Raw genomic sequence first — 133,417 nt, 5'->3', positions numbered from 1 at the left:
CTTTTATTTTTTTTTTTTTTTGTATTTTCATAACCGTAACAGCCAACCTAATTTTTTGGGTTTACGACTGCTAATATTCAACTCCATACCCTTGTAATTTTGAACCCAATCCAGAAGACAAGGGAACTCCTGGATTACGTATTGGGAGAAATTTGCCTTTCTGAGGGACTTTTTGATGAAACTAACCTGCATCTGCGTTACATGGAGAGGAAAACCACAAAAACATCCCACGGTTAGCCTGAGGATAAGGGAACTCTAACCCATGAACCCCCCACCACTGGGGATACTTTATGTCAGCACTGCCGTCGGTGCGAGTCTGATGCGGAATTCGTATCGACCAACCATTGCTGGGATTCGAACCCGGTTTACCTCATTGGAAGGCGAATGGTCTATCCCCTGAACCCTCACGGCTTCTTTCAGTTATTTGATTTTTTTTTACACCATCAACGAAAAACTAAATGTTTACCTTTTAGGACGAAAAATTTAACAAGACGGGCAACATGGAACGATCGCGTATCTTGTGTATGTCTAATGATGTATGGAGCTTTCGCTCAAAACTGATTCATTGCAATGCACACGTGAGTCAGAAGTAAAGTAGGAAAAGTTCGGAAGTTGGATCCGAATTCGAACAAATTATTTAATTAATTCTTTTTTCAATAAATTCATCGCAATCATTTACACTATATCAACAGTAATTTTTTGAAAGGCACATAACGCATATTTAAGTCAGTATAAGAAAATTTTAAAATTAGTTTAAAGATAGAATACTTCAAAAATAACACTAGATTAGTTGTAACATTGCCCACCGGACTGTATAGGAGTCAGGGAACCGGTATTGTGTCAGAAAGGTTCTGGGTTCGAATCCCAGACAAAGCATAGATGTTCCTTCATTCTCTGTACTATTCGCTATTAATTGAGTGCTACTGCTCGGTATACATTTGCCCGGTATGCCTACATCAATGTTTTTTTAAGGTTAAGTGCCACTACCCAGTATGCATTTAACCAGTACTCTGAACACTGATGTTTATCCCAATCTATCCTCAGCAGATCTTAAAATATCGAATAAATATAATAATTTCAACGAATAAATTAATATCAAATCGGATATAACAAATATTTTGGACATTCACCAAAGTGACTATTCGATTGTTGACATTCTCCGGTGAAAGTCGGCATTCTCTTGATTTCGATCATATGCATAATATGAAAATGAATAAAATAATTCAAATTCTAGTTTACTTCAAAATGAAAAGAACTGCTATAAACATTGAAAATGTTTATTAGGGAAACATATTTCGTTATTAAAAATATAAATTATTTTATTTTGATTAGAAAAGCATAATGGGAAAAACAAATGCAATATTTTATAATTGTTTGCTTTTTTCATAATTTATTCAACATATTGTTATTATAAGAAATATTTTCTTTTAAAAAATGTCACTTCTATTTCATTAGTAATTTACTTTAAGTATTTTCCCAGAGGCAATCGAATTATGAATTATAAGTTGGATCTAAATATAATCTGAAGTTTCAAAATTCAGCACTGGTTATACAAATAATAACTAGCGGAACTCTTAACTCTTCCATGGTGCTCCAGGGTTCCGCGAAGCACCATTTAGGAACCGCTGGTCTATAATGATGGAATTGTCCAGCTCATCGGGAAGTATCCAGCCAGTTTCATTTAAATTTTTAATTTTACCAACTACATTGTTTTTCAGATAATATAAATTTAGATAAAATAAGAAATTTAGATATATATATCCTTTACAACACAAATAACGTTTAGATAACTATGAAATTGAATAATAATCAATTATTAAAAATTAATTTATTGCATGAAATTATTTTTAGAAAAAACGAGTTTTGCAGAGAGCATTTATTTATGATTTGCGTAAATAGTTACAGGGTGAAAAAAGGCAAAAAATTAAATTAACTGATCATCTTTTTGAACACTCAAGGTAATTTACCTGACTACATAGGGTAATTTGACAATAACAGTTTATTTTTGCGACTAATGCGACTACCGTCGAGAAAACACGTTTTTCGCTGCTAGAATTTTTATTCTAAAATTACGGATTGAGGGAGGGGAACTTTTAATACATTATATATTTTAAATTGTAAATACAATTATATAATGTATAATAGCATTATTATAAATAGTAATCTCTCAATGGTTAATCTTTTGCTGAGTTAAAAATATTAACAAAAATAATAAAGTACTTCAATTTAGTAAAATTTAAAAAAAAAAATGTAACTAGTTCAAAAAGTATTATTTGTATATTATTATATCAAAATATAATAATTCTAATTAGTGAAATATAGAGCATTTGAGAACTGCAGAAAAGTTCTATATATCTATTAAATGGAATGAAGATTCCTTTTCGTAAACTTTAAATGAATCTGTCAATATTAATTACTTTTCTGAGATATCTAATTACTTTCAAATAATACGACTATTTCGAATAATAAGTAGTTTCAATTCGGGTTTAAAGGCCCAATTGGAATCACTTGTTACATTAAGTGATAATCAGTGGTCGGAAAAACTATGTTATTTTTGTATTTTACTACATTTACAATTACTTTCTTACAAATGTAGTTAACTACAAATTCTTTTTTTATATGTAGTAATTACAAACTACTTTGGAATCGTAGTAACTACTTCGCTACTTTAAGGAACCAAACTTTGCTGAAAAATTAACTTACACCTGTATAATTTACACCGCTAGAGAAATTAATTTACAGATTATGCTCAAAATGGGCTTGAATAAAAAAAAATGGCTTACATTAAATATGAAGAATTAATTCACAATATTCATTCATGTTTAATTGGGTATATATATATATTATATATGTAATTCTAAAAACTTTTTTTCAAATTTTTTCATTTTATCTTCTTTTTACCCTTCTTGACAGCGAATAAGCGATGCTTTTTTTTTTATTTATTCAAATGGAAGGCACTGAACATTATTCTTCGCCTTAGAAGATGCCGGAATTGTTACTCATTTCACGTTACCCAGTGGGCACCTGTGAACCAAAGTCACGGAGGCGAGTAACATTACTCACGCCACACTGCCACAAACCCGTTTATAGGGTGGGCCACATTCACACATAACAGAGGACAACACACAGAGAGAGAAATATCCATGCCCAGAGCGGGATTCGAACCCGCAGCCATTGGTTTCGCAGTCAGGCGCGCTAACCGCTCGGCCACCTGGCCGGCCTAGCGATGCTAGGAATTTATAAAATACTTGAAATTTCGTTAAGTGTGTAATATACTCTTTTATTTCCTCTAAGAAATTAAGTACATCGATAATATGTTTCCTTCCTTTGAAATAACATCACTGTTTTACGTGTGTACATTCGCATGAGAAAGTGTGACAAAGTGATAAATTATATATTATTCATGGTGGCTAACTTAAATATTAGTTATACGTAACTCTAAATACGCAATTCTTGTTAACTCACAGTCAGAGGGGCATTTAAAATTGCTTCCTTTGACAGAAGCGCGAAAAATTGTATCCATTAAAATTTGTTTTGTTAGAACCCTGTTCATATACGAAACTAACGTAAAAATAGTTGCCAGAAATCGCTACAAACTACTAATTTTTGTATCGCATTACTCACTACTCTACTTTTTAAAAAAAAAATTGCATACTACACTTCAAACTACGAAAAAAAGTAGCGACTACAGTACTTTCACTACTTGTATTGTGCTACTACCGACCACTGTTCTAAGTGTTAGATAATAATAATTAAAAAAAAGAAAGAACTGAAAAAATAAACATTTTTCTGCTATGTTTTAAAGTCATTTTAGCATTTTAGCTATTATGCTGTTGACCGTTTAATGACTATCTAAGCGGTTTTTAATTTAGAACATAGTGCTTGAATGGTTTATAAAAGATACAGAACTTAAATTTTTAAGTTGGCGAATAAGCTGGTAGATGGTTGCTTTACTTAGTTAATTTAGAATGTGATTTTTAAATTTAGATTTTATTTAATAAGTGATAAGTTTAGTGAGTCATAAGGAGAATTGAATCCGTGACATTCTTCAAAAATCCTGTTGTGATAAAGATCAAAATTATCAACCGTCAAGGTGTGCAGAAATTATTATTTTGATTAACTAAATGTATTTAATTGATGTTGTAAACACGTTTCATGAATCCGACTTCGACCACTAGTACTTAATTAATGAGGAAATTTGTTTCCGTGATTTTTTTGGAGGAGAAAAAACTCCTTCCGGTGCTCTTTTTTTTTCTTTTTCTACCGAACAATAGAACGGACTAAATTTTCAATTATCTTAGAATAAATCACAGACCTTTTTAATTTACATATAATTAACTGCGTCTTTTTAACAGTTTGCACCATTTATTTATTTATTTATTTTTGTCCACCGAACAATAGAGCGGAATAACTTTTCAAATATCTTAGAATGAATCACAGACCTTTTTAATTTACATATAACTAACTGCGTCTTTTTAACAGTTTGCACCATTTTTTTTTAAATTTATTTTTTATTGTTTTCTCTTTATGCCTACCGAACAATAGAGCGGAGTAACTTTTCAAATATCTTAGAATAAATCACACATCCTTTTATTTACATATTACTAACTACTTCTTTTTAACAGTTCGCACCATTTTCAATGTTTTCATAATCATCATCATAAAGGGGTCTGGTGGACAAAAACTGACAGACCTGTGTTACAAGCACAATACAGCTACAAAAATAGCATCATTCTATATATATGTAAAAAAAATGTTATTTCATTTGCCATAGTAACCATATAGTTTCATTGCCTCCTCCTATGTTTGTGTACAAACTTCTTAAAGTTTTTCTATTGGTTTTTGAAGAAGAAAGTAATTGAGGGGAGAGCCAATCCATGATCTGAGTTCATGAAAACCAGGGAGGGAGTTAAAATGTCAAGGCCAGTCTTGCAGGGATATCAGAAAACTTATAGGGTCCATGCAGAAAGCACGTGATAATAGGTCAACCACAAGGGCAAATACAATCCATTTTTCAAATTTGTTCCCAAAGTGATGTTGTTGTGGTTAGAAACGTTGCAACAAATCGCATGTCAATGATTCAGTTGTTTTTAATTTTTAAATTTCTTGGAAAAAAAATTCCGCTTGTAATTTTTTCATAAAAATAAATATATAAATGGGATAAATACTTCTTGTTCACACGGCCAGAGTTGTATTTTCATTAATAAAAAAATTACAGCAAAGAAAAAAAAAACATTCGAAGGATTTCTTTCCGTTTTAATGCAGCAGAAGGTACTGATATCATCCTAACGCCATACTTAGAGTAACTGCATAAACAAACAAAAAACGTGAAAAATTTAAAATAAAAATGCTAAATAATTTAAATAGTGTCTGGCTTCCTAATATCAAGCAAAGATGCGCAAATTTTTAAATATGGTAATTTTAATACTGGAGTTTTGAGTCATTAATTATTACGATTTATATATTCTTTGGTGTGATTATTTTATTACGCTTTATATATTCTTTGTTTTAATTATTTCATTAAACGTAATTTTTTTTTTCTTAGCTCAATAACAATTTACATTTACTTACATAAACTGAAATTTTAAATATGAATTCAGATATATCTTTCCAATGATTTTTAGACTGTCTGTTTTCCCTCAAGTAATTACACTTCCACTTTCAGAGGCATCTAAGATTAAACCCCGAAGCGAAAAGTTTGCCCGGGCATACCCATGCAGGCAACTGCTTTCGGTAACATTAGTTGAATCGTTCTTCAAAACCAACACCAATAGTTTGTATTATCGGAAAGCTATATACAATAAGCAAACTATTTTAAGTTTTTAACTCCACTACAAGAATTCTGGCATATTAGCACATTTCAATCAAAAATAAAAGTTACAAACAGAATTTTTTTTATAACTGTCGTTGAACAGCCGACCCAATTTTAGGATTACGACTACCTTCATGGAGGACATGTTGATGGAACTAACTCGTATATGCGTTACATGGAGAAGAAAAACACGAAAACCTCCCACTGTTAACCTGGCGTCAAGAGGACTCTAACACATCATCTGTCTCACACTAGGGATATTCAACGTTAGCCTTGTGGTCGGTGCTAGCCGAGTGCGGAATTCGAATCCATCGCTGGGATTCGAACCCGGCTCACCTTATTGGAAGGCGAGCTCTCTATACCCTGCACCACGACAGCTCGTTACTAAATTATGGCTCGATAAATATATTATTGAAGGGATTGACATTAAAGTTCATGTTTTAGTATTGAGAGTCCCCCTGGCATGAAGCTAACCGTGAGAGGTTTTCGTGGTTTTCCTCCCCATGTAAAGCAATTGTTGGTTAGTTCCATCAAAAAAGTCCTCCATGAATGTAAATTTCTCCCAATACATGGTCCAAAAAGTTTCCTTGTCTTCTGAATTGGGTTCAAAATCACACGGCTACGGAGTTGAACATTGGTAGTCGTAAACTCAAAATTGGATTGGCTTTTCAAGAAAGGATATAAAATTATTATAATTATTTAAAATACAAGAATTATTATTAATTTTACCACTAGAATTTTAAGTTAAATTCTTAATTGTCTTTTTTTTGTGTACTTTTTTAATGATTTAATGCTATTCGACACAGCACTATACCTTTAAAAAAAGATTAAAAATTATAAACGGGTCGTTTTATTAGAAGAGGAATACTGTTTGATAAGTTTTAGAACTCTTATGGCTTTTTCCACAACAATGTAAAGCACTGAAGTAATACGATCTATGGTTTTGAGCTCTTTGAGTATAAGGTTCAAAAATACACATTTTTCTATTTTTAGATTTTTTTTAAAATTTAATTTTATTTCAGTTTAAATCAGTGGTCGGATATTTTTGAAGTTTACTACCACTGCAACTACTTTGTTACAAATGTAATTAACTATAACTACTTTTTTTCAAATGACTACAAACTTATTTGGAATTTAGTAACTGCTTCACAACTTTAAGAAGACGGACTTAGTAACGGAACTTAATTTACACAATTTATTCAAAATATTTTTGAACAAGAAATTGACTTACATTAAATATAAGGGAATAATTAAGAAATATTCATTCATGTTTACAGGAGCCAGTTTGTTATTTCAAAGCATTTTTTCGTATGTGTTCATTTAGCCTTCAACTTTTTATGCCTCCTTTGACAGCGAGCATTTAATTTAAGAAATGCGAAATTATCAAAAACTTGCAATTTTTTAATTGTTTAATGTTCTTTTATTTTCTCTGAGAAATTAAGTGTATCGAAAATACGTTCCTGTACTTTTAAATAACATCAATGTTTCACGAGTGTGCATTAGCATGTGAAAGTGTGACCTAAATGATTATTTATAAATTTTTTATAATGGCTAGTTTAAATATTAGTTATGCGTGATTTTTAAATGCTTAATTTCGGTTAATGCTCAGCTACACTCATGGGGTTATTTTCAATGCATCCATTGTGGGACCAGCGAAAATTTGTACACATCTAAAAATTAGTTGTGTTATGGAACCGTATTTCCTTTCTGAACAAACATTAAAAGTATTTGCCAGGAATTACTACAATCTACTGTTTTTTCGTATCGCACAACTCTACTTTTTTTTAAAAAAAGTAGCACACTACAATAAAAACTATGGAAAAAAGTAGCACACTATGGTACAAACTATGGAAAAAGTAGCACACTACAGTACAAACTATGGAAGAAAGCAGCACACTACACTGCAAACTATGGAAACTAGTAGCACACTATAGTATAAACTATGGGAAAAAGTGCAAACTATGGAAAAAAATAGCAATCTATAGTACAAACTATGGAAAAAGTAGGACACTACAGTACAAACTATGAAAAAAGGTAGCGCACTACAGTACAAACTATGTAAAAAAGTAGTACACTACAGTACAAACTATGAAAAAAGCAGCCCACTACAGTACAAACTATGGAAAAATTAGCACACTACAGTACAAACTATGAAAAAAAGTAGCACACTACAGTACAAACTATGGAAAAAAGTAGCTCACTACAGTACAAACTATGAAAAAAGTAGGACACNGGACATGTTGATGGAACTAACTCGTATATACGTTACATGGAGAAGAAAAACACGAAAACCTCCCACTGTTAATCTGACGGCAAGGGGTCTCTAACACATCATCCATCTCACACTAAGGATATTTAACTTTAGCACTGTGGTCGGTGCTAGCCGAGTCCGGAATTCGAATCCATCGCTGGGATTCGAACCCGGTTCACCTCATTGGAAGGCGAGCTCTCTATACCCTGCACCACCACAGCTCCTTAATCAAATTATGGCTCGATAAATATATTATTGAAGGGATTGACATTAAAGTTCATGTTTTACTATTGAGAGTCCCCCTGGCATGAAGCTAACCGTGAGAGGTTTTCGTGGTTTTCCTCCCCATGTAACGCAATTGTGGGATAGTTCCATCAAAAAAGTCCTCCATGAATGTAAATTTCTCCCAATACATGGTCCAGGTATAATCCCAATACATGGTCCATGGTATATTCTTTGCAGGAAGTTCCCTTGTCTTCGGAATTGGGTTCAAAATCACACGGCTACGGAGTTGAACATTGGTAGTTGTAAACCCAAAATTGGATTGGCTTTTCAACAAAGGATATAAAATTATTATAATTATTTAAAATACAAGAATTATTATTAGTTATGCCTTTAGAATTTGAAGTTAAATTCTTAATTGTCATTTTTTGTACATTTTTAATGATTTAATATTATTCGACACGGCACTATACCTTTCAAAAAGGATTAAAAATTATAAACGGCTCGTTTTATTAGAAAAGGGATAGTGCTTGATAAGTTTTAGGACTCTTGTGGCTTTTCCCACAAAAATGTAAAGCAATAAAATAATACGATTTATGGTTTTGAGTATAAGGTTCAAAAATACACATTTTTCTGTTTTTAGATCTTTTAAAAATTTAGTTTTAATTTCAGTTTAAATCAGTAGTCGGTTATTTTTGAAGTTTACTACCACGGCAACTACTTTGTTACAAATGTAATTAACTATAACTATTTTTTTTCCAATGACTGCAAACTTATTTGGAATTTAGTAACTGCTTCACAACTTTAAGGAGACGGACTTAGCGACAGAGCTTAATTGACACAAATATTCAAAATGATTTTGAATAAGAAATTGGCTTACATTAAATATAAGGGAATAATTAAGAAATATTCATTCATGTTTACAGGAGCCAGTTTGTTTTTCCAAAGTATTTTTCCTGATGTGTTCATTTAACCGTCAACTTTTTATGCCTTTTTTGACAGCGAGCATTTAATTTAAGAAATTCCAAATTATCAAAAAATTGCAATTTTTGAATTGTTTAATGTTCTTTTATTTCCTCTGAGAAATTAAGTATATCGAAAATACATTCCTTTACTTATAAATAACATCAATGTTTCACGAGTGTGCATTAGCATGTGAAAGTGTGACCTAAATTATTATTTATCCATTTTTCATAATGGCTCATTTAAATATTAGTTATGCGTGATTTTTAAATGCGTAATTTCTGTTAATGCTCAGTCGTGGGGTTATTTTCATTGCATCCATTAACGAATCAGCGAAGAATTTTACCCATCTAATTCGAAAAATTAGTTGCGCTAGAACCGTATTTTTTTTTTTAAAACAAACATTAAAAGTAGTTGCCAGGAATTACTACAATCTACTGTTTTTTCGTATCGCAGTACTCTACTTTTTTTTTAAAAAAAAGTAGCACACTACAGTACAAACTATGGAAAAAAGTAGCACACTACAGTGCAAACTATGGAACAAAGTAGCACTCTATAGTACAAACTATTTAAAAAGTAGCACTCTACAGTACAAACTATGGAAAAAAATAGCACACTATAGTATAAACTATGGGAAAAAGTAGCACACTACTTTGCAAACTATTGAAAAAAGTAGCACTCTATAATACAAACCATGGAAAAATTAGCACGCTACAGTACAAACTATGGAAAAAAGTAGCACACTATAGTATAAACTATGGGGAAAAGTAGCACACTACTTTGCAAACTATTGAAAAAAGTAGCACTCTATAGTACAAACTATGGAAAAAATAGCACTCTATAGTACAAACTATGGAGAAAAAAATAGCACACTATAGTATAAACTATGGGAAAAAGTAGCACACTACTTTGCAAACTATTGAAAAAAGTAGCACTCTATAATACAAACTATGGAAAAATTAGCACGCTACAGTACAAACTATGGAAAAAAGTAACACACTATAGTATAAACTATGGGAAAAAGTAGCACACTACATTGCAAACTATTGAAAAAAGTAGCACTCTATAATACAAACTATGGAAAAAGTAGGACACTACAGTACAAACTATGAAAAAAGGTAGCACACTATTGTACAAACTATATAAAAAAGTAGCACACTACAGAACAAACTATGGAAAAAAGTAGCGACTACAGTAACTTCACTACTTGTAGTGCTCTATTTACGATCACTGGTTTAAACTAATAAAAACCGATTTGGATGGCACTAAAAAAATTTTTTTTTAAATTAAATTGCACAAAAACTTATTAAAAAGATAACTTATAGAAGACTAAATTCTCTTTCGAAAAATGCTGATATGAGACTTGGTATAATTTAATCAGAAAAAAAATTTATATTCTCTCATTCTCTGAAATGCCGCTCACTTGATATCTGAAACTGTGATTGGGTGACGACCTTGTATTTTGTATATATCGAAAGATACACCATTAATAGAGTAAATATCAATGGTTAGTAAACCTATTGTCTACTAACCATGGTAAATATTTACCTTTTAGTTTATTTGTGAAAATGAAATAAAAAGGAATAAAATCATATTTAGAACTTTCCCTCCCCGTCTCTACCCCTCTTTACATTAGAAGATATTATTTATCCTATAGAGTTTATTGTCTCGCCCTCCGCTCCTCCTCCATCAATTCTGGCGTCATATATGGCGACAAAACCCTAGATTTTTCAAGGTCATGGCTCAGAGAGACGGCGTGTTCCTGAAACATTGTAAGATGTGATAGACAAGATTATAGACCCTAACCCTAGACGCATAAAATAAAAGAAATAAATAAATGGAAAAAAAGAACAGCTGCGGTATCTAGATAGTTTCGTTTTTCTTAAGTTAAAGGAAGAGAAGAACAGTTAGGAATGAAACAAACTAAAAGAAAGATCATGAATGTCTCCAAAAGCTTTCATTTAAAAACAATTTAAAAAAGTGTCTGAAGATGGTAAAAGAAGTGAAGATAAGGCTATAAATTGATGTATACATGTTTAAAACTTTATCTTTAAATTTAGAAAAAAACTATGGAACTACGGAATGCTATGGAACGATATTTATTAAACTCATTTACATCAAACGAAAAAAATAAAAAAAAAGGGAAACACATTAGTTTTAAAGGTGAAACTAGCACATAATACTAGCATATTTTTTTATACAAGCATACTGTGGTTTCTTCTGTTCTGTTTTGTCATCATTTTTTTCCTCTCGCCTACTGTTGTTTTTCTAGTTGCGTATTTCACCCTTATTTTTCTACTTTTTGTTGGCAACTTTGCGTTTTATACTTCAAATCACCTTTGTTTCTTCTCACTCGTGTATGTCATGTCTTGAAAATGGGTGCCTATGTTTGAGCGCTTGAAACATATCGACTGTTATTTCCAATTTGTATATTTTTGAAGCGAATCAAGTTTTAAATCAAGTAGCATATGACCAGTAGTTTTTCAAAGTGAAATAAGTCCAATTTTGGAAAAAAAGCAGTTTAAAACTACACATTTCTCAGTTAATAGATTTTTAAAATCTAATTTTGTTACAGTTAAAAGTGATGAAAACCGATATGGATAGCGCTAAAAAAAATTTTAAAAATTAATTGCTTAAAAATAAAGATACTAATCCAAAATCTAATATAACTGTGTACCATTTAAGTATCTATCAAAACTGTTAATTGTAGAATTGTATAGGCAGTATTTTGTCAGAATAAAATAATAAAGAATATAAAATACCACTTGCTTTATGTATCTAAAATTGTGATTGTAATTTGCATGCATAAAAGAGACTGCCAAATAGAGTGAATACCCAGTATCACTTCATTTGTGAAAATTCATAAAGTAAAGCTGGTTTTTATCGGGAAAGAATTATTTTAAAAACAGCTTCCTGTTATTGTTATTTTTTCTAAAGCTAATGTTCCTGATTTCATATAAAACGTCAATTTGCACCTAAACCTTTCGATTTTCTTTAAAATTTTTTAGGGGCCGTTTAAATGTTACGTAAGCATATTTTTGCAATTTTGGATTCCTCCTTAACCCTTTTGCTTACGTAAAGAAGTTGTCATATTCACCGATTTTTTTAAAAATTTAACTTTGAATTCCACTATATAAATAAGAAAATAAAAAACTACTGTGCATTAAATAAAATGCACGTTTTAATTCATTTTATAAAATTTTGAATAGAATTTAGAATGTTTTGAAATTTTGAATTTAGAATGTTCCAGAGAAATATTTAGTGATGAAAACGTTTGATCTTTGAAACTCTTCGAAAAGTTTTTCTTTTCCCAAATGTCTTTATTTTTAGTTTAAAATTCTTCTCTGTGTAATTTTTTTTGTTATGTGTTTTATCTTGAGATAATAATCATTTTTTTTTTAAATTATAGGGATGGTAAGGATTGCTTATATCCCCTTAAAAAATAATCGAACATAAACAAAAACAATTATACCACTTTAAAAATAAACACATTATGTAATATTCTTATTTTTGCTTTGAAGAGGAGAGGAAGAGTTTGAGGAGGTATTCAGCTAGTAGTTCTAGCTGAGCGAAATTGCATGGCGCATAAAGAAACAAACAATATTTCACTTATACTCAAAATAACTTAAAAATTAAATTTCGCATCCATAATATTCTTAAATAAGAATCTTTCTTAAACATTTCGCTAGAAATGTGCAAAATTTCTTTTATCAATTAGTTTTTACATTGCGAGAGTAAGAAGCCCGCTTAGCGATTTTTTTAAAAATAGCTTTGAGACAGGCGACTGTGGCAGCATTTTATAATTTTTATATAACTATTTATATCTTAACACATAGATACTAAATTAAATTACATGTATACATGTTTTTTTTTTCTTGGTAATTTTAAGAAACGCCGCCTAAATTATTTAGTATACAGAATTTCTTAGGTCATTAATTTTGAACGCAAAGATGACGATCATCTTCAACGAAATATGAAAAAGAAGGACGAGATTTTGGAAAATTATGATTTTAGGAAACAACAAGGGTGTGTATAGTGCGGAAGTGAGACGACTCCTTGATTTTGTTTCCTATTTGCAATGAGACATATTGTTGACAAAACACCTGGAAAGGAATTTTCATTCATTCAGACTATGATTATATCGAGTTTAAAGGGCAGGCTGCATCCTCTTAATTGAATAAATAAAGGAGGAAATTCTTAAAAATTGACAAAACATGTAGAGAAATATTTACTGTCCTTTTCATCCTCATATTAGAAACGCATTTTGTTTGAAATGTGAGAAAGTTCAAAGTTTCTTTTTATCGTTGAGTTGAACGACCCAAGAGACGATCACAGTATGGTCAAACAAAAAATAGCCATAAATAATATTTAGCCATAATAAAATTTTTGTGACGATTGCACAAAAACAGATGCGTATACGAAAAAAACAATCAGTTTTAAAAATGGAAAAGCTTAGCAACCCCTCTTAAAATCACTGACACATAATGCGAATGTTAAATAACCAACGATATTTCTTTTCCGCGTTATCAACAAAGAACAAAAAATTTATATATCAAGTAAGTGAGCAGTTATGAAGAGTAAAAGTTTAAATGTTGCATGATTAAAAATTTCTGAATGAAAATTCTTTTCTCACTAGGGTAGCAAAAATGAAAACAAAGTTACACAGATATGAAAATTTAAAAGCAAACAATTTATGTAAACAAATCATCCTGTATTTTTGTTTCAATGAGGTTTCATGATTAACGCAGGAGAGAGATCGATCCGGTTTGAATTTATCACCCTTTATTGGATATATTACTCTAACGTTTGAACAAAATAATATAAAAATCATAAAATATTTTATCAGTATTTTACAAGATACAGTTTTAAGAAAAATTATTGCACGCTTATATATACAAAAAAAAAAAAAAAAGATTTTAAATTTTTTTTAATGTGCATTTAAAAAACAAGTTTTTAAAAGAAATTTGGAATGACTGACTATTCGGATATAGAATTATCAATGATTGTTATGAAGTAGCGATAAATAGAGGACTTTATAACTGATAAGATTTTTTATTCGATTTACTCAAATTTTCCTTATTATTTATCAATGCAACTTCCGTTAAAGGTAGAATATTTTAAAAATGTATTAACAAAAGGATGTTACATTAAATATGTAATATTTTAACCAACAAAGTTTAATTCTTAATCATCTGATAACTATAAATATAATTTAAGTGCTAAGAGATTTATCTCAGTACAATCACTTTAAATTTCAATACTCCGGGAGGAACTTCGTCTCGTATAGTAATTTTGCATCCCCAAAAGATAAAGTAAATCTCAAATATTACCGCATTAAATGTGCTATTGGGTGATCAGTTATTATTTATTTCAAACTTATAGTGAGTATTTTTCGGTCAATTGCTCATTCATTAATTTGACTGCATGTGTTCAAAATTGGACCTAAAAATAGATTGTTATTTACAAAAAGAGAAAAATTCCATGCAATATGTGTTGCGCATTAAAAATTCTAAAATTTATTTACATGAGAATGCAGATAATCATGCCTTTTTTAGAGGTTATTATATCCATGCTAGTCTTGAAAAAGAGAATCTGAATAATACGAACACATTAGTCTTGATCTTATAGCCTGTTTGTTTCACACGCGTTTTAGTTAATTACAAGTTTTAATTTTGAAAACATATTATTTTATATTTCTGTTGGCATTGGCTAATCTATATTAAAACGAATATCTGAGCCGTCGTGGCTCAGGGGATTGAGCACTCGCTTCCCAATGAGACGACCCGGGTTCGAATCCCAACGATGGCTGGTCTGTACAAATTACGCACCCGACTCGCCTCACAGTCCTGACGTAAAATATCCTCAGTGGTGAATGGATCATGGGTTAGAGCCCTTTTGCCGCCAGACTAATCTTGACATAGTTTCGGGGTTCTCCTACGTTTAGCATGACGGTGAGGTGACTCTAAACACTGATTAGTCTACCACCGGGGATATTTTACGTCAGCAGTGTGGTCGGAGCTAGCCGGGTGTGGAATTCAAATCCATCGCTGGGATTCGAACCCGGTTCATCTCATTGAAAGGCGAGCGCTCTATCCTCTGAGCCACCACTGCTCGATACTCGAATTATGGCTCGATAAATATATTATAGAAGGGATTGGCATTAAAGTTCATGTTTTGTACAAAATAATTTTTGAAGGTGACCTGTAGCTAGAAAACAGCTAGTAATAATTTTTATCTATTAATATTTCATTCCTTTATAATTTATCAAACGATTTCTTAAAATAAGTATTGATATACGGGGCTGTTTAAGTATTATGCTAGCACCAATAAAGGTAAAGGGGATTTATGATTTGCTTATTGTGAGAGGGAAGCAGGGGAGCAATGCTTACGTAAAAGTCGAAAATCCTCTTATTTCCAAATTTCTCTTAGGATGAGACAAAAATTTAACAAGAAAAGTTGAAAAAAATTTTAAATTTGAAAGAAAAAAATTAAATTTGGAGAAATGAAAATAAAAAAAAATTCTTCAGGGAGTGTTATAAAATTTAATTGATTAAATTCGTAAATTTTGCTTTATGCAAAGTTACATCTCAAACTTAAATTTAACCCTAGAATTTTCATTGTTTGGCTACTGAAGTAGAAGTCAAAGCAAAAAAGAAGGGTGGGTGTTGTTGCGATTGCTGTTCGTAAGCAGGGGAAACATTTTGTAATTTCTTATATTTGCTGACAAGGCAAAGAGTCCAATAGAGCAAAAAACATGCTTACGTAATAATTGATTGCCCCTTAGAGAATGAACTAATGGAATAAATGAAGGATAAAAAGAGGCAAACCAATCAATGAGCGATTCGATAAATGGGGAATCAGTTTATAAATAATACATAAATGCATAGTAAGCATCGTGAAACCTGTCCAACTTGACCACGTGTGGGACAACAATATAAAGCTTCAGTCAGACTAGTGGTCAGTTGAATTTTTTTTCTTTCAATTTAGTGTTTGATTATAACAACCCACTTATACATGTGTTTTCGTAAGAAAGTTTCAGCAATCTATTAGCATTGGCTATGGGATAGAAGCAATTCGATTTTAGGGGTATATTCAAATAAAATAAATAATGGTAAAATGTAAATTTTTGGAAAACAGGGACAGATAAAATATTTAATTATTTCAATTTTAAGAGTCAAATTAATTTTGCCAAACATAATTTACGTTTTAATTGACTTTATAAAATTTTGGCAATGAATATTTTGTGTTTTCCTTCTGTGTTCAAAACTCTTTACCTCCAACACTCTTGGAAGAAAACTTCTTTCTCCATATTTAACCTCTTATTTCAAATGAAATATGAATAATTTACTAATTAAAATTTTTCCCCAAAAATTTTTGATACATTTTAAATGCATTTAAAAATTTTGTTATTAGGAATTCATATGGATTTAAAAAAGAATAATGTCTTGTGTAAGCTTGTCTTACCCCCTCCCCCTTCCTTGATAGCAAATCACCCTTCCTATCTGATGCATATGTAATATTTAAAGACTTAGGGGCATTTAAAAGAAAAGCAGCATTCTTTCGTAATGGAGGACCATTAAAAAAATAATTACTTTAAAAAACTTTAAGCACTAAATAAAAAAAAATACCTTTTCTTTTACTATAAAATTATTTTAATTATAACTGTATTGACATTAAAGAATAAAATAATTTTGGCGAAAAAATCCGCATCATTTATAGTTAACTAAACATCTAATAAGTTAAAAGAAATCAGCGAGATTAATACCGCGGACACTGCCTGAAGGAAGCACTTCTCCGGATTTCATAGCGTGAGCTACCGTCAAGTTGAAGAAAAAACAAATCTCACTCATAAAAAAACACATAACGCGAAGGAAGAAGGGGGAGATAGGCGACACACGTGCTCATCGTACGTTCTCTTCTCCCAAACAATGTTTCTCGCGCTTAAACCTGTAGAGCTTTCGCTCCACATCATTGGCCAATTTTAGCGCGAAATTAAGTGACGTAACTAGACATCATGCGAAACAGGTTACCAGATTTATTTCATTATTGCTTATTACAAAGATTTTTTTCCATTCATACGGTGCGTTTGAAATTAATTTTTAATTTACTTTTACGGTTGTCATTAGAGCGAAGGTTCAATTCGCAGTTTACTGATTTTTTAAAAAACTAAATTCTGAATGCAATGTTTTTTTCAAGCTTTAATAAGCCTTTTAAACCTAAATCTTGCGCACCATCTCTTTAACTTGGCGAGATTGTACTCCGAGAGCAACGGATTTTGGCGATATTCGATCTGGTAACCCAATGTTTTGGTTGCCGCGGGTGAAAAGTTCGCTGTTCTCTAGATTTCGGTATCAAAATTAGTTTTGCTCTCGAGCGAGTAGGTCATTCGAATTTGTGTTTCCTAAACGTTCTCCTAAAAGTTGGAAATTTTAATTGGTTTTTATCTTAATTACTGTATTTGAAGTATGTATATTTTTTATTTCTATTATTTAAAATTGCATATTTGAAATTTTCGTCCATTTTCATAACATATTTTTTTCTTCTTCTCTTTCTTTAAAAAAAAAAGTTTAAATATTTTTTAAAGCTAATAATAAAAGTAAATAATTTTAAATAAATTTTTATATTACCCTATTTGATTTAGAAATTAATTTTGTGTATCCTAAAAATTTGCTAAGGATAAAAAAAAAAGACAAAATCATCGAATTTTATTCGATAAACAAGTGGATGAAGGAGACATGTTACATCCTGACTCACGTTTGTTTGATCACGTGACTTAAATTTTTAGTCGCTTTTTTTCATTATTCCAAACTGTTAAGATTTTTCCTTTGTGTACATAATAGATCTGCATTGCTCTGTTGCAATAGTTGATTTAATTCTGCATTTTAATATTTTTCTACTAATTTTTTTACAATTTGAGTTGAAAAGGAATTTTTTAATTAAAAATCTAAGCAGATCTTGTGAAATCATGTTTACTTAAAGTTACGAGACCTTCGTATGCAATTTATAAAAATGCAAAGTGTTCTTAATTAAATTTCAGTTTTGTTGGTTATTTATTTATTGTTTTTATGAAGGAGAAAAAAAAATGCACAAATAAATAACATGATGATTTGATCTTTGTTTACATAAGTAAGTTATGAGGGCAAGCTTATGAATGTTTAACAAGTCGCATTCTCGTATTAAACTGATGTTTTTTGCTTTTTTATTTTTTAAATTTACAATAACAGCATATTACTCTAAATTAAAAAAATTATGTCAATTAAATCTTGTACTAATCTCTATTATTATTTTTTTATTTGTAAAGAAGTCTTAACTTTTGATTAAGTACGATTTTTGTTCTGCTTAAGTACAGATTAAGTAAAAGAACGTTGTCATTTTATGTTTCTTATTTTATTCAACGCTAAAAAAATGATTGAGGAAAAAAATAACAATCTTCGTTATCAGCATTAATCATATCGCAGGGATTGCGGTAGTTTTTGCTGCTTATTTTTTCTGGCATCTATTACATGCATATTTCTATGTTTTAAATCTTGTAATTTTCCTTTTTCTTTCATTATTTTATTCATTTATATTTTTTGAAGCTCTTATAGTGTTATTTGATTCTTGTTGATATATATCAGGTTGATTTAAGTAAATAAATTTTAATGCATGATTGACTTAAATGGGGTTTTCCCCCTTTTGGGAACTAACTATATATGTTCAAACATAATTATTTGTAGACTGTGTGTATATATATGCTATTTTCTATTGTAAATTTAAGAAGTTAATTGATAGATATGTGGGATTGAGGCATGAGATTCTTTAAATTCCATTTATTATTTTATTCTTTTTAATCAAGCTTAAAATTTTGTTAAACTGCCAATGTACTCACATAGTAGAAAAAAGAATAAAAACTTCCAAAGCATATAAATAAATTAAATGTTTTTTTTTTTAGTAATATTTTTCATTTCCTTTTTTCATACTCTGAATTTAAGTATTTTCAGACCTTGTGTTCTTTTCCCAATTTTATGCCCGTAAATTTATTCTCTAATCTTATCCTTAAAAAATTCTTTAAAACAATTATGTACTAGTTAAGAGTTGTGCTTAACTTCACCTTAGTTAAATTTTATAAGTTTTTACACTGGCAGGCTTATGATGAATAATTTTAGAATGTAGATTGTGAATATTCTTTTTATTTTCTTTTTACTTGTCATAAAGTAATTACATGTTTTAAAACAGTTAAAGTAATAATACATTTTAAAACTTTTCTAAGCTGCATTTCGTTTAAGTCATATCTTTGTACATCAGTAGTTCTTTTTCGTTTTGTTTCAATGTCAATTTAAACTGTCAGTTTTTTACCATATACCATTATCATACAACTTAAAATTTTTTAACATGATCATTACGACTGATAAAATTAACTTATTTGATGGTTATAGAAATAATCTTCTTAAATTTAAGATTGAATAAAACAGTTATTTTTTATTTTATCTGAGTATTTAATCTTCTTTTTTTTCTGTATCCAATTTCTTCTTGAAAATAATTGATTATTTTTTGGCTCTGTGTTATGAATGCCCAAATCATCATCGTCCGTGACAAATGGGACTGTTTAATGGTGTGGGGGTGACAGTCTCATCACTGTTTCCATTTTCTGGAACAAGATATATGACACTTAACCAATATGGAATACCTTTAGTTTGTTTCAGAACTTGATTAATAGATTTGTTTTGTTGTATTTTCTTTCTCCATAAGAACTAAGATTACCCATCATTCATTATCTTTCTCTACTGGTTCTATCAGATATTTGTGCTTTATTATTATTTTTTTTCTTTTCGATTTCATTGCATGATTCGATCTCTCGTTTTCATTCCTGCTTTGCCCTTACATTATATTTTATAATGTCAAGCAAGAGTTCTGTTTTAAATGAATTTTGTTTTAATTCTTAATACCTTTGTTTTAAAAAGAAATAACTGGTTTGTTATAATTCAAAACTCGATCTAGATTTTTTTTGTAAAAAGTCTAGTTTTTTTTTTTTTTTTTTTTTTTTTTTTTTTTTTTTTTTTTTTTTTTTTNTTTAGTACCGAAAAAACCCAAAATCCAGTGTTTCTGCCCATTTTCTATTTTTGTGAATGTACGAGAATATAGTACTGTTTTTTTTGAAAACACTCATGTGCAAAGAATAAAAAACTTGATTAAAATTATGAGTTAATGTTATACATTCTATTTTTCAAAGGGAGAATATTGTGCTCGAAAGGCATGGTAAACTAATCTTTGAAAATCTAGATTTCTGTTTCGTTCTATTGTGATATTTTTTTTATGTTTATTTACTTATTGTTAGCATGTTATCTGTATTCTGTCATTCAATTGAAAAAATAATGCTTCACTATTGGTTTTGAGAAAAACGGCTTGATAACTATTTTCTTTCCATTGCTTATATTATCAACGTTAAAAAGAATTTTAGAAAACTAATAAAAAAAAAATATTTTTGAAAAAAAAACTAACAATATTTTTAATATTATTTATGTGTAAAAATGCCAAATATATGGAGATTTTGAATAATTGTTGTTTTATTTAATTTTTTTGTTGCATAGGAATATTGGCGAACATCGCATTTAGTCTTATCGAATAGTTGTTGGGTCGCACTTAATTTTGCGTACGAAATTTAATCCTATTATAAATCTAAATTAATTCTGTTTTCACTGATTCTATTTTTAATCTTTTCTTAAATATTTGTATAGTTTCCATTTTTCTATATGTGGGAATATTTTTTCATGTGTATCTTTCACTGGCTTTCCCATTAAAAAACATAGTTCAATAGTTATCATTACATCATCCTACGCCGCGCACTTAATTCTCAAAAACAGAAAACGAATCCCTGAAAACCTTATTTAACTCTATTTTGACTGGTTCTGTTTTTTTCTTAATCCCTTCGTCTCTAGAACAGGAAATTCTGAATATTCTGCTGTAATATTTTTTTCTCTCTCATAACGATGCGTAGTTGAATATCCTTTAACGGAAGTTCTAGACCGGCATTCAATATTTTTCACCTTCTTTTCTGAATGATGTAATTCACTTCTTATCCCACAAATTATCGTCTGCTCTTTATTTTTCAGAATCAGACGATTCTTAGATTTTTTTATTCATTAATTTTTTTATAGTAACACTATTTTCCACTTCTGTTCTGGAGTTGAAAGCTTCAATCAGAGGAATTTGGAAATATTTTGGAATGAATTTATTAATAAGCTTATTTGAGAATGCATTTTATTTGAAGCAAACCATTTAAACTTTTTTCTTTATAATCTTAATTGCAAAAGTAAATTTTTTGACACCCAATTCTGTTTTTTTCTTCTTTTTATTATTTATTTATTATATTTTTTGTCATCTTTCAGTTTTGAGAAAGCAAGTTATTTTTGAGTTTGTATATTTTTTTCGAGTGAGATTTTTATGCAGTATATGTATAGTTTTTCGTGCAACAACTTTTTCCAAAGAGAGTCATTCATTCATAGATTTCCTCGGTCTTCGGCATAGGATGTCACTATGTTCTCCCAAAAATCTTTACCTCACTAATTCCTGGAAAATTGGATACCTGCAAGTGACGTCATTAATAGGTAAATTGTGGCATTTGTCGATTGATAAGCCAACCAGGCTCGACACACGCGTGTGAAGTTGCTTACGAGTATCCAATTAAATTCTGATTTAAATCACATGATTAGGCATAATCACTTCATTTCTTCTCGAGTTGCAAGTACCCAATTGTGTCTGACATATATNTTTTTTTTCACAATTGTCTACTTTCTCGAATGCGATGTAAACGCCACTAAAAATTAAGTTTAAAATAAAAATGAGCGTTCATTTAACAAATTTTAAATTAAAAAAGATAAAAATATCTGAAAAAGATAAATATAAATGTAAAGTTTTATTTGGGAACAGCGAAAGCTAACTCATGCAAAGAATATATTATGATACGGTAAAATGGGATTTTCCCCTCTCAAAATATATAATCTAGCAGCACCCCTATCGATTTTGCTTAAAAATATGTACAAAAAATAAATATATAAATACAAGTATTTGTTGTGTATGGTAGAAATGGAATTAAAAAAGGTTAATGTCTATTTTACACAGAGGTTTTAACGTATAAAATGATTTAAAAAATTAACGACGTAGAATTAATTTTGGTGACGTCACGAATTAAATTAAAACTTTTACTTCTCTAGAAGTATAGCAAAATGCAGTTTGCATTTTAACGATTTACGAATTTGCTCTTTAACGTAAGTCAAAAGGTTCGAGAAACGATCTAAAAAGAAAAAAAAGAAATTAAAATATATATATATGAGTAAACTCTGTTTAAATTTGTTATTTTTACCGATCTATTTTATGTTACATTTACGAACATTTTTATAACAGACTCTTTTCAATAATTTTCTGGCATTTTAAAAATTAAATCTGTAATACTACGTTTGTTTTAAAATATCAAGTTTGGCAAGCAATTAAATATGAGACACGTTCAGGAATCTAACAGTGTGCAGGAATCGAACATAGAATTTTCAATCGTGAAGGACTTAATCTTGACGGGGAAGTTATAACTCGTTTGTAAAAAATAATGTTTACTAAACTTTTATTTGTGCTTCTAATTTCCTTCCAATTTCCCCCAAAATACTACAATATATAATTATTTAAAAGACAAAGTTAAAGACTATAGTTTTTTGCCATAGATAAATCTTAATTTTACTAGACATTTATCTTATTCCAAGGGTCTGCAAATCCCTGAGATCCTAGTCTCCGCAATGTCTCATCATGATTGATGCCTAATATTTTTTTAAAAATTTAACCTATTATTTTTATTTTTTAAACTTGAAAAATCTGAATATTCTTGAGTAGCTAGCTGCTAAAAAATTATCATGGTTTCTGAAATTCGAAATTTTTGTAGGCCACCATTTTTTTCTATTTTTTTTAACGTGACAATTATCTTATTGCTAGAGAACAGTTTCTTCCTTCATTTGCTCACCAAAAACTTTAGTAAAGGATCAAAACGAGTCTCTTCATTTATTCGAATGTCTACTAATTCCAAGGTTAACTAATACTTAACTCATTTATATATGATAACTATTATTTGCGATTGACTTTTATTAGATATTCAAGATACACTTAACTCTAAATGATGCACACACCTGTATTGTTTCACAAGTGTCCGTGAACACTTTTTTTGTTTATTTTATTTTATTTTCTCTTCGAAAAACCTTCTCGATATTCGTAAAACGCATTCAGGATCAGTTTATTGCGCAGCTTTTGCAGCCCCCTCCCCTTATATTCCCTCATGGTTAGCGTTAGTTAAAATAAAACTAATTATCTTCAAATTTGGCTTGTTGCCTAATGTCATGAAGGGGAAAAAAACTTCCATCATTCCCGTTTAACCTTGAGTTTAAACTATCCTCCAGTTGGTTTATAGGAATTGCGTAATAGTAAACACTGGTTAGTGAAGTGTCTGGGAGGTCAACCTTTAAGGGGAGGGGGGATAGTTTTTTGGCGCACCTGATGATTCGAATATTTTCCAAAAAGAACATTTTTACCTTCCTTGATCTTATCCCCCCTTTCCTTGTATAGATGGCAGGCTACCCTCATTTCACGGTCTTTTTCAAGGTCTATCTCTGACTAATTATAATTTTTGGGTCTGCTGCCCTAGAAATCGTCTGCGCTTTCATTTCCGGGTTTCCCGTTACCAATATACAATCGAATGTCTGTTTAGTTCGAAAAGAAAGTCTAGCTACTGTCTGGAATAAGTCTGCGTAGAACTGTTAACTTTGACCATGGCCGTTTCGGACTGAATTGTTTGTTTATGTAGTTTGTTTACACAGTATAATTGTGAATGTCAAAATACTCACGTCGACTTGCTTTGTCTTCGATAAATCCTTAGTAAACCGTGCTTGTAGTTTTAAAATCTGTATTTTCCTGATGTTGGCCTAGTTTCCTTTAAAACTTAACAGGTCACTATTTTCACATTTTTATTTTCCAATTCGTTCCATTGTAAATTTGTTTTTCAGAAAACGAATTTACCAAGTGATGAGAATGCCTTTGTAGTAAAGGGCCGTACAAATAATGCGCAAGCACCTAAAATCGAAGTGGTTTTGAATTTGCTTATTTTGGCTGTAAATTTTGTTTGACGCTAAGCGTCATCTTTTGTTTTAATTTTATCCAAATATTCTTATTTTTAAATTAATAGGGTAAAAGTTGAAGTAAAAAAAAACAAATAGTGTTTCGATTCTTTTGTGTCATCACGGAAGCGGTTTGTAATTTGGTAAGTTTTGCGAACAAGGGGGTAGAGGCAGCTCGAAATATCTAAAAACTAGCATACAGAATATTTAAGCAGATCCTAAAATAATTTAAATAAAAGCACGGCAGGGGAAAATAGTTTCTAAATTGATGTCATTGCTCCTACATTTCTCTTTAGAATACTGAAATCCTTTTACTTATTTTAATTTAATTGTACGTATTCCTGGTTTTGTGTGTTTTAAGAAAATTCCTGAAAAAAGTCCCTATTAAGTTAGAAAATTTTCAAAACCATTTGTTATTCAAGATTTGTCACAACTCTCTAAAATAGATTTTATATCTCATAATTTTAAAAAGTATAAATTTAAAATTATAATAAACTTACGATAGTGAGTTTATCCATTAAGTCATTGGCATACAGAGAATATTGCAGTTTTTTTTTTTGTTTCTTTTTAAATTTGTAGTTATAGTTTTCGTGATTAGTTTCTTTCAAGTGATATTAAATATATTTAGTGTTTATGTTTCAATTTTTTATGTATCCTTACTGTTGCTTGATTTAGATATTGCTCAATGTTTGCATTTTTAGTTGGCATTTGTGGCTTTTAATACAAATTTAAAAAAAAAAAAACTTCTGAAACAAAAATTTAAAGATAATGTGAGGCAAAAAAAAAAAGAAAAAAAAAAGCATATACTATAAAGAAATAAGTTGTGCTGAGTTACGAAGGTATCGCAATTTACTAGTGTATTATTTTTTTAAGAACAATTTATTTAGAGTTCATGCAAGAAAATAAAATGAAAAAAGAATACAATTTTACATGGTTTATAAATTAGTGATGAAAAAAAAAAAAGATATTTGGTAAGCGTAAACATTAATTACAACCCCTTTAACTTTTATTATTTTTTTACTTAAAATTTAATTTTGGCAATTAATTCGGATTTAGAAAAAAAGAAATTTTCACGTCACGTTAACGTATGCATTGCAATGTGTTATGATTAGCGCGATTATAGTTTCACGTTTTCAATATCATCGATCGTAAAAACGTCATTAGTAGTACCACGCAGTCTACTGATTAAATGACTGTCTGTGATCTATTTCAATTCTTTTTTTATTATTGTCATTTTCCGCGCACTGAATTTTGGATTACCGAAAAAACAGATTTTTAAAAGATAACGAGTATTTTGTAAGCGAGGTGTTTTAATAATGTGTCAATCAAATACTTCTTTTTAAAAACCTTTTGTGTAATCGTTTGTAAAACGTTTTAATCATATTATTTTTGCTATTCGATTTTTCACTACTTTAACTATGTATTTTGACCTAGTTTTCAGTTCATTAACTTTATCAATTTTTTAAACCCAACCGCATTGAGAAGTTATGACAAGACTAATTTATTAAACTTTTTGTAGAATTGTGAGTAGTTTTGAAAAAAGAATTATGATGTTGTATATTTTATAAGTTTAAATTTAATTAAAAAATGATGTTATTTATTTTGGTTGTGGATATCCGTACTTTAATTTGTCTGCAGAATTTTTTGCCTTAAGATTTATTTCCAATTTTTAAATTAACACATCATTAACATTTTATTTTATGCAATTTCTTTTTTTTTTTTTTTTTTTTTTTTTTTTTTTTTGAGGTTGGCCATTTTAAAGTTAAACAATAACATAAGAAAAGAAACATTGCGGGTTGTGGGAAAAAAATAGATTTTAAAGATTCGATATTACTTTAATTTCAGTAGAGGCGTCATGCATTATTTTTTTCAAAAATAATAATTCCCGCCCTCGCTCACACTATTTAATTTGCTCTCTTCAGAGATTAATTTAAATAAATACGTCTCCAAGGTTGAGTACTTTCTTTTTGACCCAAATTCAATCGAAAGAAAAGGAGAAAGTGTTTTCTTTTGCATTGTTTTGAGCCACCCCGCCTGACCAGTTTTGTGTCTGTTTTGGAATTGTCACATCACAATTCTTGTTTGGTTAAAAAGAAAAACCAGACGTTCATAATGTTGGTCTGGAACGATCAATTAATGGTTCTGCTCGGTCGGTTTTTATTTTCTCTCAAATGCACTAATGCGTTATAAATGCTAAGCTAATTTTAGCCATTAAGGTAATGTTAAGTCGTATATTTGCTGCAATTTTGTTTATTAAAGCTCTTTTTTATAAGGGATAAAATAAATTATTAATTGGATTCTACAGGTTGGAGTTCACTAACTTTTTCAATGAAAGGCCGCTTGCACAGCAAGTTGACTAATAAAGGGCCGCATGAGTAAATATTTTTACTTAATTTTCATGTAAACAAGTGTTCTAGAGATCCTGTTTAACAGTCAACTTAGTAATATATTGGCATAAAATAAAGTGGTTTTAAATATTAAAATTCATTGAAAACTGAAAAAAATTTCATGTTATATAACATATTCCCCCCCCCCCTTTTTTTTTAAAGAAAATAAAACATATTTATTGAAATACATAGAAACATTGGGAGAAAGTTAAGGTTTTTTTCAAATTCGAAGTTCATTTTAAAAGTTGAAATTTAAAAATTTTTTGATTGTTGAAAATGCAAGCCTAATTTCTTAATTAATTCAAAAATAAATTTATGACACTAAATTTAAAATATTCTTTTTTTGTAACACACTTTAGTTATAATATAATCTAAAAATAAGTGTTTTTTGTTTTGTTTTGTAACTTAGGAGAGAGGTGACCAAATAGTGTTGTGCAACTTTACTCTAAACAGTGTCGACTTATTGTAATTGTTATCGTGATAATTACGTTCTATCGATGCTTTATATACGTTTAAGCAAGTACATTTTCCCTGTCGATAAGATTGTTTAATTAATATTCTTATCTTAAAGTTTTAAGACACGTTAACCTTACTCTCCATTCGAATGTTGCCCAGGGGTTGTTCTTTTGTTTCCGATTATCTCGATTTGCGTTTGTGAAATTATATCTTGGAATCACGTGTAGGCAACGAGTCATCTTTTGTTTGTTTATTTACCAGGTTGCCTAACGATGATTTTTAAAAATAGGCAAATTTCGACGTAGGGCCATTTCTAAATGTGGTGTATTCTCGTGGGAGATGGGAATAAGTAAAAATTAATTGATAGTTTTTTTTTTTTTTTTTTTCTGAATCAGATTGATCTTATTGTAGTATTTCAGTGATTCATATATTTTTTCTCGTTTTAGTTTGCTTTCCTTAAAATCTGCTTGTCTGTATATTTGAATACACACAAGACAAAAATGTGTTTTTTTTTAAAAAATTAAATTTGATTAAAAAAAACCCTGTTAAGATGCTGGCCAGCTGCGCAATAATTAAATTTTAATTTTAATAATAAAAATTTTTTTTGGTAATTTTTTTTTAAAGAATCTTGATGTTTTGAATATATAATTTTAAAATGTACAACTTTTCGAATGGCATTGTTTTTGCGTTTTTTCCACAAAATACATGCAAAAATAACTCTGTTGTATCTTAATTTAGGATTCATTAAATTGCATTTTTTTTTCATAAGCAGACAAAAGCAAGATTGTAAGAAATCTAGACGTTGATTCGATAATTATAGTACAAACATTGAGGGGTTGTTGAGCATACTAAAATATTTATTTTACAATGCTCCAGGCGACCGGCGAGGGAGGTTCTTTACTTACACAGACTAGACAAACATAAATTTGTAAAAGTTGGGTCTTGCTTTTATTTTGATTTACAAGACCCTGTTTTCATAAATTCTAAAGAACTGTGATAGATTTTTATCAAAACAGAACCTCACAAAACAGTCTGTATCTGCGCAGTTTAGTAATATCTTTTTATTTCTTGTATTGTGATATAGTTCAGGGGTCTGTTTGGAAAAATTTGAGTCCGTTAACGGACCCTCCACAAAATATCTTTTCATAAAAACGGACCCTTCACAAATTTGTTTATCTTTATTATTATTTTGTTAATTTAATTAAATCCTTCCCAGGGGCAGAAAACAAGAAAGATGGATGTAAACGAATTAAGTTTTGTCTTCGGCAGACGATTCTTCGTTTATTCGTCCGAAATGAATATTCTGCGTTCAGCAGTATAGGCTAAATACCAAATATTTGTATGTTGCATCTCTAATTTAGAAGCAGCAATAGCTGTTCATTTTTGAAAATTTAATTTTTTTTATTATAATTTTACAGTGCGAGCATAATCTTGTATCTATTTACAATTTAAAAACTCATTGAAAAAGTTTTTTGCAGTAACCGGACCCTATTTGCGCAAACTCATAAAAGCGGACCCTGGTTGAAAGAGTATGAGTAATTTTTACACAATTTCACGAAAAACGGGCCTTTCACAAAATGTCTGGACAGACCCCTGTAGTTAGTTATGTACTCATTATGTTGCATTTTTCGGCGATAGTTATTTAATAATGTTCATATATCTATATAAGTATTTCTTTTTAGATTTAGAAAATGTTTCATCATCACACCGAGAATTCTCCTAGTACTGGTGAACCACCAACTCCTCCTCTCACTGCTGAAGGCGGTGACAGACTGGCACCACCACCAAGCGATCACACTTCTGTAGGTCAGTGGCCAAACAATTCTCGTTTGTTTTTTGAACCAACATCATCCACGATGGTTGAACAAACCGAGAGGGGTCGTTCGAATACGATTCCTTCACACGACTCAGGCTACGAGATGTCTCCTAACCTTAACCCATCGGACTCTCGAGAGTTTTTTACTGAGTTGGAAGTATTCGAAGATGTCCGGGACCCAGACGATGAACAATGTAGTGAATGCGGCAACGACTTTTGCCAGTGTCAAAGGTCGCATTCTTCCAGAACAACTGTTCGGTCCTTCGATGGAACACCTTCAAACGTTTACTGTGATATGTATAGTTTCTCGTCCTCATCGTACCAGCGACCGTCCAGCCTGCCAATTGAAATACCAGTTGCACCCAGACGAACTTCCACTATGTTGCCTTCATCGAGCTTTTCTTTGCATCCTAGGCAAATACATTCGTCCCGATCATTGCCCCTCACTCACTCACACAATTTGCCAGTTTTTGATGAATTTTTATACAGATCTCAACCACGAGTGTGGCCAATTGTAATGTCTAGCAACACCAATCATTTGTCCAGTAACCATCGAAGAAACCAATCGCTTTCTAACTTGAGGCCCAGTTTCGATCTTGGCTCTTCTTTATCTTCTTCAATGGAATCCTTTTTCGACCTGGAACCACTAGATGGAGTTGGTGATGACGTGTTTCAAAACGATTTTTACGGTGAGTTCTTAAGAATTTTATTTCTAAAAATGAATGTATAATGTTTATTTTCATTTAATTTTGAATGACATAGAATGATTCAGAAAAAAAGGAACAATAACTTGACTTATTATAGATAATGTTTTTTTTTAAAAAATAATTATTTATGACGAAGTCAGCATGTGCCTTTCGTATTCTGCTAGCCCGCTAATTATGATTCGGTATTATGTCATTTCTTTCCTTTTATTTGTTTAGGCTTAGGGTTGTTAATAGTTTTCAACGTATAAGTTGAGGTGCCGCTTTTGCGTTGCTAGTTAAAGTTGTCGTCTCAGGCCATTAAGGCAAAAGGTGCGATTGTTCTTGTTTTCCAGTGGCGCCATCTATTGCCAAAAATTCGACTTCTGCAACACCCATACGTCTCACACGTTAATAGGGCAGACCCATTCATTGATCCATGGATCGCAATTTTGACTTGAACGGGAGAAGACCACACTCCAATTCAGTACCCCAGGGGTATAATTTGTCACGGGAACATGGGGGACTTTGTGACCGGATAGATTTAGCGTGCACCATTCACCATTACTACACGGGGAGGGTAGTCTTCGGCCGGCAGGATTCGAACTCCCGTTCCCACGAAGCTAGTTAAAGTTAAGGTTTTTTTTTTATGGTTAGGACCCTATTTTTCTATATAACGCAGCGCATTCTACTATTTAAAAAATAATGCAAGGCCTTATCGTAGGTTATTTGTTGTGGTAATTTCATATATCTCAACGGTGGTAAACATTTTATTTTTTTTTACGAAGTAAACATATTGCAAAAGTTAACTTAAAGGTGTGTTTCCAATCCATTTTGTTTTTTTAGGTGCATTTATGATTTAACGTACTCTAATGTAAAGTTTTTACAGCGATTTTCAAAGCTGTTTTCTTTAAGGGAAAAAAACATACTAAAGTAAAAAGTATACTTGAGGTAAAGGTTTTAATTTAAATTATCTATGTTATCTTGCAGTAAAAAGCTATCTGGGCTTTACAGCAAAAATTAAAAAAAATATTTAAAAATTTGCAAACTTTTTTCCAAGTTTAAAATAATAAAAAGTCAATTAATAATCCTCCATTTTTTAAAAAAAAATTATGAGCCCATATTATGCAGCTTCCGAGTAACGTTTAAAACATTAAAAAAATTAGACTACCAGCACTTTTAATTCTTTTTTTCCCGTGGACGTATTGCGCCATTTTCAAAATTAACATAGAGGCCGCTGACTAAACTGATGAACTAAACTTGATCTGACATGTATGAATAACTGTTGCAAACTCATAGCAGTTACGAAAGTAGTGCATTATGCGCAAAAAAAGCTTCAATCCATGCAAGTAAAGGTTTCGAAAAACAGCCTTAGAAAGTTAGTTACATTATTGCTATAAATTAAACCATTTCACTTAATTATTCTTGCAAGTTTATAATTCTGTTTTTCGTTGAGTGCATCAAAACACCACATTCTTCTACTAGAGAAGAAATCAATCTAGAGATTTCAGAAGTTGTCGCGAGATTCAGAAGTTTCGATGAGTGTTTTTAATAGAAAGTAAAAACGTTAACACGAGAGGGCGAAGAAAAAGATGAACTGGATTTTCAGCCAAGGTCGGAACAATGACCTGGCAAATTATACCTCCGTCCATTTTGTTGTCGAACAACTCTCTTCCATTTTGATAAGAGAGAGCATTTCATTTTGCCCTGGCCACGACACTTTATCGCTTTCTTCTTGCTAATCTTTGGGTGCTCCGACTTGAAAGCGACATTTTCACTGATTGAAAAAAAAAAACGAGGTCCCTTATTGCGAAATCGTTTTCTTTTTTAATGGTAGCAAAATACTGGGTTTGAGCCTCGTCTGTTCCACCCAAACATATAGCTCAGCTGAAGATCTTTCTCTTTGTGTTCTCGATTGTTTAACCAAGTGTTTGATGGTTCTTTTGGAAGGGTAAGGGGGTATTTTCGAAGATAATGAATCAGTGTGCATCATTTTGCAACTACAGTGACTGTGCTGTTGAAATTTTTTTATTTAGAGTAAGATGATTGCTATTTTGTCTCTAAAAGTTGTTGAGTTATTGTATGAGCAACTTTGTCTTTTATATGTTTAAAATCTTCTTAAAGTGTGAAATTATACAACTACTTTGTTGCTAGTTTTGGGGATTATCTTTCATTATCTTTATCTTTAGGATCATATCTTCAGGGATTATCTTTAGGATCATTTAGGGTTCCGTAGCCTAAAAAAAGTGCGAATTCTGAGTTAGAAAAAATCGAAATAAGTATAATTATAAATTTGCCAATGTATCATATTATACTGATGCTATAAATAATCGAAAAGCATTTTGTATATAGAGAATATGTAAATTTGATTTAAAGTTATGACCGGTTTGATTTCGATAGTTCTATGCCTACAGCTTTACAGATTTCTAAATCAGGCCTTTGGGTTACCTCCCTCAAAATACGATTAAGTTTCTGTATTTATTATTAAGTTTTTGAAAATAAGCTCTTAATATCTGGAAAAATGAATCTGTGGCATAGAAATGCATACAAACGAATTTTTTTCTAAGCTTATTATGCATGAAATATCTTGGTATTGCAGTGACAAATTAGTGCCTTATTAATTTATATCTCAAATTCTGTTTACATCCAATTGTGTCATTATCTTTTTGCTTTTTTACCTGTTTCCGTTTGTTCCCAGGTATGAAAAACATCACCTGTTATGAGTTTTACTAATGAGTCCGATATACCATAATTCCCATTTGTCCCATGAATGTAAATCATCACCTGATATGATTTACTAATGATGCGATATTGGCGATCTATTAGATCACGTGTCATTTTTTGATTGTTTGATCACTTTTATTGCGAAACAATCTACTGTGGACATCATTTCACAATAGATATGTTAATATCTTGTCATTACCGAATGATAGGAAGGGAGGTTGTTGCGAAAAAAAAAAGTACTGATGATTTTAAGTATCGCGCGGTGGTACTTTTTCAATCCCACCACTCTAATTAAATCGCCAATTGACACGCTCTGTCGATATCCAGAGATCCAACTGGCACCAGAAAAAGGCATCCGCTTTTATTCTAAATTCATCTCAGGTCGTTACCGTCTGGAATACATGTTTTTTGTTCCAATTGTCCGAAGGGTGTCATTCTTGCGGTTCTTTTAGAACTCCTGAATCATCCACTACCAAATCGTCGGCATTTCCGGATGGTGGATAAACTATTTCCAGGTGGGATAGAGGAAAAGGAAAGAAAGAACTCTTTTCGTAGGAGGGGTAATTGTGCATGGGCATTGGGGAACTAATTCGATTTGTCATTAGTGAACTTGGTACCTTTTTTTGTTGATTTGAGTGTGTGGCAGGTGTGGTGTGATTGAATAGGCGTGGAATAGATCGTTTTTTGATTGTGGACAAATTGTTTGTTATTTTAAGTCTCTGAAGATAGTAGCGTTGTAGTGCTGTGTTTATCCTCTAGTCTGTAATGTTTTATGTTATTTTGGAATTTAGATTCTGTTTTGGTAAGATTTTTCTCTTAAGTATTTATTTATTTTTAACTAACTTGTAATGATTATCAAAATGGCGATTAACACTGCAAAGATAAAATCCATAAAGATTTCAGAGGAAGTAATTTGATAATTTTCTTAAGATACACTTGGTAAAGTAATAGGGCACATAATACATGTATTGGGTGTNTGATCTTTCTCTACTTTATTAAAATTTAGTTGCGGTTTGTCTTATGTCACCATGATCTTTCTCTACTTTATTAAAATTTAGTTGCGGTTTGTCTTATGTCACCATGATCTTTCTCTACTTTATTAAAATTTAGTTGCGGTTTGTCTTATGTCACCATGATCTTTCTCTACTTTATTAAAATTTAGTTGCGGTTTGTCTTATGTCACCATGATCTTTCTCTACTTTATTAAAATTTAGTTGCGGTTTGTCTTATGTCACCATGATCTTTCTCTACTTTATTAAAATTTAGTTGCGGTTTGTCTTATGTCACCATGATCTTTCTCTACTTTATTAAAATTTAGTTGCGGTTTGTCTTATGTCACCATGATCTTTCTCTACTTTATTAAAATTTAGTTGCGGTTTGTCTTATGTCACCATGATCTTTCTCTACTTTATTAAAATTTAGTTGCGGTTTGTCTTATGTCACCATGATCTTTCTCTACTTTATTAAAATTTAGTTGCGGTTTGTCTTATGTCACCATGATCTTTCTCTACTTTATTAAAATTTAGTTGCGGTTTGTCTTATGTCACCATGATCTTTCTCTACTTTATTAAAATTTAGTTGCGGTTTGTCTTATGTCACCATGATCTTTCTCTACTTTATTAAAATTTAGTTGCGGTTTGTCTTATGTCACCATGATCTTTCTCTACTTTATTAAAATTTAGTTGCGGTTTGTCTTATGTCACCATGATCTTTCTCTACTTTATTAAAATTTAGTTGCGGTTTGTCTTATGTCACCATGATCTTTCTCTACTTTATTAAAATTTAGTTGCGGTTTGTCTTATGTCACCATGATCTTTCTCTACTTTATTAAAATTTAGTTGCGGTTTGTCTTATGTCACCATGATCTTTCTCTACTTTATTAAAATTTAGTTGCGGTTTGTCTTATGTCACCATGATCTTTCTCTACTTTATTAAAATTTAGTTGCGGTTTGTCTTATGTCACCATGATCTTTCTCTACTTTATTAAAATTTAGTTGCGGTTTGTCTTATGTCACCATGATCTTTCTCTACTTTATTAAAATTTAGTTGCGGTTTGTCTTATGTCACCATGATCTTTCTCTACTTTATTAAAATTTAGTTGCGGTTTGTCTTATGTCACCATGATCTTTCTCTACTTTATTAAAATTTAGTTGCGGTTTGTCTTATGTCACCATGATCTTTCTCTACTTTATTAAAATTTAGTTGCGGTTTGTCTTATGTCACCATGATCTTTCTCTACTTTATTAAAATTTAGTTGCGGTTTGTCTTATGTCACCATGATCTTTCTCTACTTTATTAAAATTTAGTTGCGGTTTGTCTTATGTCACCATGATCTTTCTCTACTTTATTAAAATTTAGTTGCGGTTTGTCTTATGTCACCATGATCTTTCTCTACTTTATTAAAATTTAGTTGCCGTTTGTCTTGTGCCACCATGATCTTTCTCTATTTTATTAAAATTTAGTTGCGGTTTGTCTTATGTTACCATGATCATTCTCTACTCTGTTAAAATTTAGTTGTGGTTGGTCTGGTGATACCATGATCTTTCTCTACTCTGTTAAAATTTAGTTGTTTGTCTTATGTTGCCATGATCTTTGTCTACTCTGTTAAAATTTAGTTGCGGTTTGTCTTCTGTTACCACGATCTTTCTCTATTTTAAAATTTTGAAAGATCTTTATCCATAATATCTTACAAATTTGCTGCAACCTTTATTAAGCTAGCAGATATGGCTCAGCAAGTTTCAATGATATTATGGTTCAATATAACAAAATTGTGTTTTAAACTTGAGCCAATATTTTTGAGAGCTTTTATCTTGGATAATTGTTTATGAGATAGGCTACAATCAATGGTGCATTCCAGAGATAGTTTGTTGAGTCAAATATTTCCATTCCTTATTTTTGTTCGAGATCTCTTTTTCAGAGTTGAGGGTGTGCAATATTATATCCTTGAAGATCTACGTAAGTTGATGGTATTGTATCGGAAATAACGGGCAGTTCCTTTTAGAAACTCCTCGGGGGCGTTATAGGCTACGAAAAAAGATTTTTCCCAGGGCGTTCTATTGTCCTGCGCCCCTTTCTCTTATTCTGGGAACCTTGAACTGCCTTACCATGCTGTAGCTTTGTACTTTGTCATTTTTAAGTCCTCTATCCACTATGGATAATGCAAGATTTCGCCTCACTACAATAGCTGTTATGATCCCCTAACGTTATAACCACTCTTGGCTTCTTATCCCTTGATGCTATAGTGTGGGGTATATTAAGAAAAGACCTTTTTTTTTTGTATTTATTATTTCATCTTATAGTGATTTTGCTTTCAAATCTATACCAATTGGGTTAAATTATTATAAATCTTATTAGTGCAGCTAGGATTTAAAAAAAAATATTGTCTCAGAACTATTTTGTTTATTTACGGCAGTGCAAAAATATTTCTGAAAGTGCAGTAAAGTACAAAAAATGTTTTAGAAAGTGCATTAGAGTGCAAAATTAGTTTTTAAAATAGCTATATAATATGATGTTATTTTTACAAACATTTGTGCCCAAAATTATTTTTAAAGAACGTAGTAGAGTGCAAAAATAATTTTAGAAATATAGTGATAACTTCTTGCATCATGAACCCCGACATATTTTTCATGCACATTTTAGTTACGTTACTCTACGAATCTATGCTAAATGTTGCATTGATGTGAATGCTTACTTCTAAAGATTTAAAGATAATCGTGCACACACTTTGGAGGAATTGAGTGCCTGAATTGCACGAAAGTGTGTCACAATTTTTCGAACTTCTTTTGCAGCGTTAAAGCGCTGCACTTTGGGGGAATGTTCTCATAGATTGCTGAATTGCATACGAATGTGCTGCAATTTTGTAAATTTCTTTAGCAATGTTAAAGCACAGAAATTCCCCCCAATTATTCGTATTTGAGTTTATCAGCTCCCCCCCTCCCTCTTCGTTTATTTTCTGCCCAGCCAAGGCCACAGCGATACTGATTTCATACAGCAGCTGTGCCTGGAAATTAAATTACTCTCTATAAGCATATCTAAGAAAGAAAGAAAAAAAAAGGAACGTTAGTAGAAGTGGAATAAAGAAAGAAAAAAAACGTCAACACAGCAACGTGTATCAGTGCTTGAAAGCGAGTCAGCATGCAATCCAGAACGTCACTGCCCTGGGGGACCCGTGCCCCCACTTCGTTCCTCCGTACAATTTTTTTAATGCTTGAAAATGCTCTGCCCTCCCCTTCCCCTTTTCTTACCACGCTTCAAATACTACGAGCGTAGTAAGTAGTAAAAGAAAGCATGGTTGCCTCGACCAGTTTCTTCTTCTTCTTTATTTATTGTTATTAATTTTTATCTTTTCTGCGTGCAGACAGATTTATCGTTCTTTCGAATAGCGCGCCAACTTTTGGCGCGCATTGGTGAAGTTGTTTTTTGTTTACCTTTTACTTTTCGCGATCGCCAGTTTCTTTCTTTTTTTTGTGTGTGTAATTTATTTTCTGTTCAAAAGAGCTCTGTTTTGCAAGTTAATTAGAAGTGTAATGGAGTGACGTTGTGTTTAAGAATGATTACCTCCTTTCGTTTTTTGATTGTCCACATCAAAAGGTATTTCTGGGAAAGACGTTAAAAAATGTCACAATAAATTTAAAAACAAGTGTACCAAATCGCAATGTTACCGATTTGCAAAATTTATGTCGATACTTTCAAAGAATTTGCACCATTTAGTTCAACATTGGACCCGGTTTTCACAGACCACAGTGCTGACGTAAATTATCTCCAGTGGGTTTGAGTCCCCTTGCTATCGAAGTAGCAATGAGAGGTTTTCGTGGTTTTCCTCTCCAAGTAAGGCAAATGCGAGTTCCCGAGATCAAATGAATATCCGATCCCTGTTTTAAGTGGGGGTAATTTGCCTTTTAAATTTCCAGTCCAATTTTGGGGAAAGTCTCAATTAAGAAATTTGCGATAACTTTTGACCAGTTGATTTTATGTGTGAGGGGGGCCGTTTGAGTTTCCCTTTTTGATTCAGGATTTTGATTCAGAAATAGTGCGTAATAAGTTATTTTATTTTATAACCGTCGTTGAACATCCAAACCAATTTTGGGTTTACGACTACTAATATCCAACTCTGTAGTCTTGTAATTTTCAACCCAATCCAGAAGACAAGGGAACTCCTGGATCAAGTATTAGCAGAAATTTACCTCCGTGGATGACTTTTTGACCGAATTAACCCGCATTTGCGTTACATGGAGAGGAAAACAGCGAAAACCTCCCACGGTTAGCCTGACAACAAGGGGACTCTAATCCATGACCCGTCTACCATTGAGGATATTTTCTGTCAACACTGTGGTAGGTGCGAGCCTGGTGCGGAATTCGTATCGATCAGCTCTAATCCCTGGGCCACCACGGCTCAATACAAAATATCTGATATCTTCTGCAACAACAATATCATTTTTTTTTTGTTTTTTTTTGTATCCTGCATATTGATGAAATAGTGATCATGCTCGCCTAATTTGAATTCACTCTCTTTCCAATCCCATGCTTTACTAAGAAAAATAAAGGTTAAATACAATATTCATTCAAAATTTAATTCCGTTTAACAATCTCATGAAGATTTCGGAATCTTGTATCATATATTTAAAACTGATGAACTTAATCTATTAATTATAGATCAAATTGATACTATTTATAAATTACTTAACCAGAATCTCTAAATTCGGAAAGATTTGTTCTTTGAATTATTGTCATAGATAAGTTTGAGCTGTGTAAATTCGTGACACTTCTGTAGAGTTTTTATTTTAATACCGCTTAAATTATGTTTCTACTATTTCAGTTGTAAGAACAAAACAAAAGGTTCAATAAAAGTCAAAAATATTTTCTGCACGCGTCTACGAGGCCGAAACCGAAATCCTGACCTCACGAAGGAAAAAAAAATGGGGGGGGGAGAAAAAAAAGTTTTATGGGTATTATGAACCATTAAAAAGTGAGTAAAAATATCAGAAAAAGCTGAATGTTAAAAAAAATATCAACAAAAAAGAAAAAAGAAAATAAATATCACAAAGATAAATCGCGCCAAATGTTTTTTAGCTGGTCCACGGGTCGAAGGGCTTCATGACGTCGCGTGCTGTTATAAAAAAAGAAAAAAAAAACTCGTTCAGCAGCTCGCCTGGGCCTCAGTTTTGGAAGAAGGTCCCGGGGATTTTGCCGACCCCCCTTTCTTATTCGACCCTTCCCCTAAACTGTACCTTGATCTCAAGAAAACGGGGAGGGGAGCTCGGAGACAGGTCAGAGGCCGCAAAGGGTCTACAGCCCTCTTCTGAGTGGCTGTAAACACTGTTCGGGTTTTTGTGGTTTTACTGGCAATGGCCGTTTGTTTTGACTTTTTTGTCTTTCTCGTAGCTCTAAACCTTCCATGCAAGTGACAGTTTATACATTATTATGTTTATATGCACTCATTTATCATCATTATTCTCACTCTAACGATGAAATAGCGATAGTAAATTTTTACTACATAAGTGCATAAAAATAAAGTAATTTCATGACTGAAAATAACTTCGTGCAACTTTAAAATGAATTAAAAATAAACTAAAAATATGCTTTTGAAACTTTTTTTTCTCTGTATTTCAACATCAAAGAGGTATTATTTAGTATTTTCACGTTACATAGCGCACGCTCTGTTGAGCGCTACACAGAATTATCTCGGTTCCCCGCAAAGTGTGCGCAAAATTTAATTACGTGAACGTGTGGGATACTTGAAAATGCTAAATCTCTCTAATGCTTTTTTTCTTTGGCAGTTGCTTTTCAATAAAGTGAACTGAAAAAGAGTTATCTTTTGTATTTCATTTAAAGCTTTACTTTATTTAGTCCACAACAGAGTAAAGATTCCGTTTTCCCTTAGAAATTAATTTTTATTGTGCTTAAGATTCTTTTTTAATGTTGTTTATGTTGGAAGTACTGGCAAAGTTAATTTTAATATTAAAGATATTGAAATTTCATCAGCAAATTTTATATAATATTGTTGTGTAACAATTTATAACCCTAAACAGGTAGGTATATATGTATATATTTTTCTCGAAATGAAAGACAAATCGTTTCAAAACACTACGTTGTCTATTTCAAAATCGTGGTCTAAAGATGAAAGTTTTTTTTTTTTTTTTTTTTTTTTTTTTTTTTTTTTTTTTTTNTTTTTTTTTTTTTTTTTTTTTTTTTGAAATATTGTTTTAAGTTAAATTTAAAAATATGAAGATTTTTTTTTGCAAATTGCAAAGCAACGTCGTGTAAGATATATCTTATTTTAATGCATTAATTAACATAGAAAATTTTTTTGCAAACGATTTAACTTTAAAAATAAATGCAACTATAATTTATACTAAATGTATCGTTTGCTAAAAGAATATATATATCTATATATATTTTTTATAATTATTATGCCAACTTCCGTACAGTTTAAACGATTTTTTTTAGCGACAAAAAAATTTTCTACTCTCAGTACAATCGCTCAGGTCATTCAGTTAAAAATAATTATAATTATCATTGTCTTTAACCAAATAAACGCTATTTGTTCTAACGGTGCATTAATTTGCTGAAAAGTTCCACTAAACTTGCAATTAGTTCGAAAATTTATGAACGCGTTCTTTTAAAATTAATAATAAAAAAAAGGCAGCTAAATCAGACTTCTGTCTTAAGATGTCAATTTTTAAACGAGATAAGCTCGTTTACCTTATTTCATTTCTACTTTTATTCTTTTCCCCCTTTCCCCTTGTTATCAAGCAAATTGGCATCATGCCAAAATCTTGCCTTGGAATACAGTGCGTGCGTCGTACAGAATGGCCCCTTCGGGGTCAATCACTCATATTATTTTTTTGTTCCTTCGTTTTTACTTTTTGCTCGTTCGTTCTATTCCTTATATTTTATTTCCCGGGTTTGCTGTCTCATGCTTGCCTTGCACCCTGGCTTCTGCCTCCCGCTGTCAAGCAGCAGAGGGGTGGGGGAGGGATGGAAATATAGGTTAACTTTTAGGCTCTGGTGCAACGAGAAAACGATATCAAGGGGAAGGAGAACGTTTTAATTCCCCCTTTCAGCTTGCAGTTAGTCACATTTTAATGTCTTGGGTTACTAGTATTATGAGATACGATGTATTTTTTCTTCTTCTTTTTTACGTTTAAGATCTTAAGAAGTTAGTTTGAGATCTCAAGCTTGAATACTAGGTTTCTTTTTATTTAAATTGCAAACTATAAGTAGTGTTTTAATTATTTATTTTTCTATTCATGAAACTTTTATTATCTTCGCATTTTGCTTTTCAAAATAAATTTGAAGAAATACATGAGAGAGAGAGACAAATAAAACGTTTTAGATTTAATTTTCTATTTTATTGAACTGTTAGTAATAAAATGGCAGAACGTTTTTAAAGCATTAGTTGAACTAGGCATCGATTCCTAACAATACATATACTTTTGAAAATTCGAAATAAACAATAAAAAAAAAATGTTTTTAATTCAATTTGTATCATAAATCTGTTTGGGTTGAAAAAATTAATGTTTGTTGATAAGATCGATTATTAAGTTGAAAAATATAAAGAATCATATTTTGAAGCTACGTTAGAGTGATGACATCATAAAATATAAATATTAATATCGTTTTAATTAATTCGAACTTAAATCTACAATTATTTAATTTTGATTTTCATCTTATGCTAGCTGTGGTTATCCTTTTTGTATTATTATTTAATTTTATTTTAATGTAATATTATTTTTGTACGATGTATAAACTTCCCGTGTTTAGTACTTTAAAAAAATACTATATTTCTTCAGTTTGTATGTTGTTGTTTTAAGTTCTACTTGACGAATTATAATCTAAATATTTTCTTCCAAATTTATTCCAAGTTCCTGCTGCTACTTATGCATTCTCCAAAAGATGAAAAAATAACAACCTTATTTAAATCTTTGTTTTGCAGTTTTTTGTGCACAATATTAAGTGAGTTATTCGCCTATTTTGTGTTTTTCACGTATATATATTTTGCGTTCTATAATAAATTTAAATAAACGTGGTGATTTACATGACAAACTTTATCATTTGTTTTGATTCTACCACTATTCAAAGCAGGCTAAATTATCATTTTTTTCTGACCCCTAAACATTTATATGCTAAATATAAACAACAAAATGTTTATATTATTATTATGGAAAACAATTTTCCACTTTTACGTAACTATTATCAGAGAAACCATTTTGTTTATATTTCATTGTAAAGCATTAACTCTGCACAGCTACTATCAACAAACAACAATTGTTAACAGTCAGCTTTGGCGATAAACATTTGGCGACGTTTGGAATCAAAAGAAAAAGAAAAAAAAAAAAAAAAAAAAAAAAAATGACGGCCATCAACATTTTAATGCAACCTTGCTCGCGTGGACACTCTATGGAATAACAAATAGAAAGAAAAAAAAAGATGTAATAATAAGCGAGTCAACAGCCAACAAAACATAAAAGCAAGAAAAAGAAAAAAGCAACTAGACACCATCTTACCAACGGAGCGGAACGGCGATTTTTATTTCATTTTTTATGCCATCTCGCTTTTCATTAGTTGTATGAGCGATAGGCGTAATTGGCAGCAATTAAAAACGAAATCACATCTTTAGTATTGTGTTTTCGAGATGGTAAAAGGTGATAGTGACTTCTTAAATCCTTCCGCATAGAGTACATTCTTTTAAAGCTTGCTTCGATTAGCTTTAGAACATCATTGCTTAGTTGATTGTTATCTTTTTTTATTTATTTACACTTTTCTTTGGAGGACTAAAATAAATAATGCCATTGCACTTTCTAAGTTTTTATGTTACCCAATCAAGTAATCAAATTCTTACTTAAGAAAACTATGTATATATATATATATTTTAAAATATATCTTTTTATTCGAATTATATATTTATGAACTGACGCTCCTATACTTATGTTCAAAATATTCAGGCTCAGGTTATTTCTATAGAATTCTTTTCTGTATGATAATTATTGATAAAATACCTTCTTTTTTTTTTCTTTCTTTTTTTTTTTTTGCTGTTAAAATATATCTAAAGTAGGTTTTGTAATAAAGTATCTATATCGATTGTATTTTTGTATAATAAACACCGTCTTAAACGTAAATCAATAATATTTTTTTACATCTGGCATTGTCTGAAATCAATGAAATTTTTGCATAATAAACATCGTCTCAAACAGCTAAATCAATGTAATTTTTGCAGGACTAAACCTCGTCTGAAATGTAAGAATCAATGATATCCGCGTTAATAAACATCGTTTGAAATAGCTTAACCTAACAGTATCTAACTAAACAGTATCCTAAACCTCGTCTGAAATATAAGAATCAGTGATATCTGTGCTAACAGACATCGTTTGAAATAGCTTAACCTAACAGTATCTAACTAAACAATATCTCAATCAGCTAAATCAATGTCATTTTTGCAGGACTAAACCTCGTCTGAAATATAAGAATCAGTGATATCTGTGCTAACAGACATCGTTTAAAATAGCTTAAGCTAACAGTATCTAACTAAACAGTATCTCAAACAGCTAAATCAATTTATTTTTTGCATGACTAAACCTCTTTTGAAATATAAGACAGATATCATTATATCTGTGTTAATAAACATCGTTTGAAATAGCTTAACTTAACATTATCTCAAACAGCTAAATCAATGTCATTTTTGCAGGACTAAACCTAGTCTGAAATATAAGAATCAATGATATCTGCGTTAATAGACATCGTTTGAAATAGCTCAACCTAACAGTATCTCAAACAGCTAAATCAATGTCATTTTTGCAGGACTAAACCTCGTCTGAAATATAAGAATCAATGATATCTGTGTTAACAGACATCGTTTGAAATAGCTTAACCTAACAGTATCTAGTATATAAACACAATATCATTTTCATATCACTGATTTCATGTGAAATAGCAAAATTAGGACGATGAACGCCTTTTGATAGAACTAAATCAATGATAATTTTGAATCTGAATTGAAAACCATTGAAGATAATCTTCGGTCTTTGATTCCATTTGAAGAGTTATTTATATTTTCTCACATAAATAGGCATAATAAATTTTATCACCATTTTAAATGTCAACTACTCAAACTCAATGATGACACATTTCAAGGAAAGGGAAATTCAAAACAAATACTCGTAGGCAATAAACATCCGGAATGCCTAAATACACATACGGTGTACGAGTTTTGTTTTGAGGTGATAAAGAGTTGCTCACGTTTTTTTTTTTTAAATAATAATAATAGCTCTAGTTACGCTACTACTATTAACATTACCTACGCGAAGATAAAGGTTGCGTAAGCTGTCGAATCCCGCGCTAAATCTGAGTCATTGCTTGTTGTGGTAGGTTGCGCGCTTTTTTTTTTCTTTATTATTTTTTTTTTCCTTCATCGGTGAAGCACTGAGATTGCCCGGGGAAAGAAAAAGGTCAGAATTGAAAAGAATAAGGTTTCGCTTTTACTATTTTCGCTGTCAACCTTCTCGAGTCCCGGGCAAAATTTTTTTTCTGATGTAAATTTAGATGCATCACCCCATCATTTGAATATTTTTACTCGAAATTTACATTCGCATCGTGCAATCAGCTGCCTTGACGTAACTCTATTTTTAATTGTCATGAAATAAACTCTAAATTAATTTTAAGGGGCCTCGCTCTTTGCATCGTGGGGCTCGATGGGAAAATTCTAAATATGCTTTTAATCTTAATTTTCTCAATAAATCAATTAAACATCGGGCATAGTTAGACTAGATTTGTACAAAAAATAAATTAACTTTTTTTTCTTGTACTAATCTGTACTTTATTAGCTATTTATAGTTAGCTTCGAAAAGAAAAAAATAAGTTATTAAATACATCGTTTTTGCGTTCCACAATTACGACTTATTTTTAAACTCAGCACAATAATGTACCTAAAAAGCATAAAAAAAGAAAACATTACACACAAAAAGTCTTCTATTTTACAACGGTAGTTTAATGTCAAAGATCAGTAAACAATCTCATAGTTTAGAATGATTAGTTCAGAGCTTTTTATTAAAAATAATGAATAATAAAAAAAAAAACTTTTAAGTAATTTAAAAATGAAAGCTTTTGTAAAAAAAACAACAACTTAAGTATGGCTTTTCGAATTCGTGCGAGAACAAATTTTCCATATGTTCCTTGCCCAGGGATTTTGTTTAATAATCTTTCTTTTAATTAATAATGTTTCTTTTGACTTGTGCATCCTGGTACTTAGAATAGACGTTCTTAGGAAAGTTAATATTAAGTTATAAAAGAGAAAAAAAAGTAATTTAAATCAAACGTTGATGAGCACTATTAATGTAGCATAATTGAAATATATTTTTTTTCATTGTCAAAATTTTATTCGCGAATAAAAACTGCTTAATGAAAAAATTAATTTCTGTATTTTAAGTTTAGTATGTTAGTTTAAATTGTAGAAAAATAAACAGCAATTTAGCATAAACTTAATCTGTACGCTTTAGAGTTAAAGATAAAATTATAAGGTGTTGGTTAAAAAAAATTAAAATATTGCTTAAAATTTTTGATGTTTTATATTTTCATCAAGGGGGTATATTTTTCATTAACCAAATGATGTCTATTTAAGTTTAAATTGCATATAAAGTTACAGATTTTGAATAGTCAGCCTTATCCCCACATTTTAAACTCTGGCAGAATCTGATTTACTTAAAAAAAATTAGCGGAAATAATAGTCGTACTTTCGTGACGAGTTACGGTTCATCCGATTTTTATCGTCTGCCAGAAGGCAGCCTAACTCCGGACGCTAGCTTAATTTCCCTACCCCATTCGATAAAAAAAAAAACTTCATCATGGGGGTGGGGCAAAACATACATAGCTTATAAAACGTTTTTCTAACTGTATTAAGCTAAACTTTGGTCATAAATCTGGCATGTTGATTGAAGGGGGGGGGGAGGAATTTTCAAAATCAAATTGGAGTATGAAATAGATTTTGAAAAAAAATTCTCGTTTAGCTGAAATAATAGCGATGATGTGGAATCCATTATGCATCGCGACTCGACCGCCAACCCTTTTATACTAATTAGTCCCCGAATCTTCCGTTTCGGTCTCCCCTCTTTATTCGAATATTCCTCTGTCAGCTAATTTGGAGCTCTCCAACCCTTTCTCAACCCCTTATCACCAAACGACAGTTTTCGGACGTGTCCGTGCCTTCCCATAACTGTAAATCTTGCAAAAGGGGTGTATGAGGGTTGTTTAAGAGGGAGGGGGGAATAAAGGGTGAGATATAATTTCTAAATTGTTCGAAATGAAGTTTCCCTTTAAGTGAAGTTGAGGAGTTTTATTACAGGAATGAAATTAAGATTTAATAATGGGGTCGGGGAAAATTTTTCTCATTTGAGGTCTGGGAAATAAATAACAGATATCTCCCTATCTTCTCAACTTTTTTTTCTTTTTAGTGTGGTTGGAATATTTGAAGCTGAGCCAGCTTTAATGATTTCTTCTTAACTGAATTTTTTAAACTTTCTTTGGTGATTTTCACTGTTTTGTTTCAATTGCCTTTGTTGGAATATTGAGTCTTACATTTATTTTAACAAATTTGTATTATTATCATCTCACTAACTTATGACAGTATCTCATGTTGATAGTTTTGAAAGAAGCATTTTTAATGACCTAAAGATTTCGTTTTTATTTATTTATTTTATTAATTACTGTTAAACAAATTTTTTTTTGCGAAAGATAATTATATTATTGTAATTTTTTTGTGGAATTAAATCGTATTAAATGACAAATCTCACTCAGAGTCGCAATAGCTTAGTGGTTAAGACTCATAATCTGAATTTATTCCAGTGGTTTCTTAAAGCTCATAGAATTTCAGAACTATAAGTGCTTAAATGTTTTGGGGAATATGCTCTAAATTTGCCATTGTTTTTACAACGATAAATTTCGAAAAAAAAAATGTTTTTTAAAACAGTCCTTTCAGTTTCCTAAACACTCCCCCCTTTCATAAATAAATGTTTTTAAATTTAATTTTTTTCTTGTAAAATTGCCTTTAAGACGCTAATTTGCTTCAGATTTTTTTTTTCCCTAAAATTTTTTTAATTTATATATTTTTTCGCTTCCTTTTTGTGACGATTTAACCTGATTATTTATTTGAGCATAATAGCGTATCTTTGCTCTTCAATTCTTAAAAATATACTGTCAAATTGATCTCTTTATTTAGTATCTGATTTATTTCTGAATACTCGCCGCCGAGGAAATTGTCGATTCACTTTTTAAACAAACCAAATCTCCTAATTAATTCTAAGGCAGGAGAGATAGCTTGTTTAAATGAACCCTTTGAAAGCTGAAAAGAATGATATATGATTAAAACTGCTGAAATCACTTGAACCGTGACGGACATTAGTTTCGGCCTTCTTTAAACACGTGACCATGTGACGTCATTTTTAATACGGAGCGTAATAGACACTGATGAGTTGAGTTAATAAGTTACCACTTCGGCGATATAAAGCGGTAGGAATGAAAATGGCTACTACGTGTCGGGATTTAGTGATTAACCCTTTCTCTCTCTCATTTTTTGTTCTTCATCTGGGCTAACTTGAGGAGTTAATGACGAGATTTTACGCATCGTTGAGCACCATCCGCATGCCCATCTTTGTCTATCTGTCTGGTCGGCTAAAGTGAATGTTTCGAACTTTTGGTCACTGCCCCTTAACTTCTGCACTCTTCTTCTTTTTTGCTCTGGGACTTGCACCTGGAGCAAAAAAAAAAGAAGGGGAAAAAAAACTATTCTGCCTATTGATAGACTTATTGCTAATTTTTAAGATTCTTATCAGATGTGAAAGAATGTTTTAAACTCATAACATGCAGAGGAAGGTATGTAATGAGTAAGAATTAGTAAGAAAATTAATGAATTAATTGCAGACGTAAATTACTTAAATCATTTATGCAGTTTTGTTTTGCACTAAAACAGTTTTTCGTTTTGAAATTTTCATATCAGCAAAGCGTTTCTTTTCACTCAAACCACTAGTAAATGGCTGCTTACGATATTAACATTTTGTAGCTTAAAGCTAAAGACAGACCCATTAAAAACAGTGTAGTTATCGGAATTTTAAAATGCGTTTTTTTTTTTTTTTTTTTTTTTTTTTTTAACTTAACATTTTCGCAGTCAATATTTTTAGAAAGTATGCTTTTAAAAAAAAACATTTTTACGTTGCTTAATTTACTTCAAACAAATTTTCAAGCATTCAAACCTATTTTCGACAGTTGAGAAAGATTTAATTTTTAGAATCTGTAAACAAGCACACATACCCTTAAAAACCAACTGTTTAACTTTTTCTTCTTCATGGAAATGTCACGATGGCTTAAGTTTTTATGTGGCAACCTAGCTAGAGTAATGCGTCGACTAAAAATAAATGTATTAATCCTTTTACGGTAAAGTAAAACTAAAATTCGTGCAATTTTGATTTGTGACGTCATTCTTTCCATAGCGATATACCTCAAAGGCGCATTTGCTTTATCTAGGCTTAAAAGTTTCATTTTCCATTCCTCACTTAATTTTTAAAATACTGCACTGTCGAAGAAACTACACATAAAAAGTTTGTAAAAAAATAAATTAAGTAAAAAAATAAAATAAATCTAAAATCTAAGATGTCAGGATTTGGGCTCTTTGTCTTAGTACTTCTTACTTTCCACAAGAGGTGCATCGTTCGGGAAGTGGAACGTGCATGAACTTGTTTCAATTATTTTGTTAAGGTTACTGATAAACCTCAATCACCTTGACATTAATTGTGGTTCAACTACGTTCAAAGTTAATTATTATGCAACTCATCTTAAACTTTGTATTTCTGTTTTCCATATATCTTTTATTGCTTTATTGTTCTATCAATTTCAGCGCTATGTTTCGGAAAAAGTAAATAAACCGATAGAGCAGAATTATATGGGTTTATATACATTATTTTAAATTTTTTTTTTTTTTTTATGGAATATCCAAGAAATTATGTTTTATAATTATTATAAATTTTTAGCACTTCTTGTTTTGAAATAAAAATGTAATCTGATAATTTATGTTTATCAGTTATTAGAATTGCTAATTATTGTTTTAGAAGTGCGTTTTAGATAAATATTTAACATCAAATCTATAAATTAATTTATGAACTATTATGTTGCCTATTGTTCTGGAATGAGCGACTAACTGTATTTTGTCATATTCAAAAACTATCCTCCGTTTGAGGGAATTAAAAAACTCAATTTATCGTTTTAAGTTAAGTAAAAAAATAAATAAAAATAAAGCTGAAACGCCCTTTGTAATAAACTTAGCACTTTATTTTATTTATTTATATTTTTATAAAAATAATTTAAAAAAAAAATTGCAATTCTGTATAAATATTATTGATGATGACGTAGCAAAAAAATAACGTCACTTTGACCTTAGAATTTTTTTTCCTTCTTTTTATTATTTATTTTTTATTAAAAAAGAAAGAAACGGAAACTAGAAGTAAGATCTTTGTTAGACCTTATTGGTGCTGAAACATGCAGGAGCAAGCAAAACTTCACGTGCGACAGGTTGATTCTTCCCTCCTCCACTCCCCCCTGCAGCTACACTTGTTTAGTGGAGGGGTGGAACGATTTTTATTTTCACTTGAAACATCACCCATTGCGGTTGTTTGTTGACCAGCATCATAATAGTTACTTTCACGCTCATTTGTTATTAGTGAACTCTTATCGCAATCAGCTTCATTTGATAGTTGGTAAACTACTCTCTTATCTAATAATATTTGCGAGATATGGAATTTTTCTTAATTATTTTACTTATTCAGTTAATGAGCTTTTTGTGTTCTCATCTTATTTTGCGTCCTAGGGGTAAGTTGTTTTTTTTATCACCTTTTCTGAACTTGGTACTCCCATTTCGTTGACGCAGGCAATTAAGTCTCCAATGAAACGAACAGTAAATTCGAAGGTTTCTTTTTTTATTTGATTGAGTAAAAAAAAAAAAAAAAAANAAAAAAAAAAGGAAAAAAAAAAATTTAAAATTAAATAAAATAGTTGACTTTACTTGCGTCAGCGAAATGCATAAGTACCTTAAACTTTTTTTTTTCAATGTGTTGCTGATTATAAAAAATTAAATTAAGTTGCCAACATTTAATGCATTTTCGGAAAAGATTTTTTAAAGAGCTAAAGAAATAACTCAAAGATTTCTATAGTGTCAGCGTAGTTAGTTTAACTGTGCTTTTACTTCCTAATATGATTATCAATTCTCCCCCTAATATTATATATGTTTTGATCATCCAGTCGTTCGGATGTTTAGGATCATTTAAAGTCCTTTTTATTAAATCGAGAAATTAACGATTAACGCAAACATCTTGCTGATACTAGAGAAAATCATCTGTTAAAGTTATTTAATGATGGGAAATGCAAGCTATTATAGCTTTGTTTTGAAATTGTTAAAATTGCCAATATTATTAAATTTTTTTTGCTACACCTAATGCAATTATTTAAAAATTGGTTCAGGTAAGATTTTTATTTTATTTATTAATATAATTGAATGAATTTTAGTTTTTTGATGTAACCTTTTAAGAATAACATGTTTAAAATTAAAGATAATGAATAGCTTCGTGTTGTTTAAACTGATGTAATGTAGTATAGCAAGCTAATATAGAGCTGCTAAACATGAAAGAAAGAATAAAATGCAACTTCGTATGTCACGCAAAAATGCATTCTGCCGCAATTTATTCCTCTTCAAAACCGAACCAGCCTATTTTCCAATTAAAACTTTTAAAAAAGTTTTTTTCTTTCCTCGTTCGGAAAACCATTTTTCACTGTCACGCCACCCTAAGATTTATATTTTCTTTGGCGCATCTCTAAAACAATTTTTTTTTATTTGTTTCAAAGGAGCAAAAAAAAAAAGTGATTTTCGCACTCCGCAACTTTATTAAGAATTCAGTTTTACATAATTTTTTTTTTTTTCCCGAGCAAGCTTGTTTAAAAAATATTGCACGAATGCTTTTATCAAATATGTTTGCTTCATATATTTCATATGTGTAAAATACAGAACAATTTTAATGTTTTGCAGTCCCTCGGGAAAATAATAACTTTTGTGTTTCAGTTGCTTTATTAAAATTGAATTTTTTTGATTTCGCTACGTTTTGACTTGTTTCATTAATTTTTTTTTTAAAAAATCATATTGTTTTATCTCAACATACCCGTATATTTTACGTCAACTTGAAGGATGCATATAAACTTTCCTAGCAGCTTTGAATTCATTACATGATTTCATAGTAATCTTTAATCTTGTAGGACATTCAGATTGCATAGCATTGTACGTGTAAGTTGCGCTAAGGACTGCAGCTATTTATAATTGTGTATTATAAAGATCGTGTTACATTTTGTAATGTGCGAGATGATAATATGAAATGAACTTGTAAGAAGAACTTAGTTCATCATTTGTTAGAAAATTAATTTCGAATTTGAAGGTCAAGCTTATTACACTTGCAAAAACTTGTTGACTTTGGCATCAAACTTTTACTATTGTTTGTTGGTTAGTTTAGTTAATGTTATCGAAACAAGTTCAGTTAATGTTATCGAAACAATCTTGGTAATAAAATTTATTTTTTAAATTACTGCAATTTTCAGCAAATTTTATTTGTCACTTTTCAGCCAATCATAACTAATCTGAACCCATGTCAATTGTTTGGTGTATTCCTCACAATATTGTACAGGTAAATTTGAAAGCAATAATTTCTGTTATATCTTAAACAATCACTGTTACTATTTTCGAACTGTTACCATTTCCCAAATCATAGGGATTTGAAAATATTTACTTCAGTTATTTCCCTTTCAAAAATATCTTAAATTTACTTGTCAACTTAAAAAATAGGCTATAGACAGACAGGAGCTTTATTATTCTTTTTTTCTGCCCATATGTTCGATTTAAGAAAAGGAATTGTACTTGTTTATGAATAGTGTCATTTCTTAGATCATGGCCTTTTTGTTCTTTTAAATCGCTCCCCAACTTTTCTTCACAAAAGTTCTGATGACAGTTGTAAAAGGATTGGACACTCCTATAAACTGTCTGATTCCTCCCCCTCAAATATCAGGGGAAAAGATGAGGATTGGTTAAAGTTCAAGAGGTCATAATAGCCGTTGCACAGGTGGGTAAAGGTGACTCCTGGTGAGTCATAAGGCTCATGTCCTTTTGTTGCTATGGCATTACCTGTTTGGTTCCCATAATTGGTCCCATATTCCCATGTTGGCATTTCCTATTTGGTTCTGGTCAAGCACTGTGGAAGACAGTTCTCAGTTCCAGCTTGGATTGAGGACTGTTTTTCTTAGCTTTGTGGCCAAGCTGTAAAAAAGCCATAGTTTTAAGTGCTTTACACTTAAAGTAAAGCTATGATTTCGAATTATATATATAATCTGGCCGTGAAGAATTATCTGAGCTTTAGGACAGACAAATAACTTAAATATTTTAAAAAATTATTAAACTTTCGAAAAATTGCCAATTTGGCGACATTTTGTCACCTAGATGAATATTATCAAAATCACTGTCTTATTCACAATTTTTGAAAATTTTTATTAATGTAATTAATTTTGCAAATTAATTTGCAAAGTAATGCAGCATTGGAGTGGGATATTAAATATTAAAAAATTAGACCCACAAACGTTTTCCTTTTTAACAAAATAAGCAAAGACAGCGCTGCCTTTAGATACCAGTCCAACAGTCATGAGTAACAGTTGCTAACTCACGGCAGTCATAAAAATAGAATATTTTTTTCGGAAAAAAAAAAAAAGTCATATTACGACGGAGCCTTTGAAGAACGAGTCTTAATTATTTATTGTGGAACATTTTTTAAACATAGTTTAGTGCTTAGATTTTTTATTACATATCTTTGTCTTATTGGAGTTTGCTTCGTAAATCATTAGTAAAATGCTTAACTTGGGTTTAAAAAAAAAGAAAAAAAAAACAAGGAGAGAGAGAGAGAGAAGTAAATAGTTTCAATAAATAGTATTTTTTATCTAACTCTAACAAGTATTTTGTACCATCGTTTCAAAGTTTCTGTAATTTTAAAAGATACCAATAATCGATGCAATTCTTAGCTCATGTCTCATAAATTATTGCCAACTACTTATTCCAAATTATTATAAGTTTCGAACGCGATTCTTCATCTCGTTGATTCCAAATCTCCAAAAACACGTTCAGACATGCTTTCAACAGTTCCGCTTTATAAACCCCTCTCTCTGTCGTCGCTTAATGTTTGTAAATATAAGAAATGACCTCTTTTTTGGTGGGTAGATCAGCTGAGATCAGCTGATTCGAAGGTGATCCCCGGGGGGAAAGGGAGGGATGGGAAACCGTGGGAAAAACCTAAGCATCTTGATTGTTGGATCGACTGAGTGCAACAGGTGCTTCTGTGCTACTTTTTCTTTTTTTTTTCTTCTTCTTCTATCGTGTCTTAGCCTGCTTGAATTGTGGCGCTTTTTTCTTTTTTTTCGGGATTCGACTCCGACCCTTGGCGCCAGGAGCGGTGATATTTCCAGTTTTCTTTTCTTTAGAGGGAGGGAATGGGATAATTCGTGTGGCGTCGTCTGCTTTTACATAGGTGCATTAACTTTTCCTCCCTCCCCCTCCTGTTCTTCTATTGAGGTAGTGTTTTGAGGGGAAAGAAAAAAGTCTTTTGAAAGCTAAATATAGCTTTCAAAGATTCCCCCCTCAGGCTATGTGTTTTGGGTCCTGGCTTGTTTAAATAATTAAATTGTGTTGCAATTTTTTTTTATCGGTTCTTATGAATTTATTTTAATTTCAAATTGTGTTTTTTTTTTTCTTTCCGTATGGAAGTGGTTAATGACAAAAAAGTGTTCAGTTGCAAATAAATTTAAGGGTTAACCTGAGAGCATTTTAGCTATTTTGGACCGTCGCCTCTAAAAATAAAACTTATTTTAGCTATCAGCATTTTTTTTTTTATTTACCAAGAGATTTGTTTTTTAATCGTAAGATTTTAGTGTTTTAAATTAGCCATTCTTGTTTACTAATTTCTTTTTGTTACGAATTTCTCTCGCGCTAGATGCTTAAGTGATAATTAAACGATCCCTTTTGATTGTTGTAGTTATATATTTAAATTTTTTAACGCGTGTTTATTTAATCAAAGAAATAGTGTAACACACTTGGTCGTATATTTTCACTCTTTAAAATGTTGACATAATTTTGAACTTTTCTCAGAGAATAACATGCGTTTAGAAAATGAGTTCCACGATTACGATATTCTTCATTCATTATATCTACCTATGTTTGCAGCAAACATAGTTTTTAATATCGTATGATATCGGTACATTGATTATCGATTAATTTGCGCGATATTGCCAAAGCTAATTTTTTTTGCTTTTAAAGTACGCATTAATAAACAAGGGTTATTAAATTTTACAACGCATTTGTAATCAAAATTAAAAAGAATTCGGTACAATTTTGAAGCATTTAAAAAATGTTTTAAAACTCTCTAATTTTAGCAAGGTCTTTAAACTAAAAAACCATCGCTAAATTATAATTAGATATTTTTTTTTTAAATTAAGAAGGGTTACTCTAAATTAAAAGATTTTAGGGGCGAAACAATGTCGCCAATTAGTAAGTTGACACCAAACAATATATTACGTTGATTCTTATCTAAGAATTATTTCATAAAAAAAAAAAAATCTCTTTTCTAATTAACATTAATGTAACCGAAACTCAAATTAGCATGAAATATAATACTTTAATTATAGAAACCTTTTATCCCAATAAAAAGCTTCCGCAAATTTAAATTCCCTTTTTAGGGATAATAAAACAAACACTTTTGCATAATTTAGAACCATTTTATGCGTTATAATTAGGTTAAGATCTTATTTCAAGTTGAAGATGAAAGCGAGAAAAATCCTTGTAAATGTTGTTTTACAGTCACGGTTGTTCCCAGGCAGGGAAGTTATAGCGGCTTCCAGAAGTAAACCTGCAGTTGTAGTTTTTCTCCTTCTACTCTGGGCTTTAAGAATACGGAATTGACTCTCTATTTCTGCCCTTTTATGAAGGAAGACACTATCTCCTCTGCTTTCTAATTGGAGATTATTACTTTCCGGATTAGAACCTAATTCGATTTGAGGTTTCTCCGCCGTCTGATTTAAGAAATTTATCTTGTATGCAAATACTGGAGTAAATGCAAGCCCATCATAATAAAAAATTCTGTCCCGTGATATTTTGTTTGCGAGAGATTTTGTTTTCATGAGATTTCTTCTGACGATATTTTGTTGATCTGTATTCTGTTTAAACATAATTTTAGCTTAACGTACATCTATCTTAGCGTAGTTTTATCTTCTTCAGATTTCGTCTCATGATATTTTGCTGGTGTGAAATTCGTTTCATAACAAAATATTGTCTTCATGATATTTCGTCTCACTTTGCATTAAATTCGGTCAAGACGAAATTCTGACCGATGTTATTTTTTTGTTTGTGTGGGATTTTGTCCCGACTGTATTCTACTTTTATAAGATTTTGTTTCACGATATTTTGTTGACGTGAGATTCTGTCCTATAGTGTAGTCGTATTCTGTCTTTATATAAAACATAGTAAATGGAACGGCGTTGTGGAACTGAAATATGGTTTAAAGTTAATTTTTCCAAAATAAATTTTTAGCGTAGTTTATACGAAAATTTTGCGTTCTATACTTGCCGAAATAAAACTTGTTTTATTTTTGTAAAACATATCTTGATACTTTGTCACGACTACGCTTTACAGTTGTACATTTTAAAAGACATAAAATCATTAGTTCCCTTCTCACGTGTTAAAATCGAGTATTTTTTTTATGAAATACGTCTTACTTTCTGTCATGTGATCTATTAGCAATTGTAAACAGTAGTTGGTCAATATGTATAGCTTGCAGAAAATAGCCAATTGTCTAACAAAAAACAACCTGTTGGCGTCACTTTGAATAATACTAGCCAACACTTAGTTTTATCTATTGTTATCTCAACATTATCTCTTTAAATAGAGAAGTTATATTTTTTAATCACGTGTCAATCAAAAACCTGTGTTATTAATTTTTATCAATCGTCAATCAGAGCTCTAAATTGGATTGACATAACGACGTTTCGCTGTGTTTGTTATAAAGTTTATCAACTGGCGATACTTTCTAATTGTGGATGAATATGCCTAAAGGATATTTCACTGATATTTATTTATTGTTTTATATAATAACTGTAAAGTAAGGAATTATTCGATGTCTGTTTGTCCCAAAATATCATTCAATTGGTCTACTGTAGGTATGGACAATAGTGATTTTTCATTTATTTTGAAATATGTATGTATGTTATTTATTGAAATAATAAGTTTTTATGCTATTTAAAATCCGTTTAGCTATTTGGAATAACAATTTTTATAATTTAACAGTCGTGCATTTGTTATGTTAAGTGGAGATACATTACAATGTACTATATTTTTAGTTGTCTCTAAGCTACTTCAAAATAGCGTTAAATCTATGTTAAAGTACCTTGCATCTGGAGGTATCTTTAACGATAACTTATAACGTTGCACCCCCCCTCCCCAATGGAAAACTGCATTAAATTTTTTTTTAATGAAAATCAAATTACCGTTTGCATTTTGTTGTTATTTTTGTCCTGCATGGCTTTTAATTAGTTTAATCACTAGATATTTTCTAAAATTTTTACTAATTCATAGTAGACTAAGGGCTTAAAAAAAACGCCTTTTTTGTTACCTTGTTTTCGTTGTGTTGTAAGTGCAAGAAGTGTTTCTAAATTTTTAATAATATGCAGTATTTTTTTTAAAAATTTATTTTAAATATTAGTTATTAAAAAAACTATTTTCGTGTGTTTAATTTATGATGTAAGGTTATTATATTATTATGTAATTTTCTTGATTTGAAAGTTTTGCCTGATGCACAAAATTATCAATATTAAATTGTTTTATGTTATACTTTAATCGAAACTTTTTTTTATCGCTCTAAAATGACTTACGCTTAAAATTTTAAATGCTTATTTCAGATATTTATTTGTTCTAGATATTAATTCTGAAAGCAATAAAATGATTTAAATGCCAGAACAATAAGCACTCTATATGTAAATCCTACTGCGTCATAACACTCTGTTTATTATGTGATAACCGAATGTTTACATTCTAAAGATTTCCCGCCACAACGAAGTAAACAAATCCACGTGCAAAAACTACAATAACTCTCAGTTTTTTTTTTCTCCTTCCCCATCGTTTCGCAACTACTCAGAGAGGTCAAGTCCAAATGTGTGTCATATTTTCCTAATTGGCGAAGATGACTATCATCATCTCGCCAGAGAGGAAAAAGTTGAGCTGAAAACCAGTCCAAAGCTTTTGCAATTGAATATTGTCGCCTGCATCATTTTTATGTTTTAAGATGGTCTTTTCTGTTATCTAGACCCTTGCACAGATTTCGTCGCCATGCGTGAACTTGTTGAGGTAATTTTTATAACCTTTCTCATTTCCAACCCTCCCGGGGGGCCACTTTTAATGAATCCTGACAGTGTGGTAGCAGCGAAGAAGTTTATTGAACTTGTGCCCCGCGGTGATGCTTTCCGATCGGGCCTTGGGGTTTGGTGATTAGTCAAAAGAGGACGAACTTCTTTTTTCTTCTGTTGTCTGTGAGATTGATTTCTTTTTGCTTTGCCTAAATGAAGAAAAATGGGTGATATTGCGCAAGTGGTTGGTCTTATGTGATTTTGGAACTTGTTCATTAAGTGGGCACTTTCTTGATTTCCCGCAGAACTTTTATTGCTCGAGCTTTTTTTTCCTCGTTGCATCAGCTAATTGTCTCATCTATAATTATTTTGTCTTTTATTACAAAAGTCATGATCCTAATGGCTTATTGCTCGAAGACATTCGCCTAAGTGTCACCTTTTTCCAATCCATAGATGTAATTAAAAATAATGTGATTTATTAGAATCTTTCTTAATTGCATTTAAAGTACGTTGCTTTTCTTACTTTGTTGTAAGTGTTTTTCTGTGATACGGTAAATAATGGGAATGTGCCAAAATAGATATAGTATATTGTTTTAAGTGGGAACGAAGTTAGTTTTTATTATTACCATAACAATTCTAACGTCGATTCTAGTCTAACAATTCTAGTTTATTTAATATTTGAATGTAACTTGACTTTAATCAGAAATATTATGTTTTATGAAGATATTAGTACTACAATTGATTCGGAAATTTCTCATCTTTACTAATCTCCAGCATTTTAGAAGGGGCGTGAGTTGACATCTTGAATAACTTTTTTTCATCGTGATTGAAATCTTCTCTATGAGATTTCGTAGATTGGTAACATTGATGTATACACTTTCAAAAAAGGGACAATATGTTATAAATTATATGGTTTTTTACCAGCTTTATTAACGTTTGCTCTGTATACCTTTAAATTACCACCATTAGGCATAAATAAACGCTTGCATTCGTGGGGCTAGTGTATCGTAAGGCTGATGTTGACGTATCCACGTCGAATTCATTCAACTTCTAATGTTAGAAATATGAATTGGTTTACAAATTTAATACGTTTAATATTATTTATTTACTAAATTAAAATGATTTTGTAGAATAATTAAAAAAAAAAAAAAAAACGTTTTAAAAAAGAAGAAAAAATAATTGATATTTTATGAAAGGCCTTAATATTAGTCTTCACTAAAGTTTCCTAAATACTGTGTTTAAGTTGATGCTGTTTACTTTTAAACTGATATTTGATTCTGTCTATGCTCAATCAAAAAAGGATTTATTGTTTATCATTTTATTTCCTCATTACATGGAGAGTTGGCGTCTATCCAAATCAGCACGTGCGAGACATTAATATTCCAATCACCTTGAAAATTCACTTTCTGGACTGTTTAATTAAGTAATAGTATTATTGTTAACACACATTTCATTTCAAAACTCTCGTTAAAAAGTCAGTTTTTTTTTATTCTTCCTTCTTTCCAATGCGTGATCTGAAAGTGTATTTATAAATTTAATGTAATCATCAATTTATTTGAGTAAGTGTCAATTGATTTTAAGCCTTCTGATTCGCTTCGAAGTAAACAAACACGATTTAACGTGTTAGTTTCTTGTCTTCTACCTGCTACAAAAGGATGGTCAATGTTATTAACTTTAAGGTAGTTCGTAACAATAATTATTATTTATATAATTTCTAATTCTTAATGATTAAAAGTATGATGTTATGGCCCGTTTTTATCCGAGAACCAAAGTAAGAACGTGCTTGCAATAAAATATTTCGCAATGAAAAAAGCTTTAAGTTTGAGTTTTAGTTCTTGGAAGCGAAATTTAGAAAACAATTTGACACTCTTGAACATAAATAGAGATCGAAGGGGCAGAACTGTTTATGTCCACAAATAACGATTCGATCGCTAGCAGATTGCATTTTGAGAATTACTAAGTTTTGACGTGGGAAATCGGTTGTTCCCAAGAGTTATTACACAGTAAAGATCGGCCGTTCTCTGGAAAAACTGTTCTTGTCCGTCTTTAAGTTCTTTTTGTTTTCTTCCCCAGAATCAGCTTTCATGGACACAAACCGTTCTTGCCCTTTGATCTCCAAATAAAATAGTTTGTTAAAAAAACATTTGTTCGTAACTTTCATTAAGATGTGCTATTATAAATTAATCACACGAAATTTTGTATGTGGATGCCACCACGATAGCTGGTCACGATTGTAATGTCCGCAATAATTTGCATCGAAATTGAGCCAGAGAAAAAAAAGAGGTGCAATTTTCGGGTGGAGCATTCGTTGCTTTTTGCTATCCTGGTTTTGAAAAATATATAAACTTTTAGAATTACAAATTATCATATTTCAATAAACTTTGAAGTTCAAAATTTGTTAATTATTATAAACGTAATGTTAAGAAGATATTTGCTTTTTATAAATGTTTACATAATCTTCGAAAACTGATTTTATTTTAATTATGTTGTAATTTTCTAGTCAAAAATATTTATCTTAGATAACATTCTAATTAGATAAATTAGAAAAAAGTGCCAATTTCATTCTTATGAATGGAACATCTATCTCGTATAGGGTGAGGCAAAAACCTCATAAACCCCACTCCCTGGGATCTTAGCGTGCGTTAGGTATGTAAATATCCGCTGATTCCTATCACTTCTAATAATCCTAAACACGTTTTTGCTCCAGGCCGCCACTTCACCGCATGCACAGAGAATACAAATTATGACAAACCCACAGGGCGCATAATAGGGTGTTTCTAGGTCTTTTTAGACAACTAGGGACTTTTTTTTTTGTGGTGCTCACGTGTCTTCAGCCCACGGAGTACCAATTTGGGTGTGGGTGTTTCGGGATTTCGGGTGATATTTTTTCCCGGATCGCTATAAAATGATACCTAATCGTAGGATTAAAAGTATGGTTTTTCTTTTCAATCGTTGACATCTATGGGTCTTTTGGTTTTAGGGATTAAGTAAAAAAAGGTGTTCGGATTAAATGCGCTTACTTGTGGCTTTTTTATCTATCTGCCTAGAAGGCATTTATTTCTGTGTGGGAAAAAAAGAACTGTGTGGAAAGATGAGTAAGTTCATGTTAACTTGTTGATTTGTTGTTGGGGTTTCATTGAAAAGTTAGTGAATGCATAATGATGTATCCTTAAGAATAGTAAAAATTCGTGACAACGATTAAGACAGGAAAATTCAATGAAATTTTTATTTTTTCAAAACATAATAGAATGATGCATATTCAATTATGATTCATTTCTGTTTTTCTAAATTGGTTTTAATAGAATTAACGTAACATCCCTACTCTAATTTAAGAATTAAAAATTCACCTTCATATTCCTATTTTACGCAAAGGGTCTACGTTATTTTATTGTGCATTATGCATTGGAATTTTTAAACGAAATCTTTAGAAGTAATTTATTTGATTTACACCGCCTGCTATTAATTCAGGGAGGTATGAAAAAATTCAGGGAATTAAAGACCCAAAGATTGAGAGAAAAGTAATTTATATATATANAGAACTTTCAACGTAAAAAGTAATAGGAGAGATCGGTCTAACAAATCACGTAACTAACCAATAATTACTAGATCGCTACTTGACTAATCGGAAGAAAAATCAGTTAGATCTTTCTCATCACTTTTTCTCTTCCTTGGGAATAAGGCAACTAAATATCATCTCAAGGATATTGAACTTCACTGAATTTATCGTATATATATATATATATATATATTGTGCCAAGATTAAATTATACCAATTATTTTATACTTACTTAGTTCATGAGGTTTGACCTTTTAAATGTTAATTTAACATGCTGTGCGCAGCTAAGTTCGGCGTTTCTCCGAACTCGTGTTTCTATTTAGATAAATTAGTATTTGTTTTATTTTTTTTTTTATCTAGGATCATATTTAAATGTATTCTATCACAATCTAGGTTAATCGTTTTTAATTTCAAGCACCATTTAAAGTATACTTTTCCATCATTCATACGGCTGTTATTTAACGCCTGATTTAGAAAGATACTAATCTCGACTGATAACTTAATTTTGCGCTTTACGAATTAAAAGAGCGCTCTGCTTAATTGCTACATGCTAAAAATGGATCAAATGTAAACAACAAACGCTCATTCTTTTCCTTCAAAAGCGCGAAACTAGAAACGAAAAAGAGTGGCGGAAAAATGTATTTCGTTTTAACCATGCCCGCGATGACAGAGCCATCTATCGACTAGCGTATGAAAATTCCAAAAGAAAGAGAAATCATTGCTTTTCATTTTATCCGTTTTTTTTTCCTTCTTCCTCCCCCTTAAAATCAATTTTTGTCTGTAAAGGTCTTGCCAGCAAACAAGTACGATTTAGGGATATGACTTTTTCTTTCTTTTTTTGAAAGATGTGGTGGAATAGATAGAGCATTTATTATTAAAATCCAATGAGATTTTATTCTTTTTGAAACAAATATTATGTTTCGTTGCTAGTTACTTTAATAAAATTTATTGTCTGGCAGTTTATATGTATATATACGATATATATTTATATATACTCTCGATATCTCAAAGTTGAAGACACGCTAAAAAAATTTCAAGATTGCTAATTTTCGAGATAACAACTTCAGAGCTAAATATGTTCTAAAAAGTTGAAAAATATATTCTATAAGATATTACTCTAAAAAGTAGAGTTATGAAACATAAGAATAACTACTATTAAATATGTATGTAATGACAGTTGACTATTAGTCTAAATACTGTAATAATAATTTTATTTTTAAAAGACAAAAATAATTATGCATTAAATAGAAAATAATTCACTTATAATAAACTTACATTGTGATACTTCGGTAGGAATTCATTTTCTAATTCGTAAAATATTCGTCTTAACACCTCAACAGATATTAAAATATCGAATAAATATAATCATAACAACGAATAAATTAATATCAATTAGGCAAATTAAGTATATTAATCTTGAAACTCTTGTAATACTCTTCTGAAAGTTTCAATTGTAAATATAGAAATGATGCATTTAGAATAAAACGAATAATAAACTAGAGAAAGTTTTTTTTTTCTTCTTCTTTTACTCGACAACTTCCAGTTACTCATTCATTAAAAAGAAAAAAGAATTCTTTTTTATTTATATTTTTTTTATAATGGGTAAAAAATAATTTTAGCTTGTCAAATCTTGTTATATCATGTATAGCATGACTAAATAATTCATTTTGTTCGCTTTTCTGCACTTTAAGCTCGAACAGGAATTACGGAGGGGTGCTCAGAACTTATTTACCGTTTGTCTTGTCATGTTCGAGTTACCTGCAATTTAGAGTTACATCCAGTCATTTCCGTTGCTTGGGTGTGTTCCGTTTTGTTCTGCTTGATAGAATATTTTTTTGAATTTTCAATCGGACTGTAGTTTGATAAGGAAGAAAAAGAAACCGATATTTGTCTAAACATGCCCACGTGACTTAGGCGTCCACTCCTAATATACTCGATCCGCACCCTCATTTGTCACTGTCACTTTAACTGCTCTGAGATTGCAGGAGAAAAAAAGCTATAGTTTTGTATTGGAAAAGTATATGGTACTACTTCTTTTCATAACTTTTCATGTATGTTACGTAAATTATTGTTATTTGATGTTTACATATCGAAAATTGGATTGAATTAATTAAAAAAAAATTCTATTTGCTTTTTTATGCTGTCAAATATTGAATTTAATTCATCTTAATAAACTATTAGAGCTATAAATTAAAGTGAAATTACTGATAAGTGGAAAATTATTAAAATTAATGTTAAAGCAATTTTTTTTATGAGAAGTAATAATAATAATATTATTTAATCAGTATATGATGTATTCGAAGCAAATTTTTAAAAAAGTACGTAATTATGTTATAAGTTTCATTCATTAATTTTTTTTAAAAAATTAAAAAAGCGCGTATTTATATATTTTAGAAAATTAAACGAATTAAATTTCTTTTTTAAAATCTCAAAAACTTTTTGTTTTTGGTGAACATGTTTCCCAAAAGGCCCAAGGTACTCCAGTGATCGTTCATCGTTTTCTGTATTTTTTTAAGTTGTATTTAATTTACAACACCGTTTAATCGGAGTGTTAAATGTACTTTTTGTTTACGCAGTATAGCCAATCCTTACCCACATGCCATTAAACTTTACCTAATACAATTAGTTACTTTTGTGAAATTTTGATTACTCATATAAAAAATATTCTTTCCGATAGGAAAATTGCTCATGAATCGAGGCAATATGCTTAAAACAATACCCCAACTTCAGATTATCGTTACTCGTCTCGAATCCATATTCATATCCGATTTATTTGAGGATAAATCTTTAAACGGTGATTGATAACCCCTCCATAACTGTAACCGTTTTAATATCCCCTTTTACCCTTTGTTATCCGCCGATTCGTATGCAGATTTCTAGAATGCTCGACTGTCATGTTCGAAGATGATGCACACCACCCCCATATACAACAAACCGCCGAAATGGATGGTCTACTATGCATCTTCGAGTGGCGACGTATGGCAGCCCATTTAAATCTATAGCAGAATATAAGGCCCTGTTTATATTTATATGTTAGTGATACAGCCTAGATGAATCGCGAACCTTAAAGTGCCATCCTTCGTTGGGGCAATTTGCATGTTCTGGAGGGAAGGGGGGGTTGTTCTGAAGAGAAATATACCCTTGTGAACGGGAGGTATTGTGGGAGGGGATGGTCGAAGAACGATACCCATTTACATTAGCTGCAAAAGCTAGGCTATTGTTTGCACTTGTATGATATATATTGCGTTCTTCCTCTACTTGACGACACCGTTGACTGTGAAAGATGCTTCCTTTTTCGGTGGAAGAATACTTTTCAAACGCTCCAAATAATGGGTCTATTTTTGCATAAAATGTGGCTGGTTTTGCGGTGGCTGGGTACGCCCCTTATACGTGCAGGAAGAAGATGCGTCTGTGTCTTTTTTTTTATTTATTGCATTTCAAAGTTTTCAAAAGTCGAATCGAAATTTGCATTTGAAATATAATGGATTTTGACTGGTTGACGTTTTGGATTTTGAAAATAGACTTCATGCCACAAAAACCATGATAATGGATTTAGAAGGGTGTTGTACTTCAGATATCGAAATGTATGAATGTTTTGTATCGATTTTAAAATGGGATTTACTACTTTTTCGATTTTCTGTGGGTAATAGGAAATTTTAAATGACATATGCTAGCGTTACTGTGTTTGACATTAAAGATTTACGTTATGTCCAAAAAGAGTTCCGATTTTTGGTATGCGCGAGGCCGTATTAGTCTGAAAATGTGCAAGAGCAGGGTAAAATGCGAAGCTCTACAAAGTGAAAGCCACAAATTGGAAATAAAAACTAGCATATGCATATATATATTTTAATGTTTGATTTAAAATATCGTTAATATCATTAAATATATACTGATTAAAAAAAATTTTAAGCTATTCACTCATTAACTACACCGTTCGTAGTAGTCGTATTTATATTTCTGAAAAATTAAATTATGTATTAATTTATTAGGAAAAAAATGGGTAAAATTACTAATTGCATTGAAGATTTTCAGGTAATTAAAAGCTTTGGAACAAATTAAGATTTAAATTAATTTCATCAATAATTTTACTCTTATTACATAACAAAAGTTTCGCTCTTAAAAATGGGATATATTATTTTCAATTGATATTTTTTAAAAGTATTATGATTTAATAAGATTTTTTGAGACTATTTAAAAATAAAATTCTAGTTAGTTTCAAAAATCGATACATAAAATTATTATAAAATACGCTATCAGACATTTTTATATTATTTATGGCAAATTTAAAAAAAAAATTCAATTTTTTTTTCTAATTTTAAAATTTTGTAATTCTTCTGTAAAAAGAAAAATAACGTTTTTTTATTATTTATTTATTTATTTTAAGTAACATTGATAAATTCTTCATCTATATTTCACTGATTAATTTGCGTATATTCAAACTTCAACTGATTTTTCATAAGTCTAAATTTTATACTAAAGTAAATATGAAATGTATGTTGTATCTTGGACACTTTTCTATAAAAGTTAATTTTGTTTCAAATTAGAGAAAGTGTTTGATTTGCAGTGAGATTTTTCAAAAACCCTTTTCCTTCTCAAAAGACACTTGGCACGCGGATTCTTCGAAATTTGGCGCCAACTTTGTGTTTGCTTAAAATCTATAGTATAAGGGAGGATAAGTACTGTCTCTGACCGCTTCCTTACTTTTCTGAATGCTTCCCAAGTTTCTAACTTCAGTAATGTTGATATAGAGGAACTCGCAAAGTGCTTTCCTTTGTACCCAAAATCTCCTGATTTGTATCGCCAATGATGACTGCGGTATCGAAGAAAGCACCTCCTGCTAATGAAGGTATGCTTTGAGATTTGAAAGTTTTGTGATCTTTCCCTTCTGTGGATTAAAATACAACCGGTTTAATGGATATTTGTTTGCATTTTGGCGAGAAATTTTAATGGCGGAAACGTAGACTCGTCTGCAGAATCATTAGTCGATGTGTTTACTTTTGTGAAATATGGGACACGTTTATTTAAATTTTCACGTGCCTTTAGAACGATGGATGTTGATTGTTTTTCTTGGAATTAAAAAGGTTTATAATTTAGTTCAGTTTATTGATTTTGTGCTTAACTCTTTATAACAATGTTTTTTTTTTTTGAAGTGATTTGTTTTGTTAGTTCTTTTAAATATTTGTTTATTTAAATTGTTTAAAGAAAAGTAAATTATCTTCATCTCAAAATCAGCCCAAACTGTTAAATTCTTTATCATTTATATTATTATTACTTCCACTTAAAATAAAAGTCAATAGTGGGTGTTTTTTCCTCCCAGGTTAATCACTTACTTACACTTAGTATTTTAAACTAGAGTTTTAGATTTTTATTGAAAAATTTTATTAATTTATTTATTTTTAAACATATTTGTATATGTTATGAGTTTATCTGTTCACACTGCTAGTTTTTGCACATAATAAGTTTTAAGTGATTGTGATTTGTAAGAGTGATTTGCTATTCGCTGACGAGTTTAATTAGTTTATTGAAAAATTTAAAAAATCTCTTCATCTCAAAATTAAATTAAAATATTAAAAAAAAATCGAAATAAATTGGCATACATAGATATTTAAAATTTCAAGTTAATTTCTGCAAATGCATATTTTTTACATAATCACTTTAAATTTGGTATATGTCAAAAAGAAGTTTAACTTGGATACGAATACTGTTAAAATTTGTTCGTAATTGACTTTTTTAATTTGAAATAAGTTTCTTATTTGTTCAAATCAAGCAAATAATTATTTGTTTTATTATTTTGTTTTTTGTGTATAAAAAAAAGCAAAAATTAAAAGTTGCAATTGTGAACTATTTTAAACGAATTCGTTCGAAATTGCTGTTGTGTTATTGTGTTTATTATAGACAATGACTCGCATTATTTACGTTCGCCCAGCGCGATATAGTATATTACACTATATTGTATAACATATCTTTAAAAAAAATCTTAATTTCATTTCATAGCTTCAAATCCAATCTTTTAGCTCACTTTAAAACTGGCCTATCTATAGCCCGAGAGTTTAAGTTTTTTTTTCAAACTGTAGTCGAATCTATTTGCTTCTAAGTTATGGTTTTCAGTTATAAGTTTGTTTGAAATAACTGTCAACGGACTGTTATAAACATCGTCCATCCTCTGCAGAAATCTAGTTTTTAAAGTCTCCCGCCAACTCTTCTCGGACATTTATGGCTATTTTGAGCAGTGTCAAATTTTTCGATTCGAATCTATTTTTCTTGGCGTGAAGTAGCAAAATTACCACCCCCTCTGAGTTTTTACGACTACCTCGGTCAAAAGTATTACATCACATTTTTGGAAATCGAAAATGTTCCATCTTAACACGCGTTTGGCAGAGATTCCATAAAAACCGAACTTTTCTTTATGGCCCCATAGACCCTTGCTGCGGAAAAGGGGAATCAAATGGTTATAAAAAGCTAACTTCTTGTTGCAGTTTGTTTGGGAAACCACGCTGCGGATCTCTATTCTCTTTCTCTATGGGGCGGGGGGTTCTGTGATGGTGTGGGGTTTTGAGATCGTAAAAACGCGTACTTTGATATGTAGCTTCTTGTATCAAACACGGTAAATAAGTCTGCAGAATCTATTCGCCCCCAGAGTTCTGAAATTCATATGAAATATAAAGAGTTCTCTATTTTTCATTTAAATACATACAGGAAGGTTCTAGAATTTTCAATATGTGCAGGGTGAACCCATAAACAAGAAATGCGGCTGTTTTATGTAATATTTTGTGTTACTTAAGTTTTGTACTTTGGAAAGCAGATACTTGAAGTTTGGAGTTGCTGAATATATATGAAAGAGGAAACATTTTCCTGAGGAATATTTTACTTTGAGTTCGATACTTTAATGTTCGAAAAATACAATCTTTCCTTCCATTTAAAAGTGAAAGGTTACTTATAAAATGCAAACTATAGTTGTAAAAAAAATTGTACCTAGTTGGGCCAAAATTTTGTATTCTGAATATCTAAATGTATGAGTGGAATTTTTTCTGCATTTTTGTTTAGGTGGTGAATTCTTATTTCGATATCTTAACTACAAATCACTGTATAAATATATGTATAAAAAAATATGTATTTATTTGAAAAAATATTTTTATATCTGTTTAAATTTGGCTCAATACTAACTAAATCTTCGAGTTATTTGTTTCATAAAACTACGTTGCGAAACTAATAAAACTTTTTAAACAAAGCTTTAAGTCGGTTTGACTTGATTGCTCTATTATTGAAGAATTGTATTTGTTTATATGATTTTCTTATTCCTTTAACGCAAAACCAGTTAATTAGTTAGATACCGATACTTGGAGCCTATTCACGTCGATGAAATTAAAAAATTTAACCTATAAAGGTGATAATATATAGGCGGTAAAAATATAGGTATGAAAAATGTTGAACATTGTTTAAAGGACAAGTCAAGTTTTCTTTTTCAAGTTCCGCAAACAGTTTTTCTTTTTCAGTTAGTGTATTAAATATACTATTATTGCGTGAAGCTAACCATGGAAAGGCTTTGTGTCAACTGCTTATTAAGTTCTTTCTTTTACTGCGTACTTTTCTAAGTTGGAAGCTACACTAGTTATCTTAATGCTTTATAAAGCGAAGGTGTGCTAGTTTCACAACTTAAATCAGAAGTTTGTTAAATAATTTCGTTTGTTAAATAATTGTTATAAGTCGGTCTGTTGAATAATTTCACGAATATTTTAGCGGCAAATTGTGATGCAATTTTGATTAATAATTTAGATTTTTATTTACTGGGTTTTCCCATGTGACGCCTGAATCTTTTGTATTTCCCGACCTCAATAACAATTAATCATTGTTAGGAAAGTAATATATATATATATGTTATAAAAATTTTTTTTTCCTCGGCTTATCAAAATGCATACATAATATGGTACGATTACTTCTCTACTCTGTAATCTTGCCACAATTTCTTTGCATTTTGATCTTTTTCTTTTTAGTATTTAAAATTTTATGGTTTATTTCGGGTTTATCTGAATTTTCTTTTCTCTATATTTTAAATTTAAGATTAATAGTGTAGGTAAAACTGAATTTGCCGTGACGTCTTTCTCCCGAAGTATATGCTCTTCTTAAGATGTTTGAATAGTGCTAGAGTAACTCGCGTTGTCTTCGTGTAAAATAAAGTGCTCTTCAACTCGGCTATTTGCATTTTATATACTCCTTCCTTATTGCTGCAAGTCTTTTGAATAAAAATCACTCTATCCATTCCCCAAACTGTAGATGTGTATATATTTTTTAATGTTTTTTTTTAAAAGAAGAAAAAAAGGGAATAAACTACAGTGAAGCGGCATTTTGGCGAAGAGTGTGCAAAGTCGTTATGGCCATCCATAACATTTTTATATTTATTTTAGCACCCATCCAGAGCACTGCAGAAAAGGAGTAGAAAGCTGGTCCAGCATGGCGCGAAATGAATGCCTTCAGATATAAATATAAAAAGCTTCTCCGTCTCGCCAACATATCGAGAGAAATGCCGTGTTTATTATACTAGACCCCATCAACAGGATGGCACCCTCGCAATTTTATGAGCCCACTGTCTATGTCTTTGTTCTTCTTTTTTGGCGGGGTTTGCCTGGCGGGAATCGCCCCTTTTCGCGACCCCGTACGTGCCTGGTTTTGTAATAAAGCCTCTCATGCAAACTGGCGTTTTTTTAGATGTTATCGTTTTATTGATTAACATTCTACAAAACGTTACCTTGTTATTGAGGTGTAGTAAAAAACTGACAATTAATCGCGGTGATATCGATAATTATGCGGTTATGCCCGGGGATCAGTCGCCCAGGGCGCTCCGCAGTTTGGGCATGAGTTCGTAATTTCAGAGACCTGCATCATTCTAATGATTTTGTCCGTTTGACAAGTTCATCCATAAGGGCTATTCTCGATATTGAAATACATTTACAACGATTTAAGATCAAATATGAAAGATAATTTAGATTCAATTCTTTATTAAGATTAATTAAATGACGAACTAAGATTAATTAAATAAACAAGAAATTAAACTGGAGAAGAACTTTCGTCGGTATTGAAATGCATTTATAACGATTTAGGATGAAATAAGAAAGATAATTCATTAGATTCAATTTTATTAAGATTAATTAAATAAATCAACTGTTGTATTTTCTGTGCGAGTTGATATTTTATTATTTTTGCCTATTTTTATAATAAAAATTTCAGTTTAAAATCTGGAAAGCGAACTTGCACATAAGTATATAGTAAAATTGCTAGAGCAGATAGAAAGAAAATATATTTTAGGAACGCTTCTAAGTGATTCTAGCACTATTTTTCCTTTAAAGATTATTATTATTATTTTTTATTTGTTTTGGTTTAAAAATTCATTAAGTAAATAACGTAAAATAAAATTTTTTTAAAACTTATTTCTTTTTTATTGTCTCAAAGATAACTAAGATTTTCCAATCAGATTCATTTTTAAAACTTAATGTCAAATTTTACTCTATGAAAGTTTTTATTTATCTTTTAACTAACTTAAAAATTTTCATTTCTTCTAATTATTACAAGAATAACGTAACCCTTTGTATTTATCGTAACGAGTTTTTTCCCTTCTATATATTGAAAGAAAGGTAGCAAAACTGATTTCCTCCCAAATTTCGATCGCCAATATTGAAATAGTCTAGCGGCAACCCTTTCTCTGAGAGAGAAATAAAAGCTCAGTCACGCTGCATTAATTTTGGCGCATGGTCGTCATTATGGTCGCTCCCCCGTTATTAATTGTACCCATTCACAATAGACCAGATCACTCGAGTCCCGTTTTAATGTCTTCTGTCGTCCTCCCACCACCTCTTACGCCATCTTTTTTTTCTTTTTCTTTCTCTCCTATCTTCTCTCTTTATTTTCATAATGCAGTTGTTTCTTCCTCTTACAGCTTTCGTTTTTGACTTGATGAATTTATATCGTTTGCTAAATCGACTTTATGCTTTGTGATATATATTATCGTTTGCACTTCATTTAATTTGTTCCAAAGTTTTTTTTTTCTTCTGCTTTTTATGTCATCTTTAATTGCATGAAAACGGAGCATTTCTCGTTTCGGCTTTTAATTTGTATTTATTGATTGTAATTAATTATTTCTTAATTTATTATTTTTTTTAGACTGGCATTAAATGTAATTTTTTTTTATATCTTGTTAATCGGTATACATTTTATTTTATTTTTAACGACTAAGACATGTAAAAACTAAGATTTAATGTGCAGATAAAATTTTATATTCATGTTTTCATATATTATATATTGAAAAAAAGGTTCTAATTAAAAACTTTAAAAAAAAATTTCTTAAATTCTCAAATTTTGTTATTTTAAATTACTTAAACTATTTCATTTTTTTTTAAAATTCGAATTTTATATAACCTGCAAACGAATGTATTACCATCTTTACTCCAAATGACTTATCGTACTTTTCTTTAAATCTTATATTAAAAATGTGTTTAAAAAGGGAAGAAGAAAAAAACTTAAAAACTAGTTTTCTGCATTTTTTTTTAATTTCGCCGTAAATAGTGCATTTTTAAAATCTTCTATTTTAATACATGTTTCACTATTTAAAAGAATTATTGCGCTGATTTTGGAGGGACAAATTTTTGCATTAGTCAGTTATCTAATACAAAATACTAACAAAAAATATCGTAGTTTTTGATGTTTCGCAGTTGAACAGTACTTTATTTAGAATTTGATTAATTGTCTGAATAATGTATTTTATTTGTACTTTTTCGCACTTTAATATTAAAAATTCATACTCACAGCAATGTTCGTAGCAAATTTTGTTTTAAATATCAAAGTTTGGATTATTTATTATGAACTTTAAAACTGATTACTTTTTAAACCACTTGACCGAAAACCCACAATCAAGATTTTATTTACTTAAAAATGTTTTCAAGGTTATTGAAAAAAAAACTTTATCAAAGTTGATAAAAACGTAAGCAATCTGTCTGGTGTCGCGTGCCTCCTCCAGAAATCAATCAAAAACACTGTCTTTAGCAGTTTACATATTTACACTGCCATTGAAAGAAGTTCTATTGGCAGTATTAAGCAATTTGCATGAAAATATTTGTGTTTTTGTTATCGCTGCAGCCAGTTTAGATGCATTTTATCACTTTGAAGAAATATTTGCATTGGCATTATTTTATTGTAGATTACCAAGTTATCAAAAGATAATTTAAAATGGAATTAAATCTGGTTGTTTTAAAGTTTGTGTGTGTATATATATATATAACTTTTTTTGCGTACCTCTTTTAATAGATATAAAATCGTCTCCACTTTAAAAATCGTTGATTGCTTAGTTAAATTCATTTTATAAATAATAAAAATAGCATGCTTTAATATCTAATCTAAAAGACTTGATGTACTTGAATCACTCAAACTCATATCTGTTATTTTTTACAGAGATGGCGGAAGCCGATGTATCATTTCATCCCTCTGCTGATTACCGCCGCCGCCTCAATTCAGAAGCAGCCTCTCAGCCCTTGCCCGATCTTCTGCTGCACGCTTCTCCCCGGAGGAGTAGATCTGCCTCAGTAAACCTGCCTCCTGATCATGCTGTACTGCGAGACATTGGCAGGTCCCTGCGGAGGATTAGTGATGATTTTCAGACAAGGCTATCTGGACAACAGGTTAGTTCATCAAATATTCACTTTTATCTTTCAAGAATTTTTCTTTTAATTGTTCGAAATAGTTCCCTTAAAACATCTAATTGTCGTTGCAAGCATTTGAAAATGCATCAGATCCTTATTACTTGCTTGTTATATAAATTTCAGAATTTAGTCGTAACGAAAACAATTTTTAAACAAATTCGTGTATAATTTGTTATCGTTTAATGAATTGTTTTTCCATTAAGGAATAAATCATATTTTTAATGAATTTTTGAGGTCTACTTTTGAATATCGTTTGCTTTAAAAATCGTTTGCTTTTTGAATATCGTTTGCTTTTTATCGTTTGCTAAAAAAAAAAGTTCTTTAAATAGAAAAATCTTGGTACTTTTCGTTTAGCTGGGCGCAAATAAATTCAACTATTTTTTTAAAAAAAAATTAATTTAAAATAGAATTTTGCTAAAAAAAAATAAATAAATAGTTGAATTTACTTGAGCCCGGCTAACCGAAAGTACCTACTTCTTAAATGATTTTAAAGTAAATAATTTAATTTACTAAGAGAAAGTTAGCTTTTTGTTATCTGTTGTAAAACAGGCTATATATTCGGCTGTCAATAACAAATTCTTTAATTGCATTAACTGTTGAAGTGATGCTTCTATTTACCCTTTTTTATGTTTGAAGGGATATGTGCTTCAACTGCACCCCTGAGATATTCCCATTCCCCCAATACTCATTCGATTTGGCCATTAAATGCGGCTGACAAGATAAATGTCAGCCCATTTCGGATCGCCATCTATCGCTCAGAAACATAAGTACAAGCAACTGCTGCTGAAAGGGATCTTTTTTCATTGAATTACTTCTGTCTTTTTCAGGATCCTTGATTGAAATCCTAGGCTCGCCTTTTTAATAGCTGTTAGAATGTATTTTTTTATTCTCATTTTCTCTTTAGACGGGGTTTTTCAAATCGTAAAAATTCTAAAGATTCTGAAAAATTATTCTATTGACTCTGTTTCTTCGAGTCTTTTAAATTGTTATGGCACAAGACAATATTGTTTCTTTATGGATGTGTATCTACTACATGTTCTGTTTTGAAATGGAAGCTATTTAAATGTAAAGCAATTCTCGGTGTTCTGAATGAGAAATGGATTTTCGCGTAAATGACTTAAATTCCATTTCTTTAAATCCATATTCTTCAACTGAGACATTTATTTCAAATGGGATTAAATTTTTCGGCGTCTGAGGAAATATTGCATATTTTTAAAGAAGAAAATACATAAGAAATTCAGCCTTTGAAAAAAAAATAGAAAATATATATATATTTTCATGCTCTACATTTTTTTTTTTTTTTTTTAANTTTTTTTTTTTTTTTTTTTTGCTTGTTTAAATAAATTATTAAGTATTTAAGTGTAACTTTAAAGTTGCAGCTGTAAGAATTTTTTTCTTTCTTTTTTTTTCTACCATTTTTAAAAATATTGGAACGTTTATTGTCATTGTTAAACCAGCGTAAAGATAATAAAGATATAAAATTTCAGCTTTTAAAATTTAAATTGGCTACTGAAAAAAATAAAGTTGCAATAAGATTTTATTTTGAAAAAAAAAAAAAAAATATTAGATAGCTAGAGAAAAATAGACTTCATCAAGATGTATGTGTTTTGACTATTAATGTTTTCGAAGTTACAATTTCGGCTTAATCATTTTACCTTAGGCGATATGCTGCGATTATTTGAGATTGTCTTGATTGTTTTAACTGAACTAAACCGCAAGTTTTACCTTCATTTAAACTGTTATGGTATAGGTAGATAAAACGTCTTAAGAATAGTAAATATAACTTCTTGGTTCAGTCACGAGCTTTTGCGGCTTTAAAAAACAAAAATAAAACTACTCGAGAGCATAAAGATAATCCATAAAGTAAGTGCCTGTAACCAGATGAGTCAACGACCGGTTTTATTGCAAAAGTTTTTGAATATTATGAGTCGTATTTTTAGATCTTCTCAATTTCTGACTAATCCATTGTTTTAGAATCGTCCCTTTCCTTCATTTAGTGACATCTGTCATATTTTCTGTGCACTACGCACACGATTTATTTACTGTCACGTGATGCCATCATTAATTGGCAGACGATTTCTTTTGTTGTTCGTTCGCGAAGTTAAGTGGAAGGTCAAATGTGTATACAAATAGCTTGATTAAGCGAATTTTATGCCATTAATGTCTGTTAAATTTTTCTTAATAATGTCCACCGAACTTCAATTAGTTTTATTCCATTGAATATGGATACGACTAATTTTTCCGTCTGTCTTATTCTGGGTCTATTTATGATGTTAATTTCTAAGTAAATTTTCATTTTAAAATGAGATATTTACTTCTTCGAGAAACAGCGGAAATCCAGACGATTTGACATTGAAACTGATATTTCCGCGGAATTTATTTTTTCGGGTTTGTTCTAACCATTATTGCAATTTTTTTCCCGAAAATATATGTCTCGTGAGAAAAATGAATAAATTAATAAAAATAAGAATAGTTAAAAAATAAATAAAAAAAACGAAAGAATAAATTAAATAGAAAAATTAAGTTTGCTTTCCATCAAAAGAAGACTTATTTTTGCTATTTTGTTTACGGCTAAACTCGCCTCTTAACGAAAAAACAAAATTTTTTATTTATTTATTTATTTTTTAATTAAACAACCAGTAATTTTACCTTTTTTTTGTGTTTTGACAAATTTAAATTTAAAAATGCGAAACTTGACTTAAATACCGTTTGGTTATGTTGCCTCGAATACGAAATATTTTATTTTGACACAATTTATCTAGTTCCGAGTTTTGTACCATTTAATTAATCAATTTCTTTATGAGATAGTGGAATATATCATTAAAATAAAAAATAGAAGTGAGATTTAAAGGTTAAAAAATTAATGAAACGGTCCGTCAAAGCTCAAAACTTGACAAAACAGGGGGTGTAATTAAATAGTTTTAAACCAAATGAAATGAAGTTATTTTTTTTAACGCTGATAGTTAATAAAGGTGAGGCGTAGAAATTTTTTTCTCTGACTTTTCATTGACATCTTAATGTTCTGAATATGTATGGTCTTTGTGCTTAAATTGTTGATGTTGTAAACTTAATCAAATATTTAGAATAACAAAATTAGTAATTTTTTTTTAATATTTTAAAAAAAAAAGTAAAATTTCAATAAAGTTGACAATAAATCGCAATTTTTTTCAGACAGTTAGATTATTAAAACTCAGACTTATATCTTCAAAATTGTCTAAGGACTATTTATGGTGACAGTTTTAGAATAATTTATGGAGGGTGCACGAATTTCCTTTGATGTTCAACGGTCCATTCTACCTGTATCCGCTTCCTTCCGTTTGACAAGTTATCCTCTTTAGATTAAAAAATGAGGGGTGGGGAAGGAGACCTGGAAGTATTCCTTGTGACTCATACTCCAATTCCGTTGAGGTAGGTAGCCCGTACCTGCCGAAGACTACCGACCGGAAGTTCGTGATTATGTTTATCAAGTTCTTTGGTATATCATCGGCATCCCCCAAAAACCGAGTCATCGAACATTCGGAGCTATTTTCTCTTTTTGTTCTTTTTCTCGATTCGGTGGAGTGTGGATGAGTTGCTGCCATAACACCTGCTGACCTTTTACCTCAGTTATTAAAGAGAGAAAGTGTGGATTTGCTTGGATGATTCAGAACTTGTAGGTGACTAATCGTTCGAAGTGGCTCAAACCGTTCTGGTTCAAATAATCGTCACCTCCCTCCTCTCTCTATCGCTATCGTCGTTGTCTGTCTAATTTTCATTTTAAAGGAGATCTTTGGTTTTGCTCGATTGCCGCTTTCAAACAATCATTTTGAAACTAAGATGCATCGGGCATCTAATGACACAGATACGTCAGTGATTTATTTTTTTAACTCATTTATTTTTTTGTAGTTTATATTGAAATGGTTTCTTGTTCTGGACGTGCTTTTTTTTAGTCGTGTAGATTTTATTGCTTTCGCAAATGTTAATTTAATTTACTAATCTGTCATTGCCTGCATCGTTGCCTTGTCTTATGAGGGAGTTGCAAGCCAGATCACGTTTTGCCATCGGTCGCGTTAGGTATGTCTTATATGCATAAATACAGAAGATTTTTAGCATTTACACACGGCGAAGGATTGCTTAGGCATCTTCTGAGCCTATTTTAAACCTTCGCACTCCGATGTATCGTCTCTGGGGCACTATTAACTTTAACCCCCTTAAATTAAAAAAATTTATACCTTAATCATTACCAACAACATTATTTTAAGAGTTTTAAAAGTTCTGTATTATGTATTTTAAATAATTTTGTGTTCAAACAGAATGTTAAAGTACTCAGAATTGCAAAGGGTTAAACTGTATTGGTTTTAAGTAGGGCAAGGATCAAAATTTCTTCCATTTTTAGACTTTCTCAAAGTTCATGGACTTATGAAATTAATCTTGTTGGGTTAGACCACTTGAGGATTACTTCTACAGTAACATCTACTGAATTTACTTTCCTGGTACTTTTGCTTGATTTTTCCAGCTTCTTCGGATTTAATCAAAAGTTCTTTTCGTTTTTGTATATTTTAGAAACTTTGCTTTTAAGGTACCAACGGAAATAGTTTTTTTTTTTCTTAATCCGGTTATCGTTTACTTGAGAATTTAAGTGGTAAGGAAACTAAATAGTGGTCGGTGCAATTTTTTTTTAATGAGTTTTAATCTTTCTATTTCATTATTGCTTTATGGCGAATAGTTTATAAAATGAACAAAAATATTTGCAGCTAATTTAAGTTCGTAACTATGAATTCAATCTACTATAACTATATAATAGCTATATAATATAGCTATTGCATTCTGTCAGCCTTCATTGATTATAAAAAATCTCTATAAGTTCTTTTCAGTGAATTTATTTACTTACTGTGCAAGAGTGACTTAATGCTTCTGTCATCTCGTAAAAATCGGATTTGTTTCCAGTTCGTGCAGGAAGCTATTAGATTATTCATTTTGAATTTCTTTTATAAATTTTCAAACTTAATTAACGTGATTTATAGTTTTTATGTTGGAAAATGTAACTTTTTATTTAGTTTCATGCAAAAAAGCTATATTGGCTTCTGAAACGTTCAATTTTTGAAAGGGAAGAAAATTAAAGTACGCGGTTATAGTTGTTGTTAAAGTTTCACAATCGAATTAAATTTCTCCCATCTGCAAAATGATTTTTTTTTTTCAATTTTTAGCTTGTCTTTAACTTTGCTAAACTCAATTCGATAATGATTCATTATTTTTTATTTATTTGTCTGAAATATTAGAGGTAAACTTGAGATTGTTAATAATTGAGATGAATGTATACCCAACGTCCTTCATGACAGTGACAACCTAAATCGTCTGCGTGTTTTAAAACATTCATTTAGAAAATATATTTTACTAATATATTTTCTTAATATATTAACGTATTTCAAAGTATATTGCGCGTAGAAACATTTTATGAAATGTTTTCACGCGCCCACAAAGTATCTTAATTTGATTATATTATTAATAATAATATATGTAATTACGATTATATTATTAAAATAAAAAAGCATTTATAATTGCTATTTAAAAATGATTAAAGTTGCGTAGGGAAATTCATATTTTAAGATAAACATTTATTTGAATGTATAAAACAGGTAACAGATATTTTAAACTTCCAATGTACGTAAAAAAAAATAAAACGAATTTAAAATAAAATGTGCTTGAAAACGTAGAGTTTGATGTATCTTAATACTTGCGGCAATTTTCGTCTTCCAAATTTCTTTACATTTCCGGGACATTGTAAATAAATTTGGGAAGAATAAAAAAATAGTTTTTGTTTTGGTCTACTCAGAAAAACCGCAAATTTGTTGGAAAATCTACGCCGGATAAAAGAGGTTCGGATGATAACGTTTACCTTTTAAATGGATGCTGTTGTTTTGAGACATTACAAAACGAAACAAGGAAAGAAAAGAACGATGACATGCAGGGAAGGGGAGAAACCGGTTGTTTTCTGCCAGGTGGCTAATGTAAATAAGAGTCAGCTGTTTCATCCCCTTCTTATAGGGAGAAAAGTTCTGGTTTCTTTCTCCTGGTGCAAGGTTGCTCATTCCCCCTCCTCTACTATAATGGATTGTTTTGGTTTCACTTTTTCTCCTAAATTTTGAAGGCACTGCTTATATTTAGTTACTTAATGACTTGAACGCTCATTTGGATAAAGCTGTTTTTCAAAGGCTCTGTCACCACGTGAAATAACGTTTTCTTTTTCGAATAATATGCTGTTTTCATTGCTAATGTGGGTTTAGCAATATGACTGTTATAAAGTCAAGTGATCTTGATCTTTAACTAGTTGTTTCGTCTCCATCTCGTGGAGACAAGTTCTGTTGCAAAAGTTTCTCTCCGTGAAGGGGGGGGGGAGAACATTACACCGATGTTGACGAAAATGGCACAAAACGTCATTAGGATGGAATGACATAGTTGTGTGGAAAAGTGCTCGTGATTAAATTTTTTAACATTTTAAACTGTTCCTACATTGCTGCATAATGTTAGCTCGTTGAAATTTGCTAAAAATAATATTTAATTAATTTAATTGGGACAATTTTTAAATTATTTAACTTATTTGTGTGGCCTAAAGTCTTGATAATTCTTTCCGTTTTATTTATTAATTTGAAATCATGTATTACACCGTGGCTTTTTTTTCGAACCACTTTTGCGAAGAAAAATAAAAATAGTTTAAGTGTCTTATACTTGAAGCAAATCTATAACTTTTAACTATTTATACCATTTTGCCATAAAGAATTATCTGGACTTAAGAAAGGTCAAATAACTAAAATGATTTAAAAGTTATTAAACTTTTTTAAAAATCGCCAATGTTTTGCGACATTTTTCCACCTTGACATAAATTATCAAAATCAATGCCTTTTTCTTATTTTTTCATTTTTTTAAAATCCCAGTTAATGCAGCATTGGAGTAAGTTCTAAAATATTAAAAAATCAGACCACAAACGCTTTTCATTTTCTCAAAACAGCGACTTTTCTCCAAATTGACGTTTTGTGCCTTTTTCAGAATATACATAAAGGATTCTGGCTAAAGATAGGCCAAGCTTGACCGAATAAGCATGTGCAACTGTTGCAATCTTACAGCAGATTTGCAAAAAAGCCTCATTTCATGCGACTACACACTTCGAAAAACAGCTTTAAAGCGGCGAATTGCCATTGAGGAGGGTAAAAGTTCTGCCATCTATGCAGATTATTAACAGAAAATGTGTGGGAGGAGTTAGGTTCGAAGTCCAGTCTAGTGACCTGCCTATGTCGCCTGGGGTACCTATTATTGAGGGGGAGGGGGCGCCCATGTGTCGCAGGACAAGTGAGACTCTTGATTGCAGTTGGGGAAGAAACAAGACCCTCTTTTGTCTTTCCATGAAGTGGTGCCCATATTACATGTTGACATCTGTTGGAGACAGTGTTCCTAATCATTTTCAGACACTTTTCTTTCACTGCTTTTCTTATCTCTGTAATTTAGGATATGGAAAAAAGTGATTGTTCCACATTTGTTTTTTTATTTTGTCTCATTTTAATGGTACCTTTTGTAGGAGCATCCAAAATACTTAATTGTTTACTTTTCCGTGATTTATTTATCACGACTCTTTATTTTCTTTCTTCTTAAGAGGTCTTTACTCTCGCCATCTTGGATTTCTGACTAAATTTTTGATTGGCATTTTCTCGATTTTTTATTTATTTATTTATTTTTTGATGATAGTGTCTTTGACAACAATATACCTTTCGGAGCTGTGGTGGCTTAGGGGATAGAGCGTCCGCCTCCCAATGAGGTGAACCGGGTTGAATCCAGCAATGGCTGGTCGATACGACTTCCGCACCGGCTCGCACCGACCACAGTGCCAGCGTAAAGTATCCTCAGAGATAGACAGACGGTTCATGGATTAAAATCCCATTGCCGTCAGACTAACCAGAGATGTTTTCGTGGGTTTCCTCTCCATGGTAACGCAAATACGGGTTAGTTCCATCAAAGAGCCCTCGACAAAGACGTATTCCTCCTAATACTTGATCCAGGAGTTTCCCTTTTTTCTGGTTTGGGTTCAAAATTACACGGCTACGGAGTTTAACTTTGGACCATGACCAAGGTCAACGTTTTTTCTTCTCCACTGCAACATACACTGTAACGTCTTTTTTTTTTTTTTTTTTTTTTTTTTAATTNTCGTATAAGAACGCGTACCCCCGCTAAACTGTTCCCGTACCCTTAGGGGTACGCGTACCACACTGTGGGAAACACTGGCTTAGGGGATAGAGCGTCCGCCTCCCAATGAGGTGAACCGGGTTTAATCCAGCAATGGCTGGTCGATACGACTTCCGCACCGGCTCGCACCGACCACAGTGCCAGCGTAAAATATCCTCAGAGATAGACAGACGGTTCATGGATTAAAATCCCATTGCCGTCAGGCTAACCAGAGATGTTTTCGTGGGTTTCCTCTCCATGGTAACGCAAATACAGGTTAGTTCCATTAAAGAGCCCTCGACGAAGACGTATTCCTCCTAATACTTGATCCAGGAGTTTCCCTTCTTTCTGGTTTGGGTTCAAAATTACACGGCTACGGAGTTTAACTTTGGACCATGGCCTTGAAAATTACATGTATCGTAATATACTGCCGAATTGAGTAAATATCCACCATCAGTTTATTTGTGAAAAAATAAGTAAATAAAAAGAAATGAAAATATGATCAGCCCCTTATAATTCAAGATAATATGAATCTGCCCCTTATAATTCAAGAGTCTCAAATCAGAACCCATAAAAAAAAAAAGAAGACATTTTTGGTTACTGAAATTGTATGTTCTAATTTCTACGAAAGTATAGTCTGCACAAATTAATTCTCGTGTGTAAATTCGATCCCTTGAGTCCATAAAAGTCAAGGTCAATGTTTTTTCTTCTCCACTGCAACATAATCGCACTGTAACGTCTTTTTTTTCTTTTTTTCTTTTTTCTTTTAAATGCGAGAACTGAAATAATTTGAAAGTAAAATAAGTGATTGATCAATTTTAAATCTATATAAAGGATCGTGATATTGTTTGAATTCAATATAAAAATGTACTTAATCATTCTGAAGAAATGTTTATTATTTATAGCTTAATGTCGACAAAAATAAAGTGTTGCACCCGTTACTTTAAATATGTATAGATCAAAACAATAGATAAAAGCAGCCAATTTAAATAGGATTAAATTGTAATGATAATTAAACTCAATATTTTGGAGATAATTGATAGTTTTCGAAATGTAAGTAGTTTATTTTGCATAAATGATTATAATTGCTTCGAAATAGCCACACAATATTTTCTTTTTTTGAAAAATTTTTCTTTGGTGGCATCTTATCAATAGTTTTATTTCACTTTAAAGCAATTGTCGGTTTATAAATAATATTTATTTCTCTTATTTTCTTTATTTTTTATCGTTAGTCAGTCACGATCTGACAACCTTTTCAATCACTTATAGTGAGCAATACATGAGTAATACTTAGATGAACGAATCAAAAGTTACGTCAATGACTGTAAGCAAGTTATTGACGTAAATGACCCCGAAACAGTTGAAATATTTTTTTAAATATTTTTTTTTCCTACTTTGTTTTTACTCTTCCCTTTGCTCAAAAAGTAAACACCTGGTTAGCTCTACATAACGTATACAAAAAGTGTGCACGGTTACAGCTAGCGCATGACTCACCTATGACTGTTTTGGATGCTCAATCCTCCAAGGTTGCCCTCTACAGGTGGGGGAGTCGTCGGCGAAAATTCCCACGGTCGCAGTTTTTCTTTTTAACTGCTATAAATTCAGTGGACTCCCCCACCTGGAAGTTGAGAGATCTCTAGTTTTGTGTTCCTCCACTATATCACCATTCTTTTTATCCTCTTTTGAAAGATGTATTAGGGGAGGGGGATTGTCTCGAAAGAGGGGAGGTTAGATGGCAACACCTGCCTTTTTCGGTTAAGGTGAAGCATCTCTGAGGGTTTATTTCTGCATTATTTCGGTTACAGTAGCTCTGCATTGTAACAGAATCTTATTAACTTTTTTTTCTTTTTTGCTCTCTGTGTTCGAGAATTAATGGAAGGTTCTTATTAAATTTCAATGACCGTTTAAACGGTTATCATTATTATATCGTCGCTTTTTTGTATTATCTATACTGTGGGAAAATTATTAAATCTTCGGAAATAATCGTTTGATATGATGCAGTAGGATATATATAAGTAATTGTTCTACACTCCTCGCTAGCATTAATGGAATTGTACTTAATTTAATCTTATGGTAATTTTTTTTTCTTCATTTATTTAAGAAGATTTAAGATGACTTCATCTCTCCAGTAGATAAATTTTTCATAAATATGAAATCATTTATTTGGTTTTAAAAATAAACATAAATATCTTCAATTTCAATTTGCAAAAGAAGTATCGTGTAAAAAATTAAGAAAAATATCATTGAAAAATATTAAAAATAAATAATATTAATCAAATAATTTTGTTAATGATTATTGTGTATTGTTTAAATTTGTTATGTATTAATGAAATGTATAATACTAATTATTGTTGTATTTAATTAAATGTGTATTATAAATTTTTTCTTTATCCTCCGATAATCAATTAACTCCATTAGGGGAAACGGATGTAATTAAATATTCAAAAATTAGAAAGTTATTGATATTTTTAATAATTAATTACGTTGATCATAAAAATTCTCAATTGTTGCTTAAGAGGGTTCTTCTTTCTTAAAATAACTTAATATTAAAATTCTTGTTTTATTATCATTAACGATTGAGGGGGCTTGGAGACAAACAATGATAAATCACACTTTGAAAATGTTCATGAAAATGCGAGTTTTTTTGATGTAGACATGTATGTATCAATATATATGTTAGTACATATCTATCGTATTACATACATGTTAAATGTGGATGTTCCTAATACTTAAAGTATTTGTCTGGAAACAATACAAAGGGACAGCTAAATGAAGTAATCTTAAAAAGGTGTCTTATCACTTCATATTGCTCTTATCTGTCCGAAGCCCATTCATGTGTTGGCTTTTAAAATAAAGGTTTTTAAATAATTATATTTTTTTATTGCTGTTGAATTTTTTTTCTCACATTCTAATATTAATCGATACTACGCATTCTAAACAAAAACATAAATAAATAAAATAAAGTTCATAAAAAGAAATTGAATTGGTTAGTTTAAATTGTATTCTATGTGTATAGCAATCTTATTCTGTGATCGTTTTGAAAAGAATAGATTTTCCAGCTTTACATTACCTTATAATATTCCACTATTTAATAACATTCCACTTTATTTTGCGTGTCAATAAATGTTATTAAAAAATACTGCACTTTCTCACGGCTTTCCTGCTCTGATTATGGTTAAATATCAAAAGCATCGTTCGTAAAATGGGGAATACATAAAATTTTGATGGGGAGGCGAGGGGAAAAATAACATTGTTTCCTGAAACACCTGATTCAACGCTATTGTTAACACCATTTCTATTATAAAGAAAGCTACCTTTGGTATTGTAAACGGTAAATTGGGTTGCAACGGTTTATCGGTATTCGCTTTAGTACCTATTTTAATAAAGAGATTTATGGTGCTTTTTTTTATCATAGGGACTTGATTATTGTAAGTATATGTATGGATTGCTAGTGTGAGTAATTTTAATGCAAAATTCAAGCGTTATTTATTTTTATTCAGTCGCGTATTTCTTTTATATTCCATTTATTTTAAAGTTTTCAAGTAAACTACCAAAAATTTTTAGATTTTGTTCTTTTTTTTAAAAAAAAATTCTCAAAATTGAAATAAATTAGTCATTGTTGAAAATCATTTTTCTCACGAATTGAATTTAATCTCATTTCAGTAATGATAGACATGCCAATTTGTCTCATATTTAGAAAATAATTTACCATCTTAATTTTATTAGTTGCGAGTAAATTTAATTATTATTCATAGAGCGACTATCTTATTACTAATAAACTAATTTCAATTTTTATTTATTGTTATTCAAAAGTCTATTAAATGATATTATCTGAACAAAAAAGTTTTTTTTAACAAATTTATTTTCTTGATTTTTTTAAAATTTTGCATTTTAACTAGCTGGCACTAATTGTACTGATATTTCTAGCTCGTTAGCGCTTGCGTCCTTTCTAACTTCTAGTTAGGATGCAAGTGCGTCGTTAGGTGCAAGGCACTTTTTAACAAATTTATTTTCTTGGATTTTTTTTTATTTTTAAGTTTTGCATTTTAATTAGCTAGCATTAATTGTACTCGTACTAGTTAGGTGAACGGTATTTACATCCTAACTAGATATTTGAATGTCTATTAAATGATACTATTGGAACAAAAAAGCCTTTTTTTTTTAAATTTCACTTTTTAACTATCTAGCACTAATTGTATTGATATGTCTAGCTCGTAGGCACCTGCATTCTAACTATTTTCTTTGCGCTTGAAATGTATGCACTTCGTTTGCTTCATAAATAAATATATAGAAACATGTTTCGAACACTCGAATTTAAACTCTCATTCTCAAGACGTGAATGAAGAAAACAAAACAGATCCAATAAAGAAAAACAAAGTTGCCAACGAAAAAATTAAAGCTCTCAACTGATTAAATACAAACAAATGTTTTTTGTTGCGGAGATGTTCAAGGTATTCGATGCCCCAAGCGAAAGAAATATTGCATTTAATTGAATGTTTTCATACTTGATTTATATTCGTTAAAAGATATGCATTAATCGAGCTTCAAAAATAAGTGTCACTAAGAGGCGACTCAAATGCCAATTTTTCTCTATCTTGTAGTGTAATCAAACGCGTGACATGTGCAGTTTATCTTGCTGCCCCAGAAAAAATAAACTGAAATTAATCGTTTGTAATTTTTAATGGAGTATCGTTTGAGACTTAAGAGGGAAAAAATGGCGATAGTTCTTTTAAGTGAACTTATCAATGGGTAAGCTATACTTTAAAACAGAATAACTGCATATCCGCGTCTTTTATCCCCTCCCCCTGATTTTTCCCTTTCTTGATCAAATAAACACTTTCTTTTTTTTTCTTTTTTTTCCTGAGTGAAGACATGGACGTTTAATAAATGACATAATCGCGTTTCACCATCAAAACATCTTGAGTGACAACCGTAACGATGCAATGAAAAAAATATATATACATCAAGAAAAATAAGTGCTAGAGAAATGAGAAAAAGATGTTCTAAAACAATTTTTTTTTTAATACTGACATTTAATATATTTATTTGTCAATCCGTATCTCCTTTCGAAGTTTAGTTCGCTCATGCATTACATGCTCTATCCATTATTTTTTAGATTTTAAACCTATTTTTTTAAGAAAAAGAAGAAAAAAAGATATTTTTTCAAATTACTTAAATTTTTTAACTGTTCTCGTACATATGTTACCGTGAATGACTACCGAAATCAAGAGAATGTCGACTTTCACCGGTGAATGTCAACAATCACATAGTCGCTTTGGTGAATGTCCGAAATATTTGTTATATCCGATTCGATATTAATTTATTCGTTGATATTATATTTATTCGATATTTTAATATCTGCGGAGGATAGATTGGGATAAACATCAGAGTTCGGAGTACTGGTTAAATTTTGTTAAGCAGTGGCACTGATCCTTAAAAAAACATCAGTGTAGGGTATACCAGACAGTGGCACTGACCTTTAATAAAAACATTGATGTAGAAGAGTTCGTGGGTTCGATCCCGCCGGCCGAAGACTCCCCTGTAGTAAATTGTGTCTGATACACGTTAAATCTGTCGAGTCGCTAAGTTCTCCATGTTCCCATAACAAATCAATACCTCTGGTGGTACTGATCCAGGAGTTTCCTTGTCTTCTAGATTGGTTCAAAATTACAAGGCTACGGAGTTGAACATTAGTAGTAGTAAACCCAAAAAAAGTGGGTCTGCTGTTCAACGACGGCTTTGGCACTTAACTAGACCTATAATATATATTTCGGACATTTACCAAAACAACCAGAAATTTCGGTCATTCAGAGTAACATATACATTGATGCAAGCGTGGTATTTTTATAAGACAGAAGATAGTTGAAGGTAGCGAGTATGCTTTTAAACCTAGCCCATGAATAGCTAGTGCCCCTTGTAGTAAATGTTTTTTTTTTCTTGTCAAAATATATTTAGGGATAAGCTTTAATCTCTTTATCGAAAGTCCTTCAAAAATAAAGAACTGTCAATAGTTTTTTTGTCGACATATCACGTCATTAGCGCTTAATGAAAATTCTTGAATATTTCATTTCTTGTGTGTGGTTTAAGATTTAAATAAAATAAATGTTTGTAATTTTAGTAACTATTGAATTTTATCGAATGACTGATATATTTTTTTCTTTTTCAGCAATCAAATAATGACAGATCATCTTTCAACAATAACCGGCCAGTATTTAAATTCTTCAAAAAATTCTAGACTGATAGTGTGTGTGATCCCATTGACTGATATTCTCTTCATAAAACATATTTTTCATGCAATCATTGAGGTATTAAAACATTTGTATTTTCGCTCTACACAAGTTTTGCGAACCGAAACTGAAGAAAGAAATGGTTCATCAGTGGAAAAGAAATTAAGAAGAAAAAATGAAAAAAACTGTTACAATTAAGTCTGTTATAATTGTTTAAACTGAAGAAAATATGTTAGAGAACTTCGGATATTCTGTTATTGTATTTGCTATTAATTATATAAGTTTTTGTAATGTTTTATATTATCATTATAGTTCCAATTATTAAAATTTATTGTATTGATTTAACCATTTGTAACATTTTCTTTAAAGAAATAATTTTTCAATATTTGTTGTGTTTTTCAATTGTTTTTGATAAGTTGGAGAAAAAAAGTGTAATCCCATGTTTTAATATAATTAAAGCGAGGATGACCTACGGTTTCTTCTTTTATCTGAGCAAAACTGCCTAGATTTTCTTTTTTCTTAATGGCAATACTTAAATTTCAATTTATATTTGCATAGTGTTTGTTAATTTACTTTACTTCATCTAATTTTAATATGAAAAGAAAAATTCAGCATTTTGAATATATATTTGTTGGAAACTTAAATCATTATCTTTCGTCGATCTCTAAATTTTATTCTAAATCAATTTTTTTTTCTTTCTCACGACCAAAGTATTTACTTGCCAAAGAGATTTCATTTGAATACACACATTTTGTTGCTCAATTTTTGTTCCCTTCTTTCACTGCCAAAATATCTCACTTCAATTAATAAGTACCTTTTGTTAAAATGAGTTGTAACAACGACTTAAACATTACTAACTACATCCTCTTAATAATAATTAGGACTAAGAATTCTTAACAATTTTACGGAAATTTAATGATTGTAATAAAATAATGACGTTTTTCTGTGTATGTTTAGTTGTTAACCTTAATAAAACCTATAAAAATTGCTGTAAGTACAGTGGAGTCTCTCTATAACGAAATCAATTGAAAAATTCGCTTTAGAGAAAATTTCCTTATACGGCGGTTATAGATTTGTGCAACCATCCATTTAAGTAAACGTTACAGAATGTTTAGTAGGTGTTATAAGTTAAAAAATGTTTTGACTTTTCATTAAAATATTATAAATTTATTAAAATCATTAGTTTTTTATTGTAATAATAAAATAAATGTTCAAAAGTTAAGACAGCTCATCAATTAAAAGAAATTTTCACATTTTTAAGAGCTAAAAATAGTCTTGCTTTGTTCTATATTTTGCATGGGAATATAATAATACATATATTATAGTTGTTAGTCTACTTCAAAAGAGTAAGTTACATAATCTGTTAACTTTCCTATTCTCTTTTAAAGTTGAAACAAACTTCAGAATTTCATCGAAAATGTTGAAAAGTTGTAAAATACTTCAAAATTCGTTGTATGGAAACACCCAGTTCGAAGAATATTGTGAATTTATTTTACGTTCTGGATGAAAATATCAGATAGAGACATTCTCTTAAAGAGATTTCGATGTAGGGAGACTCTACTGTATATTTTTACATTATTTTTTTTAACTAGTAAAATATTTGACGAGTAAAATAATTAATTTTTGATAGTAATATTTTTTTTTTTTTTGAAAATGCATTTTCTTTATTCATTGGTAGTTTTTATTTATTTATTTATCATCTGGCATCATTATAATATAGATTTGTATTATCTGTATATTTTCATTAATATATGTGTGGCCTCTTTTATTAACCAAAGCTAAATATAATCATTTATTTTTATAATACAAATAACAGTACAGCTTGTGCATGGGTTTTGTTATTGCTTATGCTTTTAGTTAAATTATAGATTTTGCTTTAATAATTTATTATATTCCCAATAAAAAAAAATCATTTTGATTAAAATTATCATTATTTACTTTGAAGTTTATTATAACATATTAACCATTTTAATAACATTGATCTTTTTATAAAAAAAAAATTATTAGGAGTTCTTAATAATTTTGCTCTCTTAACTTTTTCAATATAGGCAATTTGATTGTAGGAATTATTATTTTATTATTGATTAAAATTCTGGTTATTTGATTTTTGCTGTTTTAATTGACTTTTTTAAAACAAGTAGTTGTGACTAATTTCTGCTAAAAATACTTTTAAACCTTTCCAACTCTTTTTAATAAATATTATACAAAATATTTGTTTATGTTTTATACTTGAGTATGCTCAATTTTTTAAGTACTGCTTTGCTCATTTTTTTACGAAATATTTTTATGCTTTTAGTACTGATTGCTTGATTTATTTTTGTATATTTTTTCACTATATAGCCCTTCAATATATTAAAAAATATTAGCCCTTTAAAAAAGATGAAAAATTATTTCTAGTTAAAGAAGTTCCAATTCTAAATGTAAGGATATACTTACCACACGAATAATAATATAATAGAAAAATTATAAATAAAAAAAAGAGGGAAATTCAAAAATAGGGTGTTATAATTATACTTTATAGGGTTAAATTAAGATAAACTGCTATCGTCATTAAGTTCACTGCTATCTCAGTTTTTCGGATTAGTTTTTGTTCTGTTAGTTTTAAATTTGTATTTTGGTGGTATTATCATCACATATGACTAGCGATTCTTTACTTAATTTATTCGAACAAGTTCTTATACTTTACCTTAATTTTTATAATGCATAATCGATATCCCGATTCTAACAATTTTAAGATGTTGGATTTTTAAAAAATTCATTTGGCGATATTTGGCTCGATATTTCACTCATTTCATCGTAAACATCTGTTGCTGGAAAGGTGTTGTGAATATTGCAAGCAATCAAAACTGCCTTTTATCATATAAATGTTAGCACATTTGCTAACTTCTTGGTCACAAAGCCCAAGAAACGCACAATGTTTCTACAATCAACAAAAAAAATACTTTTTATACCATATATAAAGTGAAAATTTTCTGAAATGAAGCAAATAACTGTAGTGGTAGATAAAATAAAAAAATTTTCAGCTCCTACCCATACACTGATAGAATAATAGTTCTGATCCTATCCACGCCCTGATTGCCTTTGTAAGATTGCTGCCATATGTTATATGTTCCTGATTCAAATTGTAAATAGTCTTTAACTATTTTATTTCGTTTTTTTATTTGCTATTTTTCATATTTAATCCAGAAACCTTACTAATCTAGAAATTTTTTTCTATTCACTTGTGTTTGTGCCTTTTGCCTCATGCTTGTTCATTTGCTATTGTTGTGAAAAGTTTGCAATAATTCTTTGTAATTCATTTTACACTATATATATATATTATATACATTTGTATATATTTTTGGGTCTGGAAACATGACTGTGAACTTTGATCTCAGCATTGTGATAATCGTAACTGTGTTTATAGTCAAAGATTTCCAAACTTTTTATATTTTTTGTGTGCATTTTGTTACGTTTAAGCAGGAAAATAATTATTGATTTGAATTCACTTATTTTTATATTTATTGCTCATTTATACAAATAAGTGATAAGATTTATACAGCGGATATATCATAAGTATTCGTTATAACAATTAAAATGCTGAATTTTAGCAATAAAGAAAAATGGCGAGTTACTCTAGATCATTTTTATGAATGATTCGCCTCCAGGTTTATTTGCATTGATTGAAATCGAACTTTTTTTTAAAAAAAATAATAATAATTAATTCTACATTTATTAGAATGTGTGAACGAGATTACTTAAATTTAATAAATTAAAGGTAGCAATTTTGTCACAAATATTTTTCAAATGCTATATATTAAAAAAAAAAAGAAGTTACTATTTGCGAAAACGTTAAAAAAATTATCACTGAACAATTAATTCATGTCATATTATCTTCGTAAACATAAAATAAATTGAATTCCATTTGTATTTTTTTATTGCTTGTAATTTAAAAAATTAACATGCCAATAGCATCATTATGTTTTCCAATATTTGTGTATTAAAATACTTCTTACTTGTATTTGCTTGTAAAAAGTGTAGCATACGATTGGCTTAATCTCCCGTTTTCACCTCGGATGATAATATTTCGCCAGTTAAATGACGTATGATTGCTGAAAATCTTTCAGCCAATCAACGAACTGGATCTCTTTATCACTTGGCGAAAGTTATCACCCGATGTGAAAATCAAGATAATAAATTAGATTTTGTGGCCTAGCGGTTGAAAGTAATGTTGAGTATTAAGCTCATATATCTGGTATATATGCTGTATTAATTACTTTTAACCATGATTTCGGTTTATCTGAAATGTTTTATCAGATAATGTAAATTTTTGTAAATACTAAGAAAAAATTTTTAGCGCGTGTAGTTTTTCCCCCCTTTCCGCTAGGCTCGTAACTTTGCTGTGTAAATACCACTATTTTTTATTTGTTCTCTGTGATGGTTTTTTTTTTTTATACATAGCCTTTGATATAAATATATGTATATATACATACAATATCTGATAAGTATTGGATTCTGGATGTATTCTAAAATATTTTTGTGCTGTATAGAGAAAAAAAATTAAACTGTTCTGAATAATGTTAAACGGATTTTATATTTCTTCGGATATGAAAGTGTATGTGAATTGATAAAAATAAAATTATTCGTTTTTGCAATTTGTTGTGGTCATTCTTAGTTTTTATTTTTTTTATTTATTTATTTTTTTTAATTATCGGAGAGGAAGGGATTTAATACTTTATGAAAACTATAATTACAATATTCATAACGTGTGTGGTCCGCGACAGGAAGTCTGGAGTCAGTTTATAATTTTTACGTGACTTCATATTTAATAATAAATTTACTCCAATATTTTGAATGGTTCTATCGGAAAAAGAAACTATAATAAAAATGTTAAAATCTTTAAAAATAATAAACTTTTTCGATTTTTAGAAACTTGAGGGAACATTTTTACTGAATCTGGTTCGATCGTTTTGCTTAAAATGCACCCATCAAATTCTCAATATCTAAATAAATATTTTGTAAGAATTCTTTATTTTAATGAGAAAGTTATGAAAAAATGTTTTGAATGAATGTTGAAAAATGTATATTAAAATGAAAACTTCGTTTTCAAAATATTTTAAGTCGGCACAAAATCTTGTGTTTATAATAAATCGAGAAATAAAGAATATCTCAATTCTTTTAAGAGTAAAACCGTTTAAACTCTGTTTTCGAACGATGTTACAATATCATCTTAGCAATCTCAAAAAACTCCCAAGTCTGACCCAATCTGAAAGCATTAGATGCACACATCGCAAGCCTATTTTTGTATGTTATATGGCGTTGAACAATTTACCCAATATTGGGTTTACGACTATCAAAGTTCAACTCGGTAGCTTAGTCATTTTTAACCCAAACCCTGAACACAAGGGAGGTCCTATATCAAGCACTGAACCAAACTGCCATCGCGGAGGTCTGTTGATGAAACTAACCTGCGTTTGTGTTACCTCCCGCAATTAGCACAGGGCAAGGGGGTTCTAACCCATCATCTGTCTACCACAGAAAATATTTTATGTCAGTACTTGTTGGTGTGAACCGGAAGCAGAATTCATATCGACCGACCATCGCTGGGATTCGAACCTGCGTACCTCATTGGGAGGAGAGAGCTTTATCCCCTAAGCCAGTGGTCTCCAAACCGCGGACTTGTACCAGTCTGTGGAGTAAATGGTACCAGGCTGCCCAAATAACATTAAATTATTTCTATTTTATTTACTGTGGCTCATTTTTGTCAGATTTATTCGACTTCCCATGTACGGGAAACTGACCGGGAGCTGAGAGATACCACATAAAGCAGCGCCAATACCGCGCATGTAACTGTATTTTATTTTAAAGGCATGTTTAAATACGATTACTATTAGTAAATCGAAACATTCTAAAATAAAAACAATCAACGTCTACCCCTCCCTCAACGGTCAGCAGTAAAATTATGAAATGTTGACCGGTCCTCGACGATAAATAGGAGCACAGCCCTTATACTCCGTTTCTCGAATAGAATAATCCCGTCTTTTACAACATTAGTTAAGTGCCTAACTAATTGGCAAAGTTTCCCACATTTTCAAATCAGCCTGACAATTTTTAGGCTAATCGCAGAGAACCCACATGCCTGTAGAATGATTAGAAAATGCATCCTCTGTTGCTGAATTAGCCTGCTTTATTTCAGGCTGTTTGAAATGAGCCGAAAGTAGTGGTGGAGTAAAGGGTTATTGTAAACCTAAGCGAATTCAGTCTGACTGAGTAACACTTTACTGAATTTTAAATTGTCTTCAAGGCATATAGGCCGATTGTGATAAGCCTAAAAATTATCAAGTTCATTGGAAAATATAGAGTTTTAAAATTGGAACAGCACGCTGCAAAATGATGGTGATGTTTACCAGGGGCGGAATTTCTCAAAAAGCTCATGACGCATACATAGAAACTATAAATAGTACTGAATAGTTTTTATAAATAGTACTGCAGTTCTAGTATTTTTTAAGTTCTAGTATTTCAACTAGGAGACTCCGTTCGCCAACCATCATGGTTTATTCATCATCGTTCTATTCCTTTAAAGTTGATATTTTTCTATAAAAAAAGATAATTTTGTTTATTGAATACGTATAAATATTATAATTATATATAAAAATATTTTGTTAATAGAAATAAAGTGAAAAATGATCAGCGCTACAGGATTTTTTTTTTTTTTTTTTTTTTTANTGTAAAGAGGCTTTTTTTTGGTGCCGTGTAAGAGAAATATATATATAGATATAAAAATATTTTGTTAATAGAAATGAAGTGAAAAATGATCAGCTCTACAGGATTTTTTTTTTCTCTTAACTGAGGAACACAGATTGTGTGAAACAGTAAAAGGAAATGAATGACAAGTAATTTTTATTCGTTTACAATAAATACCGATAGCCTTAACTTGTAAAACAATTCCAAGTGAGAACGACTTTTATCTTAAGATTTTTAAAAATTTCGATACCAATGTTAAATTATATTTTTGGCAACGTCTCGCACTTATTATTTTTTCTAATATTTACTTATTTTATAAATTTTTTTTTGTTGTTGTTTTCTTTTAGACCAAGTCAAGAGCGTGCTTATATAAATGAAGACCTCGAGGGAAGTAAATTTTTCTACAACGGTGAATAAATAGTAATTTCTTAAACCAAAAAATTCTAAAAAAATCGCGAGTAGGGAACTTATAATTACAAAATCTTTCGAATATGTTGGAATTTCGAAAAAACTCGATGCCAGAAAAATCGTGATGGATTTATCAGAGCAACGATGAAGTCATGAGAAACTTTACGAAAATTCGACAAGAAAAAAGATTTCGAACTTGCATAATTTTTATTCATTTTTAATCATTTTGTCATCTAATTGAAATGTTTTCTCTTTAGTATTCTATAATTTATTTTCAATACTATACAATAACTAATTGTTTTCAATACTATAACTATAAAATTAGTCTTTTGTTTTCACCAAAATTAAACTCACCAAAACTCATTGAATATGCTTTCTTTCTCTATTTCGAACCCCTTTTTCAGTACTTGGTCAACCCCTCAAAAATTACCCCTTCGGGATGAGTTACATACATTATTTGTGTTATTAGGAAGCCATATAAGCTAAAGATATAGAGAAAACATGAAAAAAATGCTCCTTATACTATTGTTTCCATATATTTTGCTTTAGCTATATTAGTACAATATTAGAAAGCACTCCTTTTTGTGGATATAATCGTGTGAGCTGATGATGAGGTTATATCTTTGCATTACTTTACTTTCTGCCTTTTTAAATTTTTTTTTAAACAAATGTTTTTTTTAAATATTTTTAAAAATATTTTATTTTAATAATTTTTCTTCTTCACTTTTCAATAACCTTTTTCATATTATTTTCCATGTTTTCTTTCTTATCTTTAACTTATTTTATGAGTTCTTTATACTTGCAGCTTATGCGCAGTAAATCAAACTTATTATTTTTCTTAATTGTCTACGTTTATAAGAATTTTTTAGCATCATTGAAATCGGTTTTTATCAGTTTTAAGTGTTATGAAATTGAATTTTAAAAAATGTAAATCTGACTCAAAATAACAAAAATTTTAGTTTTAATGCTTTAAAATTTTGAGGAAAATCACAGGAAGTTCTAAAAAATATTAAGTTCTATTTCTCCTCATCTAATAAAGCAACCCCTTTTTTTATTACTTTTTTTTTTGGAAGGTATAATTTGCTGTCGAAAAGAACTATATCATCTAAAGTTGAAACTCAAGATGAAAGGTGAAACTCAAAAATTTAACCCAAAATACAAGATGGCGAGGGTAGAGGCTTCTTCATGCAATTTCTTCCAATATCTAGTTCATCTTGTAGTAAACTATTTAAATAAATCAGTACTTTACATCGAGTGACGCAGCTGGAATTGTAATTGGCGTTACGTACACCATGCCATTCTCTTGAGTCTGTCGTCCAGCAGATAAGGACAGCGTGAAAAAGGACTTTCGTCTTTCCAATGATTCAGGACAAAAAGAAGAATCAGTCCTTATGCTTTTAATTATAATTGCAAAGGGTGAAATCCACTTTAGATAGGACTATACGTCGATAACGAATTACAACAGATTACGCAGATTGTGCCAATTTGTGGAAACGATCAGATACCACTTTTTGGAGGGAATGGATCCCATTTAAAAGACGTCCACCCCTATCCATCCGGCAAAATTGCGGGGGCGGATGCTCAATCGAATGCCCTCTTTTGGATTATGATGTCTGTTTTTAATTGGAATATCCAATACCTTCGAATTCTCCAGCTTTTATTCCAAATAGAACAAACATGTCATTCGTCATCTGCGCGTGAGTTGCCATCTTTTCTTTAACCTTTTGGCACTTTTTTTCAGACGGTTTGGCCTCGCATCATTCCTTTTACGATGATAAATGATCTAGTTCCCCCTCACCAAGAGGGCTGATAAGGGGAGGAAGGTTTTATTCCATGGTTGTAGCTACTTTATCCACTTTTCAAGAAGCGAGCAAATTCATGAAGTGTCTTTGACAGATTTGAGGGGTGCGTTGGCTTTTAAGGGGGTTGTAAGTCTTTTTTTTTTTTGCGGGGGTGGGCGATTGGGTTGCAGAAACTATTAATATTGTTTTTAAGCCAGTTTTTTTTATGGATAGAGAAAAAGTAAAGGGATTTTTTTTTGTGTTAATATTTTGAAGCAGATTAATGACACTTTCTGTTCAAATTAGGTCAACCTGTATACTACATGTAGTTGACCTAATTTTGAGGAATAATGAGTAATTCATAGTTAGGTAGCGAAAATTTTGTCTTCCTGTTATAGTGTTTTAACTCATTTTATATCGAAAACAATACAGTAATGATCTTGAATAATTTAATTTTCAATAACGGACCAAGGCTTAGAATTTAGTATGTATTATTGAAAATCTAAATGCATTTTTGAATGATGAGCTAGAAAATATAAACACTAAACTAAGTTAACATAAATCTGCAGAAGAGAACAAAAAAGTATTCTTTTAATCTACAGGGTGTCCCAAAAGGTCGTTTACAAACTTAACATGCTGGTCTGTCACATCATGATGAACAAGATTTACATAGGAACTTGTGTCCGAAAATTAAAACTGAGACCGCTAGAGGGCGATAAGTGCNACTGTTCAAATTAGGTCAAACTACATGTAGTTGACCTAATTTTGAGGAATAATGAGTAATTCATAGTTAGAGAAAGAAAATTTTGTCTTGCTGTCATAGTGTTTTATTTCATTCTACATCGAAAACAATACTGTAATGATCTTGAACAATTTAATTTTCAATAATGAATCAAGGCTTAGAATTTTGTATGTAATATTAAAAATCTGAATGCATTTTTGACTGATGAGCTAGAAAAAATGTAGCTAGCAAATACAAACAGCAAACTATGTTAACATAAATCTGCAGAAGAGAACAAAAAAGAATGTCTTAATCCATGTAGATATTGTACGCTGCTCCACAAGTAACTATTAATTATTTCTTTCTAAGCACACTGCGTCCAGCGGCAGTAGTGACATGAGAGCACTTTCGCAAAATATTGTTAGTAAATACTCTCGAATTATTTTTTGTAGTTTTGAGTTCCTGCGCAGTCTACGCAGATGATGAGATGAGCCAAGGAGACTCCCCTTTTCTACTCATCTTGACGTTTTTAAATTTTTGATTTTCATAACCTTGATGTTTTGAGCCGCGATGGCTCAGGGAATAGAGCATTCATCTTCCAGTCAAGTGAACCGGGTTCGAATCCCAACCATGGCTGGTCTATACGAATTCCGCTGGTTAATTCCATCTAAATGTCGTAGACGGAGGCAAATTTCTCCCAATACTTGATACAGGAGTTCTTCTGGATTGGGTTCAAAATTAAAAGGCCCCGGAGTTGAACATTAGTACTCGTAAACCCAAAAATTGGATCGGCTGTTCCACGACGGTTTTAAAGAAAAAAGAAGAAAAAAAAAACTTGATGCTTTTTGTTTTGGAATTGTAAGAAATCACACTTAATAATAAATTTCGGAATTCAAAACGGAATAACTTGATCAGTAATTGTGGATAGTTAAAAAATTTTTTTTATTGAAATTCAGATATATTGAAATTTTATTTTTGTTTTGTTTTAACTGGTGTAAGCCGGTTTGATAACGTTGGCTAAATTAATAAAAACAACCTTTAAAAAGTAAAAACGAACAAAGTTAACAATTTCAATGTGAATCTTCAGTAAACACTCAATTTTAAAAATAACCATTGTTTTATTTTAACCCTAAAACCTTAGACAGAAATGATAAGTACATAAATAAAAAATCATTCCGTATAAAAAATAACTCTTGTTAATTTCTTAATCATATGCAGAAATAAAAAAAAATTGTCTGCTGAATTAATAAAATTAACCCTTAATATGTAAAAACGAACAAAATTAACTGTTTCAATATGAATCTTCAATAAACACTCAATTTAAGAAACAACTATCGGGCGTTTTATTTTAACCCTAAAACCTTAGACAGAAATGATAAGTGCATGAATAAAAAATCATTCCGTTTAAAAAATAACTTTTGTTCATTTCTTAATCATATGCAGAAATAAAAAAATTGTCTGCTAAATTAATAAAATTAACCCTTAATATGTAAAAACGAACAGAATTAACTGTTCCAATATGAATTTTCAGTTAACACTCAATTTAAAAAGTAACCATCGTTTTATTTTAACCCCAGAACCTTAGACAGAAATGATAAGTACATAAATAAAAAAATCATTCCCTTTAAAAAATAACTCTTGTTAATTTCTTAATCATATGCAGAAATAAAAAGAAATGTCTGCTAAATTAATATAAATGAACCCTTAATAAGTAAAAACGAACAAAATTAACTGTTTCAATATGAGTCTTTAGTAAACACTCAATTTAAAAAATAACCATCGTTTTATTTTAACCTTAGACAGAAATGATAAGCATATAAATAAAAAATCATTCCGTTTAAAAAATAACTCTTGTTAATTTCTTAATCATATGCAGAACTAAAAAAAACTGTCTGCTAAATTAATAAAATTAACCCTTAATAAGTAAAAACGAAATAATTAACTGTTTCAATATGTATCTTTAGTGCAATCAAAGATATACGAAGGTAATGTTAGCATTTTTCGTTTACTATTCACGAACTATGAGTCACGGGCATGCCCGGTCCACTCTGTGTGGGCCCCGGTTTTTTGTATGCTTCTCACATTTATTTATTATCAATCTTATGTCAAAACGTTCGAGAGCAAAGTACGCCCACTAGTTCGGGCGAGGGATTTATTTTCAAAACAAACTATCGGAATCGTCTACCCCTTATTTATTGATACCAAAAGGGTGAGGATAAGACCACCCCTGAAAGAAGAGGATTGCTCCTCACAAGAAAAAGTGTCTGGAATCTATCGAACGAAGAATCAGATGTTGATGACATGTTTTGTATGTTGAAAGATTTGTCGTGTACTCAATGGCAGTTAGCAGTTAAATAAATGAAGCACACAAATTTTGCTACAATATATATATATATTTTCAATTAAACATAAATTATATCTTTCTTACTTACATTTTTAAATATGCCTTTCTCTCTTTTTATTTATTTTTCACAAATAAACTGATAATAAAAAAATATTAACTATGTTTGGCAGTATTTTTCGACGATATAAAATGTAGTATATAAAGGTGTAAGGCGTCAGATTATTTATTCAATTTTTTCTTCTGATAAAATATTATATCAATTAAATACGATTACAATTCTGGGACCAACAGCTCTTGAAAGCTGATAAAATAGAATACATTAGTCTGTTTTTAGATTTTTGATAAATATCTTTGTTCTTGTGCAATTTAAGTTGAAAGAATTTCTCAGCAGTATATCAAAATAGGTTTTATCAGTTTAAACTGTAATCAAATTATATTTTGAAAAAAAATCTAAAAGGATTTTTCTGAATTCTTCATTTTTGATCTAAAGATCGGATCTTTACATTCTAGGACTTAATCTTAATGGCTCGAGGGGGTGACCTCAAATATGCTAATTAAATAGTGCAGACGATATTTCGAGAACTTTTTAATGAAATTCGTTTATTCAATATAATTCCATTCAAAAAATAACTTTCAGTGAATATTTATTATTTTATTTATTAATAGTCGAAATTATTTTGAATTGTAAGATATATAATTTTTTACATCGTTTTAAAATCTGTCATTTTGCATGGCAAAATACAAAGTTCGAGTTAAATTGGTTCAATCGTTTCTGAGAAATCGAATTTTAACTACACGACTTTTTTAAACCAGATATGTTGCTTAAAAGAAAGTAAACATATAAATATGATTTTTACTAAGACATATATAAGTAGTTTAGAAGAAAGGTAGCTTAAAAATTCAATTTTTACTGTGAGTCATGTAGCTTAAAAGAAAGGAAACTTATAAATATGATTTTTATTAAGAAATATGCAGTTTAGAAAGTAAACTTATGATTGTTACAAAGAAATATGTACTTTAGAAAGAAATAAACTCATTAATGTAACAAAACAAAAACAAAATCAATTAAGTAAACTTAATTATTATTCTTTCAATAATTTTAAAAATTGAATATAAACATGATAAATTTTAATTTTTAACACTTCTTAATACGGTATATGATATTTTTAGAGCGTATCTCTTCACATTTTAGCCATGTAAAGAAATTTATTAGATTCTAGTTATAAGATATTTATGTGTGCCATAAAATTATCCAAAAAGGGACTTGAATATTTTACCTTACTTTTAATTTTTTTATAATTAAAAATTCTGACCAACAAGGGTAAACCAGTTAGAATTTTATACACGTAATCGCTTTGTGAACAGGGGAACAAAATCATAAAACAATATTTTTTAAGTGATCAAATTGTATCTTTGAGAATATATTAGTTCTCAAAAGATTAACAGGAACGAAATTTTAAAAACTTTATTCAGTTGTTATTTCGTAATTTTTTTCTTAGCAATTTCATGAATTTTTTTCCTTTTTTTCTTTTTCCTTTTTTTTTTTTTAAGTGATATTTTGTGATCAGTTCCCAAAAGATAAAAAGTTTTGGGGAAATCTTGTCCGCCGTGTTTAGACTGTTTCGTTCTTCGAACGATCTCAGTTATTTTTAGAATACAGCAATAAGGGTGCAAGTTTCTCACGCTTTTCGAATGTTTAGAATAGACTGGCGTTTTATTTTATTCTTCCAAAGTTAATACTTTTCTATTTCACCCTTCCATGTTTATGAAGCCTCTCTCTCTCTTATCTCAAATTGCTGCCCCTTGTTTGACTTTTAAACTGACTTTTAAAGGATGTTATTCTTCTCTAAGAATGGCTTAAACTAAAATCTCCCCCTCCCCCTTTAAAAAAAAAAAAAGCATTTAATTTAAGGTTTAACTAGTTTCGAAAACTTTTTTTTAAAATATTATTATAAAATTTTAAAACACTAATTTATTTGCTTTATTTTATGTAAAAACTTATAAAACTAGCGAAAACATTATCATTATTCTTATTTTCTTTTTATATGGTCATTTTTAGGTAAACATAAGGCATTTTTTGCTCATACGCTAAACAGTGAAAAAAATTTTCTCTCGCCCAATACAAAAAATCCTTCATGGATTTTTTTTTTTGAGAAAGTTTTCAACTATGCTTTGAATTATTATCCTAACAAGTGCATATACTACTGAGTTAGGGATCAATGTAGTTAAAAAAGCAAATTTTTAAAAATGTTCGCACTTATTTTTGCGAAAAAACATGCAAAAAAAAAAAAAAAATGAAACTTTACGTTTTTTTCTTAGTTTGTAAGTCAAAGCATGTGTGACACTCATAAAACTATTAATACAATCAAGCATGCGTGACACTCATAAAACTATTAATACAATCAAGCATGTGTGACACTCATAAAACTATTAATACAATCAAGCATGTGGTGACACTCAATCATAAACACTCATAAAAAATTATAGGCAATTATTTTAAAAACAACATGAGATAGTTTTAGGTGGTGTAAAATGGAAAAAAACCTGATTTTGAGATAAACGCATTTAAAGACTTAAAAATCACTAGTCTATCCACTGTTATCACCTTGCACAAAAACTGCTATAATTTTGTAAATAATTAGAGTACAAACAAAAATAAAGTATTTTTAGAAAGCTAAGAGTAAAGGAATTCTAAATTTATAATAAACTCAATTTCGAAAATTTTCCTCCATATAATGTTTTTGCTCTAGTCTGATACTTCAGATATTTTTATTATTATTTTGTTAGTTATATACAAGTCACTATCAAATGGCATACAAACAAATGTATTATATATTTTTTAAAAACTTTTGAGCTGTCCGTGTTATTATTTTATGTTGTTGCCCAAATATAATCCTTTCTTTTTCTTTATAATTATTAAGGCATTGATCCTTTTCTTTCTTTAAAAACGTATGAATACGTGTAGTTGTTATGCACTGATATATAAATTATTCGAAATTTATCTATACATATCAGTTTTACTATCAAAAAAATAATTATGTATGCTAATATCTTACAAATGGATGGTTTTTTCCTAACAAACTTGATATAACTTAATAAAGTATGGATTTTCTTAAATTTGATGCAATCTTAGTAAAGCATGAGTTTATTCTTGAAATTTGATACAACGTTAGAAAAGAAAGGATTCTCTTAAATTTTATTCAGCAATTAGTTAAGCGTAGATTTCCTTAAATCTGGCAGAACTTTAGTGAACTGTGAATTTTTTTTATGTTTGATACAACCTTATGGACTTCAATAAGTTTGATGCAACTTTATGAATTGCTTTAAAGTTTATGCAATATTAGTAAAGCATAGATTTCTTTTAATTTGATGCAACCTTAGTAAAATATAGATCTTTGCAAATTTGATGGTATTTGGCAAGATTTGATGTAATCTTAGATATTACTGAATACACTAGTTAGATATTATTTAGAGATAATATAAATTTGATGCCGATTGAAACTGCGTTAGTACTGGACAGCTTTATAATCGATACTGTGAAAACAGGTTTTTTACGGGTTTTTTTCCGATATTTATCCTCTAAAGTAATAAGTATCGGAGTAAATCGCTTGATTGTGTTAAATTTTGACTATCATTAGTTGGCCACGAGCAAGAGCATTATGAAAAATGATTCTGAACACAGCTGATTTTTATTTTGATGGACTGCGACTGAAATACTAAAAAAGTACTTTGATTTATTTAATATCGTAAAACCACCGAGAAGAATAAAATATAATCATAAATTTAAAAAATGGAATTAATTTAGCTTTATTAATTGTGTTAGTATATGGGTTTCGGTTTTGTGCAGGATATTGTTCGGTACAGATATATTTATTACCAAATTTTAGGATATTGTTCGGTTTCGTGCAGGATATTGTTCGGTACAGATATATTGATTACCAAATTTTTCCAATCCCATATAGAGGACGAGTATTCAGCTAGTATTGCACGAAATTAAGATAATTTTTTTTAAACTCTCTTATATGCCTTTATCTTATTAATTGTAATATAACTACTACCGTGAATGTCCGAAATTAAGAGATTGTCGATTTTCTTCGGTGAATGTCAACAATCACATTATCGCTTCGGTGAATGTCCGAAATATTTGTTATATCCGATTACATGTAAATTTATTTGTTAATATTATTATATTCATTCGATATTTTAATATCAGCTGAGGATAGATTCGGAGAAACATCAGTGTTCGGAGTACCGGTTAAATACATACTGGGCACTTGACCTGTAAAAAAATTCATGTAGGGCATACCGGGCAGTGGCACTGAACCTTAAAACTTCAGAGTAGAGAATACCGGCAAGTGTATACCGGGCAATGAGGCTTAGTATATATTTCGCACATTTACCAAAGCGATTATGTCACTGTCAACATTCACCGGTGAAAATCACCTACCACCAATTTCGGCCATTCACAGTAATATAACCATGTATTTCAGGGCAATATATATTGTGTATTGTAAGGTATTGGCGTTACCGCGAAACTTTCAAAGTTCCTCGCGAATCTTCCGCGAAATNTTTGGTGAATGTCTGAAATATTTGCTATATCCGATTACATGTTAAGTTATTCGTTGATATTATTCTATTCATTCGATATTCTAATATCTGCTGAGGATAGATTAGGAGAAACATCAGTGTTCAGAGTACCGGTTAAATACATACTGGGCACTTGACCTTTAAAAAAATTCATGTAGGGCATACCGGGCAGTGGCACTGAACCTTAAAACTTCAGAGTGGAGAATACCGGCAAGGGTATACCGGGCAATGATGCTTAGTATATATTTTGGACATTTACCAAAGCGACTATGTCACTGTCAACATTCACCGGTGAAAATCAACTGTGTTATCAATAATATCCACAATCAACAATATTGTGTATTGTAAGGCATTGTCGTTACCGCGAAACTTTCAAAGTTCCTCGCGAATCTTCCGCGAAATTGGGTTCTTTTTTTATTAAGACAAGCTTGTATTTCTATTGATTAATTTTAAGATGAACTTACATTATCAAATATTCTTTGATTTTATTAAAAAATGATAAAATCATTGATAAAACGTATGGTTTTTATCGAAATAGGGAGCTTCGCTTTTTCCAAACAAGGTCAATGCAAACAAAATTTATGATGCACATAAAGAAAATTAAGTTAAATGAACATTACTCACGATGACGTGTTTAGAAATCAAAAAGAGGAAAAAGAAAAATTTGCTAGAGAGGTTGTTCCAAACTTGTTTATCAGGGAGGGAGGTTCTCTCATTTTCCAAAAAGGAGGGTTTTCTGACTTTCAACCAATGGCTATGCTGTGTATTTTTTATGGTGTCCACATCTTATTCGTCTAAAAGTCTAGACATGAAAAGAAAGCGGATGAGTCATAAGCACCTGCTGAAAATAGTGGTCAACCAGCCTTTTATTTACTTCACAAAACACACTCTTCCATTATATACGGTTATAGTTAACAATGTGTCGCCTCTTTTGCGTTTACCCGCACTAAATCTGTATGTGGCGGCGGCTTATAATTGGATCTGAGGGAACAAATAAGAACAACACTTTTTCTTAGAAAGAAGTGCAATTATTTCTCCTCAACTGATCTTCCAAACAAATAATGATCCATGAATCACTGTAACATGGAATTCTGCCGTCGAAAATGTAAAATAAGGAGTAAAACTAAAATGGTTAAAAGACATAAACAAACAGAAATTATAACTTTCGTTTCATTAAAAGTTAGATCGTGTAAAGATGAAAGAGAAAATGAAAGTTTTTGATTTTATGTAAATTATTAAGACAGTTATTTATTATTATGAAAACAAAAAAAATTACTCTTATGACAATTATTTATATTGTTACTATTCACAAAACTTAGTTAATCACATTTAAATGTTTTCAAGCCTGTGTTTAAATGGAAAAAAAAAACATACAATTAATGAAAGTATTGGAAAATAGAGATTATTGAATGGATCATCTGTAAGGTTTCTACTAATTTATAAATTCCAAATCCAAATATATTTGGCTATGTTAGTAAGTTGGTTAAAAAAAAAATATATGCGAATGAATTGAATATGTCATTTGTGAAACTTTTCTAGTTAATAAATATTCACTAAAAAATTTTTTTTTCACAAGACGTTTATATCTGTACATTAATGCTGATATGCAGTCTTTTTCTAATTACGGTTTTGCTTCATTTCAATATTTCGCACATTCTTTTTTCTTTTTTTATAATTTTTTTTCCTTCTCTTTAACTGTTACATTATATACAAAGTACAATCTATATAAATAAAGCAGGAAGTTTAGTTTAGTAGAGTGAGCTGAGAAGAATAAATATTTAAATTTCTGATCGCTTCAAGTTGAAAAAGTTGCCTATTGTAATGCATATAAAAACGGCATAAAAGGTTTTAAAATCGGTTAATAAAAGCCATCCGTCCACGCAGCGCGCTTAAAATTTATGAAAACACAAAAATAAGCTTTTATTTTAAACATTTTTTACATTAGCTAAGACTTATGAAACAAGAACGCTTTAGTTTTTTTATTCTTTGGTGCAGTGTTTTAGGAAGAAAAAAAAAATCCGTAAGTTTACTGTTTTTTGTAATTATCACTATACTACACCTAATATCTCAAAAACCTTGTAATGTCAAAAAAAAATATTTTCGAAATTTTTTCGAAATAGAAAATGAATTTTTTCGGAAAAATCACAATGTAAGTTTATTGCAAGCCAATTCTTTTCTATTCAATGCATAATTATTTTTGTCTTACTTTTGAAACTCAATTAGATTATATTACTGTATTTAGATTTATAGTCAACTATCATTTAACATTACAAACATATTTATTATTAGTTATTCTTATGTTTCATGACGCTACTTTTTACAGAATATTTTAGAATATACTTTTCTACTTTTTAGAACATGTTCAGTTCTGAAGTTGTATAATCGAAAACTCGCTATCTCGAAATTTTTTTAGCGTCCCTTTAAAAAAAGAAATAAAATTTGGTAAACTAATGTTTTTTTTTTCTTCTCCCTTTTCTTTCTAAAACGTTGTGTGATTGTAAAAATTTAATTATTGATCAAAATTTGACTTACTTAATATTTAAATTTTTTGATAATTTAAATCTGAAATTCTGAATCGATCTGCCCATATTTGGTATACGCACGTTTGGAGACAAGGCGGATCTCTACTTTAAGACTTCCTTCGGTCGCCAGTTGGTGAACTACATCCCTAAGAAAGAGAATACCATAGATTTGATAGAAATTTCATAATTTGGGTGATTTTTCTAGCTTCCAGCTCTAATTTATTCTGAACTATTTATCTTTGATTTCTTATGTTAGGCTATTGCACGTAAAACTAACGTTAATAATTTCGCGGCGTATGGTGATGACGTCACCAAATTAGCTCTTTTTGAAGTTGTTTCTTATATCGATACTTATGCTTCTAAATCTCTATAGACTTAAACAATGAAAACTCAATAAGAACTAATAAAATAAAGTTGAAATTATCTATTAAATCCTTGAAAAATGTTGATACATTTTGAATATCGGTATAGTTTTTTCCATAAGAAAGGATAATTATTGTATTTTATATATGATTCGGAAATCTCTAAAGATTTAAAATGATTTAAACTTTTTCTAATAATTAACTTGATTTTGTTTTCCAGTTAATCAGGTAATTGTGCCATTTTTAATGTAATTTTATTTTTAGTATTGATTTATTTTAATATGCTAAAAATGATGGAAATTAAGAATAGGTTTCATCTTTATTTATTTAGTTTCTCTGCTATAGACATTCTTTCGTTTTCACGGGAATTCTTTTACCTCATTAAGAAATTTCAAGTTATTTCTTAATTGCTTTTGGAACGGTTGACGAAATAAAATGTAAAAACGGTTTTTTAATAACAAGGCATTTCATAAAACAAATAAATAAATTATCTTCATTAAATAAATAAATAAAAATGTTATAAGAGCTAAATAAAAAGCTGCTTAAATGTACTTTTATCTTAGACATTTATAGCGGCCAAAGTTGAATGATTTACGTAATTAAAAATTGTCACAAAAATATTTAAATTTTTCATGGAAATGGTGACTTGTATTGTCCCCCGATATTTAACCTTTAATTGATTTAACGTAGGTATTATCAACTATTTCTATGAACGCTTCAACTTTTGTTCACATTTTAAACTTTCTGCCATTTTTTAAATTTATTTATTTATTTTAATTTTTTTCTTACTATTGAGATCTCATTTTTTCTCGAAAGAATTCAACTTTTCAAGGGTGGCCGAGTTCTTGAGGCCCATGTTAAATAGTATTTATTGACAACCCTGCCATTGTGGGAAAGATACTGAAACCATAGTTGTTACTAATTATATAAATTTACAACAGATGTAATTCAAGCCGTTGTACTCGAATTTAATGTAATTGAATATTCACACGAACAAAATTAGATATTTTTTAAAAAAAATTATATTTATGCACAAGGAGTCATTTAAAAATATACAAAAAGATATTACACGATTTTTTTTGAAGGCTTTTATATTCATTTTTTTTTTCCTTATATAATATAAATTTTTTTTTTAAAGATTGATAATGGTTGAGCTCTTTTCTTGTCAATTTTTGCTCGTTTAAGAAACAGTTTGCTAAGTCAGTGATGTTGCATTATTGAGAAGAATATTTTTTTAATGATGATTCGAAGTAAAGGGTGGACGGAAAAAAAAGTATTGGAAAAAAAAAGTACCGGAAGAAAAAGGCTGGAAAAAAGCAATTAAGTATTTATTTGAATAAAATTAAATATTTTAAACAAATTAATATTAATTAAAGATTAATTTAAGATTTATGTGAAAGGAACCTTCCCCACTTCATACTTTTTAATAAAATACCTTAAATGGCTCTAAAATTGTTCAAAGTTTAAGTAATTCCACTTTTGTATTGTGATACAATAATATACAACTAATATTTTTTCAGCTAACAATTTTTTTATTATTTTTTTTATTGATCTGAAATACTTTACAATTTTTGTTAATATTTTTAATTTATTTACAGATTAATCCTCTGAAAGACTATAGTTATTTGGTACATTATTCATAACAACTCAATCATATTTCATATTTGTAATGAAAATCATTTAAAGTAATAAAAGTTGTTTTCATTAGTTATTTTTTTAAGAAATACCTATTTTCGTTCCAATAGTTATTTATTTACACTAAATTCGAGTTCAACAGCCCGAATCTCATCGAGCTGTAAATTTAAACAATAGTTTGTTTTTTTTTCTTTTTGGTGATTTGATAAATATTGAGTTGTTCAGCTTTTGAGTTCGACCCATCCTATGTTTAAAAAATCAATTTGAAGGAAATTAATTTAAACAGAATTAGTATAAAACATATGCATACATTAATGCTGCCATCCCACGCATTAGTATAATCTACATAACTATTACATGTATTAGGGGGACAGGAAAGTAATGTCGTTTCGGTGCATTTGATATTTGTTATCAAGTTTTATTTTTAATCAATAATGTATTTACCCTTTTAGCAACAACCTCTCAATGGCGAATCGAAAATGCATCGAACTGGATCGATAAAAATGAATCGGTTTTTAAGACTAACAAATATTTAATGAGCCGAAACGACACTACTTTCCGGTCCCCCTAATAATTTAATGATAAAGTTTCGTTGAGTCATTTCTATTTTATAAAACTAAAGCAGATATAGAAATTAAAATCTAATGAAACTAATTATAACGTTAAAGCATTTCATTTTTCAATCTTGCAATTTGCACTCATCTAATCTTTCATCTAAATAGATAGCGCACTCATATAGATGAGGGGAGGAGAGAACATTTTGACGCACGACTCGCTCCATCAAATAAGACAATAGCATCTCTTTTGTCGTTTTAACAAATACCCTCGACTATCCAGATAGGTATCGCATGTAGAACAACGGAAGCTCAGAGAGAATATTTGAAAAATCGAAAATTCTCTGCCCACCCCCGCTTCCGTCATTAATTCTGTGGTGTCATCTTATTTCATCCCCCCTCTCTCTCATGACCAGAGTGAGGATAATCTATTGGTTGGGTGACAAATTGCCCCCCTTCGCTCAGTATGTCAAAGCGTCTTGTGAAGGGGGTTGCGTGTGTGATCGGGGGCATGTGTATCAATTTGATCGAAATACGCAGAGGAAGATATTAGCATGAACTTAACTCGCCTTACAGTAGCTCAGTCCGACATTGTTGGTCATAGCATATATATAAAGCCCAATGGAGGTATTTTATTTTATTTTTAAACCGACATTGAACATCGGGCCTAGCTCTGAGCTTGCAATCATCAATGTTCAACTCCATAGCTTTGTAATTTTCAACACAAACCAGAAGACAAGGGAACTCCTGGATCAAGCATTGGTGCAAACTAGCCCTAGTGGCGGACTTTTTGAGGTAACTATCCCTCATTTGCGTTACATGGAAAGAAAAAATCACGAAAGCCATCCACGATTAGCTCGACGGCAAGAGGATTCTCACCCATGATCCGTCGTCTACCACTGAGGATAGCTTTGTGCCCCAATGGAGGAATTGTTGGTTTTATAATGCCAGATTCGTCGAATAAAGGCAACCAACCATGGCCAAGCGCCGAGCCCCGTTTTCCAGGTTTCTATCTTTTAACGGCCTTTAAATGTCAAGCGATTTTGAACCTGAACTGACAACGAGGACAGCGCCTGAGTTGATATCCCTCACTCCAAACTTCCACACCACAATCAACAAGTGAACTTTCAGCCACGATAGATCTAACGTGTATCTTGTTGCGTAAACGCTCAAATCACACACTACAAAAATAATAAAAATAAATAAACAAAAGATTAATTGTAATTAACATTTACTTATTTGTATAATTAATACTTCTCTGGGATTCGGTACAATTTTACAAGCCGGTGTCGGATTCGGTTCTCAGTCGGAGACAGAGTCGAGTGCTTCAACGAGCATATCACCGCAGATCTGTTTGATTTCACAGTGTAATTTGATTTGGCATTTATTCTTTAAACTGAAATTTCACTCTCGCCATTTTGAGCCATTCAAAATTATTTTTTCTTATAATAAAATTAAAGTGGTCCAAAATGGCGATCCCGTGTGCAGTCTATACTTCAACTCCAGCACGACACAATCTGTTGAATTGGATTCAACGCAATCTCACTGTGTATTTACTCCAGGAAACCCCCCTAACTGTGGGAACAGATTTGGTCTTAGCATAAACAGCTATGATAGAATAACACTGCAAGATGAATTTATTCTCCTTTTTCCCCTACTACCCGGGTAATCTATCACTTGATTCGTTTAGATATGTATTTCTTCATCAGTGAAATTTCTCTATTTTCTTCTTTCCTCCTTATTATTAGTTCCTTTATGATCCCTCGGGGAGATACAGTCACAGTTACAAAAAATGACGTTAGATATCGGCAAGGTCAACGCCACTGATTAATTTCAAGCTTGCAATCACTTTAAGAAGCACATTTGTTATACGTTTTTTCAATGCGTTCTGTTAACTTTAAAATGGGGAACTTTATGGAGAGTTCGAATGCTTCGTAATGTTTAGTACCAAAACTAGTTATTTTGACCCACTGAAATGGTTAATTGATTCGAATCATCATTTTGACAATTTGTATCAATGGCTACAATGGCTACGATTTGAATGAATTAATTGCAGCCATTTAGTTCGAATTTTAATTCAAATAAAACACGCTGATAAATTTTGATGGTGTTTCGAATCAATAAAAATAATATGTTGATTTGAATAAATTTAGTTACGATCAAAAAATTTAAATTAGTTTATTTGAATAAAATCCTTAGATTTATTTTGACTCTGATGTGATACGGTGATTTTAACGAGCTCAACTTAATTTGATTAGAATAAGATCAGTTCACTAATTCGAATAGGTGGTTTTAATATCTTGATTATTAAAAATTATGTCAAATTAAAATTCATTAATATATTTTAGCGCTGATAAGGAGCAATGATTCTATACTCAGGACAATTTTTTGAATAAAACCCGTCGATTTCTTCTCCCATTGAATCGAATGTGTCTACTATGCTAATTCGAATAAGTTCATTTCTATAAATTATTCAAATTAGTTTGACTTAAATGACTTTGAGATGCTGAGTTTATAATGCAATGATTTGCATACACAAATTCGAACCTGTTCATTCAATTTAGTTACATTAAAAAAAAAATCATTAATTTATTTTATTCCTTATTGGAATCTCTAATTCTAAATAGTTGATTTCAATAAATTAATTCAGAATAGTTAGTTCAAATTGTTTGATTTGAATAAATTTCTATTTTTCGAATCTGGGATTATAATCTGTTGATTTGTATAAATCTAATTGAATCAGTTAATTCAAAATAGTTTAAGTCAATAAAACCCATTAATAATATTCAAATGAAAGATTGAGTTAAATCGAATAATTCAAAATAGTTTCACTCAAATCCTTTAATGCATTTTGACCCTAAGGATAATCAGTGTTAATAATATACTGATTTGCATAGTTCCATACGAATCAGTTATTTCTAATTTGTGTGATAGTTAGATCCATTCAGGACTGATTCAAATTACTAAAATTAATATGTCGCTTTGAATAATTTGATTCGAAATAAATTTGTTTTAAACTCACTGTTTTACATAATTTAATTCAAAATCTTGTTCTGTTATAACTTGTTCTGTTATAACTAAGTTTTCGAGACAATTAATTCAAAATAGTTAATGCAAGTCAAAATCATTGATCCGTGCTGGCATTTATTCAAGTAAATGATTCTAATATATTAGACTGAATTATTTATTTTTCATAATTTTTTGAAAATTATTTTTGTATGTAGTTAACTAGAATGAAAGAAGTTGGTCCACTTTGAGTTTCAAACTCACTCGAATCAATGATTTAAATCTGTTGATTTAAATATAATCCATGAAGTTGAAAATCGTGATTTAAATAAAGCTCCTTGATTCGAATCAATTTTTATTTATTATTATTAATTTTTCTATGACTTGTAATAATGTTTGAGGCTATCAATGTTCAATTCCTATGTAATTTTGAACCTAACCCAGAAGGCAAATGAACTCCTGGATTAAGCTTTGAAACAATGGTAATCGGCAACTTCCTTTTTTGATAAAATTGACCTGTAATTGCGTTGCATGGAGAGGAAAACTACAAAAATCTCCCATATTTAGCCCAACCGCAAAGAGATAAACGCGAATCTATTGACGTTATTTGGGATTTGAACCACTGATTAAAACCAATTAAGTGTCTGTAGGACTTAAAAATAATTTTGATGATGGTTTTGCTCATTTTAAATTTTTCGAAATAAACAATTCTTTATATTTAAAATATCTTATCCTTTTCTTGGCGGCTAAGCTAAACTCTTTTGACCATAATTTTGAGAAACGCATTTCAACATATAGGAGTGACTTAAAGCATTATTTGAGAGTTGAAAATTTTAACAACATAAATTTATTTATATAATTATGATTGGACGAAGGAAAATTGGCTTTATTAATGTATTTAATTATTTAAAAAATTAATAAACTTTCTTCGTACTTTTCCTACGCGCAAATAAATTTTACAAATCTATTTCGTTATTTTATTAATTTTTCTTTTTTTTTAGATAGGATCATATAAAAAGTAAGAAATAAGCTATAGGATAAGATATTAGATATGAGAATAAAATATGAGATATGAAATAAAAAATCGCTTTTTTTATTTTATGTGTTCAGGGATTTTTTTATTTATTTCAATTTATTCCTTTATTTATTTTGAACTCAACGCAAAATGTACATTTGATTTCTCAAACGAAACACTAAAATTAAAATAAAGAAAATAAATAAATAAATATTTTTTTAAATTTTACGTTAAATTTAGTTAGTTTTTTACTTTTTGATTTTTTTTTCTGTTTTTGATTCGGTTTCTAGTAAGTTTTTCATTTATTTATTTTTTTGAGAAGGGACATTTAAATGTATTCCACACAGAAGCTTGAAATTTCTGAAAATTAAAAATGTTCAAAACTTTTTTTATTAATTATTAACTTGATTTAGTATTTTAATTAACAAAGTATTTAGCTCATTTTGAATTTTATGTTATTTTTAGTATTGATTTATTTTAATAAGGTAAAAATAATGGAAATTAAGAATGGTTTTTAATTTTATTTGTTTAATTCCTCTGTTATAGAATTTCTTTCGTTTTCAAATGAATATTTTCCCATTTTTATTTAAAAAAGTAACACCTTTAAAAAAAACCTATTTTATTTTTAATTTATATTACTTAGTAAATACACTGAAAAATTCAACGAAGAACTACGTTAAATTTATCATCAATCAAACAATAGAAGTTAGAATTCTAAAATGAATCAATCCTTAAAAATTTGAATGAACGCTTTTTTTATGATCACAAATAATACAGAAGGAAAAAAGCTTTTTAGAAGGAAAAAAGAAGCTTGTTTTTAAATTAACTATGAAAAAACACTCTTCTTTTCTTAAAATATAGGATTTATACACATCAAAATTTTGGCTTGATACAGATGGAAAAAAAATTAATAGATATTAATAACTATTATGAATTTTTTTTTAAAAAAACGGCATATTCTTCTCCAAAATGTAATGTTCCTTATAACAAAAGAACCTTCAAAATAAATAAAAGCAACTTTTAGCAAAACTTTTACTCTTTGTATAAATAAATAAATTATATGCAAGTTCAGTTCGTAAACTATACCGTTCCAAGTGAGTGATTAGTAATTCTTCGCATTTTTCATTAAGAAAAATTTATACAATTAAACAAATTAAACTCATCAATCTGCTCTTGTCTTTGCGGAAAAGAAAAACTAATTCCAACGGCAAACACACACATACAGGACGGTGCGAAATCAGGTCTGAACGGGAGATGTCACTCCGGCAAAACTTTAATCATTGTCAACGTCCTAAACTGGAAAGATTAATGATGTAAGTGAGGCCAAGCGAGAGAGAAACTCTTCTCCCCGAAGAAGTACTCGAACAAAGTATCGAACAATCATGGAGTGTATTTACTTTGGGTCAATGGTTCGATTCCGTAAATAAAGTGATTGACTATATAAGAAGTGATGGTGGACCGCTTAACATTCTACGTAATCAAACATATCAACTACAAAGTTAGGGGGAGGGGAAGGAAGCTGTATTTAGAAGGATTTAAGTGGATTCGAATTTTTGTTTTGTTTATCGAACTTCAACAAGCATTTGCAGTGATTAGGTTTGCTGTGATTCATGGAAGTAGAGAGTTTGGATTAAGTGAAAAGTTTATTTCGAAGGATAAGAAAACTTTTTCATTAGCAAAGTGATTGTGTTCAAGATGTTCTTTGATTGCTCTTTGATTTGCAAGAAATTCTAAATTGACAACCGCAATAGTAATTTTTTCTTCTAATGATGATTAACCATTTGTTATAATAGAACTTCTAAATTGATTGACCAAGTCATCGTGCCAAAGATTTTTTTGTCTTTCTAGTTTTAATTTCTTATTGTTTTTTTAAGAACTTGAAAATTGATAATCGGAAAAATAGTGTACAAGATATTTTTTTTCGAATGAAGATTAACATTGGGTTTAAAAGAACTTCTAAATTGATTGACTAAGTTATTATGCCTATAATTTTTATTCTTCTAATTTTGATTACGTATTGTTTCGAAGAACTTCTAAATTGATTATCGGAAAAATAGTGAACAACATATTTTTGTTTGCACGAAGACTAACATTGGGTTTAAAAGAATTTCTAAATTGATTGACTAAGTCACTGTGCGTAAAATAATATTTTTTTTTTTCTTCTAATTATTATTACGTTTTATTTTCAAGAACTTCGAAATTGACTATCGGAAAAACAGTGAACAAGATATTTTTCTTCGAATGAAGACTAACATTTGGTTGAAAGAACATCTTAATTGAATGGCCGAGTCATCGTGCCTAAGATATTTTTTCTCTTTCTAATTTTGATTCCTTTTTGTTTTTTTAAGAGCTTCTAAATTTATTATCGGAAAAATAGTGAACAAAATATTTTTCTTCGAATGAAGACTAACATTTGGGTTTAAAAGAACAACTAATTTGATTAGTCGAGTCTTCGTGTCTAAGATACTTTTTTTTTTCTTCTAATTTTGATTAAGTTTTGATTTACAGGAATTTCTAAATTAATAATCAGAGTAATCAGAGAAAGTGATTTTTTAATTTTGATTAATATTTGATAAAAAAGAACTTTTAAATTGATAATGAGAGCAATCGTGCTGAATATATTTTTTATCTTATTTTGATTCCTTTTTGATTTACAAGAACATATAAATTAACTATCGGATTAAGCTTGAATAATAGAATTTTTTTCCGAAATTTTGCTTATCATTTGATGGATTGGCATTTTGTCCGGAAGATTTAGGAAAAACCAGAAATAACTTGACAAAATGGAAGAAATTAAACAAAATGGGAGAAAGTAAAATGACTACTAAGATGTTTCAATCGTGGTGGCTCAGAGGATAGAGCGCTCGCTTTCCAATTAGGTGAACCGGATTCGAATCCCATGATAGCTGGTCGATACAAAATCCGCATCCGACTTGCACCGACCACAGTGCTGACGTAAAAATATCCTCAGTGGTAGGCTGTTCAAGGGTTAGAGTTTCCTTGCCGTCAGGCTAACCGTGGGAGGTTTTCGTGGTTTTCCTCTCCATGAAACGCATATAGGGGTTAGTTCCTTCAAAAAGTCCTCCACAAAGCCAAATTTCTCCCAAAACTTGATCCAGGAGTTATTTTGCCTTCCAGACTGGGTTCAAAATTGCAAGGTTACGGAGTTGAACATTAGTAGTCGTAAATCCAAAAAATTGGGTCGGCTGATCAAGGACGGTTATAAAATAAAATAATAAGATGTTTAGTAATAAGTATTATAAGAATGACTCAAATTTAAATAACTTAAATTTAAAAATAACTATTTTCGAATTTTTTTACAGTGCTGAATTTGAAAAACTATTTATCATACTACATAAGATTCGATTTGAGTATTCATACTTTACAGTATTTTATTATAAAAATTAATATACTGATTGCATGTTTGCTTTGAAGTAGTTTGTGTGTCGAATATGCTATTTGTAATTAATTGTTATTCATATATTAAGATTATGATATTTTAAAGATTATATAATTTACACAATCAGGTTTTATTAGACTCATTGCCGTAAAATATTGAAGAATTACAGTGATTTTAATTTCCTAATACACTCATGCCTTTTATTTTTAGCTCCAATCGTTATTTTTTTTTAGTTATCTCTTTTACAAAAATAGTTTGTTAATCTGATACTTTTTAAGCTAGATCACAGTTATAAACTCATTAAAACACTGTTTTAATATTGGATATTTTTTAAAAGAGAATTTCTTGCGCATGCGTTGGAGGAAACCTATTTCTTTTATTCTCCACTGTGGAAGAAATTCGTCATACCCATCCATACACGTGAATCTCTTCCCCCTTTAAAGCGTGTTTTTTTTTTTTTTTTTTTTNTTTTTGTGGTTTTTTTTTTAATCATTAGTGGAAGTAAATTCTACGATGCATTATTTTATTTTTGATTTTATAAGTTTGATTTACAATAATTATGTCCACCACTATGTATTAAATAAATATATAAGACTTGATAATCGGGGGGAGAACTTCTGAATTGCTGTTAAAATTAATAAAATTATTAATTTAACTTTTATTTTGCTGCCTTTTTTTTTAAAAAAAAAATAGGACTCCCTAGTTGTCATTCATGCTTCCCTACATATAAGAAATCGTTTTTACACTTTGCATTCAAACATATTTCAATATCATAAAAATTACAAGAAATACGATCTCGGGTAGACTCAACATTGTTTGATGCGGAAAACGAAAACTCTTATTTTTTTCATTTCTCTGCAAGATTTTGCTATGTCATGTCTGTTCTTGTTTCTTTAACGCACGTGCAACTACAGGTGCGTAATTAGGGGCCTAACACAACCCAAAAAAATATATCTATTTAGGGGGAAGTGTTCCATTTTGTTTTTTATCAATCCCCCCCCCCTTCTTTCTGTTGCTGGGGTGTGCATATGACGCCAAGATATTTCAAGGTTGCGGAGGAGTAATATATCACTCCTCTCCTTATTATAGGGGGAGCTGCAACCTGAAGTTAACTGATCCCCCCCCCCAAAAAAAAAGAATACGAGGGGTATAATTTCTCTTTTTAGAAAAACATCTATAGAAAAAGAATTAAAACGAAAAAAATTTACTTTGTGTGAAAAAACAGATTGATTACGTATTTCTATCCAAGTTATATTTATTTTTAATCTAATCTAATAGTCAAAATTTAATAGACTAGTAGTCTAATCGTAATTGTATTCAATAGTCTAAGAGTTAATAGTCTAATAGTCCATCTAATAGTCAAAAATTGATCATAATTACAAGCTTGTTTTTTTTCATTTAGTAACAGCAATATTTTTTTATTTGTTTCTTTTTTTGTTGTTGTTTTTTAACTTCAATGTGGTATAGTCAAGCGATGGAGTATTGATAAAAAGAAATGATGAAGCTTTCTAAATCACATTCATTATGAAACAATTTCATGTTCACCAAATAATAATAATAGTAATAATAAATTGAAATTGGAAAGTAAATTGAAATAAAACAAAAGAAACCAGAATGTAATGCAGGACTTATTCAGAGGACACTTTGCGAGCCTTTATATTTCTTTTCTATTTCAATTTACTTTTCGATTTCAGTTTAAGTATAATCCTTTAATTTTTTCGTAAATATATTTAAAGGTTTGTTGTATTTTTTTATGCTGTATCGTCTAACTGGTTTTCACTTTTTACAAATAGTAATTAAATCAAAGCAAAATAAACTTTAAGCTCCTTTTCATACTTAACAACAGTTCTATCAAAGATTATATAGTTTGTTTTTACGTTAATCTATTAAAAAAATCCGAATTAATTTTTTTTTTAAAACTCAAAATACGGGTTATGGAACATATTGAAAAATGATTTTCACTAAGAAGCACTTTACTGGTTTCACAAAACATTTTCCTTTTTTAAGAGAAATGAGGAAAAATCTGATATCGACAGAAAAAAAAAAAAAACTTTTGTCAAACATTTTTCAGTTGCCTAGCAACGGAGAGGAATTAAATAAAATTTTTAATGAACAAAGGATTATTGGAAAAAGTTTCTCGTATCATTGCAGAGTGTTTTTTTTATTTTTTATTCGCTGTATATATTCGAAAGCTTTTATTATCTATATAATCCATTTAAATTGCATTTTTAAAATTCAATTATTATTTTAAAGTCTGGTTGCCAAAGATTTTTATATTAAGTATTTTGATAAAGAACAAAAAGTTCATGGTTTTACGTAGTCTTGATATCTTTCATGCAATCTATTGATTTTTTATTTGTTAACGATAACATATTATCAATTAATTCACCTTATACAAATAAAGTACAAAAAATGAACTTTTGATGAAAAAACGAAATTATAAAACAAACTTCATCTGATGGCTAATGCAGAATAATGCAGTTGACGTGATTCGATATTTTTTTCAACATGGTAAAAAATTATTCGAAAATTTCCTCGTGTTAGTTACAGTCGTTTCAATAGAAAATAATAACAAGTTGAATAATAAATAATTAAATTATATCGACAATCAAATTATCTGAGGTAAAATGTTGAGCTTTTCTTGCTGGAGCAAACGATCGTTTTGTGTATTTTGAGTTTTTATATTATTGACATATTGATGAATAAAACCTGACTCCACTAAAAAATTTAAAATAGTTTTTTGTCAGACTGGTAATTTCGAATGATTTAAAAAGCTAATTAAAAATTAAGAGTAATCTTTTCAAATGTGTCTACTACAATAAAACATTTGATATTTAACAGTTTTGACTAAAAAAAAAATTCTTTGACCAAATTTTAAAAAAAAAGAAGGAAAAAAAAAGCAAACGATTATTAGTTTAACTTCCAAAAGAAAAAGAAAAAACATTTCCAGCCTTTTTAGCAAAGCATTTCGCGCATTATGTCAGTCGAATAATTTAATTATTGACATCCCCCACAAGAGGAAATGCTTCTCAAAAGTTTCTGTATCAGGTACTAATCAATCTTGAAAGTTCTATTCAGCAAAAACCAGGGGAAAAAATCACCCGAATGTTCTTTTTCGAGCACTAAAAAGCGAGTTCATAAAGAAGAAGAGGGAATGAATTTCTTTTTAAAAGCGCGATATCAAAGATAAAAGGGATTTTTACAGTTATATTCTTTTCTAAGTGAAACTAAGAGGGAAAAGTTAAAAGAGCACACTTGAAATTAAATCAAGTTTTAATGATGGAACTTGAAAAAGGCAAAGAAAAAAAAAAGGAAAGAAAAATACTGTCTTTTTGAGTAGGAAATACCGCAGGAGGGGAATTGCAGGAGAACTGTGTTTAAATGGCTGAGGAAAAAAGTGTCAAGCTCAATTAAAATCTCGTTTCTTTGTAGGTCTAGTTTTTGCCTTTTCTATTAACCGGCCTTCAATCGTTTGACTTTTTGTTCTATAACATTTAAGAAGGAATTAGAATTTTTACGTGTTTTGTCGTTCTTTAATTAGGGTGATATATTCCTTGATGTATTTATGATTATTTTATAAATCCTAACTAGGAAGTATGAAAGAAAAAAATCTGTTTTGGGGAAAGTTAATTATTAAAAATACTTTTTCGCTAAAAATAAAAATGCAAAATTGAATTTAAAAATGTAATATTTCTCTTTCGTGAATCATTTTTTTTCAGTTACTTCACCACGGTTCCCAGCAGATCACCGAAGTCAAGCATCACTGGCTGCGGTCAGTGTGCGGGTGGGTGACCACTTGGATCAGTCTGCGTAGGGACCGAGGGTGTGCGGTATTGGTCCTCGTTAAACTGTGCTACCGTAAAGTGCTCGACTTCGCGCGCAGGTCGTCGGGCTACCGAAGCGGGGGTGCCATCCCCTCCGCAGAGGATCAAAATTGTGATGGCATGTCTTCGGATCATCCTCCGGGATGTTTCCCAGACCGTCGCCAATAGCCCATTGTGCAGCTCTAGTGCGACGTAAATTAACAACAACAACATCAGTTACTTCACATCAGCTTCAAATAGTTCAAATGAAATTTTATTTTATTTTATAACCGTCGTCGAACGGCCTATCCAAATCTGGGTTTACGACTACTAATGTTCAACTCCGTAGACTTGTAATTTTGAACCCAATCCAGAAGACAAGGGATCAAGTATTGAGAGAAATTTGCCTTCGTGGAGGACTTTTTGATGAAACCAACCTGTCTTTGCGTTACATAGAGAGGAAGATTGCGAGAGCTTGCCACGGTTAGCCTACGGACTCTAACCCATGATCCGTCAACCACTGAGGATATTTCACATCAGCACTGCGGTCGGTGCAAGCCGGGTGCGGAATTCGTCTCGACCAGCCATCACTGGGATTGGAACCCGGTTCACCTCCTCGGAAGGCAAACGCTCTATTCCCTGAGCAGTTCAAATAACATGAACTATTTGAGCCAGGGATCTATTCTATGTTTGCCAATGTCTGAGAAATCGACAGTTATGCCTGCGTGGGATCTATGATCTGGGCAAAATTACTTGCAGGATGGCCAGCCAGGTCTCCAGACGTCAACCTTTAATGAGGAAGTCTCTCTGGAGGGAGAAATCTTTACTCACAACCCTCGCAAGAAAATATCAAGTAAAAGAAAACAGAGTTGCTGCTGTACGAGTGGATACAACTTCCAGGGAAACTTCTTAACTTCGATGGAATTACATTGAACCAAACCAACTATTATCTGTTTTATCGATTCTTTGACAACTGTACTTTCATAACTTCTGAACTTCATAATGTTCTGCTTCATGACTGACTTTCATAATATTCTGTTTCCTAACTGACTTTAATAATCGTCTGTTTCTTTGATAAGTGTAACGCAAGATAATCACATATGTTATAACAATTACGCAATTTTTTCTTATTTTTATTATATCCACCTTATATTTAAGCCAAAGTTTATTAAACTCTGCTCAGTAGTTCTAAATATAACAAACCAAATCCTGAAAATATTTGTAGTTTTCAACTAAGTTAAGCCCTTCTCATTTTTAAATTTCTGTAATTACTTGGAATCTCATGCTCGTTCCGCCCATGGCTCTTCCTATTTCATCATTGTTTCTTCCTTTAAAAAACGGTATTTTTTTTAAAAGAAAAATGTGTAAATCGTTTCGTCAATAAAATATGTAATTATTATAATTTTGTTTAAGAATCTTTTGTTAAGATGTTGATCGTAGCAAAATGAAAGATTGCCTATATTTGAAAAATAATCAAATCTACTGAGAGTTTAAGCTAAATAAATCTTCGGGTCTAATACCTGTTTACTAGTTCTAATAATGGATAGCACCTAGCTTGGTAGTTCGCACAATTAAAAAGACTTGAAACTGTATGAACTGTATACTATGTCACAGTTTTCTTATATATCTCTATATATTAGTACGTAAAGATATCTAAGAAAACTGTGTACTTTTTCAGATATACACTTTTATTTTCTTTCTCGCTAAATTGTGCTTGTTACAAAACTGTACTACTTGCTTAAAATTAAAAACTTGAACCTCATTTACTCAGTTTTTTTCTTCAAATAAACGTTTCCAAGCATGTCAAAGGCCTCTTGGTCAAGATGAAAATAATTCTGCCCACCTTTAATGCCACCTCTGCCATTTTATATTCATTATATTTAGTTAGCGAGATTACTAAGTGTCTTGCAATTATCGATACCTTTTTAACAACTAATTCAAACTTCATTGACTACTTAGCAAGCAAATTAGATAGGACGCACTCACCGATGGCTAAAGCGATAGCTGTGGTTTATCTGTCGAATAAAAAAAATCCCTCTCACTTAATTGGTGAGTCGTTAAGAGACAGATTTCATTTTAATATTTTAAAAAATCACATCCTTCGCTCGACCGGCTCTTTTCGACTTTTTTTTCCACATAAATATCCACCCAATATGTCATGGAGTTTTTCACCATGAGGGGAATGCTTGTGGCCACGTTCGAACACAAAGGGTGGTCCCACACTGCAACCCTTTTTTCTGCCTCTTGAAATTGGTGACAAAAGGGGTTGACTGCATCCCTTGATCACTAATTGCTAATGACTCGACTAAACCTCTGCACTACCGGAAAACCGTATCCTCTTCCCCCCTCGCTGAAACATTCCATCTTACCCCCTATATGCTTTAATATGTTCTATAACCCTTTGGGTTGGCACCAACCTTTATATATGGGAGATGTGCTCTTGTATGGACCAAACGATGGCTGTGTTCCGGCGGAACCGGGAAAACTATTTTAATTGAAGTCAAGATTGTTGATGGATGGTTTTGAAAAGACGTTCTATAAAATTCTCTCTAACTCTAGTACCCACTTTAAATTCTTTAGGGTTTGGGGTGGGATAGGGTTGTCCCGGCAGGTTCCATTGTTCTCATGGTAGAACGACTCGAATTAAAACCCCTTTAGTTTCGACTTTCCGGTAAAGCTCTTTTTTTTTCTTTTTTAATTTATTAAATATTTCATTCAAAATGTTTGTATTGCCGGGGAAAAAGCAGACATTAATTTTAAAAATTTAAAAAAAATTAGCTTCGAAAGTTTTTTTTTTTTTTTTTTATAAGGTCTTTAATCTTAGTACGGTTTTTACTTTTTGTGAGATTAAATACTCGGCAAGTACATCCATCTTTTTATGCGTTTGAAAAAGATGGGTGATCGTTACAAATTTTTAAATGGATGTTTCGAATTGCAGTGTGGTTCTCTATTGTTATTTCAAAAAACCTACTTCCGTTTGATTTATTGTACACAAAAGAATTTCTTTTTACTCTTTACTTCCATTTTTGTACGGTGATGTATTTTTAATTTGTGAATTATCTATTTCGATTTGCTTCTATGCTTGTGAGCTTCAACTCGGTTTCAATGCAATTGCATTAAAACGAATTTTTGATCAATTATTTTCTGCAATTTCTTTCTTTCGACAAAGAAGCTTATGAAATGAATTGATAAATACATTCTTTAGGATTCTAAAATCCATTGTAGAATATTCTTGGAACTTCAGGTGATTAATAATTTTCGACAATTTCTTTTTTTCGACAAAGAAGTTTTTGAAATGAATTGTTAAATACGTTCTTTAAGATTCTAAAATCCATTGTAGAATATTTTTGGGAATTCAGCTGATTAATTATTTTCTACCATTTCTTTCTTTCGACAAAGAAGCTTATGAAATGAATTGATAAATATATTTTGTAAGTTTCTAAAGCCCGTAGTAGAATATTCTTGGATTTTCAGCTTATTAATTATATTTCCCAATTTCTTTCTTTCGACAAAAAAGCTTATGAAATGAATTGATAAGTAAAATTTTTAAGCTTCTAAAATCCGTTGTAGAACATTCTTAGAACTTTAGCAGATTATTCTTGCTTAAGGCTGTACTTAATTTAAAGGGGGAAGCTAAGGAAAATTGTCCCAAGACCCGGTTAGAACTCCCGAAAAAATGAAGTGTTCCATATTCATTTTTTTAAAAACAAAATTGCACAGAATCCTTTTGTACGTAGATCAAAGCTACAATTTTAAATAAAAGCTTTTCAAGAATTTTACGAAAATAAGAGAAATTCATAAGATATATGAATAAAAGTGGATATATTTTTAGTTTTCTGTCGCAGATAAGCACATAAGATTTTCTATGGTTAATTTACCTCTCAATATTTACTGGTTTGGGTGTTTGATTTACCGTGACATTTTGTTTTGCCGCGAAAAAGCTGTAAGACTTAGATACTTGAAATTACTAAGTTGTATAAAAAATATACAAGGAATTGGGCGGAATAAAAATTTTTTAATTAAATTATTAGTTTGAGAATTATCAACTGTTAAATTTGTCGTAAACGAAAACCACGATCTGCTGCCTGCTGAATGGCAACTACAGAGTAGAAATTTGAAGTACTGAAAAGGCCATTCTCAATTATTAACTTATTTCTACTTTAACTTATTCAACTATCAACTCAATTGTTGTTGTTTTTGTTTTTTTTCAAAATTCCGAATCGTTTAAAAGTTATAGTAATTTTAAGCCCTTTTTTCATTAATTCTTTCAATTTTTTTCTTTTTTTGGAGTTAACGTTAAATTTGCCATACCCGCTCAAAAGACCGGTTATGGCATGTTGTATTGTATTGTATTGTATTGCAAAGTGTTGGTAAGTTTAATGTGGAATAATGATTATTCCTCTATTGTTGTGGAAAAATAAATAAATTAAATCCAAATTAAACTTTTTTTTATCAGAAAAGACCAGATCATTAATATTCGTACCTTTTTTAAGATGTTTCTTTGCAATTGTTTAACGAGCATATTTGTGTAATTTAGTAGGTGGAGGTTTTCTTTTAATATTTTTGAATTGAATGTTTGGATAACTACTTTAATAATTTCTAATCCTTCGTCATAGTAACCGCATTTAATTTTTAATTTGTGCAGATGACGTACAGGCTTCCAGATTCGTCTTTTTTGTCTCGACGAAATTTTTTTTTTGTCTTCCAATACGCTGTTTACTATAGCATTTTTCATGATTCTTGAGGTAACTATTCGCTGCAGTTTTGGACCTTCGTATTTTTCTTGCAATTTCGGAACCACTCAAGCCCGTTTCTTAAAGCTAAAATTCTACCTAACTATTCTACCTCGTTAGCCTTCCATTAAATGAGTTCCTCTTGGCATTGTATTTCGTGTACAAACATCATGATACATATAGCATCATTAAACACATATCAAGATCTGCTTTTATACAACTCGGATTTACCTTTTGTATTGGGGGAAACGCAAGTTTTATGCATGACATTCGTATCAATTTATATTCTTTTCCAAGTTGCTTTTCAACGATTATGTCAATTTTGCTAAGATTTAAATAATTAGCGGAATAAAAATAAAATTGTCTTGCAAAGAAATTAGGCTCTACATTTTCAAGTAAGAAATAAATATGCAAATTCAGTCATAGCAGCGGTGTATCGTATTAGGCGACTTTTTGCTCAGCTTTATGCTTTTTCCCAGCACTGTATTACTAATTAATAATTACTCAGTTTTTCTTACATGAATCCTAATTATCATATTTATAATAAAACACTATTAGTTTTTTAATAATAATTTGTAAATGGTTCATTCTCAATTATTCTTTTAATAATAATTTGTAAATAGTTCAATGTTCATGGAAACATTATTTTTGAAATTCTTCTTTGTTTCTTTTCTTCCATTACAATTGAGGCATTTGAAATCGGTTTATGCAAATGCCGCGTATAAAGTGGTTTACCACAAATTATTAGTCCAAAAGTTTTTTTTAAAAAAGAACTCGTATAACATTTTAAAATCTCTTTATAATGAAATTATTATGAGGAATAAGGGAGAAAGAATGAAAATAATGTTCTAGCCATTGTGAGTGTGAGTTTTGCACTCGATACTTCATGATTTTCACTTTTGCGCTACAAAGACATTACCTTGTGTCGTGATATTTTTTTTTCCTTTCTACGTGTCTGCCAATTGATTCATGGAAATAACTTAGAAACCATTCATACGCTCTCAAATTGAAATTAATAAAATTAAATTGAATTGAAATTAATAGAATAAAATTGAGACTTTGGCCCCTCAAGGTCTATAGTTCTATTTATTTATTCATTATTTTCGGTCAACCCTTTATGTTACACTTTATAATATTTACTTGTAAGTTTTAATGTTAATTTCCATATAATTTTCGTGAAAATAAATTAAAAAAATTTATTTTAAAGAAATAATTTGAGTCGACTACTTTTTTTTACTTGAGTATTCGTCTGCTTTTTTCGACACACGGCAAAATGCACGAACTTTTCATGAAATATAAAATTCGACTGCCAAAGTGATAAAAATTCTAAAAATATCACGAAATGCACTGCTCTTGAGTGATTTCATAAAATATTGCCTCTTCCGATTCTTTTTGCTTAACGAATCGTGGGAAAGAAAGGCTTACTTTCGAGTGGGGGAGTGGAGCTGTTTTGTGCTGCACGTGACAGTTATCGTTTGGGAAAAAAAGGAGTACAGGAGGAAAAGAGTTTTAAAAAGTCGTCTGCTAATGGTCGATTCTCTTCAATACTTCTACTCGTAACTGATAGGGTTGGGAGTCAAACTTTAACCGTATCCGGTGTATATCAGTTGAAATATCTTCCTCCATTTTAAAATGCTGAACATATCAATGAATCATTAAATAGGGTTATCGAAAATCTCTCACGATTGTCAGCTTCCATATTGTATCACCACAATGTTTATAGGGTTTAAATTTATATTATAGACTCCGTTTTTTGATGATTTCTTTTTAAAAATATTTTTTAATGGGGATCGTTTCCAGGAAGAATAGGCAAGGGGTTATCTCTCCGCTCGTCTTTTTACCGCTAGCCAATAAATCCATTTGTTTATTGGATGACGTGGTAAAAGTTCAAAGCTTGCATGGTAGTAATTTTTTGCACTGATAAATGTTGAGGAAATAAAATTCAATATTTCTTTTAATTTCAAATGGTTATTAAAATGTCATTGAAAATTTATGTTTCCGTTTAAAAATATTTATTGGTTGTACAGTTAAAAAAATCTTTAATTTTATTACTAAGAAGCTATTAGTTGTAATAAATTATTTAAAATTTATTTCATTTGTAAAGTTATCTATTTGTTGCAAATTTACTTCAAAACTACTATATGAAGAAAAATCATTTCTTCAGCTCATCCTAAATCTCAAATAAAGAAGTTTTACTAGCGAAATCATTAATAACTTAAAAGTTCCTAGATGTCAAGACGATACATTTGTTCTGATTTCCAAATAATTTTCTATAGAATAACAATCTAATTAAAATTGCTCTAAACTTAAAAATATAAACTTGTATAATTTTATCATAATAATTATTATAATTTATGCAAATCATTATTATGGAAAATTGTTTAGCTCTTAATTGTTTAAACAAATGAATTAATTTTTCGAAATGTAAAAAAAAAAGAACATTCAAGTGACGTAAACATTTTTGTAACCTAAAATTAAGAAGAAAAAAAAATCTAAAATATCATGAATGCAAATAGAAGAATTTTTTATGTAAATAATAATAATAATATTAAATAATTAGAATTTATAATAATACTTTTAACTATAGTAGTAAAAGTAAAGCTTTCCTGCAACAACGCGCTTCGTGCTAGATTTCAATGCATCACAAAAAAGTGACCATGGATATAATGGTGTCAATGCACTAATGAAATTTATCTAGACAAATTTATTTATTTTAAAACAAACTTATTGACCAAAGTTAACTTAAAAATCTATGTACACATTTAATGCATTATTTGTAATAGTATCCAAGTTTATAAATATTCACAAGGACAAGTTTTTGTGCTTGAGATATTGTTAAAGTGGTTCGATTCTATTAATGATTTTGAACAATGTCAATATTTTGTACAAATATATTTTTCAAAATATATTTCTTCAACTGTTATGTAATAATATAAAATGGATTTTTTAATAAAATACTTTTTACCTTTATCTCTTATAAAAAAACAGAAATACTTAAATCGAAATTAACAATGGATTTATAATATTGTTACTCAAGTAATATAATTGCTATTGTTACTTTCCTATGATTTGGTTAAAATTAAAGTTGAGTCTGAGTAGGAGTCCATTATATCAACGACCGATTCCAAATCTCTAGATCGAACCTCTGTCTCTCACCATGCAACTGAGTGCTTTAACCACTGTATCACCACGGCTCAATAATAGCTGGATTGATGATAATACTGTTTATAATTAATTATAACAACTGTATGGTACCAATATTCTTAGTCTCTAATGTAGCGGTGATCGACATCCCGTATCTACTTAACGTTTATTTTTAGAGATTATTTTACTTTTTTTTTAAAGATTATTTTCTTATTTTTAGTTTAACTGACTTTATTTTATAACCAATGTTGTAAGCCGTCTCGATTGTGAGTTTCTGGCTACCAATGATCAACTCTGTTGCTTTGAAATTTTGAATCCAACCCAAAAGTCAAGGAAACTCCTGGATAAAGTATTAGAACAAGCTAGTCTTCGTGGAGGACTTTTGATGGAGCTACTCGGCATTGCATGGAGAGGAAAACCATGGAAGCCTTTAACGGTTATGATATTTGCATTCGTGATATTTTATGACAATGGGAATCTAACCCTTGAACTACTGAGGTTATTTTTCATTAGTACAATGGTCAATGCTGGCTAGGTGCACGATTCGTATACATCAGTGTTTACTAGGATGCGAGAGCTCTGAGCAACTGCGGATTTTTGAAATATTGACTGGCTGGACTAAAAGATTACATTTTATCTAGGCTACAAATAAGGCAAGTTAAATATGCAGAAAACTAGATCACCAATCGCTAATATCAAAAACGTGGTTCGTGGAGTTTTATTTATTTTTAGAACAGAACAAGACTAGATTTTTGTTTTAAACTTAATTAATAAATATGACTTTTTCTCTTTAGGAAAATATGCTTTTATGTTTTACAAATGAGCCAAAAATCATTTTTAATTAATAAGTCATTAGTAATTCTGTTAGTTTATATCCAGACCGCTTGGCTGTACGCTAACAATGATTAATTATTTTTTTCTTTTGAAGTGACTGAGTATTTTTTTTCTTTCTAAAATGAAAATATCATATGAATATTCAGTCGATTTCAAGAAAGAAAATTACAATTGCACATATATTTTCCCATAACGACATATTTATATTCTTCGTTTTCCAAACCAAGCACGTGCGCACAATGGAACGATTTGAAAAGTTTTCGAAAATGAGAGAGTGCCACCGTTGGTGATTCTTTCCAAAAAAATCATCCGTAAAAGCAAAAGGGTTACTCTCCCCCCTTTGGCTACCACTGATGCAGGAAACTTGAAAAACTCTTGTCGCGTGCATTCCCTCATTTTTCATCCTTCATTCTTTCAGACGCCCCTCTCAAAAGGCAAATTTTAAAAGGGTGCAAAATACGACTATCGTTTGCAGAGAAGAGAGGGTTAATTATGCAGAGTAGCTACCGGAAAGCAACTCACCTAGAGATTTTGGTAGGAGGATCCCCCTACCCCCCGTCATGACTTGTTTTAAGTGCGCTGTGAAAATGAGAAAGAAAGATGGTGATAGTCATTTCATATATGGATGACCTTCATCCTCTGGTCATTTGGTTACATTAATACTGACTAAAAATTAAAAAAAAAACAAAATTAATACCACGCTATTCAATGTTTGGCTGATTAAGAGCATTTTTAAAACACGAAAGAAAAATTATTAGAAAGTTTATGAAATAAACTATAGTCTGTGCATCTAAAGAACTCCTCTTGCCAATCGTTGGGAGCACAGTCGGTGACTGTGGTTACGAGGTTGAACAGTTTCATGTAGGAGTGTGGAGTAAATTTTAAAGACAATATTTGACAGTGAGAAGCGATAGAAGCGTCAAAGCTCCCCTTTCTGACGTGTGCTGTTTCTTCTAACTATTTCTAATATTAATAATTCTTGCAATGATGAATAATTAACTAGATTTGATATTATTTAAGAACAACTCAAAATGGCTATAACGAGAATAAGTAGCACAAGTAATTTCAAAATCAAGTAATAACAAGTAAACTAATAACACAAGTTACAATGACACTGTATTATTTTTGTTTTATAACCAAGGTAGAACAGCCAACCTTTTTTTGGTTTTACTTTCATATTCTGTAGCCTTGTAATTTGGAATCCAGCTCCAAAGACGAGGGAACTCCTGGATCATGCTTTAGGACAAGCTGTGTTTCGTGGGAAATTTTTTGATGGAACTTATGCTCAATTGCGTTATAAGAGAAGGAAAACTAAGAAAACTCCCACAGTTATCCCGAAGTCATTGGGATAGATTCTAACCCATAATCTGTTGACTATTGGGGATATTTGACGTCAGCTCTGTGATGGGGGCGAACCCGGTAACAAAATTCGTTTCACCAGCCATCGCTGGGATTCGAACCTTGGTTACCTCATTGGGAAGTGAGCTATCTATTTTCTGAGCTCCCTCTTTGCAGTAGGTATTTTTTTTTTTTTAAAAAAAATTATTTTATTTTTGTTTCCTTTGATAATTGTCTTTAAACAGCAGATCGATTTTTTTGGGTTTGCGACTACTAATGTTCAATTCCGTAGCCTTGTAATTTTGAACCTAATCCAGACGACAAGGAAGTTCCTGTATCAAGAGAAATGATCCTTCGTGGAGGACTTTTGATACAATTAACCCTCATTTGCGTTACATGGAGAGGAAAATCATGAAAACCTGACACTGTTAACCTGATGGGAAGGGGACTCTAACCCATGATCCGTTCAACATGTGAGGATATTTTACGTCAGTGTGGTCGGTGCAAGCTGGATGGGGAGTTCGTATTGACCAGCCATGGCTGGGATTCGAACTCAGTTCATCTCATTGGAAGGCGAACTCCTTCTCCCCTGAGCCATCACGGATCGCAGTTGGTAGTTTAGTGTTTTTTATATCACGTGAAAACGAAATAAACTATCCCTACGTATAAAATTTTTTTTGAAAAATTAATGCACCTTGTCACGACCGTTGTTAAAAACCATTCAAAAAAGTTTTGCCGCTCGCGTTTCCAACTCCCAAAACGCAAAAAACTTACAAATAAATAAATAAATAAAATGAAAAAAAATCTACATTTTTAGAAAAGGGTCATAGAACATTCTGATTTGAATATATTATTCATGTGGCATTAGTTTTGGAGTCATTTAATATGAAACTTGAATTTTTTATTTTATTTTTAATCGCGTAATTTAGTTAATCAAAAACTATCACTTCGAATTAGTTTTATTAACAATTTACAAACTATGATTTTGATTTAATTTTTTTAAAAAATTTTTGGATTTGAAACAAAGCATGAAAAGTATTAAAGCTGGAGTATCAACTAATTCAAAGGTGAAAAGAAAGACTAAAGCAAGTTCAGATTGTATCGTAGGGCAATCTGAAATGCAATACGCAATTAGCAGACATGGAGGTTGGCTAGTTGGCTAGTAACAACAGCAAGTAGGCGTCAAGTCCTTTTAAGTACCATGAGAGTTTGCTCTTGTTTTTTAGAAACAGTTACAGATTTCTTGTATATTGTTATGTTAAAATAAAGAGCAGAATTGGAAAATTCAGCTACCGACTAATGGCCAGTCATGGCATATTTAACAGTGGCCTTCTTCTTCAGAAATTTGAAAATTTTAGATGATTAAGAAAACTGTTAATACTAATAATGTAAGGTATTTCTTTTACCGCATTTTTCAAAATATGTTAAAAGCCTCAAGGTTCATTTCTTAAATGAAGGAAAGTTTTAGGAAACAAGCGTGAAACATTTTGCAGAAAATTACAAACTGTTCAACATCATCAAATATTTATATGTAAATAATAACAAAAAGAAAAGAAAAGAGAGCGAGAACTGCTAATTTTGAATTATATGTTGAAATATTTAAAAACTCGTGATGTATGAAAATTGCCTTCCGATGGCCAGGAGCGAATGTTAATTTTGAATAATGTGCTGAAACATTTAAAAACTCGTGATGTATGAAAATTGTCTTCCTATGGTCAGGAGCGACTGTTAATTTAGAATTATATGCTGAAACATTTAAAAACTCGTGATGTATGAAAATTGTCTTCCTGTGGTCAGGAGCGACTGTTAATTTTGCTCTAGATGCTGAAACATTTAAAAACTCATGATGTATGAAAATTGTCTTCCTATGGTCAGGAGCGACTGTTAATTTAGAATTATATGCTGAAACATTTAAAAACTCTTGATGTGTATGAAAATTGTCTTGCTGTGGTCAGAAGCGACTGTTAATTTTGCTCTATATGCTGAAACATTTAAAAACTCTTGATGTATGAAAATTGTCTTCCTGTGGTCAGAAGCGACTGTTAATTTTGCTCTATACGCTGAAACATTTAAAAACTCTTGATGTATGAAAATTGTCTTCCGGTGGCCAGGAGCGACTGCTAATTTTGCTCTATATGCTGAAACATTTAAAAACTCATGATGTATGAAAATTGTCTTGCTGTGGTCAGAAGCTACTGTTAATTTTGCTCTATATGCTGAAACATTTAAAATGTACGAAAATTCATTCAATTTAAAATTTAAACTCTGTATGCTGATAACTAAATAAATATAGAAATTTAAACTTCGTTCTTCTTAAAGTGAATAAATTAAATTTTATTATATTCAGAATGACGACGTTGACAATCAATATAAAAAAAGAATTCGATTGACACAGACTTTTGGAGCTCGTTTTACTTAATTGTGTAACTCGTGGCTAAGATTTGTGAAAAGGAGGAGATAAATGACACGTGACTTGGCCATCCACTGATGCGGAGTTTTTCGGCAGCTATTAAAACGACGCCCCCCTCTCATTTTCAAAGCGCCCCCCTTATTCCGTCCTCAAAGTGTTGGAAGCAGCCATCGCTCGTAAATCCTGGGGCTGAGCCAGGGTAAAAAAAAAGGGTTCAGGGGCATCTCCGGGATTTTATTTTTATGGGTGATTGGGAAGAGAATGAAAAAATAAAATCTTGAAAAGGGAAAAATGTCAGTGGGTGGTCTTAATTGATATCGGGCGACGGATTTTTACGTCCTTCCAAACATAAAATCTCGACGGGTACGAAAAAAAAATAGAATCGAAAAAACAAACAGTTAAAAAAAAACTATTAAATATTCAGAGATTATAAAAACGAAAGTATTTTCTGGGGAGTAAATTAAAAAGCAAAACTTGCCTTGATTTTTTTTTTATGATTGGTACGGGGGGTGGAGGAATGCTGTGAAAATTAATGAAGCCAGAAAAATTATGATCAGCAATCAGTATTTCGCTGCTTCAAGCAACTAATAAATGTTTTTAAGTTTTTCGCTAATCCAGAAGTTCGTTAGTAAAAATGTGTTTACGAAACCACACGATCATAAACTTTCGGAAAAAAAGTTAATTCTTTTTGTAATTATTGACAAAATAAACGTTTTTATTTTTCTATTTTTGCAAGGATAAAAGTTTTTCCCCAAAGTATTAAAAATATATTTTGGTTAATGAAAATATTTTTAAGAAATTCCTCTTACTCTGGTTGAAGCCGAAGAAAAAAAATAATTTTTTTCCCTTCCAATAGGCAGAAAGGCGGATTTCATGGAAAGTAAAACAATTTGATGTACTAAAGTTAAACTTATCTTTTTTTTATTCACTGATTAAGAAAAATAAATTAGAAGATTTTTGTTTGTTTATATAGAGTGCATATTGCAGAAAACATGGCAACTTGACCAGATCTCAGTCAAACGATCCTAAAACATGAAAAATGAGAGACGTTATTCTTGAGAGTGGAATAAGTTTAGGGGCACTGCGAACATATATTATTGGTGGGAGGAATTCTTATTTAGAATGAAATTCCTTATTTTATCGAATGATAAATAAGCGCCTGCAATTATCATTACACAAAATAAGAAAACTTCTAGAACTGCTCTAAAGAAGTATAAGTTTTAACTGACATACCTGCTAACTTTTCCTATTTCACACAGAAGATTATACTTTAAATGGTGGCAACATTTATATTTTTAATTTTGGTTTTTTTGTTTCTTTGGTGATCGACAAATCTCGTTAAATACCGAATTAAACGAAATATTCTGCAAATTGTGCCCCCTAATTAAATTAATTCCATTTTTTTTTAATATCTGAAGGATAATATTTGCCATTGTTGTGCCAAAACGACGTTTATTTATTAATTTTTCCTTATGATTTTAGTAATCATAATTGAATTTTAAAATTGAATCGTAGTGTTAAAAACATGAACCAAATTGATTAAGCTTTGCCGATATT

The 133,417-nt window shown here is 30.4% G+C and overlaps 1 protein-coding gene across 1 annotated transcript; it reads left to right on the top strand.

Annotated features, from left to right (window-relative positions):
* Positions 1–17,553: 17,553 nt before the first annotated feature.
* Positions 17,554–91,174, top strand: LOC107456506 (uncharacterized). The gene is made up of 4 exons (XM_016074380.3): positions 17,554–17,711; positions 28,899–29,721; positions 71,876–72,102; positions 86,480–91,174. Exons 2-4 carry the CDS (start codon positions 28,908–28,910, stop codon positions 86,546–86,548), a joined length of 1,110 nt encoding a protein of 369 aa, XP_015929866.1. The 5' UTR covers positions 17,554–17,711; positions 28,899–28,907; the 3' UTR covers positions 86,549–91,174.
* Positions 91,175–133,417: the final 42,243 nt, after the last annotated feature.

This window comes from Parasteatoda tepidariorum, chromosome 1 (genome assembly GCF_043381705.1).
Source record: "Parasteatoda tepidariorum isolate YZ-2023 chromosome 1, CAS_Ptep_4.0, whole genome shotgun sequence".
In the NCBI taxonomy this organism is placed as follows: Eukaryota; Metazoa; Arthropoda; class Arachnida; order Araneae; family Theridiidae; genus Parasteatoda; species Parasteatoda tepidariorum.
This window is presented reverse-complemented; position numbering and strand designations above follow the sequence as displayed.

What these genes read in the sequence shown, in the direction of transcription:
- LOC107456506 (XM_016074380.3), top strand. Translation starts at nt 28,908, where the DNA reads ATGTTTCATCATCACACCGAGAATTCTCCTAGTACTGGTGAACCACCA. An exon ending in GTTTCAAAACGATTTTTACG is followed by an intron (nt 29,722 to 71,875) that starts GTGAGTTCTTAA and finishes TATTTTTTACAG; the next exon opens with AGATGGCGGAAGCCGATGTA. An exon ending in CAAGGCTATCTGGACAACAG is followed by an intron (nt 72,103 to 86,479) that starts GTTAGTTCATCA and finishes TTTCTTTTTCAG; the next exon opens with CAATCAAATAATGACAGATC.